This window comes from Thermobia domestica, chromosome 2 (genome assembly GCF_964235325.1).
Source record: "Thermobia domestica chromosome 2, izTheDome1.hap1.1, whole genome shotgun sequence".
NCBI classification, from domain to species: domain Eukaryota; kingdom Metazoa; phylum Arthropoda; class Insecta; order Zygentoma; family Lepismatidae; genus Thermobia; species Thermobia domestica.
Genome location: NC_137455.1, coordinates 146893148 through 147037326, shown reverse-complemented (window position 1 = coordinate 147037326; position 144179 = coordinate 146893148). Strand labels below are relative to the sequence as shown.

The 144179-nt window shown below is 35.9% G+C and overlaps 1 protein-coding gene across 2 annotated transcripts; it reads right to left on the bottom strand.

Annotated features, from left to right (window-relative positions):
* Positions 1–34965: 34965 nt before the first annotated feature.
* Positions 34966–143951, bottom strand: LOC145676146 (glutamate receptor ionotropic, delta-1-like). Of its 2 annotated transcripts, XM_081747059.1 has the most exons (3): positions 143492–143951; positions 135374–135572; positions 131274–133519 (listed from the first exon to the last, which is right to left on the bottom strand). In XM_081747059.1, exons 2-3 carry the CDS (start codon positions 135418–135420, stop codon positions 133318–133320), a joined length of 249 nt encoding a protein of 82 aa, XP_081603185.1. In that variant the 5' UTR covers positions 135421–135572; positions 143492–143951; the 3' UTR covers positions 131274–133317. The 2 variants fall into 2 exon arrangements, with proteins under 2 accessions (XP_081603180.1, XP_081603185.1); XM_081747054.1 differs by lacking the exons at positions 131274–133519; positions 135374–135572 and adding an exon at positions 34966–37699.
* Positions 143952–144179: the final 228 nt, after the last annotated feature.

Here is a 144179-nt window from a genome sequence, read left to right as displayed (position 1 = left end):
GTAGTTAAACTCAGCTGATTATTTCCGTAAGTTCCCATATATCTTCTTCAGTTAAAGGAATATTACGAGCAATATACATAATCATCGTCTTCAATATTACTTTTTCTATATAAAGATATCTTCTTCAACATAACTGAATATACTGAGATTTATTTTATTTTATTTATTTATTTTTTAAATATTCCTTCTTCTCTTGACTTGTGAATTCAACATAGCGCGCAAGGAATGCTGGTACCTTTGATAAACAAATGACGGTTGATGTAGCGATGCTAATTAGCAATCACACACTGGATATCATAAATTTCAAATTTTTAACAAATATATTTCTTTGGTGCTGCTATAATTAGTATAATGAGCAGTAATAATGCTACTACGATACTCTCGTGAGAGAATTTATTCAACATTCGATAAAATATTCTGGAGATAATTCTAAAATATTGCATGAAAATATTTCATTTAAGTTACAGGACAAGATAACAAACACATTTCCATACAAAATTAATAGGTGTTTTAAAAATATTTCTTATATTACGAACGAATTTATTTTTAAAATATTCGAAATATTTTAAAAATTATATTTCATATGTTTTCTTGTAACAATAGAAAAGAATGTAAATGACATGTTGGAAAACATTTTATTCTGTTAATAGGCCTATTCTGTTTCCTTTATCATGTATGTAAAACATTTTTGTGTTACTTCGAAAACATTTTCTCTCTCAACTAGGGGTAAAAGTACGGGGGGACCCCGCCCCCACCTCGAGAAAATATATACGGCGCCTACCCAGTTCCTAAAAGAAATTACAATGGGCAAAGATAGGCAGGGTGAACGGCGTGACGTCATCCGCTACCTACCGTCCCCCAACCTTTTCAGATCCACTTTTACCCCTGCTCTCAACATTGAAAACATATTACATTAACTTACATTCAACACAATATTTCTATTACAATTTGTGAAAATTTTCCATACATTATTTCCTTACTAACGTTCTAAAAATGCACATCCTGTTCAGTGGCATGTTTACGATTTTGTTTCGTGGAGGGAATCTTTGCTAACTTTATTCCTGAAAATGTGAAAATTGTGCAGGATATTTCATTTACTTTAATATAGTAAAACAATTTCGGGGGAGGATTAAGCCCGGAAAGCTTATTTAACGCCACTGCTTCCCGTAGCTAATTAAATGTTCTCCAAACACATTTTAAAAAATAGTTCCGGCATATATTTGGGATACTTCTCAGATATAACAAGGAATATGTTTTCTCCAGTAACGGAAGAGTATATTATGAAAACATGTAAAAATGTTTTTATAATAGACCTATATAAGAAAATGTTGTTCACTAAAGACACAAAATATCTTCCAAAACACAATGGAAAAAATTTTCTATTCATTTTTAATGTTTTCTTTTACCTGTTTTAAAGTTTTATATTCAAAATTCCATAAAATATTCTGGAAATAATACTAAAATATCATACGAAAATATTTAATTTAAGTTATAGGAGAAGATTACCAAAATACTTTTGTAAAAATTAAGTAAACCTTTTTAAAACATTTCTGAAAAATATTTCTTATATTACGAAATAATTTATTTTTAAAATATTCTAAATGTTTTTAAAAATATATATTTAATACGTTTTCTCGTAAAAATAGAAAATATTACAAATAACGTATTAGAAAACATTTTTTAAATATGTGGAATATATTTCGTTTGATTGCTTTCCGTATCATATATGGAAAACATTTTTAGTATAATTTCGAAAATATTTCCCTTCTCAACAGTGAAAACATATTAAATTAGATCCAAAACAATATTTCTAATATATTTTGTGAATATTTTCCTGGTTTTACTTTCCGGCAAGCATTCTCAAAATGTACTCCAGGTAATTTCTAAAATGTTTTACAAACATTTTTGGGAAAATATTTTCGGGAAATATTCGGAATACATTGGGGAAACCAGCATGGAAATCTTCAGAGAAGGAAAACCTTTTGGAAACCAAGGAAAATATTTTCTTTTGATTGAGGAAATATTCCTTGCTGTGTGGGTAGGAATCGAAGAATCAAACTTGTAGAATCCATAACTCTTCGATCAACAACTTAAAACAAATTAATAAAAATAATTATAAGAATACACATACAAGAGGACAGAGAGAATACCCCATAAAATTTGTCGGAATGGAACAAAATTTGCTGAATTTACTCTCCAAGACGCTCTGAAAAATAAAACAATTTCATTCTTTTTTTCCTATTTCGCGGGAGCAGAGTGATATCCCTCCATGTAATGCCATTGTTGTTTCATTCGGACAGATTTTACAGCTCATACTTCCTAGTAATCCTTCTATATGTAAATAAATAAATTTGCAGGCCGAAGAACCATGGTATGTTACAAGTTGGATTCCCAATCTTCTTCTTTTATGCAAGACTCAAGAGCCAAATCGTGACATTTCATGGGAGAATTATGTTATATTATAATTTCACTAATATATGTGAAAAATCATGTACAAACATAAAACAATCACATATTTGTAGCACTTTGGGAGGACATCTGGTGCACTTACTCTTTATCACCAATAAAGGTTTTGATTTGATTTAATTTTGGATTTAGCCTCCCTTTTAGCAGCGAAGCTATATGAGATGTGAGCCTAGAGCTTAACGTGGGATCCGAACCACCTGAGCTTCCGCCGGAAATCGAACCCGGGTCCCCTTCGCCAAAGGCGTGTACGCTAACCATTGGACCATGAGGGAACTCTAAATATGTTAGTGATTGAATGAATTATACATATACAGTATATTTTGGGAAGAATTGTTTTTGTGTGTGTTATATTTGTCCCCTAATCACAGTTACAGGAACGGAACTTTGTAAATTTTAGTACTCCATCATTAGTTTTTTTTTAAAAAAAAAAAGTACATAGACATTGTAAACCCAAGGTTATTTACTCTCATATTGTAATTACTTGTTTTTATTTTTTACTTCCAGTTGACTTATTTATGGTAGTAACTGAATAAGTAGATATAGCTAGTCCATTAAGAGTATATATGCATGCGTTTGATAGAAGTTATATAATTATTTCGTAGTTACTGTTTCTTCCATAATAGCTGTTCGGACAAAATTGAGGTTGAATGGAACGCTTTTTAGCCCAAATACAGTATGTTTGTTCTAGTGGTATGAAGAACCTTGTTAATGTAGATGAAAACATGATGCCTTCATACATAATTCTGGCTTCAATACTATTTAAAACCACTTATTCCATTCTAGAATGTACATACATATAGAACAATCTTATTTCTTCAAACTCGTATGTTATAGATTTTAAATATCTGGTTTTCCTTTCGTGCAGCTTTGCATTTCCTTATTTTAACTTGTAAGAACGAAGAAAATAGGTTTTTTTTCGAATTATGGTAAATTTTATTCGATGAATTAAACTTACTTAACAGTACAACTTGATTTAACTTTTAAACCTTCCAGCAGTTGTTCACTTCCATTTATTCGATTGTGTACACTTCTTTCTTTTCTTACGCTTTAGAAGTTGAAGATCATGAATATATGAATAGACCAAATGAATAATCATGACTAAATCAAGATAATGTATCAAGAAAATTAAATGACCAAATTTCTCTAAGGTATAAGTAACAGATACTGTAGCATTACATTAAGTTAGGTGTAAAGTTTTGGAAAGTTAAATTTTTAATCGTTCATTTTATTTTGAGTCCTTTTGTAAGGAGCATGTGTCGATTATTCATCTTTTCGTGACAGTAATGTTGACATTTTCATTAAACATACAATGGATTAATAAATTAAAACATGAGACTAAGTTTCAGAACTCGTTTAAGACCCATTTTAAAAGTATCATCAGGATACGCCTGACAGGGTTGAGAAAATTCATTTTTTCTACATTTTCAGTTTGATTGAGCTCAGGAGTCAAACATAGAACCTCTACATTGCGAAGAAGAACGTTAAATATTTATCGACAACCAGTAAAGAAGAAAATGTAATAAATATTAGAAAGCACAGAATTACTTCTTTCCTGGTCTTTCTAACTACATTTTATTGTTATTGTACAAAAGTTATTTTGAAAAATGAGGCAACGAGCATCTTCAGTTTCTACTTTCTTTGTTACATTTTTCTTTAAAATAATATTTTCTGTAATACATTCATAGATCCACAACTTTCCTTGCAGATGTTCGTACAACGCAATTCAAACTAATGTATAATTTTTGCATTTGTTCTAACTAAATTAAATGCGTGAAAATGATAATTTGGCCGTTTATCTTAATTCAGCGGTGCAGAAAACTCCATAAAGTATTCGGTAATTTAAAACCTTTTTTTTTCAGTTTTGAGGACAAGGCTTCCAATAAAGGTTCTTGGTTCAAATAACGTACAGGCAAGATGAGCACATTTCTTTATTAAGTAATGGGAAGCATTTTATTCTTTCCTCGTATTATTATAAAACATAAGATTAAAGAAAGTAGCATTAAATAAGAACTGAGGAGACTCAACATAACAAATGCGCTTTCCTTTTCTGTCCGTTCCCTCGTCTTGAATAATTTCCCTCGTTATATATTTTCTTCTTCATTTTGAATTTCCACCACATTTCTTTGTATCCTCAAGACTTAATTAAAAGTAAAAATACTTGCTCACCTTTCTATGCTCATTTTATCTCTTTTTCTTTTGTTATATCAAGTTCAGTTAGTACACGACATCGCGAGTGCTAGTGCTGACGGTCAAATGGAGAAATGGAAAATGTCTCGCAACAAAAAACAAAAGGAGAGAACTTACTTATATTTTCTGAAGAAAGAAAAAAAGGCGAAAATTAACTCCACTTTCGTTTGAAGAGGAGAAAGTATATTCAAGTATATTCTGAAATGAAATGAAGTGTATTCTCTGAATGAGAAAAATGTGAAATATTTAATGCAGGTTTATGCGTTTGCAGAGGAAAGCAAATATCAGAATATGTTTTCAAATTGTAAATTCATTACAAATCTACACAACGTTAAAAATACACAATTGTATTTAGTATTTAGCTTGCAGTAGAACACGTAGGATACACCTAACAATGTTCATTTATGATTGTTAAACTTTCAGTGGCTAGGAAACGAATCTTCTTCAAGAAAATTATAAGAAATTATTAAACGAACATAATCATGTATTCTGCTATCACTGACGGGGTACTTTTAGACAGTTGGGAGTTTCCATGCTACATCATCACAAATAATATACCACCAATCTTCCATCCTCTTTTCACCTATTTCTAATATTATTCTCATTTTCCCAACTATTTTCTCGAACACTTCTTCATCAGTTTCACATTACAATCATTTACATTTTCTCTATAGTTCGAGAACATGTGTGAAATACATCTCATTATTTTTCATTGCTCTTTTATTACGTCTAACTCTCTGGATTCATAATTTAAATATTGAACACAAACACAAAAAGGGATTCAGATTATCTTGTTTAACTATGTAGCCCAAAATTCCTCATCCAGGTGTTTTGTAATCTATGTAGGGTAAATGTGCCAGTCTTCGACCACCTAACTCATTTTCATATGGTCCTTAGTCGTTGTTCACTGAATGGAATAACTTAGGAGAATACAACTTGTTCACACGTGTTCCTAAAGCTATGTTTTATCTATATTTTATCCAAAACTGAGATAACTTACACCATTTATGTAATATTAGTTGAAGAAACACCAATGACAGATTTTTTTTAGTGTTCGACCACTTTTCGTTAATGTTCGACTGTTTTTGTTTAGTTATCGACCACTACTCGGTTAATGTGTTTTTAATTACAGTAGGTACGCTAATCTTTGTTAATTTACTTATAATAGAAAAAGCGGGTGCTTTATTTATTTTCTCTTTACATTCTGTTCTTATCTTTCTTTTCTGAAGTAAACAGAAAATGTACTATTACATAAATTTAACATCACACAGACATCATCACATAATATGAAAACATATCCAACTTAATACTAACATTAACATTGACAACTACGAAAGAAAATGTACTAAAGTTGAAACCACAATATAGAAGCAAACATATATTACTACTACTCCACATGCACATTACTTGTTTTATTGCCGTTTCTTTCTCCATTTTATGCTTATTGTTGTGTTACACTTCTAGTAAGATATCTACCATATACATAATTGACCTGGCAACTACTAAGTAGCACAAGTGGTAGAGCGTTGGCTTCGCATTCGAGAGGTCGTGGGTTCGAATCTCGCTGCCGACCATCCTGACTGAGGTTTTCCAGGGTTTCCCTCAGTCCTACCAGGCAAATGCCGGGATGGTATCTACTAAACAGGCCCTGGCATATACCTTCCCAAGTCCTTTCCACTGTTATTGTTGTTGTTAGATATCCAGTGTAAAATGGCCTCTGAGCTGTATCTGGTGATTGTTAAATAAATAAGTAAATAAATAATGTGAATTTTCGTGTTCAGTTGATGGTCTTTCCCCTTGTCAAATATCGGTTTCTCCCCTGTCTTTGGTTTCTCCCCTGTTTCTTATTCTATTATGGTTTCTCTCTCTTACAAACAACAACTTTGACGTTGTTTGAACTCAGACCTAGCAAGAACTTACATAAATTTAAGAGGCAAATCTGAACATTTTCTGTTAAACCAGAGTACAATGATCAAAAGTAAAATAGGATTGCTCTACCTCATCGTATGTAAGCCCAGCAAGATAAGTACATTTCAGATGGTACCAACGCATACATGAATCGCAGCCCACAGGCTTGTCCTGGGCATCATTGGCAAAGTTATTTATTATTTCACCATAGTCAGAGCATGGTGCTCCATCACTATAGTCCACTGCTGTAATCTCAGATTGGACACTGAAGGTTGGCTCTACTTGATTTTCATCTTTTGCCCTTTTATTGCCTTTTCCTTTCTTTTTCTTCCCTTTCTCGTTTCTTCTTTGTTCATTCTTCTTTGTTCTTCTGTTTTTTTATGTCTTCTGTCTTTGCCAGTTGTTCTTTTTCTCGCAGATATGTTCTGAATTCGTCAGAGCTGATGACTGAATTGTGTTTCTGCTATCCGCTAGGGTATCCAGGTCTCTTCTTATCGTGGGGCTTTTTGGTCAAGGTAGATGCTTCCTTAACGTTGGTGTTGTAAAACTTAGGTACAGTTTTTATGACGTCCCTTTCTTGGTGGCTGATTGATCACTAGTTGATGGAGCGAGATCAGTAGTTGCAGTGAGACTGCAATTTTGAGGATTTCCTGGAACTGTTGTTGTGAGAGAATGGCTGCTTGTGTTTGGAGATGGAGCAGATTTGTAGAATGTTTCACTTCGCATCCAGCCGCTATCTGACCTGCTTATAAAAATCTCTGAAGGAACTGCACTGATGATGTCTTTTGGAGGATATATTACATGCGGATATACGACCATCGGGGGTACAATTTCTTCTGCTGCGGAAAAAAATGCAAAGCACTGTTAATGTTTCTTCTTCGTTGCCCATCACGTCGTACACATTTTTCCATCCTTTGGGACCCAACACTTTTCCTGATTTAGGACACAGTTGAAAGCTGGATTCATCAGCATTAAATATTCGCTCAGAATAATTCAGGATATCAGTTTGTCCCGTTTCATTCAAGTATTTCTCAAGGCCTTGAAACCACAAGCGAATGTTTTCCTCGATTACAGCGTATCGCGCCTTGTTCAAAGTTTCAGGAGTTCGGGAGACGATTTGTGTGTCTTCTCATGTAAGCGTCGTACCAGGTTTCACCAGGTCGATTGTCTTTGAACGGCGTTTTACGTTTGTCTGCATCGGCAATTGTTTTAACACTGTTCAGAAGATCGTGTTTCTTGTGTGGAAATCCCCTTTTACTCACATTAATGAGCCAGTTTGCTAATCCGTCTTCTTCTTCCTGCGTTAGGTATGGTTCTGGGCCCTTTTTCTCTCTTCAGGACTTCGACCATGAAGTTTATCCATCAGCGTTACCCGAGGAATTCCTTAGATTGCTAATGCCTTTCGTATGCAGTGCTCTTTTTGCGACAAGCCTCCAGAGTTTTTTGTAGATCCTCGTTTGAATAAGCTGGCAGTTTAAGCTTAGGCCTACTCAGACTCATTATCCCTGAAAGAAACAGGAAAATTCTTAAGGACTTGCAAAGAAAACAGGCGTATTCCAGACGTAAGCTGATAGCAGCTATTCCGCTAATGATATTTGAATGCAATTTCACAACGAAGCGAGAATGGTGTAGTTCAGAATTAATATTCAGTCACTTGAATTTGAATTTATTTTATGGCCTTTAGTCATCTAAAGTTCCGGCCGGGATAGAGTGGGGGAGAGGATGTTGGAAGACAGACAGCCAGGGCTTATTTTGTAGATAACATCCCAGCATTTGCTTAGTGTAGCTGAGGAAAAACCTGAATCAGGATGTCGGCCGCTGGGATCAAATCCAGGACCTCCCGAATGCTAAGCCAACGCTCTACCATTTTATTTTAAAGTTCGTCTCAACCGAGACATTCAGCGTTAAGGATCCTCGCGCCAATTTCGCGTAATTCAATCACGACAGGGACACGAACACAGAAATATCGAGGACAGTTCAAAACGCCCTTGCTCTTCATAGGGTTTCAAACCAATAGTGGATTGTCGCCTCATGATCCGGAGTCTGACCCTCGAGGCTACTACCATTGAACGACGGCCATTCGGTAAATATTAAGTTACTAACGGTAAGATTCAGCAGATGCTTATACAAATATAAATTGATCACTGATTTAATGCTTGAATCAAGGAATTCAGCGAAAAAAGTTAATTCTCGACCAGTACAAATGTATTACCAAACATAGTGGTCGAACACTAGTAAATGTGTTTGTACATCATTATAACTTCAAAATTGATAACTAGGAACCCTTTTCATGAGACGAATAGAAAGTTAGTCGTTATTGACGTTTCTACAATTATTTAGTGCTCGACCACCCTGTGGTCGAGTACTAGTTAACAAAGGATATTTCATAAGTCATTGTCCGACCACTACATTTTATCGATTTATTCTTGAAATCTTACAATTATCACTGAAATATTGTTACTAAAATGTGTTCTACAGCTCCATGCAACAGAATAGTATGTGCATTTCTTACCTGGTGAGATAAAACTACAGAAGCACGAAAACCAGGGCGCTGTCGTTCCCATTTGCAACAGATTAAAGCTATCGAAAACTCAGGGAGTCTTCCGTAAGCATACATTTGATTGGCTATTACCGAATGCACGTACAATATATTTTGAAAGTATCTTTGGAATTGGTTCAGAATAAGCTGCGTTTCAATTACAACGGAAAAGCATATCTTTTTATCGAAAAATAAGCCTAATACACAGTTTTAAAGTGAAAATTGGTCGGCAACTAGGGGGTGGTCAAAGACTGGCACATCCACCCTATTGGTTTCTCTTTCGTTAACGTGTGCATCCAGATAAGATTACGTGCGGAAGACAAAAAGAATTTACAAATCTCTGTATTATTGCTCTTTGTCAGCTCTTTCATTTTGTCGTCGTGTTATGCAAATAGCTCTCTCATTATCCTTCATCCTTGTAAGACAAATATATATACCTGTACATGCGCACATATGCGCATATATATATATATCACCACGTTTTAAAATTTTCTAGTTTGAAAAATATAGGACAGATCTCAAGTGGTATAAAAGGATTACGTAAAAATTAGTATGTGCTTCATTCTGTGTAAATTCTGTTTCAAAATCCTGCATAACTAAACAACGAATTGTATAAAGGAAATTGGCCTAAATAAAGACATTTTAAACTAGAACGAAGGGAAAATGGAAATATTCGAACAGAAATCATTTAAAAATCAATTCATTTCTCTGTTAATAATCCAGAATTACCAGTATCACATTTCCCTTTCATGTAACTGTTAATATTATCTTAGAGAATATGCAACATAACCCAATGTTTTATATCTTCAAAGAAGCGTTTTTGATAATGAAGAAGATCAAAAGGAACGGTTGCTTAAAATAGAACCAAAGAGACCAGATACACAACTGTAAAATTTAAACTATTCTTTTACACTTGTCTGTTTGCATGTACAAAACAATGGTGGAAAAAATCTGGGTGATAAAAGGAGATGACCTGAAACTTTTATCTTCCATTTGGCTATCAGCTAGCATTTTATTCTCCCTTTAAAACACCATAGATGTTTAATGTAAAATGCCCATAAAATGATTGGTTGATTGTGTAAAGTAATTATAAGAACCAATTAGGTTCCTTGAAAAATCCCTGGTTTAATTACAAAACACTATCTGATACGCTGAACATTGGGACATGGTTTGTTGCCATTTAATCATAAATTTCCTAGCGTTTTGCAACATTCCTCGATGAACATTGTAATGTGTGCAAAGGAGATATTTTAATATGCAAGTAACTTTAGTTATTTTAATTAAGTTTTACATAAAATATTCAATCGATTTCATTCCATGAAGATCCTTAAAGTTCTTAAAAATATTAGTGTTCGAAAAATATACATCACTAATGAATAAATTCATCTTAATGATGAATTAGCGAAACTAAAAAGAAGGAGGAAACTTAAGAATATCAACCAAGGGCATTAGAAATATTACAAGAGTATTATCCAAAACGTAAACTCTATTTGCTTCATAGCTTCATCAATAACTCATTTTAAGAATTGAAGAAATGACTGAATAAATCTCATAAGTTGGATGCAAATTTATATCACATATTATCAATATTATTATTCATTAAACATGTTCTGATTAGTCGTTTATAGGTGTATTTATTAAGAACTTAGATAATTGAACCTATTTCTTATTTAAGGATAAAGTTACGAACTGATTTTCGGTCACCAATGACCAATGGTTATGGTCAACGGTGAATACTTATCCCGCCGCTTGACGACACTTTTTTATATTTGACCACTTTTCCCAGTTCGGCCAGATACTAAGTAGTCGATTTTCCAGGGTCGCACTATATGCCGAGTCACGAGTATCGTACAAGTATGGTAAAATCAGTACCCCATAAAACTCGTTCTCTTTTATGTTCCCTTTTTCAATACTGATAAAAGAGTATGGGATGTACTCGCTCTCTTTTACGAGCTTTTTCCAACAGATATTTAACATTATAAAAGACTATGAGCACAGTAGGGGTTACTCGTTCCCTTTTATGGCACACAGCAGAGATTACAAAAGATATCCTACAAGCATTGTTTTCAACATAGCAAAGAATACCATGTTAAGACCATGAACATATATTTCAACCTCTATTTAACATGGCAGAAATTCCAATCCCTATTGAACATAGCAGCAGAGACTATGAAAACCTTTTCCAACCCCTATTTAACATAGCAGAAATTACATAAGGCTATGGTATAATTTCGCAACCCCTATGTAAGGTTATGAGTCGTTTTCTTTTACGACCCTTTTTTTCTACGGCTTGTCTTTTCAACCCTTATTTAACATAACAGCAACGGAGACTATGAATTCCTTTCTCAACCCCTGTTTAACATAGCAGTAAGCTACGGCATATTTTCGCAATTCTGATTTAACATAGAGTACACACATATATTCCAACTACACGCAGAATTTCGTAAAAGGGAATAAGCACACTTTTCAACCCCTATGTAAGTCTATGACTAGCAGGAATTACATATAGTAAGGCTAAGGATAAGAATACAAATTCCAACTCCTATTTAAGATAGCAGAAATTACCCACAATTTAGGCAAAGAACACATATTCGCAACCCCATTTTTATCAACCCGTACGTAACATAACAGGAATTATATAGAATTTATTCCAACCCCTATGTAACATATGAATTAGCGCAAAATTGTATTTTCAATCCCTATGTAACGTAGTAGAACTTACACAAAAAACGTCATGACTTGTTCTCTTTTAGGACATCTTTTTCACCTTTTACTTTATAGGTAGCTTGATCAAACCTCAATATATAGGGTGTTTCGATCACACTGATTACGAATATTATATTAGTGTATGTGTATACGTCCTTCTATAACACTTTTAACCGATTTGCATGAAACTCAGTATATAGAGGTTTTCAAACATGCTGATTACGAATATTATATTTGTTTATATGAAATCCGCTCATTTAACCTATTTGCATGAAACTCGCTATACAGAAATTTTTGAACATGCTGGACATATATATATTATTTTATGTGGGATAAACCTTTTATAAAAAACATTTTGCATGAAGTTTGGTATATAGTGATTTTCAAATATGATGATTACGAATTATTTTGTGGTACTACATTTTCAAATTCATTTTTTTACCACCAAGAAAAAATTATGCCCTTTAAATAAACAACGCGTTGTTGTGATATTCCGTTTGTACCAAAGGTAGGGTTGCCATATTTTAAAAATGAAAATCCGGGACGCTACTAAATTACGAAAATTTTTGAAATGCTTAAAATGAAAAGAAGTGTAATATAATAGTAATAAGTGTAATATGAATTCACTTTCTTCCATTAGATAGAGTTATTCAATTATTCCGTAATCATATTTTTAGTCATTTTAGTAACCTTCTCCTCCCTAGTTAAGCAAACGTAAAAAGATGAATTAACCCTTCCTCCTGGTATGCAATATCTTTTTTTTCAATTTCTCAGGATCTGTTATGTTTCGTGGCTTTCAGAGTTAATTTTAGCTCATTCAAGGTAAAAATGCTTCAATGAATGTCAAAGTAGTTAAATCGTGAACTTATTTAAATCCATGCTTTATGTATTCAAGTTTTCTTGAATAACTTTTTGAATTGCCGTACTCAGAAGTTGAAAAGAATATAAATAATTATATATCTAACCCTGTGAAAAAAGCACACTATAATATTCCCTTCCTATGTTCTTTGCTGTAATCCGGGACATTTAAATATTTTCGGATTTTCGGGATGCCGGGACACAAATCTCGATTCCGTGACACTCCCGGATTTTCTGGGACGAATGGCAACCCTACACAAAGGCCAAGTTCATTATCTCTCTCTCTCTCTCTCTCTCTCTCTCTCTCTATATATATATATATATATATATATATATATATATATATATATATATATATATATATATGGGGGGTGTTTGTGTGTTTGTGTGTGTGTGTGTAAGTTGGGGCACAAATATTGCAAATATTGCTGCTTCAACTGGAAGTTCAAGCTTTTTCTTTGCCTTTTTCGATCTAACAAAATCATCGACGGAAGTTGCAATGAGATATGAAGTTTTAGCACTGACATAAAGTTCTCGACTCACACGCCCACTAACTTGTTTGATTTTCAAGTATGCACAAAAAAGCACACAAAAATAACAAGTGTGTATAAGGATTTACAGCATGGTGTCCTTACCTATATAGATGTCAATCACTTTCTAGTTCAAATAAAATTGGTTATATTCACAATAAGGAAAATTTTACTGGTTATTAAAAAATTCACATTTCAGTCGTTCTATATTTGTTTAGACACGTTGAGTGTAATAATACAATTACAAAAAGGAAAGAATAAAATGCAAAACCCATGATATAGTGTAGTTAATGTAAAATATCTGTAGGACAGTTACAAGAAAACAAATCAAATTATAAACTTCGTGTGGGCTTCATAACATGTACGCATACTATTACACAATAAATGTGTTGGAGTTGCAAAAAAGTCGAATTATAATGGTAGTCCAAACAACATAAAAATACCGCATCATAATTATGCAGTTAAACAAATTATTATTAAAAACGGTGTGAAAATCGTTTAATTTTACGATTTTTACACTTATTAGAGCTTGTTACGACATAGTTGGGAAATAAAAGGGTGCAGATTGAGAATAGTCCGTCAAAATTTAGAACTATTTTTTCTTTAATTTTTCTTGCTTAATAAATATTCCCCAAACCATTCTGGATTGTTATTACCCTGCTGCATACCCAAAATAATTAGAGACAGATTAAAGTTAAGACACCAATAAATGAACTGGAACGTGTTTGTGGTCTACCAATCTTAAAGTTAAAATTTTCTGTGAATTATTTCTGATGAAACTCTTAAGCAATGTTAGTATTATAATACTTAGTAGGATGGGCCGAATTTCAACTTTTTTCGAAAACCGGTTCGGCGAAGCGGTTAGAAGGTCTTTTTTGTGGGCAAAGTATACCAGATTTTTTTCAGAATTTTTAGTCAACGCCTTCATGTGCCCCATCGAGGTTTTATGGAAAAGGTATGCAACACGCATTACATGGTCCCATATTTCACGTTTTGGGCTGTGTAAAATGCATATATTCTCGTTTGTTTTAGAGTCAATCTTAGTGACAGATTTAACTATATGTAATTCACCTTCACAAAGCTCACTTATGTGCAGTTTTTTCTTAAATTGGCTAAATTTCAACGCTTAAGGCAAGAATGTTGCGTTTTTTATGTGTATGTATAAAAATGTATTTATTTTTAGTCTAAGAGTAGAATTTATTTATTTATTTATTTTTATTTACTTTTTGCTGTAATGCAATTCATTACCAACATTCTCGATCATTTATTCTTAAGCCAAAATATCCCAGAAGTCATCACGAGGAGGTGACTGCACTTCGAGTTCCGACCTCCCACCTTGTTTAATTTTGTGCCGTGGTCTTGTTGTGTCCTGACTTACTTGCTTTACGTTTTTAGATGGCATAGTCTTTTTTCAACCCAAATGTTGGGATTTCCTTGCGAGAAAGTAAGGCCTAGTGTATGAATCCGTCGCGACTTTCCTGCCCACACACGGATTGAGAAGCTTGCGTCACCAAACTCATCAAACGCGCCACTTATTTGCTTTGGTATGCCACAGAAACTCAGTTATTTCTTCTCCGGGCAGTTTCACTAATCGCTAGTGTAGCAATTCAAGATGCGGAAATCATTTCAATGGACCGTAAAGACCTTCTCGGTCATTTATTCTGATAAAAACAAAAGGTCAGGATGGAAAATAGAAATTTTAGCGCTAGAAAATGACGATATAGTCAGAAAATCTATTAGAGGAGTCTTCTTCGATGGAAGAAAAAAACAGATCCTAACGGAAGTGAAAAAAATAAAACATTGGCATCGACGACAAATTGAAGAGCACTTATCAATAGTAGACGAATCATGTCCTACAAATTTGGGCCACATAGTGCCGAAGTCTTGTAGTGGAGAGGACATTGCCGTGTCCGTTCACGAATTTCTGGATGGCAGCGGAATTGATCTGTCAACGTTGGTAGCAGCTGGCTGTGATAGTATACCAATCAACACGGGAAGATTTAACGGGGCTCTAAATTGTTTAAAAGAACTAAATCGAGAACTTTAATGAATGTTTTGTTTTTTTCACACTAATGAACTACCGCTTCGTCACTTAATACGACATCTTGACGGGGAAACATCGGGTCCAAAACACTTTCGAGACCCGTCGGAAGAAAGCTCGATAACTGCGAGGAATCGCTCTTGGTAAAATACCAAACAATAAATCTTGACTGGTTATATGAATTCGCAAAAGTTGAAGACCTCAGTGCATACCAACAATATTCACTAGGAATGTGCAGAACAATTCTCTCAGGATACTGCTCTTAAAATTGGCGAGCAAGAAACCCGGTTCAGTGGTCCATTTACAATGACATGTCGCATTCTTCGTTTTATATTAGCACAGCGAGACCTTACGAGGCATTGGCGTGTCTTGTACAATATATCATCAATGTGTACCCCTGGGTCTGGTTTGCTATCAAGCAAAAGCCATCGTGCTGTGAGAACCGCGACATTAATGGAATTTTGGACGATTAGACCAATTTCTACCCACGGAACCTGAGCAAATGGTATTCTCTGTATTGCATACAAATGGTTTCTTTGTTCACCCGGAAGACTTGCTTCTTGGGATGATCACGGATGCTATTCCGAAAATCCGTACACTTGGTTGAAGGAGGATTAAGAATGCCCGCCAAATAAAAAAAATCAATTCGATAATTCATAGGTGTAGTTCCTAAAATAAATTTTCACGTGGACGATTACTACGACATGCTGGAGTGGATGAATTTGTCCCCAACAGAACCTCCGCTCACAAAGATGCTCTCCGATGACGAGATTGAAGAAAATATGAAGTCAGTTGCAACGCCCGGAGAAGAAATAACTGCGTTTCCGTGTCATACCAAAGCAAGTAATTGACGCGTTTGATGCGTTTGGTGACGCAAGCTTCTCAATCCGTGTGTGGACAGGAAAATCGCGACGGATTCATACACTGTGCCTTGCTTTCTCGCAAGGAAATGCCAACATTTTGATTGGAAAAAGACTATGCCATTTAGAAAAGTAAAGCAAGTAAGTGAGGACACAACAAGGCCATGGCAGAAAATTAAACAAGGTGGGAGGTCGGAACTCGAAGTGCAGTCACCTCCTCGTGATGACTTGTGGGATATTTTGGCTTAAGAATAAATGATCGAGAATGTTGATAATAAATTGCATTACAGCAAAAATAAATAAATACGTGAAATATGGTAGCGTGTAATGCATTTTGCATACCTTTTCCATAAAATCTCGGGCGGCACATGAAGGCGTTGACTAGAAATTCTGAAAAAAAAATCTTGTATACTTTCCCCACAAAAAAGACCCTCTAACCGCTTTACCGAACCAATTTTCGGGAAAGGTTTAAATTCGGCTCACAATAATACTTAGCTTTCAACAACGCGAACGGTTTTAACCCAGAAATCACAAATAGATATTTGATAACATCGGAAGGGCAGTCCTTTTTCTTTTTTACAGGAGATCCACTAATATGAAACTTCAGAAGTTATTCCTCAATTTCTTCCAAGGACAGGGTTGTTTTCCCCGTTGGTCCTGTGGAATCTATCTAATCTGCTATATTCGCTTTATAAATATAAGTAAAGATGAGACTTGTGTCATGCGATAGATTACATCGTCTTGAACAAAATGTGTGAATACCACTCATTCTAACTTTGGAAATTCATGTATAAAATAAAAGACAACTTCTGACCAAAGCATATACTATCTAATAACTAACAGCGTTACAGATTCGGCAAAGTATCTTAAATCGGCCAAAAATGAGTTCCTAGGAATTGTTTCTACCTGTGTACAAATTGCAAATAGTGATCGAACTTACAACCCTAGCCACGAGAATGATCCTATTTAAGATGTCACCTCTCCTTTCTACCTAGAAGAACGGCCAAACAAAATGCATTATTGTTATCAACTAACAAATATTTATATTCCATTTCTTGTTGTCTTAAAATGATAATTCTATCTGTGAATCCATAGACATAATAAAATAATTGTGTTCATGTGTAAACATCTTTTCTGTTCCTATGAATACCTTCGACTATGTTAATTTTCTTTCCTTTTGTGATAATAATAATAATAATAATAATAATAATAATAATAATAATAATAATATTAATAATAATAATAATAATAATAATAATAATAATAATAATAATAATAATAATAATAATAATAATAATAATAATAATAATAATAATAATAATAATAATAATAATAATAATAATAATAATAATAATAATAATAATAATAAAGGAATAACATAATTACAATACCAATTACTAAACATTAGCTTCCCATACAGAACCATTAATGATTGCGATGACGGGATTTGAATCCAGGTAGCTGCAATCGGAGTTTCCTGCTTTCACAATTTTTTGAAACAAATCGCCCCAACCGGAGTATTGTTCGCCACTGACAACCTCATGTCCTTTCGACGTATTCCAAACACTACAGGGACACTAACACAGAAATATTTATGACAGTGAAAATTCCGACTTTGCTCTTCAGAGGAATTCGAACCCCTAGTGGATTGCGCCTAGTGATCAGATGCCGAACGCCCCAGATCACTCGGCTAGTGCCAGCGGTTCAATTTGCCACAAATTCGTCATATGAATATAAGAAAATAAACTAGTAGTTATGTAATATAAACATAGAACTGTCTATTTCTACAAATGTTCATACAATTCAAAGAATGTGAAAATAATTTCTGTCGTCTTTTCTTCTTTGGAAATTAGAAGTTATGTTAAAGAAGAAATGTAATGTAAATCGGGACCATTATAGAAACCGATGATGTAGCCTCAACTTGAAGGACGTATCGTGATATTTTCCTCATTCTGTAACGTCTATATAACTTGTTTTTGAGTTAAAGAAGGAAATCTCGAGTAAGTCATTAAGACACACACACAAGTATTGTGTTTATATTTTCCATGAAACGATTTTAACAAGGTACTACTTTGGGTGGCTGGATAAGTGGCGCGGTAGGTGAATGGTTAGCGCATATTCGGTAGACCCGGGTTGGAATCTCAGTCAGGCTGAAACTTTTTGAAGTGTTTCTGTTTCAATTTCAATTTCAATGCATATTCAGTGTGACGAGTAAGATCTTCTCTTCCCTAGAAATAAAAAGATGTTGGAATACGGTAAGGAGAATTGGAGAAGGTCTGTCAATGCAGACAGCGATTTACAAACATTTCCAGCAGTTGTTCTAGATTTGATATTTTCGTCTACTTTCAAGCATTTTCTGATTCATGTGTGATCAGTGTTTTTATTTCTTTGAATATGCAGTATATAATGAAATAATACATTACATACAGTTCGCGCGGAAAGTATTGACGCGACGCAAGTGAAAGCTAGAACCACAAATAAAAAGACACCGAACACATTACAAAATAAAAGTAAGAATACTTATGGGAAAATCAGTATTTTGTTGGACTTCCTTTCGTCTTCTTGCATGCTTTCAGTAGCTCTGGAACACTCAAGACGAGAGTTTGGAGGGTAACAAGTGGCTAATTGTCCTAAACATCCCTGATGGCAGCTTGCAGCAGAGGCAATTTAGAGATGTCCATACACTGTAAACGCCTCTTCATGACAGGGTACAGGGAATCTTCAAAAAATGAGACACAAGCACATTTAAGCCAAGATACCACACTTTTGGGTATGAAAAGGAGCTCATATTGCATAAAAAAGACGCTCCAGTTTTTTTGCAAAGGACGATTCCAATACATCGTTTAATAGCTTAAAATAGAGAAAATGATTCATAGTCTGGTTTCTAGAGAGAGTAACTAACTTTCCTACACCACCATAACTAAAGAAACCCAGGACCATGATAGTGGCAGGGTGTTTTACAGATGGACATGTGTGCTGAGGAAGGCTGGAATCGTCACCAGGAAGACGGTATATTCGCTAGCAGCCAGTGCCACTAACAAAAAACGTGGCTTCATCAGGCCACAACTCTTTTTTTTCAGTCATTAACAGTCCAAGCATCATATTTTTTTTACAGAAAGCCAGTCTTTTCTTACGATGATCCTCTGTAAGAAGGCGTTTCCGGGAGCTCTATAACTTCTTAGCCCTACGTTGTCATGAATTTTCACCTGCACCAATATATGAAATAGTGGTCTAATTAACGTACTAAAAGTCCCGGGAAATCCGAGAGGAGCTTCAGCCGCCATATTGAAAAATGTCCGCCGCTGATGCCGTAAAACGACGTTTTCGTTATTAAGCACATAAAACGCCGGAAAATCGTCAGATATATATATAAGTTGGTACAGGTGTGGTCCACTATATATCTAGTAGTGGTGTAATCAACATACTAATCCTTGGAAATCCGAGTGGAGCATCCATCGACGACTATCTTGGAAAATGGCCGCCTCCAGCTTTACAATACAAAGCTGTGTGAACCAGCGGCCATGTATGAAAAGCAACAACTATTTTATAAATATAATTATTTATTGATTTTGTAAATGTTAGTACAAAAATTTGAAAATGGTTAGTAATTTCGTCTGTCTAAAAAGATAAATGCACCTGTCTTACTGATATATTCACATTTCAATTTTCGTCTTTTTGCTATCTATGTAATGACGAGCGCTGACTCAACTGTCATTATCCATTCACATCTCTCAAGAGCAAAAACAGTTCATGCTGTTGGACCCGGACTCGACTCAGAGATCACCAAACTTCAAAACGAACTAGTCAGAGTCGCCATAAGGCTCACCTGATGATGCTATACGAGAGATGTATCCAGTTTCTAGATTCAGTACAGAAGGACAAGCAAACGCCCTACTTATGGATTCAACATTTCCGTCATGTTCAACTCTTGGAACATTTATACCCGTTGAAAGAAGTAGAAACTGGGCATTACATCTTCAGTGTATTAATGACATGCTTCCCATGCCACAGGACATTTAAATTATGCGAACTCATGCCGCTTGTACCTTCAGGAAATCTGTGCTCTGCAAAGCAAAAAAAGTCCACAGATGAGTACGGGAAATAGTGTGCTAGTGGATATTTTACCATCAGAAGAACTGATAAAATCTGGGAGTGGTTTGTGGACCGACTTGACTTTAGAACAATGCCTCATGCGGTCAGTTAAGAGTATTGAAGCTGTTTCACGGTCGCAGTGTCAGATCGTGTTGTGACTAAATAGATTTTGAGTATCCCAGCCACAACTGGAATTAGCAACAGCCTCGAAACTTTTGTCATGTCAAATACAAATCGGGTGATCAAAACGTAGAATCTAAACATTCAAGGAAAGCTCGTGACGATGCCGATGTTAAGACGTTGGTCAACTGGCTTCGATGCCACAATCCTTTTCGTGAACACAATGAACGTATAAAGATAACCAAGAAAGTTCTGTCGCTTTTTCACCCACCACTTTCGAACATCGGTATGTCATATAAGGCGTATCTGAAAGATCAAAAATAGTCCCCATCAGCATAGATGACCCTCTGCCAACGTTTTGGAAGACCATGGATTCCACCACGGTAGAACTTGGTGGGTCGTGAAGCGAAGAAGGTATCAAGTGCATTTTACAGCTCAACTAGGGATTTGAACTTTTGTCCTCTAAGGTGATTGTTCAAGGAATGGAACAGGTGATAACCGAACGATGCAAAGTCTGAGTAGTATGATGGATGCAATAGTGTTTCCCATCCAAGGCGTAGAATGGTGTCCCGGGTCATCCTAGCTACCTGGAGCTTACCGTTGTCCTCTAACAGGAGGGCCCCTTTGCGATTCCCAAGTGCTGGCTCCAGAGTTTTGAGTCTGTTGAACACGGCTCAACTGCTGTCAGTACACAGTTGCATTGATGCTCTGACCAGCTGTTAGCAGTTCCCAATGCATGATGCCGCGGGCAGTCTTCTTCTGGTGCAATATTGGTTTCGGCTCTTTTGGAATCGGTTCATGGGATGCTAACCAATTATGACGGAACCGTGGACCTTCATGCAGGACCCACTACTCATCACATGTCGACACCCTGTCCAGAAATGGCTCCTTCCTCAGACGAGACAGCAAAGAAACACAGGTGTCTGGTCGGTTTACCTTCTTTCCCGGAGTCAAATCATGTGAGACCCATCAACCCAACTTGTAGTGCTTCCCAAGTTGATGGCCCCTCACATTGAATTGTAGTCCCAGTTCCTCACATGTGTGGCCATTGTTTCGCCTCAATTTCTGCCTGCAGATCTTCATTTTGTGCATGTGTTGCTCTTCTGGTGCGTTTTTGAGTGTTTCGCCACCGTCCTTAAACTTGTTAAACCACCGTTGTATTGTCAGCGTAGTCACGGCACCCTCACTAAAGGTCTCCCATATCTTCCGCCCTGCTGCAACAGCGTTTGACCCCAATTTGAACTCGTACAGCATACATGCACTTATGACACTCTGTGAAGGTCCCATGTTCACTCTGTCCTTACGCAATTTTACGGTATAATTGAACTCTCACAACCAGGTAGTATGTTGGATATACCCACACCAACAACTGACCTTCGCCTTATCTCCATTCGCATTCAACTCACGGTGTGAGAGTCAATGGAACACAGACCTCCACAAAAAATGACAGAACTTTCTTGGTTACCTTTTCTTGGCTACCGGCAGCACAGGTGATGATACAATCACCTGAGTTGCGGCTTTCGAGATTGAGATGATAGCACTACGAAATAATATTGGGAGTAATTTTAAAGATGTAAAACTGTAATTTTAAAGATGTAAAACTAAAGAAATAAGGCACGTTGCTTGGTAGTAGTGACAAGTGGTGAACGTGTATATGATGTGACTGTACCTGTAAACACTACACTACACTTCTTCTGCGAACTGGTACCAAGGCCATTGTTTCTGATATTTCTTTAAGGAAAATGAAGAAGTCGGTAATGTTCGGAGTTCTGGATTTCATGGATGAGGCAAAACCAGGAAGTGACAATCATCCCCAACAAGGCGTCACTGTCGGGGGCATGGATTTAAGGAAAATTGACTAGGTCTTTATTACCTGAGCTGGATTAAAATCTACTGGACTCGTTTCGAAAAGGTAGTTTCACCGTACTGGCGGCGACCATTTTCCAATATGGTGGCCCCAGCTCTCGCATTTTGCAGGACTTCTAGTACGTTAATTAGACCACTATTTCATGCAACTGTACTGATTTTTTGTCTCTCTCTCTGACGATTCTCTGACATTTTGTGTGCATAATAACGAAAACTGTCGTTTTACTGCATCAGCCATGACCATTTTTTCAAGATGGTGGATGAAGCTCCACTCAAATTTCCCAAGACTTTTAGTATGTTAATTGGACCACCAGTATCCCACACAACTGTACCTACTTTTATCTGTCTCTCTGATAATTTTCTGGCGTTTTGTGTACAGAAAAAAAGTAAAACAGATAGTTTTACGGCATCGACCACGGCCATTTTCCAATATGGCGGCTGAAGCTCCACTCGGATTTTCCGGGACTTTTAGTGTGTTGATTGGACCATTATTTCACACATCTCTGCCGTTTTTTATCTCTTTATGAATTTTTTCCGCCATCTTTATTATTTTTGTCTAATTTGCCCACACTATTATTCTATGAGAAAAAGTGGAAGGTTTCTCCATAGAACTTTATAAACTACAAATTTCCTCATACCTTTCTTCCAAAGAATTAAAATTTTAGATATAACTGCAAAAGAAAGTCGCTCTTACCCCCGAAAACCAAAACCCCAGCTTGTTCGGAATTTTCCTCCAGTTCCCCCTCTTTTCTTGATTGGCTCTTGTTTCAATGTTTTCACATAAAGTTTAATGAATTTTCATTTCTATCTGCTATAAAGGAAGATTTTAATTGTTACAAATTTACGTTTCCAGAATATGGTTAGTTTATTTTTACAATACGCACTAGTGCAATAATAAAAGTCATTCGTCTTGAAACCGGTAATAGTATGAATATTCGAACACTAAAAATAAAACTAATTGAATAATTGTTTTGATTGCTGGAATATGTTCTTCTCTCTATTGCAATTCCATACAAAATTATTATATTGATTACAAAAAATAAAACTACTTTTAACTTTTGAGCGACAAAAGCAGAGGAAAAATATAGTAATCGTGAAAAAAATTGAATTCAAGATTTCAAGGATTTACCCGTTTTCATGAGAATAGACATTAAAAAAGTGATTTTTCTACATCTGTTCGTCCGTTCGTCCTGATGTACACTCACCTAGAAGCCATAACGTTTTCTGAACCAAATTTTAAACTTAACCCATTTGAGCCCACTGTTCCCACATGGGAACAATTTATTTTTTATCCTGTTTTGTTAGTGGATAATTTGTGATAGATTTATTTCGTCTTTTACAATAAGTACTAGTACCAGTCCATCTACTATCACTAAAATCCTCAAAATATATTAAATGAGGTCAGAGGGGTGGGTTGTTTTCGGACAATTTTCTTCAAAACAAATTATAACATTTTATTCATATTTCATAAATAAGTATTTCATTGATAATTCAATAACATTGTTTAAATTATTTGTTACTAAAAAGATCACAAGGCGTAGTTTACCCTTGGGAATGATTTTCATTTTCAGATTACTTTCTCAAGGACAACACGGGCGATTTTGGTAATATTTGATAAATACATATTTCATTGTTATTTTTACAATGTTGCATAAATTACTACCTTGAGAATATCCACAAGAAGTAGTTTACTCTGAAGTGAGTGTTTTTTTCTTTTTTACATTTTTTAAAAATATCACTTACGTGATTTTATTATTATTTTATAAACAAATATTTCATTAATAACCCTAACATCTAGCGCACGTTATGTCTTATTGAAAAATCTACATGGGATAATTTACTTTTGGGAATGAGTTTTCTTGAAAAGAATTTTTCCGAGAACACATTTTAATCTTCTTCATTATTTCACAAGAATTTTTTTCAGTAATAATTGCAGCAGTACATGATTTAGTTTAAGGTACTGGAACGAGAAAGTTTAGTGCGGTGGCCCGTACCTTTTATTTCATTTTTTTTTTATTTTCTCACACTAAATTCATAAAAGTAAATGAAATAGGAGAAAAGCCTTATGAAGAGTAAAAGAAAACTTGTTGTCATTGTTCAAGTACATATTCTATAAGTATTTACTTTTAAAATAAATTAAATGTGAATTTTAAAATTTTCGATCAGCGTGAGTCCCTAAGAACGTTGCTCCTCTAGACACGTGACTAGAGGTTCTAACGCTGAATCTAGTCGTAGATAAGACTCGTAAGCATAAACGTATCACGAGCGTTGAGCCTGAGGATGTGATGTATGTTGGAAGGAGCGGAAAGTTGTACGAGTAGAAAGGATATGATTTGACCTCACTTCTTCGAGTCATTTTCAATTAAAGTATGAATCTAGACTTTGAAACACTCTGTATATATCCACGCTTTATAAATATCTGAATTAATTTCTCGGAGGGCTATTTATTCCCTTTAATGTTTATTTCATATCTTTAGCTGTATTTACAATGCTTTTACGTGTAAAATTTTCATGTCACATCTCAGTAAATTTTTCACTATCAAGCCAGTACTACAACTGTTTGCTTTTGTTTTGTTATTTCTGCTGTCTGTTATACCTATAGAGAATGGAAAAATAATAGAAAGGGAGAGTCTCGGTAACTTGAAACTACTGTGAAACAAAGTGAAAAATTCACCAATCAGCTTCCAGTTTCCGCAGTGATTGTTGTTTAAGCGGTCAGTTATTAACAAAGAGAGAAAAAATATCTGTTGAAAGAAAGAAAGAAATTTGCTCAGTTGTGTGTTGCATTTCTAATCGTGCAGTTACATGTCAATTCTGAGGTCATAATGCCACTCGAATTTCTTTGCAACTGATTCATAATAGTTATATTTATAGACATGATAAAACTTTGAGTGAAGGTAATGAAGCCTGGAAATGCATTGAATACAGAGTTTCAAAATGCTCAGGACAGGCACACACAACGGGTCAAGACGAAAATAGTAATATAGTTTTCGCTTCAATGATGGAAGGGAGATACGCTCACAATCACCTACCACAACCAGTGGAAGCAGAAAAGCGAAGAATTCAGAATCACCTAAAACGAACAGCTAACGATACAAATGACACTCTTGCAAATATTGTTTTAGTTTACACATCTAATGTAAATTGCATGTCAGTAAGTGCTGCTCTTCCGAGTATTTCTGCCATGAAGAGGAAGGTTCAAAGAGTCAGGCAAGCAGCTCAAATGTTGCCTTAAATCTCAGGAATATAGAGGAGTTAGTAATTCCAATTCCGAGGAATTACCTAGTTACCTTAACTAATGAACAGTTTCTTCTTGATGATATTGGTGACAACCAGAATCGCGTGTTGATATATGCAACTCAACGTAATTTAGATCTTCTTGGTGATTCAACTAATTTGGCATCAGATACAACATTTAAAGTTGTGCCAGTTATCTTCAAACAACTTTGGACCATTCACGTAATTAGGAATTATGTAGTAGTTCCAATAGTATATGTTTTGATGCAAAATAAGCAGCAAGCTACATACCAAAGAGTGCTAGAGCGGTTAAAGTTCCATAAATCGAACTTCAATCCAGCTGGTGTTATAATTGATTTTGAAGTTGCAATTGCAAACGCATTCCTTCAAAGTGTTTCCTGACGTGTATGTTTGTGGCTGTTTTTTCCACTTTACGTAGTGCATTAGCGGAAAATACAACAGAATGAAGAGCTTCTTAGGAGATATTTAGAGAACCAGATATTGCCCTCCATATTAGACAGCTCGCAAGTCTTGGCTTCGTTCCGGCAAATGAAGTTCAAGAAGCATTTCACAGTTTGACACACACAAATTTCTTCATTGAAAATGCGCAAATTCTGCAACCGTTAATTGACTATTTCGAAGATACATGGGTGGATAGGGCGTCCACAGCTTGGAGGTGTTAGACGTCCTCCAATTTTCTCCATAAAATGGAATCAATACGAAGCTACTCTCGGAGACCTGCCGAGGACAAACAACAGCATCGAGGGATGGCACCGTAAGTTTAGCTCTTTCATTGGTGCTCATCACACTAACAATTTTAAATTTACTGAAGCACTGAAGAAGGAGCAACAAATGAATGAAGTGCAAGTGGAGCAAGAAGTTGCTGGACAAGTATTGGCCACCGGCAGAAAAAAATACAGAGTAACTGCAAGTAGAGTACGTATTATTGTACAGGAGTATGCTCAAATACCTTTAGAGAACTATCTTCGTGGCTTGGCTCACAATTTTGATTTGCAATCCTCGTAAGCACTTTGAGACAAATGTCAATCGTATTTGGCATTTGGAAAGTTAAGCAATAATGATAATAATCTTATGTCCAATATAAGTTGGAAGAATTTGAAAACAGATGAAAGTAGCCAGGATTTTTCAATGTAAGATCACATACTTTATATATCTGCGACTTGGGACTAAAAGGGCCAATGTCAACACGGTATAGTTTGGAATATATATACTACTCATATTAACAATTGCTTTTCTTGCAAAAGAAAACATCCATTTATAGGTGTTAAAATTTGAGGAACATCTCATTTTTTTTGCCAAAAAGTGGCATTGGCCCTTTTAGACCCAAATCACACACACACACACACATATATATATATATATATATATATATAAAATTTCATGAGATTTAATGGAGAAAATATGTATAATAGTTTTTTAATAAGGATTTTTTGTTTATAACATACTTCTTGTTTCATTATTTTTTATTTGATTCCATGTCAGAAAGGCCCAGACAAAGGACGACGTGTACAGAAGGGGTCGTCCTCAATGCAATATCGTATATCAGTGACTCCCAATCATGTTTATCTGGCACCCTCTTCGCAAGCCCTTAATACTTCACACATTTCTTACCGCTTGTTGGCTATACGTAGACCTACTTTTTTCTGATCTTTTACCTGATTTCAGACGCACCATTGAATTTTCAGTTCATTATTATTATTATTATTATTATTATTATTATTATTATTATTATTATTATTATTATTATTATTATTATTATTATTAATCTCAATATATTTATATTTTCTCCAGCAAGACTTCTGAATACCTTTGTAATCCAATATTATTATTTACCAGCTGTATTCCTAATTAAACCACAGTTCGTATTCAAAAAATATTTTGTATTTGTACTTTTAATTTAATATCTCTTTGTTATATCATTCGTAATATTTCTAATTAAGAATGTAGTTTATTTCTGTCAGTAGCTTCTTCACTTCTGTTCTTGGAAATAACATGCCATTAATGTGGGTTTTCATCGCTCCAATAGTGATAATTTTTTCGGTTCACCAGACCATATAAGGTAAATATCACTTCATCAAAGAATACCGGAGGGAGGGTCACGGTGGTAGACCGCTTAGCTCTAGTGTGTAGGAACACTGGTTCGATTCCCGGCCAAGTAAGTTTGTGGTGGACAATATTGTATCCGTGAGTTTTCTCGGGGTACCCTCGTTTCCTTTAGATTTCACCCGTTCTTCCATCATCATTCACTAGCTTTAATCATCGTTATCCTAAAGGGAATAATGTGGGACGTTAAACTTAAAGTCTGAAAGTTACCAGAGAATATCATGTCATTTACGACAACATTGCTGTCATCCATATTTCATATCATTAGTTCGCAAAATTCAATGCGGTGATCAAAGTCGTCTTCCGTTATTTCATGCACTAAACGCATTCTCCTAGGGTTTAAACTTATACCGCCTTATGCAGAGTCGTTTTGACGTATGATTAGCGTCATACTAAAGGTTTGACTACTGCAGGAAACACATGTTAGTCGAACTCTTTAGTATGGTACTAATCATACTTCAGAATGACTTAATTACACAAGGCCTATAGCGTACAAAAATTCGTTGCTCTGCACTCTGGGAAACACCTAGCTTGTTAGCAACTCTGGTTTGTCAATGAATGCAGAATTTCCACAAAAGATTGTACATTCAAAGAAACTGCCAAACTGCTACATTATTTCGGCCTTCCTGATCGCAAAACATCGAATGGTCACTTAGACAGTTGACTTCGAATTTCGGTTACGTTCGGAAAATGTAGCATTAAATAACTGTTGTACCTCTGTATATGATCTCTTCCTATCCTATAACTGGTGTCACGTCAGAAGGGCCCGAACAAAAGGACGAGGACAGAAAGGCCTTAGTCAAAAGGGCCCTAGTCATAAGGACCTGAGTCAAAAGGTCCCTGGTCAAAAGGGCCCGGTCAAAAAGGACCCGTGACAAAAAGGCCGCACGTCAAGAAATCTGAGATATAGCCTGCAAAATTTCAGAAGTATAAAAATACTTATTTGATGAAAAATATTACGTGGACATACCTGATTTATTGTGTTGAAAGAACATACATGGGAAAAAATATAGGGTTAGTAAAAGATATTACGACAGACCAGAAATAACGATACGCGTGGGCGGTGGAAAAGTAAATATTGCAGATGGGTATTGATGCAAAAACTACATTGAATGAGGTATGGACTTCATGCCAAATACTTTGGATTCTGCGATATTTGATATCGCACAATATCTTTTGAATGGAAAGAAGTGGGTTTAACACATCAATTTACGTTAGAATGTTCCCACAGATGAGAAAAATAACTCATTTTAAAAAAAATCCATCTTCATTCGTTTGCAAGATAGGGTGCTACGTTTGACATTTGTATCTAGTAGACCACAGACCTGGACAGGCAAAGAGACACGTAGACGTAGAAAAGTAAAAGCTTGCACGTGTGTTGATGCGAAAACTGCACTGAGTGAGGGCGTGGACATAATAGCAGCCATCTCGGATTCCTCCACATTGGATATCACATAATATTTTAAATGGAAAAGAGTATGTTTCGCACGTCAATTTAGGATTGAATTTTCCCACAAACGAGAATATGATTCATTCTTTACCAATTCTCATTCTTTTACGAAGAAATTGTGCTATGTTTGACATTAGTGTGTAGCAGACAAAAGTATCAGAATAATAAAATAATAATGTGGCGGAGGAAAAGCAAATGTTGCAAGTGTGTGTTGTAGCAAACACTACATTGAATTGGGATGTGGACACTGTTGATCACATAAATATTCAGATATTATTAAACAAATTACTATAAAATGTCCTCTAAAATTATTTTATCCCTCCAAGTTAATACAGTTAGTATTTAACAGCAAACACACAACGATTAATAACATTCTTTAAGCATTTCGGCATCGTTGTTACAATTTTCCTGGTATAGTGTGGGGAAATATTGTTCCACACTGCACGTAATGCTTTTCTCAAACCTTCTTTCACGGTAACTCGCATATATTGACCTTACGTTGAAATTCGTTCCGAAGATTCTCAATGGGATTAAAGCCAGTACTGTGGAGTGGGGTTTCGCGCACTTTTGAGTAGTTTTAAAGCAATCATTTCTTTACAACATATACTTTGTTAGGGATCAATATCTTGATAAAATTAGAAGTCATTCTAAGAACGTTAAGATATATTTCTTTTATCAGAATCTCATTAATATACACTAACTCTCCAACGTCTGGTGAACATATAAAACCCAAACCATTACACTTCCTCCTCTGTATTTTACAGTAGGCTGGAAGTTCTTGACATTTATTTCTGTATTTACTTGTCGAAAACTATTATTCTACCATCATATTCATGCAGGTTTAACTTAAATTCGTCGATAAAAAACACATTCTCATCAGTTTTTGGGTTTATTATCAAAAGCTCTAGAAAATTTAAGTATCTTATATCTCTTAATTTGGATAATACATGGTTTATTTCTAGCAATTCTACCATTATATCCTTCCCGTATTAACTCTACATGGTACAATACACTGACCAGAAGAAACATCGTTATCACCCACTAGTATTTGAACGAAGTTGTTGAGCTCTACCAAATATTCGAAACTGCACATTAAACGCATTCTATTGCTTTATAGTCGTAAAGTAACAATTAATTACAAATATACTTACTATTAAAATATGTTATATAAATACTTACTACTAACATATGTGGTAACTTCACAATATTTTACAAACGCAAGCAAACGAACAGATACGTTAAGAACACAATGAAGTACTATTTATTAGTTGCCTGTCTAAATACTTTCTTCTACTATAAACAAATGTCAAACGTAGCACACACTATCGCGTAAATGAATAGAGGTGGTCAAAAGTAGATTCAGTTAGGGGTGCGTCCGAGACGAGTCGAGACAGAATTTTCCTGAAAAAAATTCGAGTCAAGACACAGCTCTTCCAATAGAAAAATATACGTTTTATCGAGTCAAGACATCACTTTTCCAGTACATTTTCGAGACGAGACAGCCTCAAATCTTGTCTTGTGCTCATTCCTAATTTAGATTATCGTTTGTAGCAAGATTCTAGCCTAAATTTATGTGACGCAAGTACCCCTGACTATTTGAAAATATTTTATGGTATATAATATGCGGAATTCAAGTTGGGTGCCATGGTCATTTAATGCAGTTTTAACACCAATACCAACCTGTAACATTTACTTTTAATTTGTCCATTTGTCTCTTTGTTACCGCCCTGTCATGATACTTTTTTCTATTAGATACATATGTCAAACACTCTGTCTCATAAAAGAATGGTAACGTATCAAAAATGAGTTCACATCCTCATCTTTGGGAATATAAAGCCTAAATTGAAGTGTAAAATCATAGCCGTTTCCATTAAAAAGTGTGCGATCCGCAATATAGTGTAATTCAAAATGGCTTCCACGGCGACCACACTCCAAACCAATGCATTTTTTGCAATAATACCAATTGCAACTTTTGATTTTCCTCCGTCCACGCGTGTCGTTATTATTGTTTTGTTCCAATACTTTTGACTATACAGAGTTATCCCTGTATTGAGATCCACATGTATATTCTTACACCAAAATTAATGAAACGTTTTCAAGATAATATTATCCATATAATACGTGTTCTTGTACTTTGATTCGGGATGTCTCGAGAATACAAACTCAGAGATATGATATATGATTTTCACTTTAGCGTCCCTTTCAGCAGCGAGGTTATAAGAGATGTGGACCTACTGATTAACGTGGAATCCGTACCACATGAGATCCCGTCGAGAATCGAACCCCGGTCTTCCGCGTCTACAAACTCAGAGAGACACGGTTGAAAGGAAACTTTCATCGAGAACCGACTTAAGAGATAGGGATTGTTGCAGAACAAACAGCAACCAAACAAAATTAAGATCACCATTCAAGTTTCCTTTTTCTCTCTAATAACCACTGATGTTCTTCCTTCTGTTGGAGAATCACTTCTACTTATTAAGGGGGCACTATCCCCTCGTGCATCTGTAATTTCCACTCCTGTTTTGATTTCAGGCTTTCTGGCAGTGGGACCATTTCTACCCGGGCCCTTTCCACTCATGCTCTTTTGTCGCGGGGACCTTTTGACCCAGACCCTTTTGACGCAGAGCCCTTTTGACGTGAGGTCCTTTTGTCGCGGGGCCGTTTTGACTCGGGCCTTTTGTCACGGGGCCCTTTTGACGCGGCGCCTTTTACCCGGGCCCTTTTGACGCAGGCCCTTTTGACCTGGGCTCTTTTGACGCGGGGCCCTTTTGACTCGGGCCTCTTTTGACGCGGGGCCGTTTTGACTCGGGCCTTTCTGTCCTCGCCCTTTTGTCCGGGCCCTTCTGACATGGAATCAAAAATGTACACCACAAAGAACAAAAATAGCACAAAATTTAAAGGCACTCTAAGCAAAATATATGTTCACTTAAGGCATTCCACCCATTTACCCCCACATCATGCGCCCAATTATCCCTTGGGGTAATTGGCAGGTACAAATTTTAACAAAACGTTAACTGCCTTACAGTCAGGATTCTGCTCTCTTTACGCCACCATCCTTATGATGTTTTTAAGCAGCAGTAAAAAAAATCTGGCTCAAAACATTAATAGATGAGCGATTTATTGTGACTCAAACCAAAATACACACAAACCTGAAACTCGGTTTCAAATATGTCATTTCTGAACCAAATCAGCTTTTGTTTCTTGTCATTATTACACCCTCTCAAAATTCATCTAAGCTTCTTTTTCTGATCAACATCTATCCACCCAAAATTTTGGTTGTAATTATATTTCATAAAAATATCCTGAAATGCAAAAAATACATTTTAAAAAAATTTCCGCCCAATTACCCCCCGCGCCCAATTATTCTCTTCTACCCTATGCGACGATCCATCGTATAATAAATTAAGATATTGGTTATAATATATACTTTAATTTAACGATTAAAATATTTCCTAGTTGAGTGACCTTGTTTAACATTGTGCTTATTTTTGGTTCGTTTTCTAAAGCCTTTGGTGCATGTGTATTTTAGTTTAATGTGTTCCAAACAAGGAAAGGAAAAGGCAAAGTGCCAGAACAGAAAAGGAGGACTGAAAATGCAGTGTTGGCAGTAAGAATTATTGTTTCTTAATAGATGCATTTAAAAGCAAGATCTTTTTTTAAAAAATTCTACAACAGTACAGTCAGCAGCAAAAGTGAAGATACATACTTACACGTTTTCTATAAACAACTTCTCAAGAAATTGGCGAATCGGAACAGTTTTCAATACATTCAGAGGTAAACAAAATTACGTTTTCTCTACACGAGGGTTCCTCAACCTAGGGGTCGCGATCCCTAGGAATGTCTCGAGGGGGTTTCATAGGGGTCGCGAAGATAAACGGAAGAGATAAAAATAATTAGAATCTATATTTTTAAATATTTTTAAATATTATTTTGAATTTTATTCTGATAGGCATATTTTTATTTTTATACATACTGTTGAGAACAACAAAAAATTGGTCTACTAAACATTTTCAGCAGATGCAGAGTTGTTTAAAAATCAATTGAAATGAAAGAAGTACGATATAAAGCTAATAAGAACTACATATTAAAATACCAGAAAAATACAAACGCAGCAAAGCCTGCATATTAAAATACAATTAAAATTGAAAGCTAATGACATACCTGAGCATGATGTGATTCCACTAGTGCGGCAATGTCTGGTTCAATGTTCGTGACGTACATTATCAAATCATTAAAAATAGTCCATAACTTTTCTCACAACTGTCTAAGTTTTTTAAACCAAAATTACTCACTTTTCTTTATCATATGACCCAAAATTAAGGAAGTTATGAAGTTTAATTTCTTTAAACGATCTCCATTTTGAAACAGTATGACGGATCGGATTCGAAATTTGTAATATGAATGAACTGACCAAATTTGGTTTTAATCCATTCGCGTTTAGGGAAGTTACTGTATCCACTATATACAAGAAATGGATTCTACTATTATAGAAATAGATGGGTATCGTGAGATCTCCACAATAGGTATATTAAAATCTTGCTCAAGCTTATCACAAACCAGAAATTATAAGGAGGTCACTGGCAAGATGATGTGATAAAATGGGAGTCGTGATAGGTATTAGGTGGAGAACCACTGTTCTACACCAATGAAAACTGATTTAAAATGAGTTAACTCATTTTGAAGCTATTGACATAGGGCATATGCAACGAGTAAATCCATTTCTTCTACTGATTTTAAACCAAATATTCAAAACTCATTACTTTATCTTTCAGAAATGTTTGCCTCAAACCATATCAAATATAATTCACTATAATTATGTTATAAACTATTAGTAATGGTATACTTAGGGACAGAGTCGTAGCTAGAGATTTCGGCACCCGGGACATATAATTCGGTGCCCCTACACTCGTCTCACCAAACTTTTTCTTCTTCTTTTTTAGCATATAAGAGACGCAGCTTTTGTTATGCTAAGTTAAATTTCTATCAAGCTGCTTAGACAAACCATTACAATAGCCAAAAGCTATCATTAGGTATTCTTTTTACAAATAAGAGCTGTTTTCGAGAGGCGTATTTTGAACCTTTTGTTAAACTTGACAATACTATTTTTGGTAGGTTTACAGATCCACTTGGAGAACAATTATGGAAATTTACAACTATTTACAACATTTCATACTATTGATAAGAAATGAAATTTCAATAATAAGAAACTATTTTTTTTTTAAATGTTCGATATGGGTGACAGTATTAATTTCCAGTAATAATTGTAAACTTTTGAAATTTTATTCTGTATGTGACTACACAAATAACATTTTAATTTCGATTCTCGGAAATTCAGAAGCAGCCTTCTTTGTTAATTTATCAATATTTATCGACGAAACTGAAGAATATATTTAATGTTTTTATTTAAAATCCAAAATATAGTTTGGCTACTATATATCTTTGAAATTACAGCAGTTTCTTGATTTCTTAATGAATGAAAGTTCTGAAATTAATGTTACTTATTATTAATTAACATTCTAAAAATACCCTAACACACATACAGACACATGTATACAATGTGTGTAAATGTTTTGAATGTATGTAGATATAATATAACAGCACAGCTAAATACAAATGCACAAATATATGCTGGAACTACAAGTAGTTAATGGAGAAATGATTACGATAAATTCCTTCAGACTGAAAACATTTCATATTTCAATTGAATTTGAAAATCACTAGTAGTGGGCAGTCATTCAAAAAAGCGAAATTCATTATGTTAGATTCTGACCCCTTAAGCTCTTATTCTACACCTGCTTCAAGTTCGAAAACTTTATTAATCCCCTAGTTTACCTTCATGTTTTTTTTACCGTTCAAACAGGAGCTTGCGTGTGTCTTTTCACCTCTTTCATTTTCTTACCTTTATTCTCACCGTCACGATTAATCCGATTAGGTAGAAAAATGGGATTAACTTACCAAACCCATCACCATCAAAACGCCGAACACATATTTCAGACTTTGACCGTTTCTGATTTTGAAAACGCCCCTACGTACACTCGCCACCATGTATAACATATCGTCATTAACAAATCATGTATAATAACCTTTTTTAAATAATAAGTAAAACTTTGTTATGCCCTTATGGAAACGTTTGGGGTTGCGACCAGAGCAAGCAAGAAAATCTATATCTGCAACCAATAACAATATTGATTTAATAGGGCACCAATACTTTTACGGGGCGCGGCGCCGATTACTTTTTCTATCTTCCCGCTCGTTCGGCACTCTCCTGCTATCAGCGCTGCACATATTATAATATCCAATATTTTAGTATACAATCAGCATTTTCAAACCGATTCGGCTGTTCGAGATTTAATCCTTTGCTTTCGAAATCCGTTAAGTCTAGGGATGAGTGTAATGATTGTACAGCTACCATTTCTCTATCACACATTCCTGACTCAGAAGGCTTTTTGCTATTATCAAAAATTGTACATAAAAATCATCATCTCCGACAAGCACATTGTACGATAATGATGTTATTCCATCTCCCATTGTACATTACCATTATCTTGATATTAACCTAGACAGGCTACCATTCACAGTAATATTGCGTTTAGCCGAAAGAAGATAAGGTATTTACAAACGCGAACTCAGCTACTGCTCGCTGCTGTAACCAAAATATCTCAGAAATTTGAATTTCAAGGGTTATCATTGTTTCACCCCAAAAAGGAAGAACTGACTTCTGTATATCGGAGCTAATCATTAATTACATAAATATTTATAAATAATATCAACTGCAAGCACAATTACTCCCAATACCCAACCCAATAGTAATATGCAGAAGAAAGGGAACAAATCTTTGAAAGAAATATCTCTATAACCCGTACAAGAATTATTGGGACAAGGTCGTTTGGTTCTATCACCAGTTAACACGTCAGAGTTCCACTTAGAAATCAAACCAGCCGCACGAAATCTACGTATGACCTCGTTAAAAAAACTTACGAATGAAGAACCTTTAGGAAATGCAATAGAATAGAATTGAATTCCTAGCGTTTCCTCCACAATATGAAATGTTTCTGAACAACTAATACATGGAAGAACTTTGTTCGAATAATACTCCAGTGTAGGAATAGAAGCAACCACACCGACTTGTTCACTATGATACATTTTTCTGACTAGTTCTTCATAATTACCATAAACTTGAGTTCTACCATATAAAGCCAGAAATGCTTGGTTTGATTTGTCATTGAAGAGACTAACATGAAATCTTAGACCCTTAATAGTCAAGTCGGAGTTTGCAACGTCTACCAAAGTCATCATGTCTGGATAATATTGGCTAATTGTTAAGATAGTAACAATTGAACCTTGATACAAAGAGCTTATGATAAGGCTAAAATAAACCCAAGAAAAGAAAAGAATCCTCGTGGAATGTCTTCTTGGTTGAGTAACAGATAATTGTAATAAAATGCCAAACAACCTCAAAATTATCCTGATCTTATCACTTGCTTGCTCAAAAGCATCAATCAATCTTTGAAATGACAATATAAAAACAAAGATGCATGTAAATACCCCCAGAATTGACAACCATACATACATATTATAAAACATAATATGAGACTTCCAATGTGGGATTTTTTTGGCTTTTGGTACCAATATAGCTGCTGGTGCTGCAAACAGATATTCCGAGTATTCTAATATTTCTAGTCTGTCGTAGCGAGCCCCTAAAGCGCAATATGTCAAGTCAGCTTTCTTCGCAGCAAGATCACCCATTACTCCAATCCAAGTTCCATTGTGTAACTTATACCCAAAATTGCCCCAATCGTGAATAGTTGTATATGTTGTGTTATAGTTCATACATTGGCGTAGCTCATTCAAAACTTTAGCCACAAAACCTTCGGATACCGTATTATTGGTATATTCATTTTCCCAAAAGGCAAAGAACGGTAAAGCTTTAATACGTAAAGTCGTCAATCTTAGATTGTATCCATGAAGATTTAATGACTTCAAAGATCTGATACCCTCTCTGATTACCTCAAACATTGTTTCCAAAGAATCTTTAGACATATGGTGTATGTAAAACTGTTGAGAAAATGGATTGTATGACATAAATGTGTATCGTTGCTGGTTTTGATTGTCATTAGACGAAAATATGCATATTGCCGATAATTTTAGAATATGAGTTTGTAATAAATCGAACACAACGTGGTTGAAAATTTCTATAACATTTTCAATAGAGCTGCAGTTGCAAATTACAATATAAAATTTGCTCCATTATTCCAATAGTACACATCTTTCTTTGGTATGATATCTTGGAAATGTCTCTTCATTAAGAAAAATAAGTATGATATCATTTTCGCTTGGTTTTGGTACTTTTGATAGAAATCTTCTTGAAGAATTAGTAACTTCTTGCGTGTTCACACGAAGCACGGGTAATGGTGTTTGGCCGAGCAGGTCTTGAAAATATGATGAAATCGGGTTATCCCTTTCTGTAGACAGTAGGACAACTTGCTGTCGCTCAGGATACAAAGTGCTGCATAGCTGTATAAGAAAGTATGATAACTGAAATATACCACGGTCCATAACTTGTGATGAAGTGGTTGATATTACATCTAATATTCCACAGTCAGTTAAAGGAATAACGCAGTGCATTAGGAGTATTTGCGTAATAGCCGACATTCTTTAGGGTTAATTTCCCGTCGTCTTCTGAATAATACCATAATCAAATAACCAAATCTGTGCCTGAAACAAAAAGTATAATAAGTATATAAATTATAAATATAACGAACTAAGTAGTCTATGAAAAGAAAGCTAGAAATTTTACTTTGTCCTAAATCGTTATAAGAAATAAGGTATAAGTTATCGCCATTCAATGTAACTAAGTGATTTACATTATTCACAATACAGAATGCTACAGATATAATATAAGTTCATGGACACGTGAAAATTTCTTTTCTCATTTCTATAATCATCGTTTTACACGTGTCTTAGCTTTAATGAACAACTTAGTTCTGAATTTACTGGAAATACAGAAATTAGTGCATGTGCTACATGCAACATGACCGAATTGGATAAAATTGCTAATAATAATAAAAAACAGTAAAACAGTAATGAAACAGTAATGAAAGAGTAAGATCTCCTATTCTTACACCGGGAGCTAAACCCCGCTATTATAACCTATTTTGGCCTAAACTCTTGAATTCCTCTACCAACTTAGAATACGCCGCTACTAGACTGACGTGATAAAACATTTAGCTTGAGATAGGTACTAATTAAGTTCCAAAATTCATTTCAAACACGTTAGCCGTTTTCCCGTGACGCAATCACAAACAACAGAAATTGTCGATTTCGATTTGGCGAAAGATATAGAAAATGCTCCCCTTCAGTTAATAACGTGAATTTTCAAAAACACTGATACACCTTACCGCTAACTGTTCAATGACAAATTTATGTGTCAAGTTTTCTCTTTATGATTTAATGGGCTCGTAGAATACTGTATTTTTCGCATCAATCATGTCCCATCGCTTCTTCCTCACGATACACATTATTCAAATTGACATGATAAAAGGCCAGCCCGAAATTGGTGATAAATATATTCCAAAATTCATTTCAAATGGTTGTGTCGTTTCCCTGTGATTCGATAACCCACAAGATAAGATTCATTTTTATATGTAAATAGATTAGTGAATATACAGGGTAGTAAAAAATGCCTCACTCTATTTCCAAAGTTTGTAACTTTGTTTGAAAATGAAAAAATCAATTCTGCTGTTAGTTACATTTATTAAGACTTTACATTCTGTGTCATTAAGTCGAGAAGATATTGACCAAGTAGCCTCCACACAATTGGGATCGTTTCAGAATACTCTCCATTACTTTTCTTAAAACGTCTGGTGATAAACGCACCACCTCTTGTTGGATATTCTCCTTTAGAGCCACCAAGACCTGAAACTTGATTCTGTAGACTTTTGATTTCAAAATCTCTTAAAGAGAAGGCTGAAGCTGTCAAATCGGGTGATCTTGCAGACTAACTCAAATCGCCAAAACAGGAGAGATCAAGCGACCGGGAAATGGTTGCTTCAGAATTATCATTGTTGCTCGTGCTGTGTGCGCGGTCGCACCGTCCTACTGGACCCACATGTTTCTCAAACCCAATTCGTCAATTTGTGTCACCAAGAACTTATTGACAATGTTTCTGTAACGCGCATTACAGACAGTCACAATGTTGCCAAGGCTGTCCTCACGCTCTGCAAACACCGCACCGAACAGAGATTTTGAGAGGATGTAATGGCATGTGAATTGAACGCGATTTATCAGCACCCCAGAAACGAAAATTTTGCTTGCTTACATATCCGCATAGGTGAAAATGCGCTTCGTTGGTCATGATGGTTTTTTTAATGGAAAAAACTAATTTCCGCGGATGAGGTTTAGGGGACTTGGCTAAACTGCAAATGAGTTTGGTGATCTGCAGGCATTAACTGGTTTGTTGTTTGCATTTTCTACCGGAACATCTGTAAGCCTTGAACAAAAATTTGACGTAACGACCGACTGGGAATCCATTCTTTCCTTTAGGACGCATATTTAAATCGAAATTTGATAATAAAAATCAAGTACCACCCAAATAAACATGTTTAACAATTCATTTCACACAGTGTTACAGTTATTCTTTTTGAAAACTTTAAACGTCCATCTACCCCTTAGAATATGCATTCCAATCAAAGTGTAGTGACAAAAAACCCAAATCAACCCAAGTGGTAATTATTTTAAAAAATTCGTTTTACGCGGTACAGTCGTTTCCATATTCTCGCATTTTTGGAACACAAAATGGGAAATTTTAATATTATAGAAATTGACCTCTTCCCTCTAATAGAAGGAAATTCTTTTTTAGAACACCGAGAGATGTGACCAATTATCTTTAATGAGGATTTTATATATCGATTTTCATCTCCGTAACTCGAAGGGCTCCTGTGATACTTTATTTTTGACATAAGTTTAGAACAGCCCTTTTATTCCAAAATTAGATGTTGAAACCAAAATGACAAAAGAACTAAAAAAATAATGTTGAATGAGTACAAACAGAGAAATTGTTTGATATATTCATAATTATTTATAAAACAATTTCAAATGGAAAACCTTTGTATACAATTCCTTTTTTAAATAATATCTTTGTCAAATAATCATCGGTGGGGTCTCAATTTTTGGACTGTTCTTCCGCATCAACATGAGAGTCCGTTTAAAGTTATCAATACCACTGAATATGAACAAACTCGTTATATAATCGTTCTCAGAAACAGGAATTTTCAAATATCATTTGCAATGAAGAACTCTTTATGCATTATTTCAAAAGTAAAACACTAATGTGGCATTATGATATTACTTACGATACATAGAGAAAATTTGCTAGGGTAGTTTCGAATATACAGGGTGTATCAAAAAGGATTTTACGACCTTGAAAACTCAGATTCATTTACTTATTTAGCACACACACTTAGTTTTGGTGTAATTTTGTAGTAATTGTTTTAAGTTTTCTTTTTACTTTATACCTAAAAAGGTTCAATGTGTCTTCCATTAGTGATAGCCCTATGACACACATTTTCATCCAACCGATGTAGCATTTCTACACAAAATTCCTTACGAGTAATTTTATCAGTGTCTTTTAATTCTTACATCATTTGTAATTTGTATGGATTGAGATGCAACCTTTTTCTCAACACATGCTAAACTGTCATGTGTGGGACACCCAGCTGCCGAGAAGCACGCCGGTTTGATTTTATAGGACTGTTCACAAAGCTTTGTCTCACTGCTCTACAACGTCTTTAGACGTACGGGGACGACCTTAAGATTTGTTGTGTCTTACCGAACATCCAGTTTCAGTAAAATACTTAAGGCACTGATAAATAGTAAGCATGCTGGGAGGATTTTTACCATACTTTCTGCAAAAATTATGTTGCACAGTTGTTACACACTGGCATTCTTCAAACCAAAACACACAACTAGCACGCTCGGTACCTGTCAAGGCAGCCATCATTGCTCCAACTGCCGCTAGCGCTTGCGCTGGCTTGTTCCTGAACTAATCTACTACATGAGTCAAAACTTGGTGTATTACGCTACAAAACGACACCAAATTCATGTTTGTGAGGTAAATGAATAAATTAATATGAGTTTTCAAAGATGTAAAGACCTTTTCGATATACCCTGTATATAAGCATCTCGGGCGAACATAATGGTAAGCGCCACTTCGTTGAAATTAAATTATTAGGTGGAATGGGTTGTGATAGAACCACAGAAGAATACGTAAGTAGTTTTCTTTCTGAAATGTATCTGTAGAAGGCAGATGAAACTTGTTTATTGTGTAACATTGTGTTGTGTTGCAGGGAAACTGTGAATCCTCTTTCCAGTTTACTCGAAAGTTAGAAAATGACGTTATGCTTTCGCAAGTCACTCATATAAACAAGGTAAACCATTTATGTGCACTTGTAGCTTTTAAACTAATAGACAAAAAACGCTGAAATTTTGTATACCATGAAAATTTATTCAAGAACAAATTGTTTGCCATACTTTGTGGTATCACCAAGTTAAAATTGTTGCCAACCAATCAGGTTATTAAATGTTTAAAATTCTACTCGTTAAACGAAAAATAACAATATTACATTTGTTATTCAGTGTTGCAAACTAAGAACACTACAGTATCACAAAAGTCCAAATTTTGGTCTTTTCTATAGCAGTAATAAGTGAGACGGGCGGAACAATATAAATATAAAGTTTCTTATTGTCTAATACAATGGTCATGGTATCACCGATTTCGATTGAACAGAAACAAAGATACAAGAGGTTGAAAACTTGAACCTTTTTCAAATGCCTTTCTCATGCATAGATAGCTTTCAATAGATGTAAAGATTATAATGTCGTTTAAAGCAATAAGGTATATCAAACTATTCTGAAGATATGGTAAATAATAGTAAAGTTTCCAACAATGCTTAAAACTATATAGTTTCGAGAACTTGTAATTACACCTACCGAAAAGTATTTTGTAATATTATAAAAGCAAATTAAATCAACAATTGTTCCCCTAATACGCCATATTAAGAAAAATATCAAATTCAACAACTTTTTTTACATGTCTGGAATGATATATCAAATTGCTGTAAACAGTATGGTGATCTTTATGCCTGTTGAAAACCACAGCTTAACAATTTAGCTAAATAAAGTTCTTTGAAGAAAATCAAATTTTCAGTTTCTTACAACTTTCTTAATACTTGCTCGAAACACATTACATGATGACCGTAGTATTCGACAGTAAAATGTTTTGGGTATGCTTCACTCCGTCCGTGTCATTTGCGTTATTACTGTTGCTGAACGCTTTAAAATTTGATTCATTTTCTTTGTTAGTGATACTATAGTGTCCTTAGTGTGCAACATTGCACAATAACAGTACTGTGAGTTTTCGTTTTACATATAAATTTGAAATGTATTATTACATTCACATATTACATATTTAAATTTTATATATATTATAAATTTCATATTATATATTCAAATTTATTATATATATTTACATAACCTGACGTTGTTTTTTTCTTTAAACCATACTTTATATTGGATTGGCAACGTTGTTAATCTGATTGTATTGCAGAGTACGACAAACAATCTCCTCTTTTTGGATCAAAAGATCCAATATATTTCAGGCAAAAATTCTCTTGTAGGCCTTATATCTCGAGAACTACATATCGTCCCTTTGTTTGCAAAGTGTCGTATCTCAGTTTTCTCATTTTTCAGGAGAGCGATTTGAAATTTTGCACCTATTTTACTTTCCTGTTACGCTTGTGTTTACCAACAAATATTTACCAATTTTTGACACAGTGGAGCCAATAGTATATTCTTTAATACCATATGTTCAAATTATATAAATTGTAATATTAAGTCATAAAATATGTTATTTGAGATACGTCATTTTGCAAAAAAAAATGTTTGTTTTAAGAATGAGTTACATCACTGTGCATAGTTCTTGGTATGTAAGAATAATGCCAAATTGAAGTTGGAAAACTGTAAATTTGTGCTTTGTATACATCTAGGTTGCTATATTCATCTTTGATAGATTAAGTTATAAAAAATAGTAAACAAACAGTAGAACCAAAAGTCATATCTTTCATTAATTAATTAAACATATTTATGAAATCAATAGTAAAACAACTAACTAATATAGCTTCTGACCTTTCGCCAAAAAAGGAAATAATGTGGTATGAAATGAATACTACAAATTAACACTATAAAGGAATATGAAGCTGTATGAAAGAGAAATAAAATTCAAGACAGCATCTAAATTATGAAATTAAAAATAAGTTATCGTATCCAAACTAGATTATAATAGTATTCGTTTAAGTAAACATGAGTATAAATATAACTTAAATGAGTACAGTTAATAGTACCTCCATACAATACTAGCAAAAACCAGTCTTGAAGTTTAAAAAACTACAAAAAGAAAGAAACTCGTTTTTGTTCGAAACCGCCGTAATGGTCGAGATGCAAGTAAAATTGCTGGGGCTCAGACATTTGTATGATAGGGGTAGGTCCGTTGCACAGAGATGTTAAGTCTGCGTATTTGTCTTGGGAGACTTTCAGCTTTCTCAGGTTAAGCTTCCCGACCTCTTTTATGTTCTTCTTGAGGCGCTTAAGTTGGAGTTCCTTATAGTCTAATTGTAGGTGGCTGGTTTTGTAGAAAATAGTTGTCGGCAGTGACGTAACTAGGGGAAAGGTGCAAATGGGGCTTGTGCCACAGGCACCGCATTAAGAGGGCGCAAAACTGGGCAAATAAATATTTATTTTCACTGTAAGGCATTGGAAGGAGTTTTAGCAAACTAAAGATCATAAAAAAAATACCTCAGAAACTTAACACGACTATATATAGTGTAGCCAAACCAAACGTAATAATTAACTCAATATGTTGTGCTTATTCCGTAAAAAAAAAAAAAAAAAAACGAAAACTCGATTTAAGGATCGTTTAAAAATGTTATGGCCCCTGATCCACAAATTCAATATATTTCATAGAATCAAACATTTTCTTGTACGCCCCATATTTTGAGGACTACAACGACTTACCAACCTTAGGATCATATTCATAAACATAAATTAGCTTCAAAGTTATCTTTTGAAGGCATTATAAAAAGCTTTGCAGTCAAAAGAGCCAGCAAAGTTAAATTTTAGTTCCAGCCTTTTGTGTTTACATTTAAATAATTCAATTTAAGAGATTTGCAAAATATCCCAGTGTAATACTTAAGACAACAGCTTAGTTTGTTATAATTAAATATTCTATTCTAAAGCAACAGACTGTCGATTTATTCTACACATATGCACCTCCCGATATAATTCCAAAAACATTGCGATTTGCAGTTATATGTCAAGCATGTCACTCTCAGATTATTTGGTAATCAAATACTAATCAGTTTGGTATCTTATATTGTACTAAAAATTAAATTATGTACTGCACTTTTAAAATCAAGCTTCACCACTTCAGGAAAAAATTGAATAGGAGAATTACTCCGTGATGCCAATATCATGTGTAGTTGAAGGGCGTTCTGGTTTGGTTGGTAAGGGAACTAGCCTAGTTGTCGGTTGTCGGTGACCCCTTCACTCTTATTTCCATCATGTTCTTCCCGTGTAGGTCTTTTGCATCACTTCCCTCTGATTCGCGAATTTGTAGAATTCTAAATTCTTTGGAGAGCTGCTTGAAGTTGAGGAAATCGCTATGCTGTAGTTCCACTTCCTCAAAAGATTACTTTCTACTAGCAGCTTGGTCACAGGGACCAGTTGTGAAGGCACATAAATATTTTCTGCTTGCTTAAACAACATATTAAAACAAATTACGCATTAAGGTTGAACACAGACACATACACAAACAAAAGTATAAAGTCGTTAGAGATAGGACTCTATGTGAACAATAGAAACTCACCTTATTTTTTTCTTGCAAACTGTCGTATCGTGAATTACGGCACTTAGAGAGAAATTCAATTTTCTACAATTGAGATACGATGAACATCGAACTGCTTATTCTACAGTTATATTTAGGAATTTAGATACGGCTATTAAACAGAATTATAGAGCTCCTAAAGGGGAATCCAGGACTTGTCTTAATTCAAAAATCGATTTTTTTAAATACGACACTTTGCAAATAAAGGAACGATATAGTGTAGCCAAACAAAAACTAACAATTTACTCAGTATGATGAGCTTATTCCGTAAAAAAAAAATACGAAAAATCGATTTAAGGACTATTAAAAAAATTTTGTGGCACCTGATCCACAAAATTCAATATATTTCATACAATCAACCATTTTCTTGTACGCCCCATATTTTGAGAATTACAAATAGTGTAGCCAAACCAAAACTAACAATTTACTCATCATGATGTGCTTATTCCGTAAAAAAAAAATATGAAAACTCGATTTAGGGGCCTTTCAAAAACTGTGTGTCCCCTAATCCACAAAATTCAATATATTTTATACAATCGAACATTTTCTTGTACTTATATCTGAAGAACTAAACATAGTGCAGCCAAACCAAAATTAACAATTTATTCAGTATGATGTGTTTATTCCGTAAAAAATACGAAAACTTGATTTAGGAACCGTTCAAAAATTTTATGGTCCCTGAACCACAAAATTTAATATATTTCATACAATTAAACATTTTTTGTACTCCCCATATTTTGAGAACTACATATAATGTAGCCAAAACAAATCTATTAATTTAATTAGTATGATGTGCTTATTCCGCAAAAAATACGAAAACTCGATTTAGGGATCGTTCCAAATATTTTTGGCCCCTGATCCACAAGATTCAATATATTTCATAGAATCAAACATTTTCTTGTACGCCTCACACTTTGAGGACTACATAAAGTGTAGCAAAACCAAAACTGTATTTCTGTCAAAGGTGACCAGGATTGGAGATGTTATCCCCAGAGCACGGAAAACACGACGCCGAAGTTGCCAGTTAATTAGATTCTCCAGACCAGGTATATCGAGCTCTTGCTCCGTTTTAACTTTGGAACATGAAGTGCGTGTGTGCGTGAGAGAGAGAGGGGGAGAAGTGAAAGATGCAAAGACGAGATAGAAAAACGTCAAGAAAGAGAGAGATGGAGGGGGACGAATATAAATATGAAACATACTTATCATTAGTAGAACGCACACACTGTTTACTGAAATTATCGCCAGTGATGCTTTGTAAGTTGTCCATCAGAAGATAAATCTCTGTTTGCAGCCATTATTTTATGCAAAAAATCTTACTACCTGATGGGGAATCGAACCAATACTTTCCTGTTGGAAGTCTAGCACCCTACCACTACATCACCGATTGCATTAGTCAAACTTTGTGTAACAAATGGTGTAGTGTTTCTTTCTGAGAATGATAACACAGAAAGTGTATACAGCAGATCAATGATGTTTTTGGAATGTCCTGGTAAATCCCTTGCCCTTTCCCAACCAACATTCGTAAATCGCCTCTATCATAACACAGGTGTTTGCGTCCATATTCTTACGTATTGCTTGTCCAGTATGATAAGTCGATTCTGAAAAATCACTTTGTAAAAAGTTAACTTTGGCGTGAACAGGATTTGAACCTATATTAAATAACTATTATTCATAAGGCCATTACGTTACCCCTACACTATCGGCCACCTGAAATTACAAGCCAAATATTGCATAGTTTAGCCCTGATCTTTGTAACGAAACGGTTTCCTCCTGTAACGTTATTTGCACCAAAGTGCACAACGAAATTCATTTATTCGACGGCCCAGAGAGAAATTAATGCCCACTAATAAAGGAAAAACATACAATCCAGGAAAAGATAGAGAAATAAAACATATTTTGCAGTGAATTCTCCGTGCAAGTTCAAAAGTACGCATATAATAATAATAATAATAATTATTATTATTATTATTATTATTATTATTATTATTATTATTATTATTATTATTATTATTATTATTATTATTATTATTATTATTATTATTATAACCTGTATTATAAAATAGAAAGTAACTATGTTTGTGGCTCCTAATTTCTTGAACCACCCAACCGATCTCGATCAAATTTTCAACATTGAGAAGGTTCGGACCTGGTAAGCTTTTTTACCATTTCATGTTAACGGTAGAACTTAGGGGAGGAGGAAGAGAGGAGGGTTGATATATAAAAATGAATAAAACTTAATAACTCTTGAATTGCCAGACCGATCTCTATCAAACTTTCAACATAGATAAGGGTTGGATCAGGGACAACTTTTATCATTTCAGTTTGACTGTGCAACGTAGGGGCCGGAGAGAGGGAGATATATGTAAAAAATGAAAATGAAAGTGACTGTCTTTGTGACTTCATCACTCTTGAACCACCCGACCGATCTCGATCAAATTTTCAACATAGATGAAGAACAAACCTGAGATGGTTTGTGGTATATCAGACGGTGTAACTTAAGAGATGGGGAGGCAAAGTGACATTTTTAAAATAACGAAAAAGGACCGGTATTAGTGGCGAAACTACACATTTTGGTAGTCGCTGAGATTAACAGTGACAGATCTGATGCTGTTTAAATCCAAATTCAGCCAAGCAACTTGGAGGAGACATAAAAATGACCGAAATAACCAATATTAGTGTCGAATTCATAGTTTTTATCTCGCTGAGATGAACAATAACACTACAGATGCTGTGCCCCACAACATAGGGTGAGAAGAGTATATATAAAACTCAACGAAAATGACAGATATCGAAGAGCGCTTTAGTAATACTAAAGAGTAACTGAGTAACAAAACATATTACATGGAAATCTTTGAGTTTTACGTCCCACGGTTATGCCGGCTAGGCTAAAGGAGATGGTAATGATGAGTAATGAAGGAAATGGTGGAATGAAGAAAGTGGGAGGAAACGGGAGAACCCCGAGAAAACCTACGCACACGGTGTTTGTCCACCACAAAGATCACTTGGCGGGGGCTGGGATCGAACCCGGGACCCCAAGCACCAGGGGTGAACGCTCTACCACTGAGCCACCGCGGCCCCCAAAACATATTACTATTTTCTCTCAATTTAACCAACGAAGAAGGTAATGGATAATAATAATATTAATAATTATACTAATAATAATAGACAACTACTGTGTATGTGAATAATAATAATAATAATAATAATAATAATAATAATAATAATAATAATTATTATTATTATTATTATTATTATTATTATTATTATTATTATTATTATTATTATTATTCACGTACTTTTGAACTTGCAGGGCGAAATCACTGCAAAATGTTTTATTTCTGTAATTTTTCCTGGATTGTATGTTTTTCCTATATCAGTGGGCATTAATTTCTCTCTACGCCGTCGAATAAATGAATTTCGTTGTGCACTTTGGTTAGTTCCAAAGATCAGGGCTAAACTAAGTAATATTTGGCTTGTAATTTCAGGTGGCCCGATAGTGTCGGGTTCACATAATGGTCTTATGAATAATACAGCTATCTAACATAGGTTCAAATTCTGTTTACCCCAAAGTTATTTTTTTTACAAAGTGATTTTGAAGAATCGACTTATCATACTGGACAAGCAATACATAAGAACGTCGAAGCAAACAGCTGTATCATGATAGAAATGATTTACGAATGTTGGTTGGGAAAGGGCAAGGGATTTACCAGGACATTCCAAAAACATCATTGATCTGCTGTATACACTTTTCGTGTTATCGTTCTCAGAAAGAAACACTACACCATTTGTTACACAAAGTTTGACTAAAGCAATCGGTGATGTAGTGGTAGGGTGCTAGACTTCCAACAGGAAAGTATTGGTTCGATTCCCCATCAGGTAGTATAATTTTTTGCATAAAATAATGGCTGCAAACAGAGATTTATCTTCTGATGGACAACTTACAAAGCATCACTGGCGATAATTTCAGTAAACAGTTTGTGCATTCTACTAATGATAAGTATGTTTCATATTTATATTCGTCCCCCTCCCTCTCTCTCTTTCTTGACGTTTTTCTATATCGTCTTTGCATCTTTCACTTCTCACCCCACTCTCTCTCACCCACATACGCACTTTTTGTTCCAAAGTTAAAACGGAGCAAGAGCTCGATATACCTGGTCTGGAGAATCTAATTAACTGGCAACTTCTGCGTCGTGTTTTCCGTGCTCTGGGGATAACATCTCCAATCCTGGTCACCTTTGACAGAAATACTGTTTAAACGCACGGAAATAAGTAAAATCTTCTTTTTATCCTCTGGGTTACCGAGTCTCAGTCGAATTACCGGGTCACTACGGATTTGAATCCTCGACCCAGTGGTGGTCTACATCATCCGACTGACACGATGATACGTTTGAGCTCTTAATGTGTTCATTTTATCTGTGCAAATTACGTTATATCCGGAAGAGATTAAATCAATGCTGGATGTTCGGAACAGATAAATCTTCGGAAAAGACTAGAAGATGGTAACCTCTTTGGTTATTTGAAAACATAATTTTATTTATACTAGTTTGACACAAAATTTATTTCCATCCTATAATTCAATGTGTTTTATTCACGTTGAAATTTGAAACATACTACATCTAAGCGGAACATAAAACTTTGCTTTCGAAAATTTGTAACTTTTCATTACGATGCAGTTTCTACTTTTAATATAGGGTATTTCTGATAGAAATTTAGCAGTAAAATAGCATTCTTCAATTTTGTCTTTCTTTCTTTTTCTTTTCGTTTTGTTTTTTTCATTTTTTTTTGTTCAGTTTGCGTTTGTAGTCTGAAATGGAGAATATAACCAACGCTATCTACTGGGTATATTAGAATGTGTTTTGGGATTAGTACGTCAAATGAACACTGCATTTATCCTTTTTATCCTCTGGGTTACCGAGTCTCAGTCCAATTACCGGATCACTAAGGATTTGAATGATGTCTTTGGAATGTACTGGTAATTCCCTTGCCCTTTCCCAACCAACATTCGTAAATCGTTTCTATCATGATGCAGGTGTTTGCTTCCACATTCTTATGTATTGCTTGTCCAGTATGATAAGTCAATTCTTCACAATCACTTTCTAAAAAGTTAACTTTGGTGTGAACAGGATTTGCACCTATGTTAGATAACTGTATTATTTATAAGATCATCACGTTAACCCTACACTATCGGGCCACCTAAAATTACAAGCCAAATATTACTTAGTTTAGCCCTGATCTTTGGAACGAACCAAAGTGCACAACGAAATTCATTTATTCGACGGCCTAGAGAGAAATTAATGCCCACTAATAAAGAAAAAATACATAATCCAGGGAAAATTACAGAAATAAAACATATTTTGCAGTGATTTCGCCCTGCAAGTTCAAAAGTACGTGAATAATAATAATAATAATAATAAATAATAATAATAATAATAATAACCCGCTTCGTTGGGTTAAATTGAGAGAAAATAGTAATATGTTCCGTTACTCAGTCACTGTAAAGTATTTCTAAAGCGCTCTTCGATATCGGTCATTTTCGATGAGTTATCTCCTCCCCTCCCTATGCTGTGGGGCAAGGCATCTTCAGTGTCATATTTCATCTCAGCGAGATGGAAAACTATGAATTCGACACTGATATTGGTTACTTCGGGAACCGCGGTGGCTCAGTGGTAGAGCGTTCAACTATGGTGCTAGGGGTCCCGGGTTCGATCCCAGCCTCCGCCAAGTGAACCTTGTGGTGGACAAACACCGTGTGCGTGGGTTTTCTCAGGGTTCTCCCGTTTCCTCCCACTCTCTTCATTCCACCATTGCATTCATTTCTCATCATCACCGTCTCCTTTAGCCTAACTTCCATAATCGTGGAACGTAAAACTCAAAGATTTCATTTTCATTTTTGGTTATTTCGATCAGTTTTATGTCTCCTCCAAGTTGCTTGGCTGAATTTGGATTTAAACAGCATCAGATGTGTCAATGTTAAACAGTGTGTGCGTTATACATAATAAACTGTAATGATAAGTATGTTTCATATTTATATTCGTCCCCCTCCCTCTCTCTCTTTCTTGACGTTTTCCTATCTTGTCTTTGCATCTTTCACTTCTCCCCCCTCTCTCTCTCACCCACACACGCACTTCATGTTCCAAAGTTAAAACGGAGCAAGAGCTCGATATACCTGGTCTGGAGAATCTAATTAACTGGCAACTTCGGCGTCGTGTTTTTCGTGCTCCAGGGTAACATCTCCAGTTCTGGTTATCCCTGACTGAAATGCTGTTTAAACGCACGGAAATAAGTAAAATCTCCTTTTTATTTTCTGAGTTACCGAGTCTCAGTCGAATTACCGGGTCACTACGGATTTGAATCCTCGACCCAGTGGTGGTCTACATCATCCGACTGACACGATGATGCGTTTGAGCTCTTAATGTGTTCATTTTATCTGTGCAAATTACGTTATATCCGGAAGAGATTAAATCAATGCTGGATGTTCGGAACAGATAAATCTTCGGAAAAGACTAGAAGATGGTAACCTCTTTGGTTATTTGAAAACATAATTTTATTTATACTAGTTTGACACAAAATTTATTTCCATCCTATAATTCAATGTGTTTTATTCACGTTGAAATTTGAAACATACTACATCTAAGCGGAACATAAAACTTTGCTTTCGAAAATTTGTAACTTTTCATTACGATGCAGTTTCTACTTTTAATATAGGGTATTTCTGATAGAAATTTAGCAGTAAAATAGCATTCTTCAATTTTGCCTTTCTTTCTTTTTCTTTTCGTTTTGTTTTTTTCATTTTTTTTTTTTTTTTGTTCAGTTTGCGTTTGTAGTCTGAAATGGAGAATATAACCAACGCTATCTACTGGGTATATTAGAATGTGTTTTGGGGATTAGTACGTCAAATGAACACTGCAGAATTGGCAATCGAACCACGCGAAAACAAAGCATGTGTGTTAATCTTTTGACATTATCCTAGATGTATCTCGGAGATATACAGTTCTACTGGAAATGAGTATGCTATCCATTATGAAAGTGACATAATGAATGTTTAAATTATCCTCTATATATTCGAATAGTTCTGAAAAAATATGTAAAAACAAACGTTATTTCTATATTATTGTTGGATTCCTGGAAACGGAACTTTATAATGTTAGGTTCTTTTCTTACTATCTTTGAATTCCACAGTTTTGTCTGTTCTCGTTTTCTTTTTTCTTCTTTTTTTCTCTCTCTCCCTGCTTTATTTTTGACTCTCTGTGTAATAGACATCCATTGGTTTCAACTTTTCATTGTATGTTTCTGTTTCTCCCTACATCAACTTATGAATCTTGTTTCGTCTCGGTTTTGTTAGTTCATTTTATCGAAGCTAATAGATGTATAGTTTGAAATTAGAATTGCGGTCATGTTGTTAGCTAATTTTAGTATGGGAGAGAAGAAAGGAGGAGAGAGAGGGGGTCTCTTTACCTGACACGATTATAGGATAAGAAGATGCATATTGGGTGGCCTAACTGCACGGCGTTAGCTGTCACAATTGTTTGATGCGGAGTGTACAAAGTTCGGTAGAAGTGGTTGAAACCCGAGTTAATGAGCATAGCAACCAAATTAAAGTATTACAGGACGAAATAAACACTATCAAGGAAAGGGTCATTACCATAAATGATAATCCTGATCAGATCACCAATAGCGAACATAGGCCAAATGAACCCCAGATTAGCTTTGAAAGAAAGTGATATACCGGAAAGCTGTACTGAGTGTGATTATAGTGCTTCTAGCATCGGAAAAGAAGAAAGAAGACCGTATTCATCACATCGCCGGAAAACCAGATACGTAAAGTCTAATCATGTGAAACGGTCTCATAATCATCATTTCAGATTTAGTGAAATAAGGTCTTTGACTAAATTTAGTGGAAGGTCAGAAGACATACCTGCAAGTGTATTTTTAGAAAAGTTCGAAGAAGAATGTGATTTAATTGGAGTAGACAGATCCAAATTTCTTAAAATTTTACCACACATTTTGCTACCACCGTACTCTGTTTGGTTCTAAGCGATCAGGAGTAGCTTACGCAATTATTTAGATTTTAAGGATGCACTGCTTTTCAATTTTGAGAATGATTTTATGTTGGCAAACCGAGACGCTTTGGTTCGAAACAGATGGTATGATCCCAAAATTGAGAAGAATCTTACTGATTTTGTGATTTCTGTATATAATGAGTTGAAATTAATTAATCCATACCAACAAGAATCACGAATCATAGCATCAATTCGGATATTGTTACCTTTTAGCTTGCAGCAAATATTGATTTCTTCACAATGCGTTATAGTGGGTTTTCTAACTACCAAAATTCTTAGTCTGTGTGCGATTTGATGATTAAGTATTGTGAGTGGTCTCATTTTTTCCCTTATGCTTTGTAGAATAAGAAAAGCTATGGTGGACATCTAGGACCCGCAACTGGCAAATATGGCGGCCATTCCAAAATGGCGGACGAATGACATTTTTATTTGTTTCTATCTAGGTTATTTTTTATCCGATTCCGAACATATTTTTTAAACGAAAAGTTTTAGTAGTTCTATACTTTTATTTATTACGAAGTTTCTGCTATCTACTTTAGTTTTTACCCAAAATTCATGTTTTTGGTCATTTTTGTACTTTTTTCAATATTGTTGCAAGAGAAGTTTGAGATTAAATTAGATTAACTGCGAATATGGATAAATTAGTTTTATTGGATACTGAAGATGTACGAGGTCTTCGACTCTAAACTGGCAAATATGCGGCCATTTCAAGATGGCGGACGGACGAAATTTAAACCAATCTCTGTCTCGTTTATTTTTCATCCGTTTTCGATTATCTTATTTTAAAACCAAAGCTCTTTTCTAGCTATTTAATACTTGACCACAAAAGTGTATACGAGATGTAGGTGTCAAACCCACTACGGGTCTAACAGTTAAACTTTGGAATTGTTAAAAAACTTCAAATGGCTTTATTGAACCAGAATTGGATGATAATTCCAGAAGACCTACATATAATAATGGCCGCATTAAGAGCTATAGGAAACTACATTGGCATTCCCGAGTTTACTGGCATTCCCGAGCTGTGGATCGAAAGCGATATCTTTAGTGATACAACTGTCAGTCATTTATTAGACGATAAACCAGTTCGTGGGTCATGTAAAATTTACATAACTACATTGCATGTTCTGTTTACGTTACATTTTGAAGAGTGTCTTAGAGAACACAAATACTTAGAAGATAAATACAAGAATATGAAAAAATAATTAGGGATGCATGGCAGAAAAAAGATTCAGAGTCCGTACAATTAGCCAACCAAGCTGCAACCGAGGAAATGGAGAATATATATGAAGAACTTGGAGATTTTTGTAAAAAAAAAAAAATGAATACCACGTGTAAAACGGTTCTAAATTATGTGAATATTGTTTTCACTTTGATGCCTTTTGTGCGAGCAGTGCGGAGTGCAAACTGGAAATTAAGATTATCTTCATTTGAAGATTTTACAAAGTATTTCCTTGCATTGAACTTGCCCAATTACAGTGCATTCTCCGCCTTATATATTGTAGAAATGAATGCACTAGCCGAAAATGATATAGAAGTATGATCAGAACTTGAAGAAGGAAAGTGGGCTCCTATCAAATCTGGTTCACCATTTTGTCATCTTGGAGCGTATGAAGCACTGGAGCAAGAGAATCGGCGATTGAAAATTAGATGTGGGATTGTCGGAATAACCCAAAATCAGGCAACGTTAATGAAGTTTTTTCTAACAAGTCCAGAGTTAACAAAGATATGTGGTGTAGACATGAAGCCAAGTGAACCGAACAAGCCTGAAGACCATCATGAAGCAGACTGTGCTGCATCATCTCGTTATATGAAGAACATCATTGCTATGATAGAATGTTTGAAAACCCATGTCAATCCTTTCAGCCATGATGTGGAAGAACTGCTTAATATTGTCACAATGACTATTGCGCCACCTGATGTGAAACATAATATGTCCAGCATGCCAGACTTTGGTTTACAAGAATGCCAAAAAAAATGTTAGTGAACGAATTATTGGAACAAAGAATTTCTGGGATCCATTTTCACACAGAAAACTAAAATTGTGAAAAACAATGGTTAAAAAAGGGAAAGGTCCAAGTAAGGAAGGTATTCTATAAATAAAGTATGACAAAAAGCTGTTTAATCGTCTTGTTCTTTGTTGTTCGCGTCCTGATGTAAATTTCAAAGAAATTATCGGAAAGTGTGAGTTAACAGCAGTTTCAAAATCCATGTTTGCAAGTGATGGAACAATGTACACAACTCAAGCCAAACGTAAGCTGATGCACCATTTGGAAGAACTTTGCACAAAGGAAGTAACAACAGATAGGCTATGCCCAATACTTCTTCAGTAACCAGCAAAGGTGCAAACCAAGTAGAATCTACTGACTCTGGGACAGCAATTATAGATGGTATAGCAGAATTACATATATTGATACCTTCAAAGATATGCAAACTGTTGCTGATTTGGCAGATCAGTTCAGCAATAAAATTTTAGGCAAGTACAACGAATACGCAGAAATTCATATCTTTTTTGATACTTATGAGAATTCCCTAAAACAAAATGCGACCAGAGAAAAACGACAGCATGGTAACCTACCTGTTATATACAAGGTTGAAGAAAAATGAATATGAAATATGTCAACATGAAAAAACTTTTAACTCATTATAAAAATAAACACTTACCTACTGTAGTATTAAGTCAGAATTTGCTCAAAAGTCTAGTCATTTAGGAAAAAAACCGTTATTCTTTCTTTCTGTGGCAAAGTCAAGTCAAACAAATCATAAGAAGAAGCTGATACAGAGTTAATTCTCCACGCAATTCTTACAACCCAAAGATGAGCTAAACAAAATAACATTTTTTCACCAGATACTTGTGTTCTTGTACTGGTGATCACTAAATATCCAGAATTGACAAGTGATAACACATTTGTTTTAACGGGTTCTCAGAAGCGCACGATTCGTATAGATTTAATATATCAAGCCTAAGGTGAGAAAAGAGTTGAAGTTTTACTGGCAATGCATTCTCTTTCTGGATGTGACACTATTGGTTCAGTTATAAATCATAAACCACTATTTGGAAGAGCTTCATAAATGCTAGTGACAAAATTCTCAAAGCTCTTGCCTCATTAGGTCAAACAGATATTATCGAGGATGAAACATACACTGCACTTGAAGAATACATATGTTCAGTGTTCATGCCAAAACTAAACATTAAAACCTTGAGTGAGCTAAGGTGGTGGTTGTTTACCAAAAAGGAAGTTCAGGGATCAAATATGCCCCCGACTCAAACTGCCCTTCACCCGGCTATAAGTAGAGCTCATTATCAACCGATGATATGGCGAGGAGCTCACATTCCACAACCTAATATTCCCCCCCCCCCCCAACTTCTGATTTTAGCTGGATGGTAAAGGAAAATGAATAACTACCTGTCATGTGTAACATGCTTTGTGCTACTCAAGAACTACTTTCGCTGTTCCTGTGTCAAGTTTCCTGTGGTATCTTGCAAGTGTGTGCAAAATGATTTACTATGTACTGAAATGTGCTCATGCTCGGCTGAGACTGATAAATGTGAGAATATTGCAAACCTTGATGAAGTGGATTATGATGACAGTGACACCGAAGAATCTATGCTATTCTGAAGTTGAACTTTTCATTCAGTTTCAATTTTGACGATTTTTAACATCTAACGAGGGAACCTATCCGAGTGTAACTCTGGCTTCGAGTCGAGACTATGGCCGTTGGATACTTTGTCCTAAAAGAACATAACACGTAAAGGGATACATTTTCGACCTCAACCCTTGCAGAGATATAAGCGTGAAAAATTAGAAATTGAGCTCCATACTATACATTACAAAGTCTGATTCCGGGTCAGATTTTTCGGAAACGGTCGGGTAAGGAAACTCAGGGAATACATATCAAATTAGTGTGGGGATCCCAGCACCTTTTGAATGAAAACTTTGTGTCCCTGGGGCACTCGTAGTGTCCCAGGCGGGGTCCAACTCGAAATGTGCAAATGGAACCGGGGTCAAGTAACATGTTGTATGAAAACTATTGTTAAATAAAAGAAGATAGATCAAATCTCAACTGTGTACGATAACCCTGTGCAAACGAGCAACTGGTCAAAATGTCAATACAACCTACATCAGAAAATCTATGGCCACGCTTCTAAATCCGTTTTGTGGCGACAATAATAAAACAGATGATACGTTTAAAAGTGCAAGGTATTGAAGTAAAACAAATTGTTGCAGAGTCTCTCACAGAGTCGCACAACGGCGCTTATCCAAGTATAAGTGTGACTTCGAATGACCAATGGGCCATAGAATGACCATGACCATTGGATTGCGTGTCCTAGAAGAGAAAGAATACATTGTCAATCGCAACCGTCGTGGAGGGTGAGAAGTTCAAAAGGCAATGGCATATGCTTCGCTAATCGGGACCCCAAATTCGCAGGTTGCACCGTGAAATTTTTATCAGGGTATTTGCTGAACGAGAAACATGATAGTAAAGACGTAAATGAGTGACCTTGCAACTGTGAAGCAACTTGGATAGGAGTGGGGCTGGAGAAATATGGAATAATGGTGCAGAAATAAAATATATCGGAGGGTGCTTTTTTAGGGCGATATGGAATTGTCAAGAATAATATTTCGTTAAAATATAAAGTTGGAAACCAGTTTGATAATTGTAAACTCGGGAAAGAAAACGAGACCCAAATGGGGTGGGAGACGAGCCAAAACATAGTGAATGTACCAGAAGGAGGTCTGTCATACAATATTAGCACACAAAATACCCTGTGACAATACAATATTGACTTGCAGCAATATGCAATTTATTGGAAGAATATGTGGATGAAATATAAGTAAACAAAACTATGTCCAAGGAAAATAAATATACAACTTTGCATATATTTATTGGTATATTTACAGAATGTTACTTCAATAAAGACAAATATATTGCGCTAGATAAGATGAAAACAAATATCGTAAAATTCATTAAAACAGACTCTCTCCAGAAAATGCATTAAACAAATACACTTGTTACAATAAACATATCCAATAAAAACTCCATCAGAACAATTATCTGATTGACTCTTTTCCTGGTCAGTTGTGAAAGAAAAGCCCACCTCATTTACATTCTGAAAAGTTTCTACATGTTGAACATTATATCCGCATTTCTCCAGTGCATAAATGATCATGTCTCTAAAAGCAAGAGCTCGCAATTGGTTATGTACCAAAGATTGTTATGTTTAAAAGAAACTGTCTGTTTTGGGCAATGTTGATACTGTCCAGTGAAATTCGAAGATAAACGGCCCGTATCAAATATTTCCATTAACGGAGGAAGTACACATCACTAGGTACTAAAGCTGTTGTTCCCGGAGGGATTGTAGCCAGGTTAATCCGATAATCAAGTGCACATTCACAGTCTTCGGCGTAGTCGGCGTCATCTGGCAGGATCGTTGAATCCAACAATTCGGCAAGGAGTGTTTGCATGTGCAAGGTGTTTTGCCCGGACCAGCTATCTAATATAACCAATGTTTTACCTTCGGTGGGTATCGTTGCCTTCACGCAGTTGTTTACCCAATCCTGTACGTGGGCTCGTGACATCTTTCCAGATTCGGTGGTAGAGTGGCACTCAATTGCTCAAGAATACGGGGTCCGAATTCATTACCCATTGTTTCTTGTAAACATACAAATAGTGGGCTAAGCAAGCCGCCTGTTGTGATTATGGATGGCATTCCTTCTCGCCAACATCGGCTAGCGTACGAGTAAACGTGAATTCCATTGCAAAACCCGACTGTTTGGCGTTGAACACTACAGCGTAATCTGCTAAACGTACATTAACTTACATGGTCCTCAGCAGACTTGCGAAGATCAACTTCCTCTGCAAAATGACGATTTGTAACTATGTGGATAACCTTTTCTGATTTCACCTGCATCTCTTATTATAAATTATAGATAAAGAACTCACTGGCAACAAAATTGCAAACGTTTAGTTCGCTACCTTTTTGCCTAACCCACCTCTTAAGATCGACATCGTGCACTGCTAAGTCTTTGTCTCTTGCTTTCCTAAATTCCTCCTTAATTTAGATTACATTTCTGATGTCTGGTGCCTCCTTTTATAACATACGCCAGAATTCTATAAAGCTGCATGCGGCTTTTAAGTTTGGGATACAAAGTCATTAGTGATTTGGAAAATTTTCCACTATCGTAGAGCCACATAATTGTTTGCATAGTGCCCAAACTAAACAGGTCAGTAAGATCCTTATCACTTTCATGGCAGAAGGCAGGTTCTATCTCTTCTGCATCGATATCGCAATGTTCATCCTCACTGTCGCAATGTACAAGTGTAGAGTCCGATTCCACCAAAGATCATCACCTAATAAATTTTGAAAAATTTCGAACAGTTGCAGTGCAATCGACTTTTCTTCGCCAACGTTTGCTACCCCATCTCCCTCGTCCTTAGGCTTAGGTCAACCCTTTTCGTTTTTACCATCATCTTTCTCGTTCACCGTGCACTCTGCGAATTTGGGGTTCCGATGCGCGAAGCATATATCGTTGCCTTTTGAACTTCTCACACTCCACGACGGTTCTCGTTCAACATATTCCCAATAGAAATTTCACGATGCACTCTGCGAATTTGGGGTCCCGATTCACGAAACATATACCGTTGCCTTTTGAACTTCACACCCTCCACGACGGTTGCAATTGGCAGTGTATCCTTTTACTTCTCGGACACGCAATCCAATGGTCATGGTCATTCTATGGCCCATTGGCCATTCGAAGTCACACTTATACTTGGATAAGCGCCGTTGTGCGACTCTGTGAGAGACTGCAGCAATTTGCTTTACTTCAATACCTTGCACTTTTAAACGTATCATCTGTTTTATTATTGTCGCCACAAAACGGATTTAGAAGCGTGGCCATAGATTTTCTGATGTAGGTTGTATTGACATTTTGACCAGTTGTTCGTTTGCACAGGGTTATCGTAGAGAGTTGAGATTTGATCTATCTTCTTTTATTTAACAATAGCTTTCATACAATAGCTTTCATTGCTTGAGCCCGATTCCATTTGCAAATTTTGAGTTGGACCCCTCCTGGAATCTTGCGAGTGCCCCGGGGACACAAAGTTTTCATTCAAAAGGTGCTGGGATCCCCACACTAATTTGATATATATTCCCTGAGTTTCCTTACCCGACCGTTTCCAAAAAATCTGACCCGGAATCAGACTTTGTAATGTATAGTATGGAGCTCAATTTCTAATTTTTCACGCTTATATCTCCGCAACGGTTGAGATCGAGGATGTATTCCTTTTCGTGTTATGTTCTTTTAGGACAAAGTATCCAACGGCCATACTCTCGACTCGAAGTCAGAGTTACACTTGGATACGTTCCCTCGTAAGTACATAATATATAGTAACTATTCACCGATAATAGTGATAAATATGCACTAACATATGCGTCATTTAGTAATAAGTTTCCATTGCCCTGTCTTAAGTATATAAAGCTTATTTTTCTATTCCTGTACTAATAGTTTTTCAAAATGTTAACTGCAGACCGTAGTTTTGTATAGTTCTATACTCGTTTTATTTTTAGATACAATTAAAGCAGATAGTTGAAACATTGTAGCAAACAAAAGAGTAGAACTGCCAAAACTTTCCGTTTTAAAAAAAAGATAATCGAAAACTGATAAAAAAAAATAAACGAGACAAAGATGGGTATAAATTTCGTCCGTCCGCCATCTTGAAATGGCCATCATGTTTGCCAGTGGAGAGTGCAAGTCCTTCACAATCACATCTCGTACATCTTAAGTATCCATAAAACTGATTTCTCCATATTCGCAGTTAGTTTAATCTCATCCCAAACTTATCTTGCAACAATATTGAAAAAAGTACAAAAAGTGACCAAAAACATGAATTTTGCATTTTGGGTAAAAACTAAAGTAGATAGCAGAAATGTTGTAATAAATAAAAATATAGAGCTACTAAAGACTTTTCGTTCTTAGAAAAAGATAATCGAAATCGGATGAAAAATAACCGAGATAGAGACAAATAAAAATGTGATTAGTCCGCCACATTGGAATGGCCGCCATATTTGCCAATCGCGGGTCCCAGGTCTCCACCATTGCTTTTTCTTATTCTACAAAGAATAAGGAAAAACTGATATCACTCACAATACTTAATCATCAAATTGCACATGAGATGTAGTTACGTGAAGCACTATTAATTTCAGTCTAATTATGATAGTACAAAATTTTGAAAATCAATCAATGGTGCAAAGTAGCACTAATCGAAACCAAACTAATAATAACCGAAGCCAAGCCAATCATATTCCAATCCGAAATATCAATATGGGTGAAGAATGTAGTCCTAATGAAAGAAGTAATGATAGATTAAATTATACCGGTAATAGAACCGAACCCAATTTCAGAAGAAATAGAAATAGTAATCATACATTTAGAAATCAGGTAAACAGTACATCTAATTTTTCTCCAAATGGATTTCGTAACAATTTCATAGGTGGCACAAATTTTCAAAATACAAACCAAGGTACCGTGGAAGCAAACAATAGGCAGAACTGTATACAATATTGCGGTGTGCAATGTAGCTTAACCGAATTCTTTGGTAATATAACAAGCTAATGTTGTGGCATCCGAGAAAACATATTCAATTGATTTTTGTTTTATTTCACTTTAAATATCGTAATAATTTCATTTATCATTCGTACTTTGTTTGAATTACATACAGATAATATAAATAATGTTCTTAATGTAAATGAATACGAATATTGCCTATCAAAGTTAGTGCAAAGGCATGCTAATTATGCCTTGATAAATAAAACATGTTATATTGTATTCTAACCCACATAAACTTTGCTATTCTTAATATAATCAAATCTTTATTTGTATTAATCCGTTATATTAATCAAGTCTTGTTTTGTTTCATTTTGAGTATTGTTATGATTTCATTGTAATTCGCTTCACTTATCAATATTTTGTTTTCAAAATCTTTTATAATTATCTTAATTATGCCCAAATGGAAGAAATACGTTATGTAACATTTCAATATATTTTAATTTAATTTGTTTATGAGCTCCGATGATATTGAATTTATAATCTATTTTAGGACCTAAATAGCCAACAAAAGGATCATATTTTGAATAAGTCTCCCCGTCGATAATTTTATAGAATTAAAACGAAATTCATTATTAAATGAATGTAAGATTAATGTTGAGACAAAATGAAATTAATATATATATATATATATATATATATATATATAATATGTGAGGGCTACTCGGTAAGTAAGGTAACCACGTATGTAAGATATGTAACGGTCCAGGATTCTTTCTTCAATTGTAATCAATGTAAGAAGTCCTCGTCGGGAGCCATATATACAACGATATTGTATACCTGACATGTGTGAATTGTTTTCATTTATAATTGTAGCTATTTTGGGCAACGGTCCTTAAAAGTGCACAAAATGTTATGAAGAAGAAGAAAATAGTAGAATATATGTTGAGATAGATTGATATTCATGTAATGGTAGTGGCTATAACTAGAGATAATTGTTTGTTTCGTGTTGGTATGACAACAGAAAGATTATTATTCATGGAGTTTAGAGAATAAAAGTTAGTTGTTCTATATATATATTTGACGAGCCTAATTTCCAACGCGTGTAAAGTTAGACCAACCACCAACACAAAAACGACCGGAACATATCTCAGGCCGGCTATAGACGACCGGCTATTTATGGGCTAATTAGTTGCTCTAATCACAATTTTTGGGCTCTTACTGTTTAGCAGGAAATCGGAATCAAAATGGGCGAGTCCACCTTGATATCAAGCTAGAACCCCCCCCATATGTTTACAATGGTCCGATCGAAAAAATTCAAATGCCAGAATTATGGGCTATTTATGGGCTAATTAGTTGCTCTATTCCCAATTTTTGGGCTCCTAACGTTTAGCGGGAAATCGGATTCAAAATGTGCGAGTCTAGCTTGATATCAAGCTAGAACCCCCCATATGGTTACAATGGTCCGATCAAAAAAATTCAAACACCAGAATTATGGGCTATTTATGGGCTAATTAGTTGCTTTAATTCCAATTTTTGGTCTCCTAACGTTTAACAGGAAATCGGAATCAAAATGGGCGAGTCTAGGTTGATATCAAGCTAGAACCCCCCATCTGGTTACAATGGTCCGATCAAAAAAAATTCAAACGCCAGACTTGAGCAATTTATTATGCTTCCAATGAGGATAATCAGGAGGATTAACACAAGGCAGAGGTACCCTAGCACGGTGGATACTGACGACGACAATTTGTCTGGATGTAGGTGAAGAAGTCAAAAAGCTTTGTGGTATAGATCCCTCTTCGACAGAACAGCACGTTGAACTTCGTGAGTCTCGACAGTCGTGGCAAACAGGACATTATCATCTTTCAACAATGGATTGACGCTTATTCACCAATTGCTACACAAAATAACCCTGAAGACCTGATACCTGTAGCTACTGGTCTTGAATCAAATGAACCAACAAATTGTGATCGAGTAAAGGAAATAGGAACTAGCATAATGAATAAGTCGTATCGCAAGAACTTTGGTGATTTAAAGCTCGTGTCACGAAAAGATCTTGTCGCTCCAATTGCGGCATCGAGAAATACCATTAAAGTTGCTGAAGATGTGCTGGAGATCACCCCTTTGTTAGTTGTTCAGTCGCATAGTCTGCGTTTTGCAATCTCAAGCTGATCTTTTAAAGTATTTGTCGTATGAATTAGCACCTTTTCCGCCAGCTCTCTTTGATGAATTCTTAATAAGAATAATACAAAAGTCAAAATTTTTCGACGTAATTGAAGATATCGTGCCCTGTGTATACTGTCCTACTAACTCGAAGTTTGTCATTGATGGTCGATTTTACTGCATCGTGTGGTTTGATCTTCAACAACAGCAGCAGCTGGTGTTACGTAAGAAAACCTTTGTGAGAGATACGTCGCAAAAGCACTTCCCCTCATCAGCAACAATTTGTATTTGAGGGATATGATTCCTCAAGCACAAAACTACTAGAAAGAGAACGTTGGTCATTGAAAAGGACACCAGCTTCCATTGCTTGTCTACCAGAATTGAAAGTAACCTTGAAACAGGATTAATTTCTAAGAAACTTCAGAAACAAGAACAGATTTATTGCTATGTTGTCAGACTATATGATCAAGTCAGAAATTGAAGTAAAGCACGGAGAAGTTGATGCCGATCCCTTAATAGTAAGCTGCGTATGAGATTTCCCGCAAACACCAGAAAGTTGTCACTGTTGTAGGGTCAGACATAGATTTACTTGTTATCCTGCTTGCCAGACCAAATAATTGCTTTGACATTTCAGCGATTCAGACTAAACTTGGGGCACTGAAGGACGGCACTCTTTTTCTCAACTCCATGATAGGCTGCGATTAGAGACTAAACTTTTGCACAAATCCGATGTGTGCAATGTTCTCAAATGTGTAAAAAAAAAAAAAAAATCTCCCGGGATTGAGTGTCAAAATACACAAATTGTTTATGAATCTTAGAACGAAATTGAAGATGTAGAAAACTTTTTCGTTTCTTAATAATGTATATATAAGGTACATAATAAAGTATAGTGTATAGAATCTACATCAAGTTATGTAAAGGCAAAGTAAATACGTATTTTAAAGCTCATAAAATTATCTTCAGCTTATAACTTATTCAAACAGTTTTCCTCATTTCTACTTTGTCTTCTAAAATAATTGCCTTCAAACATAAAAAGTGATATTTGGTTGGAATTTTTAATACATATAACAAATTTAAATCTATCAAAATTGAAGTTTGAATCTATCAATTATCATCAAAATTTAATTTCAGTGTTTTCTGTATGCATATATATTTGATACGTATCCAAAATGTCATGAAGAAGAAAGTTATTGTCGCCTAAAGTCATCAAGTTGAAATTTATAGCCACCATCTTTGTCCACTATTTTCAGAGAGAGCTCGCGTCGCGTCGGAAAGTAGGGGACTTTTGATACGTCAAAGTACATTAACAAGAAATTATTCAGAAAAATTCAGCTTTATGTAAATTTTTTCTCAACTTTTTCCTAAAATGCCTGGACTAAAATAAACTTCAATTTGTTGTTGTGAAATAAGTAGTAGTTTTAAGTGTATAAGAAAGAATTTTTATGGATGAAAGTATTTATTAAAATATGTAAGTTACAAGCTTGCAGTTCTTGCAAAAAAAAAATGTTGTCGGCTCAAAATCAGTATCCATATTTAAAGGCGGCTCATAATCAGTATCGTTCCTAGAGAGCCTAAGTGATATGCAACCAAACTCACTCGTAAGTCAGTTGGGTTGCATAGCAACAAGGTATAAATCTGCACAAATTCAATTATATCAGTAATAGGTCAAAAAGGACTTAAATTTCAAATCTTTGAGATGAAGCATACGCTCGAGGTTTATGAAAGTCAAAAAGCAAATTAGATCAGATAGAACTTTACGTTATTCTGATGAACCATACATCAATATGCTTGATAACATAGAAAAACATTGGCATTTACTGCATCAATGATTCATACATCAACGAGTAACCAAATATAAATTAACAATAGAAGAGAAAAAAGAGGAAGCCAGGGATAGGGAAAGAGGTCAATAGAACCCCCTGCTGGCTAGGATACAGATGGAAAAAGGAAAAAGAAAAAAGAGACCGCACCCAAACGGAGCATAAACATCAGCAAAAAAGACGATAAAGAAGCATGCTTAGGACGTAAACAAAAAAAATTAAAGTAGATGAAGGAAGATCTTACTTTGCTGTATGAATCAGCTCTCGAATTTGGAATGCAAGAGTCAAAAAAGAGCAAGACTGGTTCTTCCATTGCAAAAGATATCAAGAAAGAGTTAATATAATGGCTCATTCAGCAATAGAAAACTGAAGACAATTGAACGTCTTCAAACGGAAAACCAGCAACTACAACAAGGAAACGAAAGATTATAAACCGCGATTGCAACATTGAAACCACAGAGTGGCAAAACAACAGAAAACAAACTATTGTATTCAGCAATATTAGCTGGATTACAGAGTCAAGAACACGTGGGAAATCGTATACAGGCAGTAGAGCAAGTAATAAGCAAACAAGTCTACAATAGTTTTGAAAGGAAGAAATAATGATGAAATAACAAAGGAACATAGGAAATAACCGCGGCAAAAGATGAAAGCAAGAATGCGTCATTAAAGAACATGAAAAACATCATAATTGTTGAGACTGCTATAGAAGAAAGTACGAAAAAAAAATCACGCACAAGATACTCCAAGCAACTCTAATACTAGAAGAATCTAGAAAAGAAGCCACTATTGATCATATACAGTGTACCAGCAGATTTTAAAGATAAACAAGTAGATGAAGAACTTGTAGAAGAAACCTTTAAGAAAGAAAAATGTCAGAAATAACGAAAGAAATAAAATTTAGATTCCAGACTGGAGCTAACAATCAAGTAAAATAGCATCTCGTGATAGAAGTAACCTCAAATATAACAAGAAATTGCTACGAAAGTAGAATGTACCTCATGTATGACGCGCGTGGGACAAAGACTTTCACAGCGGTTCCTAAGTGTTTGATGTGTGGTACCTACGCACATGTGAATAAATATAGCAAAGAAGAGGACAAAGTCTGTTTATATTGTAACAAGAAAGAATAAACAAAGATAATTGTGCAAATAAGGACAAACCTAAATCATGTAAGCCGTACTTAAAATAAAATACAATATAACGCTAAAACCGAGAAAAAGGTGCAACTTATAATTTTCTGTAAGGGAGAAGAATCGCAAGAATTTATTTTTAGACAAAAACAAGAATAAAATTTTAACACTAAGACGAACTCATAGAATCTTTCAAAGGAAGAAAATATAACAATAATCCAATTAAATGCAAAGACGAAAAATGACAATGCACGAAATCAAACAAATAACAGAGAAAGGTGCGTACTGAATTATTTTATTAATACCATGCATAAAAAGTTGAGCCGATAAATATTGCAACATGCAAGATGATTATAGATGCAAGCTACAAAGGTGGAAACTGGTATTTACAAGATACAGGTAGAAAACCATAAGCAGCTATTGAAAACATAAATAAAACCAAAACATTAAATATAATGCAATTAGATGATAGTTTGACACTGCAATTAAAACTTAGGATCAGATTAGGAAATTTTAACCCATAAAATGTAACTGTGAATTTAGCTTCGACATAGAGCCTTTTTTAAAGATACACAACTTCTGCCAGACATACAAGAACGATAATTGCATAGACTCCAACGGTAAGTAAATACTTTGGTACACTAGCAAGACTAATAAAAGTGGAGAAAAGTGAAAGATCTGATGATGAATAATATATTTTTTAAATAAACAAGGAAGAAACTTCCACCCACATATTGAAACAGGGAAGAGGCGGAATTAAATATTGATTAGACAGCCTCAACAAGGATGAAAAACCAACAAAAAATTGGAAAGTTTTAGATGCGTCTACAGTCATTGACTACAACGTGAAAATCTTCGATATTATAAAAACAAATATTAAAGTGAAATAAACAAGGGAGAAGAAACGCTGACATAAATCTGGAAAAATAAAGTGAAAGGTATTCTAGAATATAATAAAACTACTCAAGTTGAGGAAGAATATCATAAATAATATAAAAAGGTTGAAAAGCAAAAAGGCACTAGGACCGTCTTGTATAGTCTTTTATACAACCAGAAATCTATTGAAAGAATTCATACAAATGGGCGCCAAATTTGTCGAGGCTATTCAACTTGTACTTGAGAATGGCTGCGGTGACTCCGTGGTAGAGCGTTCATCTCTGGTGCAAAGGGTCCCTGCTTTGATTCCAGCTTGCGCCAAGTGGACTTTGTGGTGTACAAACACCATATGCGTGGGTTTTCTCTGGTTCTCCTGTTTTCTCCCTCTTTCTTCATTCCACAATTTCATTCATTTCTCATCATCGCCGTCTCCTTTAGCCTAGCCGGCATAATCGTGGGACGTAAAACTCAAAGATTTCGACCCAAAATAATACAGTCCTATGTCTTTTTAATACGGTGAATAATAGAAAGGATAATTTGGAAAAGATTTTATCAAATTGCATGTTGCAATTTTTGTCCAGAAAACAGAAAAATACAGAAATTACGATTAGAAGACAAGTGGATTCAATATAAGACGGAAATTCAAAAAAGTGCCAAATTTTAATATATACCGACATAGGCAGAGTTTTCGATAACTTATGATTGCCTGCTTTCTCAAAGAAATCAAATAACTAAAACCAAGCAAGATATTGTATACAATAATGTTAAATTACTGTAACGAAAGAAAAATAGCATTGCAAGCATCGGGTAAAAACATAATGACACCTAGTTCTTAAGGTTGGCTGAAGAATACGTTTGAGGTCCTAAAACATGGAAACCTTACCATCCAACCATGTTTACAACATCTAAACAATACGTAAGAGCCAATTGCAGTTGTGGGATATGAAGATGATTTAACGATTGTATATTCAACACCATCAAAAAATAAAATGAAAAGAAAGAAAATACTCTGCGAAGGAAATTACATAAATGCTGTATACGAAATAAACCAACACTTCTTGCTGGTAAAATTATAATTACAATATAAATAAAAAAGATCTCATCATAAAAATTAAAAGCATAAACTCAAAATTGGAAGCGAATTTGTGTATTTAGGAGTATGGATTAATAAACAGTTAATTTTTTACAAACACATAGAAAAATGACAAGTAAATCAAAAAAGTTGCCAAAAATTGTTGAAACTTGTAACAAAAGACTTTAGGTTAGAGTAAAAAAATTTTTGATTATATAACCAAATAATTTTAATGGCAATTTTACAATATTGTACAGGCACATGGATACATAGATTTTTATGAATAATAATTTCAAAAGTAACTATGACTACGGTACAATAATTATTTTAAATAAGGACAAATAACATTATCCAAACAATTCCAGCCAAAATAATACGAATGGTAACGTACGAACACCCAATACATCTCCAAACGTATAATGTATAAAACATGGATGAAGAATGAAGAATGGACGGAAATATTTGAAATTACAGGTACAATTCCACAGCTACACCTGATTGATGATGATAAATGCACATATGAAGTGCAACACACACCAGGGCACGATTAAAAAGTCGAAAAACCTAATATAACACCAAAACATATTTTAAGAACACTGTGAAAAGAAAGAAAGGATGAAAAAACAAATTGAGAAAAACTTAGATCTTTATTCTCGAAAATGTTTTATACACTTAACTCTTTAAAATAAAGTGAAATCTAATATATAATATATTAAACAATGATGAATAAAAAGAATTTAAAACTTCACGTTTTAGTATTTAGTGTAGTGTAGTAAGAGTAGTGTTTGAATTTATTATATTATTTTAATGTCTTTTATATTAACAAGGGGAAATAAACAAGTTTTGGAAAAATGGAAAATAAAAAAATAAATTTAAAAATATCAATGAAACAATAAACAGAAAATCTGGTGGTCCGATTTCCTATCACAAAAAAAGAGGAATTCTTAAAATTTTTTGAGTTGAAAATCAGGCAGTAGAAGAAATACGTAAAATGAAAATGTAATTAAGAACAGAAACCAAACCAATCATGATTTTTAATGCTTTTATCAATCTTTCTTTTCTTTGTTTAGATTGTTTCTTTACAGGTCGTATTCTTGTGTCTTTGTGTATTTTGTAAATAAAATGTAAATAGATAGATAAAAGAGAAATTAAGACATGACTTAAAATATTTAGCGTCATGCTAGAACAAAGCCTCGCCTCTCCCAGACCTGAGGCTAAATGAAAGAAGAGAGAAATACAAGAAATAAAGCAGTATGTTTGACAGAGAAAGAGCAAGACTAAAAGAGATTGTCAAGCATTAATAAGATCTTGTGAAATGGCAAAGGCGGAGAGTGTGAGGGCCGAAGAAAAAAAACCTTTTTTCTGCATCAAAGCAGTTGCTGTTCTTGAGGGAAGTCCCACCAGTAAAAATAAAACTTTTCTCCTTCAAACTAATGGAGAAAAACTTTCCTAATTTAGTAATTGTTGCATACGAGAGTCAGAACATAAAGTTAGTTCTCTTCCCTTATTTTGAAGTGATGAAAGTTTAATTTCTACTTATGCGACTTCCTTCAAGAGCCCGCATTGCATCAAAGAGCACTAAGTCCAAATTGTTTGATTTCAAGTTATTGACGAAATGACATGCATACCGATTTTTGCTACTGAATTGAAAGTAAACATTCAATATTCCGGTACCTTTCAAAAATGCTCATTTCAATTCCTATGAAATAAATTTCATATGACTCTGCAATAATGTGTTAGAAAGACTGCGCAAGTAAATACCCTTCCAAACGACATCAATTAATACCAAACGGATTCTTATATCAAGTGTGTGCAATCTGTATAAGCTTTCTAGATAATATCTCATTTTTCTTAGCATAGCCTTGACTATTAATAATTATTTATTTTTATCACACTATTACAAAACGAAAAGGTGAGTGCAGGTGTTTTCTTTGTACGTTTCTATTTGAAGTTGTTTTATATAAAATCGATATATCCGTACCACTCTAGAAAATAGTAACCAACACGAGGTGAACAAATAAGATTCTCCAGTTGTGTGGGAAGCACATTGACTTCAAATTCTTCTGAAAGAATGCTGACTTCCTCGTTCCCCGAGGTCACTGAACATGTGTGGAGCAGATACTGGCAGGACCATAATGTTCATAAGATGGACTAGGTCCGCAGCTAGAGCGCAGTTTTTCTTAAGGATGAACAAGAGTATGGATAAAATTCCATTAATATTCTCCGTTTTAGACATGAAGTACGGAAACCGTTTTAGACATAGAGTGGGTGGGCGTGTGTGCTGACGTTAGAAAGAGATCCCTAAGGAAGACGGTTAAGTCAGGAATGGTCGCCTCTCAGAGGCCCCAGAAATGGAGTCCCGAAGTTTTGAGTTAAGGTCCCTTCTATTCATATATTTAACATGGAGTTGTTGAACGCAAGTGGTACCATTGATAAAGTTCAGGTATCCTCAGCATAAACGTGATGTCAGAAATCAGGCCTGGGTCAAAAGGCCCCAGAAATAAGGTCCTGAAACTTTTCGGCGCGAGTCTTTTCTACTCGCCTATTAAACATGGAATTGTTGGACGCGAGTATTGGCGTTGGAAAGGTATATGTCCCCTGAGCACAGCGGTGATGTTAGAAATTGAGCCCTCAGAAATGGGGTCCTGAAGTTTGGGTTCGAGTTTCTTCTATTCGTCTATTAAATATAGAGTTGTTAGGGCGGGAAATGGTCCATATCTCCTGAGCACATCGATGATGTCAGAAATCGGACCCAAGGCCCGAGACCCAAAATATGGAGTCCCGACCTTTCGAACTCGTATCTCTTCTATTAGTATATTAAACATTCTTGGACGCGGGTGGTGGCGTAGGAAAGGACCGGATCCCCTAAGCACCGCGGTGATATCAGAAATCAGACCCAGCCCCCATGCTCTAAAAGTTAGGTCCCGAAGGTTTGAGTTCGGTGCAATGGCAGCTATCAATTGTGAATTTGGGCACGGAATCCGTGCAGCGCTTTGTTTAAGAAAACAATTCGAAGTAGCAAAGATGATTCGGCAGTGTCAAAATGAGCGAGTGAACACCCAGCTACGGCAGCACTTACTAAATCGGATATGAGTTCTAAAGTATTACTTCTGCTCCTTATGAGTCGTTAGTTTGTAACATATGCAAACGGCCCGGCACTAAACAATACAATGTTTTTATTTGGGAACAAATGGGCTTCGAATTTCTTTGCTTTGTTCCTTGCAGTAGCAAGAACATGACAACGTTTAGCAGTTAATACAGAGGTTTGTATCCAGCTAAAATCAATATTTAACATCTTGTAAAACAGTACATTATAGTATTATAGTATTACTGTTTTACAAGATGTTAAATATTGATTTTAGCTGGATACAAACCTCTGTATTAACTGCTAAACGTTGTCGTGTTCTTCTGCAAGTAGACGTCTATAAGGTGTTAGTTTGAATCCCAACTTCCTTGCAATTCAATAACTTCAAAACAGTTTCTAGGTTCCCTTCGATTGAAACAGCTTCCTTTTTAGTTAGCGCAGTCCTACGATGAAACTCTCGGGATTCCTTAGTGAGAGAACTGAGCCAAGTTTTGGCCCGATGCAACGGAGTCGCCACCTTCGCTCGAAATGGCTTGGGGAAAATGAAACTTAGAAGATGAAGAGATTCTAGGGACATGGAGAGTTAACGTTTGTAAAAGTATTAATAGCGTAGTACCAAAGTATAAAAGAAATGATTTCACGAAATATTACCTTACATTAATATACAAAATGTAATTATAATAGGCTGTAATTAAAACTCAAGTAACATAATTTCGTTTAAATATGTTTATCATCAACGATACGGACCTTTATTACAAATCATACAAATTCTATCGCCAAGTTTAAGAATTTAATTGGATTCTTCTCCGCATCTATTCTTATGCATCCTTCTTCTTAACATTAAGGAAACGGAGTTTCACAGACAGTTAAATACAGATTAAAAATGATAAATACTCAAATTCATATTTCTTCGACTTGCAAGAAAACCCTTAAGACATAGGTATATGTTCGGAAGCAAAGTAAGTACGCGGTTATTATTATTATTCACTATTCTTCATTCGACAGATCTATATATATATATCTTTTTTTAATTAGCAACTTCATATTCTTCTTTACTTAATAACACAGTTAACATTGTATTAATACATTCAAAATAACCCATTCAGCAAATGATTCGTTTTCTTTTGTATGACATAGGGCCTATACCGACGTACATATACTACGAAACTTCCACATCTACCACTTTAAGCAAACATTATCTACTTTGAGTCAATTGGTTCGTAAATTGTACAGTAATCATTAAGTTTAAAAATATTTCAATTCGGGTTCTGCATGCTCCAATAGACAGTTATATAAAAGTAAAGTTAAAATTTCAAAAAGTGGTAGAATTTAACAGTACATATGAAATTTGGAATTGAACTTGGTTATATTTTATATTCCAGAATAAATCATTTGGAAGATAATATGGTAGCAAATGATGATAGGGGAGAGAGAAGAATCTCTCCCGAATAGATTAAACTTTAGCAATTCATTTTAGTAATTAATTCCTTCTCAAGAAAATTTTATAATTATTTACTCTCTATTTTACAGGGTGTCTATCGGTCACGAAAGTCACGAATGTCATGAAAAAGTCACGAAATCAGAAAATGGTCATGAAAGTCACGAAAAAGTCACGAAATTTAGCTTTTGGGTCACGATTTTTTTTTAACTGCTCAGATGTAAGTACAGATTGGAAAATTTTGTTCTATAAAACGTCAAAGTTCACAGCCAAAAATGTCCATGGTTGGCTTTAGACGCTACCAAATCGCAAGCAAAGTACGTTTCTATCGCATGGATGAAAATTCGGCCTAATTCGCACCCAAATTCGCTCTTGAAAATATTAGGAAATTTTATGATACGGTAAAGAAAAGGTCACGAAAAAGTAGCGAAATTTCATTTTGGAATTTTAGTAGACACCCTGTTTTACCTTATATTTTTATTGTAACCTTTCAAACTCAGCTTTCGAAGGTTAATACTATATTTCCCAAAATATGCACCAACTTCTAAATCTCTAAGTTAATACACGTATATATCTTCTTTCCGATTCGAAATTATTTATTAATTTTTTGTAGCTTTTTAAGTTCTAATATCGGGAAATACATATCAAAATCCAATTCTAACATCTTGAGATACCGACTAAAATTCGACTTGCCGTTTTTGAATATCAAGTAATGCGCTAGGCACAGGTATATTTTAGTGGTGCATTACATGACGAGGTACCCAACTATGTTGAATGATCATGGAGACAAATAGGCATACAAATAGAAATGCCCGTCTCCAGTCTTGGCGTTTATACTTCAAATATATTAAATGTTAACTGGCAGAGATAAAATAATTTCTATACAAGAAAATTGTTTGCAGTGATACATTTTGCATGCATCCTTAAGTCAGAGCTGCAAGGTTCTCTCTTTCCTTATTAAGCTTTATGAAGCCTTGAAGTTGACTGTAAAGCTTCTTGGCCTCTTGATCTCTCAATTACTGTACGTTTGTAGTCATTTTTATTTTTCATCTCTCTCTACATTTTTTCAGAATTTTAATTATCATTCACTCATTTCAAATGGAACATACTTTCTGGATGAAATTGAACACACCTACACCAATAAAGGAACTGAGTACAACTTTTATCTGAAATTGGCTTTATTGCTGAATTGGGGAAATAATTAATACAATTTTATCAATTGTACAGCCTGCAGCAAAAGTGTCCCCCCTGAGTGCTCTAAATCCATTACTTGGGATCCAGATAATTTGTAGTTTGTAAAACGCCTCGACAAATGCAACCCAACTTACAGGTAAATTTTCTCGTCATTGACAGCAGTTGGTACATGGATCAGATCTTTATGCAAGGACAATTGTGTGTGTATAACGCATAAATAAAACAAAATATAAATGATCGTTAATAATAATAATAATAATAATAATAATAATAATAATAATAATAATAATAATAATAATAATAATAATAATAATAATAATAATAATAATAATAATAAAGGAATAACAGAATTAAAATACCAAATTCGTAAACAATACCTTCCCATAAAGAAAACATAGTTGCCATGACGGGATTTGAACAGGGGCCCCGCCATAAGAGCCTCGTGCTTTCACACTTCGCCACAAATTCCCCATACGAAGATAAGAAAATAAACTAATAAACCAGTAGTTGCGGAAGATATACATAGAACTTTCTATTTCTACAGGTGTTGATAGTACTCAAAGAATGTGAAAATAATTTCTGTAGTATTTTCTTCTTTGGAAATTGGAAGTTGAAGTTAGGAAGAATTGTAATGTAAATTGGGACCATCGTTGAAAATGATAATATATCCTCAACTTGAATAACGTTTCCTATTAAGGAAGGTCTATATAACTTTTTTTCTTGAGTCAACGAAGGAAATCAATAAGTCATTGTGACACTCGCATCTCCATATACGACCATTAATATCTTGTGCTTAGTCTTCCATGAAACGATTTTAACTAGCTAATAGTTTGGGTGGGAGATGAAGTGACGCGGTAGGTAAGTGGTTAGTGCCTTGAAATCTCGCGGATAGGATGTTGTGCACCATGAATTTTCATAGTCTGGGATCGACCAAGGTTCCACGAACGAGAAGAGAACGCTGTAATTCTGACCTACCATGCCCTCACTTTGGAGAAAGAACTATGGTTCTGACAGAAATATTGGTCTAGTAAATAAATACAGTGTGCTGTAAACCAATGTGCGAAAAGTACATTCAGATTATGAAATTCATAGCTTCCTTCGTCCGGAAACGGTTAAGTGCGTTTTCATATCAGTTATTTTTAATTGGTGGGCCACGTCTCTCCAGGGGTTGCTGAATGTTTGTCGGTGGATCTCCGTTAAGATAGTTTTTAATACGTTGTATTGTTGTTGCTATTATTTGTAAGGAAGACGGGGTCCTAATGAGGCTCGCATAGTGAGGGTCGTAGTCATCCAAAAGCTAAGAGCTTCTGTTGTAGGTTGATTGTAAGAAGTTCAAAAGGTACGAATACCGTATAAAGACATCAAGTAGATTCGATTTGTGAGTCTTTCAGCATTATTAGTCGTATTATTGATAACAAATTATTCAGACTGTCTTCTATTATTGGAGGGACAAGGAAAATAATGCTACGATGACTAAGTAAAGAAGCTCATAGCCAGATGGTAAAAACATGTAGTGGCAGGGTAAAGTGTTGATAAATAGCACAGGTAATTTCAATTCAAATTTGATAAAGTCTAGACATTAATGTATGAGGATATTTATTGGGTATCTTCCATATTAGTATACTTCACATTATGATTTAGCAATTATTTCTACAAAACATAAGTAGTCAACATTACTGAACTATGTTGTACAGATTGCTTCATTGAGTCAGTCCGTAGAATATTCATTTCAAGGAAGATCGAGCACTTGAACTTTGCCTTGCATTATAGGGTTCCTGGGGGATAGCGTGGAAGAAAAGTGTTTGTGAACGTGTGGAAAAAATGTTATGTGGGAATTAGAAACGAGATTTTAAGTAGGTGTTCTGTAGTGTTCAGCCTACGGATTAAGTTCATCTGAAAGCTTGTTGAGGTTAGAAGTGAAAACAATCGAGAAACCTTGCGCAAATTTGCGCAAAAACGTGAAGACTTGGTGTAAAATTGTCTCCCGTGTTTACATGGCGAGCTATATTAGATGTGTGGGAACAACATGCGTCAACAAAGCGGTTGGAAGGTTTAACAAATTGCACAATAGAAGAAACCTTGGTAGTGAAACTTACCACTAGTTCGCCAGGAAGAATAAGATAATGTATTAATGATATACGTACTGGTTAAACGGAACAAAGGCAATCGGCACCAGGAGAGATTGATAGAAGACAATGCAATGTCATTGGAAAATGAAGTGGACTTCAACATAGTGCCTGTTCTGCCAACGGATACTTCTATTGAAAATTAATGCGGTAGACCGAAAATGTACCTCAAAAGTGCAGAGTAGAAAACTTAAAGATCATAGAATCAATTTGTTGTTCTTGCTCATACGGGGTACGAAAGTCAAGAAATCTCCAAGCGCTGCACTTCCAGTTCCGGCGAAATTATCAGAAGATGAAGCTTTGGCGTTACTAGTTGATGCGAATCTGACGAAAAACCAGTAAAATGTCGTGCGTGATGAGGCAAAATAAGCAGGCTGTAAAATATATCCATCCTACGATAAGGTTATAGATAATAAGCAACATTGTTATCCAGATGAAATAAAAATTATAGAAACATCCGTTGACATACCGGTACAATCCCTTTCTTGATAATACCATACGAAGACTCAGTAAAACACAAGAAGATGACTTTCGAAATTTGTCCGATGTTCGCAACATTAGCATTGTTATTAAGGGGGACTGTGATGGTGCGCAATAAAGTATGTATCGCCAAACTTTTTAGATGAGCATTCAACTGACGAGAGTTTGTTTGGTATATCTATTGTCTCTGTTCAACTGTACAGTGTCACTAACAATCGTAACTGTGTCATTTGGCAAAATCCCGCTCCATTCTCTACTAGATACTGTCATCAAATAGGTTTTATGTTTGCAAAAGAAACATTTGAAGTTTTACAAAACGAAGTCCAGAAAGTAGAAGACCAAATCGAGAAACTCATTGTAGGAGACAAGGAATTTATCTTTCGCCCTAAGATTATTTTTTGTATGATTGATGGAAAACTCTGTAATTCTGTATCCTCATGTGCTTCTACCCAAACGTGTTATTTATGTGAAGCGAAACCGACAGAAATGAATAAACTTAGTATTCCTTCTCATAAAACTGCAGATCTGAAATTTTTGACTTTTAGACTCTCTCCGGCTTATTCTTGGTGGACAAACATCGTTTGCGTAGGTTTCTTTGGATCAAGGATAAAAGTAGATCTGAGGAGGTATGGGACGCATGACGTCACGTAGTCCCACATGCCTAACTTTGTCCACTATAATTTGTTTAGGAAGTGGAGGGACGCCATATTATTTTTTTTGGAAGTGAGATAATGGCGTCCCCCCGCATTCACCTTCACTTTTACACCTGCTCGGATTCTCCGTTTACTTCCACTTTATCCATTCCATCATTATCATTCATCTTATCATCACAATTTCCTTTAACCTCGGCGCATAATCGTGGGATATTTTTTTAAACCTAAACAAAATCTTTGAGCTTTGGAGTCCTGCAGGCAATAGCAGGTGTTTCTTGGGTGTAACGGATGTTGAGCCAGTTATTTCCTTCGCTAATCTAAAGGTAAGCTTCATCAGAGGAAATGATGTCAAAGTCTACCTACAGAACTTGCAAAATTCGAGACTTCCGTGATGAACGTCATCATACAAATTAACTGCATTTTGCAGGTATGCCCGTTGTGGTTTTCAACGCAAGGTGAATACTTATCGGCTTGACTCTAAATTTGGGTGAGATACTCGTCATTCTTTTAAATGTTCTGTACGCGTTTGTACGCATATAATATAAACAAGTGATGGGTAAACTACAGCCCGCAGGAAAGATGCTGCCTCATAAAATGTTCTATCCGGCCTGCCAGTTGACTTCTAATCTGATTAATAATGAGAAGAATAGAATTACTTGGAAAGAGTTGTATTAGAAACACACTGTCAAATGATAATGTAACTTCAGTTCGTTTCTTAAGAAACAGTGCATTTCAGTTTGATCCAGACTATGTAAAAATTCAGTCATTAATAGGGCTAATATTACAAGAATGTTGCATAATATGCCAGTATTGTTTATACGAAAATAAATTCTCCGGCCTGAAGTCTTTTCCATATTTTCTTAAGCTCCCGTATCAAAACTATCTACATCATATATAAGGACTCACTATACATTGATGTATTGAAAAATTTGATCTAAACACAATGTTATTAACTCCTTCAGTGTGGGTGGCGAGTTAACTCGTGTCTTCAAAACGCACCTGCTGTGCGGATGGCGTATATATACGCTTTCATTTTGCTTTGGCTATTTTGTATTGCGTACGGCGAATATACTTGCCCATAGTATGAGTAATGTTATCCCGACAATATTTAGTGAGTTTGCGTTCAGCTGGTTTCAATTGTTGCTTAATTAAAAGAAGAAGAGAAAGAAAGAAATTAAAATAGAGTTGTAGCTGGTATGGTAATCTAAGCTGAGGTTGATCAATCGTGTGTTTCTGCGTGGAGGCGCATTTCAGTTCGATCCGTATCAAATATCGTTTTCATTCTTCGTTTTGTTTGAGAGCAGACAGCACAGTAATGGCTTCAAAACGATATTTCAACGATGCTGACATCGAGGAAGAGTTATTAATTAGTGATTCTTATGTAAGTGATTTTGAAACAGATTTAGAATCAACATCCAAAGTTCTCAAAAAAACTACACTTTTTACAGCGGTTCGCATCTGAAAATTACGCACTGAAGGGGTTAAAGTTGCATGTTAGAACAGATAATGTTTAACACTTTACTGACATTCACAATACTAAAAAACTGTTACAACAGGTAACTTTTCTTTTGTGAGGCTGCATCTCCAGTCACTAAGTAAGGTGTGGCTATATGTTAGCGTATGCACTATGAAAGACCTGGGTTCGATTCCCTGTAGAAGCTCATGTGGTTCAGACACTAAGTTAAGCTATAAGTACACGTCTCATATACCTTCGGTAGTAAACGGGACGCTAAAATCCAAATCTACTAACCAACAAACCCACCCGGATATTAAATAAATATCTCTATATACTAAACCATTGAACAATACCGATTTCTAATAGCTGTGATTAGCCAGTTTGATTTTTCCATACTCTTTCTTTCTACTTCGGAAAAGAAGCCAAAATAAACGTTTATAAAGTGCAAAAAAGGAGATGGTATCCAAGAGTAAAAGTGGATCTAAAAAGGTAGGGGGACGCATGACGTCATGCTGTCTCCCGTGCCTATTTCTGCCCATGGTAACTTTTCAGGAAGTGGAGGGATGCCGTAGATATTTTTTCGAAGTGAGAGCACAACATCCTCCTGCGTTCCCTTTTACTCCTGATGACATCGAGGAAAAGTGACTAAGAAGAGTAAAACAGGTGAAATTAAAACAGGAATGTTGATTTAATGTTTTCTTTGCATTTTGGGCATTTTAATACAACAACAACAACAACAATAATAATAATAATAATAATAATAATAATAATAATAATAATAATAATAATAATAATAAGAAGAAGAAGAAGAAGAAGAAGAAGAAGAAGAAGAAGAAGAAGATACGGCACCTGAAATTCCTAGATCTAATCATTACCATAATATTAACAAATAGAATGTGAAAAGAATTTTCAATCTATGATTAAATTCAACTGAAAGTACGAGAAGGCACTGATTCTCATTGGAAATGTATCCAACTCCAAAAACAAGTAATGTGAAGCATGTACGAAAATTTAGACATATAGGGCACGCATGTTAAATTTAGGGGAAATAGTATCAGCATTTGTGAAGTTTTATGAAATATGTCGTAATTCGAACATAAATTTGCGGTTTTGTTTAGGTTAGTGCGAATGAAACGTCCGCCCCAAATTGCGTAATTTGCTATGGCCAAAGAAAGAAAAAGAGCCAAAAGAAAAGAAACTTTAGTACTTAGCTAATAAAAATAGTCGTCTGCAACCACACATTTTTGCCATCGCTTAGCCAATGTTTGCACTCCGAGGCGATGCGAAGAAATCCTCAACCACAGACGTTGCACTGGCCCATGAGAGATCTTCAGTTCCAATAAGTGCTCGAAATGCCAGGAGAGATGGTAGTTGAGTGGGGGAGATGTCAGAAAAATAAGGTAGATGACAAAGAGTTATTATACTGCAACTCCTGGAAGGTCTACCACGTCCCTTGAAAGACATTTGCGCGCGTGTGGATTGTCGTGCAACATGAGGACACTATGTCTTTTGAATATTTCTCGATACTTGTGGGCATAATACACTTTATTAAGTGCAACACTGCAACGATCCATAATGATGGTTTCGCCTCCACGCAGAAACACACGATTGATCAACCTAATCTTAGATTACCATACCAGCTACAACTTTTAGAGATTTTAGGATTTAGGAAACCGTCCTGGATTTTGATAAAATTAAAACCTCTGATCTGATCATTCACAGTTATCGTAGTACATCAATGTTTAATCAAAAGTTCGATGCAGAAAACCTTCACCATGATAAAAAAAATTCAGAGAACTGCATACACCCAGATGATATTTCTTGTTGTCCGGTGTAAACTTATATAACTCCCACGAGTCCCACTCTTTCACATTACCGACTGCACGTATAGCCGCAGGACAACAGTAGTATAGTATATTCCATGCTCGTCTTCAAGGTATAAACACTTTTCCAATGGCCCACTTTCATGGTGTTTGTGAAGATTTCATCCAAACATGATATTCATCAGTGCCTACGGAACACATTTTACAATGCTGTGTCATGGAACGAAATTCGAGAAAGCAACAGTGAATGCTTCCCGTCCCAAATATACCGATAATGCTTTTGCTTTTTTTTCTTGCTGGGCAGAATGTCCCAGTTAGAATTTATAAATAAAAATCAGATGCAGTTCTGCGTTTTCTACAATACACTTTCATTCAACCCTGTTGATCAACAGACTGCCTCCTTACTTACTCAGTATCACAGTCTATTTGCTGAATGTGTACTGAGTTTGTGATGTTAAACATGTGATCTATCCCTTGTTAGTGTTGTTGAGGTAAGTTTCCGACCAAAAGTCAAATAGACAATTCGTTTGCACCAACCTAATACATAACTTTACGAAAAACTTTGTACGCTGGCATAAAGCATGTTCTGTTGTATAATTTATGTATTTATTTATTTATACATATTTCTGAGCATTATCGGCATCTATGGCCTTAAGACTATCACCTATGTGGGATGAAATCTCTCAGCAAGTACACTATCTGGGAAGGAAGAAAGACCTGAGGAACTAAAGAAACAGCCTGGGACGTCTGTTTTAGGTACAATTCCGAAATTTGCCTGCTGTGAATGAGGAAAGCCCAAGAAATATCTCTCAGGATGGATGGCCTGAATAAGCTGTTACACCTTTTCGACCGAGTGTCCCACCGGACATTAATATATTGTACAAATATGACATTCTTCAATCCTCGTTGATTCGAGTCATTTAAAGCACCTCTGTATTTTCCTATTCTATATAGATTTACTCGATCTCTACCATGAGAAAACAACCACTCTCTGTAACGGAAGCGGTGACGTAAGGGAATATGAGTCTAGAAGGTCCTGTCCATTTAAGACCAGGCGAATTGCTATGGAACTTAAGAATGCAGAAATGAAATAACCATCAAATGGAAAGGTACTTTGAAAACTTCGAACAAAACGCTAATGGACGAAAACATAATCTATTTGAATTACAACTGAAGATAGCGCTGCTAGTTTCTACCGTTTTTATCAAGAATTATTAAATGGATACAACAGAAGAGAGTTATGTATAAAGATTGTTAGAAGATTTGAATATGATTACTGACCTATAAGCATATGACGTAAGTACCAAATAACCTATGATCTGTAATTAATAGATTTTATTTTCCTAGTAGAAACTTGACAAAATTAGTAGCCTTTTGCTTTATATCTTTTTTTCTGGTGTTTATGCTCACATTGATCTAGGGTTTAAAAATAAATTCGCAGAAATGATTAGTGATAATATTTTTATTCACTTCTTATTTTAATTAATATTTCAACAAAATCAACTTTTGATTTTTATTTCGTATTGCAGGTAACTTAATAAGTAATAATGTAAAATATCTAAAATTCCACTTAAAGACTTTATTCATTAATATTGTTATTTCTCTTTCTAGGAAACCATATTATAATTCTACCATAATTAGACATTTTTTTCTTTCTCATAAACAACAAAAACTTCAATATTATACTTAAAGTAAGGCTCAAATCTCTTGACATCTGTCAAAAGCCAATGGCATGCAGGCGCGATGTTGTCGAATTTTGCTTCCTTTAGTGTACAGGCATAACGTAAAACAACGCGAGAAATTAAGATATTGAAAGGCAAATTCCTTCTTGCCAATTTATTAATGCTATAAAAATTAAAATGAAACATCTTCAGTTTTACGTTCCACGATTATGCCGGCTAGGTTAAAGGAGACGGTGATGACAAATGAATGGAATGGTGGAATAAATAAAGTGGAAGGAAACAGGAGAACCCTGACAAAACGCACGCACATGGCGTTTATCCACCACAAGGATCACTTGGCGCGAACTGGCATCGGATCATTAACCCCAAGCACCAGAAGTGAACACTCTACCACTGAGCAACATTGGCTCTATTAACGCAATATTGACATATATAATAAGGACGTACCTTTGAAATTGCTTTCTCCTAAGACATGAACAAAGTTATTAGACAACGTCGCTCAACTTCCATTGGATATTCTGAAAAAGAGGAAATACCTTAAACGACAGGAGGTTTGAGCCGGACTTTAGAATTATTACTTTAAAAAAAGTTTAAATTCTCATTTCTCAGACGGTGTATTTATGAAATAAATTTTATAAAAGAACCATAAGTTGTCAATATATTATGCACTGACCATGCTATATTATTTGAAGTAAATGCTTTCCACAAGACGGCAAACAAAACTAGTAGGACGTGAAAGCATTCACAGTAAATCGTCAATGGCCACAACATTTAATACAGACAAATTTGAACATTTATAAAAAAAATAAAGAAGAGTGGATGATGAAATAGTCCAAAATTAGCAAAATTACAGGCTTACTACTTTACATGTACATAAATATACATCACCCTTTCAAGGAAATGAAGACATTAACCTTACCTCAATATAAACTTACGAAGAGGAAAATAAATTCTACAGCATGAAGATTATGAATGGATATAACCACAGGACTAGAAGATTCTACGTTTAAGTAACTGCAGAGGACGAAGACTGAAGTCCAGAGAATCCTTGCTTCTGTGGAAACGAAATAGGAGGAGGACGAAGGTCTCGTGACTCCTCATTATAGAAGCAATAAAGACGAGGGCAGGCGTTCTGAGACTCCTAGCTTCTGTAGAGGCACATTAGGATGAGGAAAAATGCCTGAAGACTCCTTGCTTCCAGTTACTTCATTTCAAGAAAGAAGAGGACACCTGGTAGGTGAAAGAAGAATAAAAAGAACCCTAGGACTAGAGGATTCTACGTTTAAGTAACGGAAGAAAATGAGGAATATTTTGCTCCACCAGAAGCCAATTGGAATATGGAAGGATTTTAAGTGTAAGGAATCTTACAGGATGAAGACCCAGAACAAGTAGAGAACTTTGTAAAAAGTGAGTTTAAAATATTATTTGCAGTTATTATCTTGTGTCTTATATTTTCAAGTTCACATGTACGCGTTTGAGTCTAGTGAATTATTTGAAGAAACAAATATATTAGAATATTTAGTAGTTGCCGTTTTTCCGGTTTGACTGAGGAATGATTCAGTCAGTATTAACAGTAACCCTTATTACCCTTTTTAAATCCCTTCATGTCTCAGAGGTGCTCAACAGAAACGATAAGCCCGGCAAAAGCTCTTATAACCTCTGGGACACGACAGTCAGAAGTGCATTGTGGGTAACCTAGGGAAGGAGCTGGCCGCCTTATTTAAAACCCTAGGCAAGGACATATCCTGATTTCAAACCTCAGCTTCGTCTAGAGGTTCAGTTCTTCCCACATTGCATGGAGATTGGGGCAGTCAGGGCTTCAAAATTTTTTCAACTTTCGAAATTGTGTTCATCTCAAGTCTGTTTCATTTACTGAGTCTGTTTAGAAGTCTGTTTCACTTTCTAAGCTATCGACCCCATTGTCTCTGTGGTATTGGCTATTAATGTATTGCCAATTAAACAGTTTGGCAATTTGCTTTTTCGTCTATTTGTCTAAAACTGTTAACTAGTGCTTCCTCTGATGTGTAATTTATATTAGGTCTATGTATAAGTAGATATATAATCAAGAGTTCATTTTTAGAAGATAGACGAAAAAGTTACACAAATAATTGTAGAAAATGCAATAAAACGTAGTCTATATTTTCTTTCGTTTATCAATAGCTTTTGACAAATCTATGATTAAGTATAATAATTTGGAGCTCGCACAGAAAATGTCATTCATGAAGAGAAAGTGAAATGAAAGTTCTAGTTTAACCTCCCACGTTTATGCCCTTTAGACTAAAGGAGATGGGTGATTGACAGAAGTGAATGAGTATGAAATAATAAGTAGAGTGAGAATGTGAATGATTAAAGTGAATGTGTTTGAAATAATAGATAGGATGAGAATGTGAATGTTAGAAGTGAATACATATGAAATAGGTAGAATGAGAATGTGAAGGAAAGTGACAGAACCTATGCACACATTGTTTTCCACCCACAAATGACATGACCAGGAATTGAATCAGGAATCCCTCAAACTACAGATCAATGCTCTACCACTGAGCCACATGACCCCGTGCCCCCAAAAATGCTGTTCATGCCAATATTATTTGCGTCCTCATACTTCACTGAGTGTTTTACATAATCTCCGTCGGAAACTTGACCGTCTGAAGAACAAAGCCCGTTACTCAAGTGAGTTCCGAATCATTCTACGAGCTAGAAATCCGATGTAGTTGCCTAACATTGTAAAGCAAGAATGTCGGGAAATATGATAGGTGACCGCCATCTCAGTTTGTGCTTGTACGTTGTACAGCGACAAAAGTTCTTTTCGTTTGATGAAATTAGTTTGGTAAATAACTTCACAATTGAAGGACAAATTTAGCACAATTTCAGTAAATTAAAAATAATGCAATTTTCTGTACGTTCCAGCTACACCACCACTTTATGTTCCAGCCATAAAACCGTTATTCTTAAAATAAAGAACCGATCCGGTTGCAATGATGTGAACCGTTTGGGGGGAGATGGCTGAAATTCAGTTCAAATGTAGAAGAGGCTATGTAGATTCTATGTTCCAAAAACAATTTGTCTTAAAATGGATGAAACGCAGTCAACAAACACACAAAACATTAACATTAATGTCAATGGAAACCAATTAAGAAAAACCAATAATTCCTCAACGTATTTCAAAAACCAAAAGACGGAAATGAATGTAGAAAAGGCTATGTAAATTCTATATTTCAAAAGCAAATTGTCCCAAAATGGATAAAACATGGTCAAAAAACGCACAACATTAACATTAATGTCAATGGAAAACCAATGAAAAATAATTTTTCAACGTATCTTAAAAACCAAAAGAGGGAAATGGCTAAAATTCACCTCAAATGTAGAAGAGGCCAGAGATGGAGTGGGTCAGTGGGTCAAATGGGTCAAGTTTTCCGAGTGGGTCAGTGGGTCGTGGGTCATCAGCATGTGATCCACTGTGACCCTCCACCCACCGTGACCCACTGCGACCCACCACCCACCATGACCCACTGTGACCCACCACCCACTATGATCCACCACCACCCACCGTGACCCACTGCGATCCACCACCCACCATGACCCACTGCGACCCACTGACTCAGTATGATCTACCGACTCACTCTGCTCACTGCATTGTAGACAGTATCTTCTGAGGACTGGTAAATTTGTCTTCGTTTTACTTTCAAGACCTTCATTTCCCTTCCTTTTCCATTTGTTTCTTTTTACTTACCTGAGGTTAATTTATCTAACCAAGTGAAAAAAAGAACTTCAGGCGATATTGATATTTTTAATTGTAATAATAGCAATAGGACTTATACTACTACTTGGCTTTCAAGACCTGTGAGTTTTCAGAGGAGCTAACTACTGGAAAAAATACATGTTTGAATAAAAGTAATATATAAATTATTATATAAAAAATGAATGTAACAATGTGTGCCTGATCATCACGGTCAAATTGCAGTCAAATGAAATTACTTTTGGTATATAGTTAAGCCTTAATCCAAACTGGGATATTATATTCCTTTCATTATAATGAATAATATCCTAAGGAGGTAGTGAGGATCCGAATTTTTCCGAACAAAATTAGTATCTCGCACACCGTTAAACATACGGAGCTGAAATTCAGTGTATTGAAAATGTGTCCTAGCATTTTTTTAAATCCTCCTTTATGGGGGGAGGCACTTTCTATATATGTAAAATTGGTAGTGAGTTGGTTTGTAAAAATGATCGAAAACGATCGATGTTATTTAAGAAAGAAATCAGAAACAAAAAATACAGTGCTTGGCTTCATATATCCATTGCTTTCTACTATAATAATTGCTAAAGCTTGTTTATTATATGGAGCGCTTACAGCACAGGACAATCAACCCATAAAGTTGTGAGAAAAATAGACATAAAATTTGTACTGTAAGCTTAATTACACGGAAATTTTAAGTTTGGATTGTACGCATAATTATACGGAAAATTTTACACTTTTTTCCTCTTTACGTTGGTTTACTTACCTTAATTTGGAACTTTCAAATTTCATCCTTTTTTCCACTGAAAAGTATCGATAATTCAATAAGGAAATAATTATACTATGATAATTTAATTGAAATTCCTCGCAATTTGGCACATGGCAAACACCTGTGCGGTAATTGAAGGGAATAAGAAGGAAAATTCCCCTTTAACCACTGAACACTTTCCAGGAACCACATTCCCTTTCGCTTTCTAGAGAGGGGAGAGAACTTGGTAATGGCAACAACCCTTCATGTGTAATTACAAAATTAAATTTATAAACAAACAAGAAAACATCAGTTTATCAGGCTTTAATTGATAATTTATTCACAAGATTATTAGTTTCCCCGTAACCCTACCCTAATCGAGCTAATGTGTACACTCAGGGGTAAAAGTGGATCTGAAAAAGTAGGGAGAAGCATTACGTCACGCCGTCCCCCGTGCCTATCTTTGCCCATTGTAATTTTTGAGAAAGTGGGGGAACGGCACAGATATATTCTTGAAGTGGGGTCGGCGTTCTCCCGCGTTCTCCTCACTTTTACCCTTGTATACACTCTAAGTTTTTCCCTAAATAACTGAAAGACCTACCTTTTCTTTCCTATTCTTTCTTTTCAGGATTCAACAATACTAATTTTGTGTTTGTCCGAACATGAAAGTTGAAAGGAAGAAATTATCAAGCGCATACGCTGCAGCATTCTATGTAGTGTCTATTCCTATTTAAAATGAGTAGGCACACGTATCAGTACGATCTTTAATACACATCCAATATGTATTGAACATTTTACACGTAAACGAAGGACAAAATGAGTCGTAAAACACATGAACTCGTTATCTTGCCATAACGTTTTGCCGTTTTTTTCTTGTGCATTTATCGAGTAACTCGTATGTGTGGCGATAATTATCAATAATAAAGGGTATTTATTTGTTTATGAAACCTTCTGGAAAAATTATAATAATGACCCTCTATATAGAGTATTGACCTATATACAATAACGACTTTAGTAACATGAAATATTCAACAAAATTAGGTCTAATTCTACTATTTTGCATGCTATTCGTATATTATCTGATTTGAAAGATAGTTCATCAAATAAATATGCTGTTTTAACACCATTTGAGGAATTTAACACTTTTCATTAGAAAATATTAAACCTTAGTTTAATAAAACATTAAACATTGAACTATAAATCTTGTACTAACACTAAGACCTGCTATACACTATAAGATGTCCTAGAAAATATCTTAGGATTTAACCTACTTGAGGAAAAATGTTACGACATATCTCGTAGGAAATCCTACCTTTTGTGCTATACACATAACTGCACTGCACATCCTGCAGATATTGATACCAGGCGCTATATTGTTAAATTGCACCCTTTTAAAAAAAACATAAAAATTAGAAGATAAATTAGCAAAACATGCCTCATCAGTCCTTACACCACTCTTCATTTTGTCGAGTATTTTTGCCTCTTTCACCTACATACGGCTGGGAGGGAGAAAACAATTTTTTTTCACTTTGTTTTACTTTCTCTTTGTCATTTGTCACTTAAATTGAAATCTTACGAATTTTCTTTCTGAAATAGAGCGTGCTCTAAACAAGAGAAATCTCATAGGATCGTTGAGAACATAGGAAACGAGATGCGATTCGATGCCATACAAGTTGAGATTCTGACTCTAGAAAAAAACGCAAGAGATTTCCTAGGATCTATCCTATAGTGTATGGCAGACCTAACCGTTCCATTTATGATAGTTACTGAATTCTTTAGTACATTCTTTAGCAGCATAATCGTCCGATATCAGTTTCAAAATATGATCCATCGTCAGGGTCTATGTCCAATTTACTCTTGATAGGGGACGCGGTGGCTGAGGGGTAGAGCGTTCACCTCCGGTGCTTGGAGTCCCTGGTTCGATCCCAGCTCGCGCCGTGTGGACTTTGTGGTGGACAAACACCGTGCTCGTGCGTTTTCTAGGGGTTCTCCCGTTTCCTCCCACCTTCTTCATTCCACCATTTCATTCATTTCTCATCATCACCTTCTCCTTTAGCCTAACCGGCATAACCGTGGGACGTAAAAATTAAAGATTTCATTTCATTTCTCTCATTCCACCAATTCTTTCATGATCATTCACTTAATCATCCTTCTTTCTTAGCCTTAAAAACATAGTCGTGGGACTTTAAACTGAAAGATTCATTTTCATTTTCCCGACCCTTTCCCAATATTTGCCTCACCACATTCCACTCTGTGCCATAGGCACTGAAATGACTAAAATTAATAAATCAAGAAGGAATACGGAATTGTGACCTCAGTTTCATGTAGAGGTTTTATCCCTTCATTCATCTTCTGAGCACCGTAGCCCAACTACTTTTGCATTCGGAAGGTGAGAGGTTGAACCCAGGGCTGTGCGATATCCAAATCAGAATATGGAAAATCGATATCGACAAAATATGAAAACCTGGTCAATATATCAAATGATATCAAAATATCGAAGAATATTGAAGTACAAAAATATCCAAACATTACAGTACCGAAAATATCGATGGAAAACCATGTTTTTAGAGTTCTAAATACGAAATAGTAATAGAGAAAAAAAAGAGAGAAGAAGAGTTTTCTCTTTTTCCTTTGTATAGAGAAAAAATACACGTAAGTATGGCGCTCAAGGTTTCTCTTGAATCTTGCAACTGCCTGGGACTAAGCAAAGAGCACTTGCTGACCTTATGTGTATTTTTCTTGTAAAATTACTAGAGTAGTAACAAAAATACTTGTGCATTGTAAGTCATCAATAAACAGAATAGTGCAAGTATATGAAATACGCTATTAGCTTTTGACGACGACGTCACATTACCTAATTCAAGAAAAGTAATTCGTAGTGAAAGGAACTTAAAATTATATTTTCTATATGATACACACATGCTCTATATACTACAATCTAAGGACAGATTTTAATAAACATCTTGCGGCATAGGCAGAAACCCATCAAGGGGATCATTGATATAAGCATGCATAAAGATATATGGCAAAAATTTTCGATCAGCTGACAAAAGATATTTTAGTTTGGTAATATGCATGTGCATAAATTAGATGTATACGTGAAAAAATAATAAGATCTGAAATTTCGTGCTCTGCACATGTTGTATATAAGCTGAACAGTGATATATCTAAAACCTTAAATCATCTACTTTCTTTTTTAAACCTTTCTTTTTGCATTAACAGATAGTAATTTTTATGCATACTCTACAGACAAGAACTGGAAAAGATGAAAAATATACAGTACAACCCCTCAAATCCGAACTAATTGGGGCTGAAGCCTGTTCGGATTTCGGGATGTTCGGATTAGCCGGGAAATAATATTACGTACTTATTTCGTCACTGAATTGGCGGTAAAACAACGACTGAGGTTAGACTGGGTGGCCCAGTTGTCGAAAGAGCAGTGACCTTGACTGGCGGGTGTACACTCATGTCCAAAATGATTGTCGCATATCTATAACTGTCTACTTGTAAGAATATAATTAGATAATGATTTTGAATAAGCACTAAGTCTAAAATGTTAAAACCTTAAAAAAAAAACTAAATTTGTGTGATTAAACCTTTTTTTCATTTTCCAGCTCTAGTTAATTTTTTCTCCTAAGAACGTGTTCGGATTTGCCGGTTTTTCGGATTTCTGGGGTTCGGATTTGAGGTGTTGTACTGTAGTATATAACTATTTTGATAGAATCTTATGAAGCGTTAAATTTCGAGCTTCTGTGAACTATTTTTTAAACATGTCTATAGAATATTTCTTCTTTTTGTGATAAACTAGGAACTGTTAAAAGCTACAAAATCTTGAGCTAAGAGAGTTGGGATGATTGGTCACCAGATTCGAATCCTGGAATCGTGATAGGAAGACAAGAACAGTAACCGATTGTTAACATCCTCTTTAGAAGTTAAGAAACGAAATAAATAATTTAAAAAAGAACAATATTGTGAAGAAAAGTTGGAAAAGCCCTAATTCAGAAGTTGATCGACAACTATTGATGGCTATATTAAAATATATATAGAAGTGCAATTTCATAAGATGAAAATAGGTTATTAAATGCTGTTTGTTATGTATAATACAAACGAAAGAATAACTTTATGGAAGATATGAGTATTTGAACCCTTTCTTCCATTAGGATACGCATTTCAATGAAAGTGTAGTGATAAAATTCCTTAAAATAATCTATCCTTGGCTAAACATTTTAACCCTCATACCCATTTATGATACGCCCTTTAACCCATATACGCTTAAAATTATTTTTCCTCGAGAAATTTTGTTAAGTTTACCATATTGAGCCTATACTGTTCCAGAAGGAAAGTTATAAATGAGTTTTCGGAAAACATACATATTTTCGAACTTTTTTTAAATGTTGCAATAACACATCACTAAGCACATACCAAGCACATAACGTTGCAAAATGAGTTACTAAAGAAATACCAGTGAAAAAGTCTCTGCTTTATTTTCATATTGCTAAGAAACACAAATATGGTGGTTTATGCATGTGACAGCAGTAACAAAGAACCTGCTAGACAATGAAATAATACTAATTACACACTTCACATTATACTAAAGCACTTAAAGGCAAATATAATACTTGAATCAATCATATCACCTGGTGTTCAAGTATCTATTGTTTGTAGAATATGCCTAAGTATTTGTCGTATAGGGCCACTTTGCACCTTTTTCTCTGTTTGCGACTTGAGCTCCTCCATGGCTAAGCGGTTAGCGTACGCGCCTTTGGCGCGGGAGACCCGGGTTCGATTCCCGGCGGGAGCTCATGTGGTTCGGATTCCACGTTAGTCAGTAGGTCCACGTCTCATATAGCCTCGCTGCTGAACGGGACGTAAAACTCAAAACCAATCAATCAATCTGTTTGCGACTTACATAACGCACACCTCAGTCTTTTGATTTCAGTACCTATGATATCCAGTCCCTTATCATATCGCACTTCAGTAGACACTCTCGTTGATGTAGGAGTTTTGACTCTTCCAGCCTTAGAATTTTTGGTTCTGTATCTCTGCAACAAAGAAAGTGCCACACATCGTCTAAATTCCAGGAAATCTATTAGTTTTTCCCTGTATCTTTGCTGCATTTTCAGATAGAGAAAAGAAAGTATTTTGAAGAGCAACATCAATCCCTCAAAAAAACAAACTACCACCACTTCTTACTTGTTATATTTGTTCTGTAACACACTATGTTGGTCCATGAGGTGAGTGCTTTCCATATGTTCATTATATTTGCCAAAAATGTGGGGTTGAGGAATTTTGATCTTTCTCGAGTACCTCCAGACTTCTTCAACTTGCGCCACGCTCTCGCAAATTGATATTACAGATACCATTTCATTGTCATTCGAACGACAAATCACAAAAGAGTCTTCGCACATTAGGAAGTCAAACGAACGTCTCTCTTCTTTCCATAAAACATTTGGAGGCTTCAGAGGGCTTCCTTCTATTCTGTCACTTCTGACTGTCCCGGTTAACCATATACCATGCTCTGTGAAGTCATCTATTACTTTAGTAGATAGCAAAAAGTTGTCTGCAAACACGTGATTACTGACGCCGTCTCGTGGCGACGTGTCTGCAAATTTCATAAGTACCCCTCCACCTAGACCGAAGTCCGTCTTGTATTGGTTTGAGGAAACATTGAACTCTGCTACACTTCAAAATAAATTAGATAGCTCAGTTGAAGGTTCAGGCATCATATTTTATCTCCTACACGTATGAATTTTCAATACTATTTCTTCCATAGTATAGCGCCATATAGTGTACTCATATGTGCTTAGTGATGCGAAAACGCAACATTTAAACTTTTCCTGCATTCACTAGTATGTGCTTAGTGATGCGAAAACACAACATGGAATCTCCTCACTCAAAAATTCTAACACGAAACAAATTAAGTACAGTACTATATTTATGTATTTGCTCTTGAGTTAACAAATAAAATAAGCTTTTTGATAAATGAGGACGCCTTTCATTTGCCATGAAGTGCTGATTTTTTCACCCACAAAGAGACATTGTTTCTTATCAGCTTCAGAAAGTCACAACAACTATGTCGTATCAACTATCAAACATTGTCATTATTGCCAGCTACTCGAAATACAAAATGTATTATCAGATTATAAAATAATTAGATGCAGATCCGGAACCCAAAACCTGTGAAATGTTGCGATAACACAACACTAAACGTATATGGGTTAATCAAACTGCCATGACAAAAATTCAGCCTAAGATAGGTATTAATTATGTTCCAAACTTTATTTCAAAGAGCCCAACCACTTTGTCGCGATTTGATCACAAACAACATAGAGCACAGATTTCAATGTGATGAAAAAATATAGAAAATACTTCTCCCTTTAAAAAGTCATCAAGTTTATATTGCTTTTCACAATCTTCTAAAGGGTTATATCCCTACAATTCTATTCGTTTTTAGAAGTTTCAAGAAAATTTCTACATAGTGCTATTCGACTAAGCTTAGACTGATATCATCAGGGGTATCACCAATCTGCTTAATGAACAAGAAAACTATGGACTCGACATTCATTTTATTTTTCACCTCTTCTCATCCTCATGCGGATGGGATTGAATTTGCAGTGTCATTATTCCTCTCAGTGATCCTAGAAACGATGTATTCGACACTAATATTACTTATTTTCAATTACTTTTATGAGTCATCCATTTCCCATCTCACTCCTAGGATGTCTTACTCCTATAGCATTTTTTTCAAGTGTAAGTCATATGTGTACACTGTTTCAGGCGATCCAGAAGTTACGCTGGAACATACACACATACACACCCATACATACCCTCTCTTTAATTACTGAAATTTATTACACTAGTTAAATGTATAAATTAAAGTAGAGTTATTTCTGAGAAATTAAGTATTGCTCCATGAAAACAACAAAACAACGCCACTCATTGAGATTAAATAACATTTTCAAAATGCCCACCTTCTTGTTCAATACAATGTTGAACCCTACCAGCAAACACTTCTACAAACCTTTTGATACATTTCCACGTTAATTTCAAAAAAAAATGTCGGAAATTGCTTGTTTTAACCGAGGAATTATTTTTGGTTTCAGGCTGTAAACAAGACCTCTCAATACGTCTCTCAAGAAAAGGTCAGGTGGTGTTAGATCTGATGACCTTGATGACCACTCAATTGCTCCACGTCGTCCTATCCACCTGCCATCAAAATGAACATTTAACCATTCTCGAATTTTTAACGTATAGTTGGGCGGTGCACCATAATGTTGAAAGCAAATATTCTGATTTTGAACTCGGGCCAGAATTTAGTTTGTAAATATTTATTTTGATTAAGAGTGACATCAAAGAATATCGGCCCTATTATTCCCATTGAAGAAATAGCAGCCCAAACTGTACCTCCTGATAAGTTAATATCTTTTTCCAAAATAACATGTGGATTGGCATCGCTCCAGTAAACACAATTATGACGAGTGATATGTTCGTTCAATTTGAAGGTTGGTTTATCTGACCAGCACCAAGAAAAGCTCCATCTTCATTAACTTTGTTCTTGAAAACTGTACAAAACTTTAGCAGCCTGTCTTCATCTATCATCTGAACTTTGTAGCACACGAGGGATGTAAAGTCTCATTTTAAGTTTCTTTAAAACTCTACGAATACTTCTGTCACTAATACCTACCTCTTGAGAAAGACATCTACTGGATTTTTGCAGTGACGTAACTGAGGGAGACAAACGAGGCTTATGCCCTGGCGCTGGATTGGGGGACGCAAAACTGGGCAAATATTTATTTTCACTATAAAACAAGGAAAGGAGGTTTAGGAAACTAAAGATCATAAAAAATTACCTCAGAAACTTAATAGTACAACAACGGCTCACCAACCTTAGGATCATATCCATAGAGTATAAGTTAGCTTCAAAGCTATCTTTTTGAGGTCGTTGCAAATACCTTAGCAGCCAAAAGAGCCTGCAAAGTTAAATTTCAGTTCCAGCTTTCTGTGTTTTCCTTTAACTTACATCGATTTAAGAGATTTGCAAAAATTCCGAATATAATATTCGAGACAACAGTTAGACTGTTTGTCATAATTAAGCAATAGACCTTTTCACTCATTCTACACATATGCATATAATTTCAAAAACGTTGTAATTTGCAGTTATAATGATAAGACTATAAGAATATGTCAAGCATGCTACTCTCAGATTATTTCGCAATCAAATACTAATTAGGTTGGTGTTTTATCTTATACTAAAAATTAAACTATGTATGTAATTTTGATAGTGATGAGCGAAAGAGACTTGGTCTTGCAGTTTGTGCAAGAGTATTGCATGCAAGACCAAGACAAAGACAAGGACGCCGATCCTGGCGGGGCTGGGGGGGCGGAACCCCCAAATGCTCATGTGGACCTCCTAGTGTATTTATGAATATACAATATTTGGTATAATTTGAATGCAATGTGTCTTAACATCCTCATATATATGCCTTCTACATCTGAGTGGCCCCCCTCAAATTTACAGAGAAATCGGAGCTCTTGCACAAAGACCACGACCATATCTGCAAGACCAAGACTCTTGCACATGTACCGGTACTATTTGACTTTTTTTTATAGAGTGTAAAACGAAAGAAAAAAATATTATATCTTTCACTTGAATTTCTTAGCTTCAATAAAAATGCGGCTGGAGTGAATGTGTGCCCGGTAGTTTATGCAACCCGTATGAGTCGATATGCCCTTTAGTATATTGCTCTGTGAATTGATTTTTCGCGAGACGACCGAGAGCATAATTCTATGATTTGTTAAAAGGTATAAGAACTTTAATGTCTGATTTACTTTGGTCATCATTTGATTCCTTTACGATGGGCATGATTGGAGTTCTGAAATCATACGAATAATAGTTGTGTCCGTAAGAAGCGGATAAGCGAAAAGTAAACTAAAACATGTTATGGCCGCAGTGGCTCAAAGGTAGAGTATTCACCTCTGCTGCATGGGGTCACGTCACAGTTTCCGCCATGTGAGCTTTTTTGGTGGGCAAACACTGTGTGCTTGGGTTTTCTCGTCTCCTTCTACATTTTCATTCAACCATTTCATTCATTTCTCATCATCACCGTCTACCTTAGCCTCGGCGCATAATGGTGGGACGTTAAATTAGATATTTCATTTCATTTCAAAACATATTAGTGGTGTTCTTCTTCAAAAACCCAATAGAAATCTAGTATTGAATATCGGTAATTCCGTACACCATGGGTGCCGACTACATGGGAATGAGCTTGGCTCTGAAGCTCAAGCATCCGTTGGAAAATTTTAATGTGTGCTCATAAAATTAATATCGAAAAATATTTTCATGGCATTGACAATATCTTAGTGCATGTGACCTCAAGTTTGATTTCATAGGCGTTACGTTGAATAATTGTTTATCAATGTAACTTGTAGCCTCCTTAGGTATACGACACGCCGAGGATTGAGCGATATAACATTAGACAGCAATAACAATAAATAATCCTTAGTCACAAGTGAGAGTGATTTTTATAGTTATTTTAAATAACTTGGAGTTTGATGCCGTTATTTTGTATTTCGAATATAGGTCAAAAGTATGTATGTAAATCGAGTTTATAAATAAAATATAGGCTGTTGAGTCGTTTTCAGTTTTCACTCAAATTATTCTAAAATATTAAGAGATTTTATATTCATTATTACTATAATTTTTTTGCCTATATTGCTAAATATATCATCATCATCATCATCGTAGTTATTCTGCCATTATTGGCAGGTTACTTGCTGGGACTGAGAAGCTTCGATGTACGATGGTTTTCAGCTTGCCTCTTCGTCTTGACGTAGCGATTTTCTGTTCAAATACCTTCCTTCAATTACAGTCTCCTTCGCCTCGTCCCTCTCTTTCCTTCCACCATACCCTCTTGCTAGAGGTCTGCACGGGTCGGAATTCTTAGTCCGGGCTCGGCTCAGCCCGTGAATTTATAATGTGAGACCCGACTCAAGTCCGAAATATGTTTAAGTATTTAGGCCCAAGCCCGGCCCGAGCTCATGTGATAATCAAGTGAGCCCAAAATAAGCTCGAATTACAGAAACTTAATAATTGATGCAAAATTGTATTTTTATTTACAGCAATTACAGACTTAATTTTGCAGTTGATGTTTAAAATTTGTCTAAAAACAACAGTCCAATAAATATCATATGGTATATTTACAAAGTTAGGCCCGGAAAGGCCTGAGAAATATGGTTGTGTATGTAAAAATTGATATGGTTGTGTTATGTGTATCCGGGCTCGAGCCTGAAGTAATATATTCTTTGTAGGCCCGAGGACGTCCTCCTTAGCCAATAACCAACCAGTTCCTCTTCATCCTCTTAATGACATCTAAATCTTTGTCTTTGTCTTGCAAGGAGGGTGTCCGAAGTGTAAATCTTAGGTTTCAAAAATGTTTGTGCAGATCGTTAGGGAGGCTCATAGAATAAAGATCAGGACAACAAATTTCGGCGGAACCCCATATTTGGGTGGGGCAGTGCCCCATTTGCGATTTTCGGCTTTCGTAGTAAAAAATCGGCCTTTTGATTTGAAAATTGACTTATTATTGTCGACAATCGTTATAATTCGTCTTCATTTGCATAAAGATACTACAATTGTGGGTCAGGGATCCCTATGTGTGTAGGGGGGTCCGCCTCACAAATGTGATACATGTTACCCCTTCATTTTGACGAGTTGAATTCAAATATGTCATTAAAAGTTATTTGTGGAGCACATGTGCGGCACAGGTCTCTACCTAGTTTCTGGGATGCTGAATCACAAGTTAAAAGAGAGCTGAATGGCTTGAAATAGAAGTTTGGCAGAATCAGTGCTTACTGTATGGATTGAAGCCAAAAGAGATTTCATGCCTGTACATGACATGAATGTTCGGAAATGGGCAACTGAAAAAGCGAAAGAAATTAATCTTGAAAACTTTAAGGGTCCCAAAAGTTGATGCACCAGTTTTAAACGGAAACATAACACTGTGTAGCGAGAAGTAACAAAATTCGTATCTCGAGCAGATGTTGACACTTCAGAACTAATAGAAACTTCGGCCATATCTTTCTAGCTAGAAGTCAAGGATACGTTACCGGAATTTGATATAGACAATACTTTCAATTCCGATCAAAGTGTTTTTGCAATGAAACTGCACTGTAATTGTATGTTAGGCATACAAGGTGGGAAAAAAAGTAGAAGCTTCTGCATAATCCAAAAATGCCTTATCTCATAGCCATACAATAATACCCCTTATGTCTGCCAGTGGAAAATTAGTTGGGCCATTATATATTGTATTGCAAAAACCGACAGGACAATTTGGACCACAGGTCAAGAAAACTCTATTCCAGCCCCCAAATGTTAAGGCTTCTCTATCAAAATCTGGAAAGATGAATAAGCTGCATTTGGAGGAGTGAATCCGTGACGTTTTAGTTCCTAACATAGGGGACAAAAGTGTCTTGCTCGTAGATTCACGATCATCTTTTAACGAGAAAGAGACGCAGGAACACATTCCGGACGAAAAAACGTTATGTAAACAGATTCCACCGGGAGCAACTTGTGCTGTACAACCACTGGATATTTGGGGCTTTAGAATATGGAAGAATTTTGTAAGGAAAATGAGAGATTTCGTAATTTTACACCAAATTGATATACAACTTCACAACGTAACAACATTATAAAATTGCAATCGTGAGTTTATGAACAACTATCATCGCCAAGGTATCATGATGTGTTCAAATATAGTTGGTATAAATCCGGATATGTAGATGCGAGGCCGCCAGAATTTGTTAATCCAGTGAGTTTCTCATTTTCCTTAAACGACACTATCATGATTTTGAGTTGATTTTGAGTTTAACGTCCCGTTCAGCAGCGAGGCTGTATGAGACGTGGACCTATTGATTAACGTGAAATCCCAACCACATGAGCTCCCGCCGGGAATCGAACCCAGGTCTCCCACGCCAAAGGAGCGTACGCTAACCGCTTAGGAGCCGCTAACCGCTAGTCACGAAGGAGCTCTATACACTATCATATATGATGAGTGCGAAGATATAACATTCCTAAAATGTAGTTGGTGCTGCAAAAGTATTTGCGCGAAACACTTTTTCGAGCAGTTTAATTTCTGTAAAACATACAATACATAAAGCAAGCACGAATTCTGCCAAACTTCAGCCCTTCAGTTCTATTTCAATCCCTTCAGTTGTTTTTCAACTTGTGATTCGGCATCCCAGAAACTAGGTAGAGACCTGTGCCGCACATGTGCTCCATTAAAACCTTTTAATGGCATATTTGAATTCAGCTCGTCAAAATGAAGGAGCAACATGTATCACACCTGTGAGGAGGACCCAAGTGACGGATCTAGCCCGGGGCCGACGGCAGCCCCCAGTTTTTTTAGTGACAAAAATAATTGTAGCTATTATTTATATATTCTTGAAAGTTTATAGTAAACTCATGATATAGTATCATAGCCTGGGGTCTACCTCCCCCAGTTTTTACCTTCTAAATCCACCACTGGGGACTTCCCACACACACAGGGATCCTCGACCCTCAATTGAAGTATCTTTACGCAAATAAAGACGAATGATTACGATTGTCGACAACAATAAGTCATATTTCAAATCAAAAGGCCGAGTTTTACTACGAAAGCCGAAAATCGAAAAGGGGCACTGCCCCACCCAAATATGGGGTTCCGCCGAAATTTGTTGTGCCGATCTTTATTCCATGAGCCTCCCTAACTATCTGCACAAACATTTTTAAAATTTGAGATTCACACTTCGGACACCCTCCTTGTTGGTCTTGCATGCAAGACTCTTGCACAAACTGCAAGACCAAGTCTCTTTCGCTCATCACTATCAAAATTACATACATAGTTTAATTTTTAGTATAAGATAAAACACCAACCTAATTAGTATTTGATTGCGAAATAATCTGAGAGTAGCATGCTGGACATATTCTTATAGTCTTATCATTATAACTGCAAATTACAACGTTTTTGAAATTATATGCATATGTGTAGAATGAGTGAAAAGGTCTATTGCTTAATTATGACAAACAGTCTAACTGTTGTCTCGAATATTATATTCGGAATTTTTGCAAATCTCTTAAATCGATGTAAGTTAAATGAACGGGCTCTTTTGGCTGCTAAGGTATTTGCAACGACCTCAAAAAGATAGCTTTGGATATGATCCTAAGGTTGGTGAGCCGTTGTTGTACTATTAAGTTTCTGAGGTAATTTTTTATGATCTTTAGTTTCCTAAACCTCCTTTCCTTGTTTTATAGTGAAAATAAATATTTGCCCAGTTTTGCGTCCCCCAATCCAGCGCCAGGGCATAAGCCTCGTTTGTCTCCCTCAGTTACGTCACTGCAAAAATCCAGTAGATGTCTTTCTCAAGAGGTAGGTATTAGTGACAGAAGTATTCGTAGAGTTTTAAAGAAACTTAAAATGAGACTTTACATCCCTCGTGTGCTACAAAGTTCAGATGATAGATGAAGACAGGCTGCTAAAGTTTTGTACAGTTTTCATGAACAAAGTTAATGAAGATGGAGCTTTTCTTGGTGCTGGTCAGATAAACCAACCTTCAAATTGAACGAACATATCACTCGTCATAATTGTGTTTACTGGAGCGATGCCAATCCACATATTATTTTGGAAAAAGATATTAACTTATCAGGAGGTACAGTTTGGGCTGCTATTTCTTCAATGGGAATAATAGGGCCGATATTCTTTGATGTCACTCTTAATCAAAATAAATATTTACAAACTAAATTCTGGCCCGAGTTCAAAATCAGAATATTTGCTTTCAACATTATGGTGCACCGCCCAACTATACGTTAAAAATTCGAGAATGGTTAAATGTTCATTTTGATGGCAGGTGGATAGGACGACGTGGAGCAATTGAGTGGTCATCAAGGTCATCAGATCTAACACCACCTGACCTTTTCTTGAGAGACGTATTGAGAGGTCTTGTTTACAGCCTGAAACCAAAAATAATTCCTCGGTTAAAACAAGCAATTTCCGACATTTTTTTTTGAAATTAACGTGGAAATGTATCAAAAGGTTTGTAGAAGTGTTTGCTGGTAGGGTTCAACATTGTATTGAACAAGAAGGTGGGCATTTTGAAAATGTTATTTAATCTCAATGAGTGGCGTTGTTTTGTTGTTTTCATGGAGCAATACTTAATTTCTCAGAAATAACTCTACTTTAATTTATACATTTAACTAGTGTAATAAATTTCAGTAATTAAAGATAGGGCGTTGCTTATACAGCAAACTTATATAAAAATGTATGTATGGGTGTGTATGTAATTATGTTCCAGCGTAACTTCTGGATCGCCTGAAACAGTGTACACATATGACTTACACTTGAAAAAAAAATGCTATAGAAGTAAGACATCCTAGGAGTGAGATGGGAAATGGATGACTCATAAAAGTGATTGAAAATAAGTAATATTAGTGTCGAATACATCGTTTTCAGGGTCACTGAGGGGAATAATGACACTGCTGATGCCGTTTAAGTGCAAATTCAATCCCATCCGCATGAGGATGAGAAGAGGTGAAAAATAAAATGAATGTCGAGTCCATAGTTTTCTTGTTCATTAAGCAGATTGGTGATACCCCTGATGATTTCAGTCTAAGCTTAGTCGAATAGTACTATGTAGAAATTTTCTTGAAACTTCTAGAAACGAATAGAATTGTAGGGCTATGACCCTCTAAAAGATTGTGAAAAGGAATATAAGCTCGATGACTCGAGAAAACCCACTACACGGCGTTTCTAAACCACAAAGCCTACTTAGCACAAGCTGGGATCGAACCATGGACACCATGCACCAGAGATGAATTCTCTACCACTGAGCCACCGCAGCTCTGGTTGGGCTTGTTCGTCCATATCCAATCTTTCTTTTAGCCTTGCCTAAACAACTTCTAGTTTTGTTCTAAATCCAAACTCCATATTGGCGTAGATATTAATATTACAGTCGATTGGTAAAATCAATCTTCCACATTTACAAATTAAAGTACACACAAGTACAAAAATAAGCATTTACCATAAAAACACTAGCTGCAAGTGTTCAAAATAGATTTATGGCTTCTATAAAATCAATAGAAAATTGTTATTTTTAATTAGGCAGCTAGTGAAAAACAGCAGCTTTCGACTCCAGCCGAGCTTAAGCTCAACCTAAACTCAGTTGACCAAAGTGAATTGACCCGACTGACCCTACCCTATAACGCGACCCGACAACCCGACCCGATTGACCCGACCCGACAACCCGACCCGAGTTGACCTGACCCGGACCGAGATGACCCGACCCGACAACCCGATCTGAGTCGGGTCGGGTCGGGTCAACCCGACCCGTTTAAGAGCACTAGACTCGAGGAAAATCAAAATTCCTTAACCCCACATTTTTGGCAAATATAATGAACATATGGAAAGCACTCACCTCATGGACCAACGTAGTGTGTTACAGAACAAATATAACAAGTAAGAAGTGGTGACAGTTTGTTTATTTGAGGGATTGATGTTGCTCTTCAAAATACTTTTTTTTCTCTATGTAAAAATGCAGCAAAGATACAGAGAAAATCTATTAGATTTCCTGGAATTTAGACGATGTGTGGCACTTTCTTTGTTGCAGAGATACAGAACCAAAAATTCTAAGGCTGGAAGAGTCAAAACTCTTACATCAACGAGAGTGCCTACTGAAGTGCGATATGATAAGGGACTGGATATCATAGGTACTGAAATCAAAAGACTGAGGTGTGCGTTATGCAAGTCGCAAGCAGAGAAAAAGGTGCAAAGTGGCCCTATACGACAAATATTTAGGCATATTCTACAAACAATAGATACTTGAACACCAGATGATAAGATTGGTTCAACTATTATATTTGCCTTTTAGTGGTTTAGTATAATGTGCAGTGTGTAATTAGTATTATTTCATTGTCTAGCAGGTTCTTTGTTACTGCCGTCACATGCATAAACCACCATATATGTGTTTTTTAGCAATATGAAAATAAAGCAGAGACTTTTTCACTGGTATTTCTTTAGTAACTCATTTTGCAACGTTATGTGCTTGGTATGTGCTTAGTGATGTGTTATTGCAACATTTAAAAAAAGTTCGAAAATATGTATGTTTTCCGAAAACTCATTTATAACTTTCCTTCTGGAACAGTATAGGCTCAATATGGTAAACTTAACAAAATTTCTCGAGGAAAAATAATTTTAAGCGTATATGGGTTAAAGGGCGTATCATAAATGGGTATGAGGGTTAAAATGTTTAGCCAAGGATAGATTATTTTAAGGAATTTTATCACTACACTTTCATTGAAATGCGTATCCTAATGAAAGAAAGGGTTCAAATACTCATATCTTCCATAAAGTTATTCTTTCGTTTGTATTATACATAACAAATAGCATTTAATAACCTATTTTCATCTTATGAAATTGCACTTCTATATATATTTTAATATAGCCATCAATAGTTGTCGATCAACTTCTGAATTAGGGCTTTTCCAACTTTTCTTCACAATATTGTTCTTTTTTAAATTATTTATTTCGTTTCTTAACTTCTAAAGAGGATGTTAACAATCGGTTACTGTTCTTGTCTTCCTATCACGATTCCAGGATTCGAATCTGGTGACCAATCATCCCAACTCTCTTAGCTCAAGATTTTGTAGCTTTTAACAGTTCCTAGTTTATCACAAAAAGAAGAAATATTCTATAGACATGTTTAAAAAATAGTTCACAGAAGCTCGAAATTTAACGCTTCATAAGATTCTATCAAAATAGTTATATACTACAGTACAACACCTCAAATCCGAACCCCAGAAATCCGAAAAACCGGCAAATCCGAACACGTTCTTAGGAGAAAAAATTAACTAGAGCTGGAAAATGAAAAAAAGGTTTAATCACACAAATTTAGTTTTTTTTTTTTAAGGTTTTAACATTTTAGACTTAGTGCCTATTCAAAATCATTATCTAATTATATTCTTACAAGTAGACAGTTATAGATATGCGACAATCATTTTGGACATGAGTGTACACCCGCCAGTCAAGGTCACTGCTCTTTCGACAACTGGGCCACCCAGTCTAACCTCAGTCGTTGTTTTACCGCCAATTCAGTGACGAAATAAGTACGTAATATTATTTCCCGGCTAATCCGAACATCCCGAAATCCGAACAGGCTTCAGCCCCAATTAGTTCGGATTTGAGGGGTTGTACTGTATATTTTTCATCTTTTCCAGTTCTTGTCTGTAGAGTATGCATAAAAATTACTATCTGTTAATGCAAAAAGAAAGGTTTAAAAAAGAAAGTAGATGATTTAAGGTTTTAGATACAGTATATCACTGTTTAGCTTATATACAATATATGCAGAGCACGAAATTTCAGGTCTTCTCATTATTTTTTCGCGTATACATCTAAATTATGCACATGCATATTACCAAACTAAAATATTTCTTGTCAGCTGGTCGAAAATTTCTTGCCATATATCTTTATGCATGCTTATATCAATGATCCCCTTGATGGGTTTCTGCCTATGCCGCAAGATGTTTATTAAAATCTGTCCTTAGATTGTAGTATATAGAGCATGTGTGTATCATATAGAAAATATAATTTTAAGTTCCTTTCACTACGAATTACTTTTCTTGTATTAGGTAATGTGACGTCGTCGTCAAAAGCTAATAGCGTATTTCATATACTTGCACTATTCTGTTTATTGATGACTTACAATGCACAAGTATTTTTGTTACTACTCTAGCAATTTTACAAGAAAAATACACATAAGGTCAGCAAGTGCTCTTTGCTTAGTCCCAGGCAGTTGCAAGATTCAAGAGAAACCTTGAGCGCCATACTTACGTGTATTTTTTCTCTATACAAAGGAAAAAGAGAAAACTCTTCTTCTCTCTTTTTTTTCTCTATTACTATTTCGTATTTAGAACTCTAAAAACATGGTTTTCCATCGATATTTTCGGTACTGTAATATTTGGATATTTTTGTACTTCAATATTCTTCGATATTTTGATATCATTTGATATATTGACCAGGTTTTCATATTTTGTCGATATCGATTTTCCATATTCTGATTTGGATATCGCACAGCCCTGGGTTCAACCTCTCACCTTCCGAATGCAAAAGTAGTTGGGCTACGGTGCTCAGAAGATGAATGAAGGGATAAAACCTCTACATGAAACTGAGGTCACAATTCCGTATTCCTTCTTGATTTATTAATTTTAGTCATTTCAGTGCCTATGGCACAGAGTGGAATGTGGTGAGGCAAATATTGGGAAAGGGTCGGGAAAATGAAAATGAATCTTTCAGTTTAAAGTCCCACGACTATGTTTTTAAGGCTAAGAAAGAAGGATGATTAAGTGAATGATCATGAAAGAATTGGTGGAATGAGAGAAATGAAATGAAATCTTTAATTTTTACGTCCCACGGTTATGCCGGTTAGGCTAAAGGAGAAGGTGATGATGAGAAATGAATGAAATGGTGGAATGAAAAAGGTGGGAGGAAACGGGAGAACCCCTAGAAAACCCACGAGCACGGTGTTTGTCCACCACAAAGTCCACACGGCGCGAGCTGGGATCGAACCAGGGACCCCAAGCACCGGAGGTGAACGCTCTACCACTAAGCCACCGCGCCCCCTTGGTGGAATGAGAATGTGGGAGGAAACATGAGTACCCGAGGAGACCCACGGACACGATGTTGGCCGGGGATCGAACCAGGGGCCCCAGACCAGAGATAAGAGCTTTTTGCTAAGTGTCAAGTTCTGGGACATCCGCTCTACAATTCCTCGGCTAACTCCCCAACGGTGCAATGTGTATTTGCTGTAACAGCTGCTCTCAAGACATCATTATCCGCTGCAGTGGTCTCTCTTGTTGCAGTAAGATTGTAAGACTTTTGTTGCTCGTACTGCATTTTTGAAGCGATTTTTGACACTTTCTATATTCAATGTTTAATTGTTATATACGTTGTTGAAATTGTTTGTCGCTACGGTTGCAGAATGTCTTATCAAACTCATATTTTACATAACGTACATGTTCTTACAAAAAACAACCATGGTCCGTTTGCCGCTATGGTTGCAGAATGTCTCTCATCAAACTCATATATTACATGCCGTGTATGTTCTGCCAAAATGACCATAATCCGTTTACCCGTCAGATGGCGTTCCTGACGTGGGTTGTAAAAACGACATTATTTCAGAAAATCTATTTTAGTACATAATATAATAAGTTTTCTCTCTGGTACTTGCAGATAGACGCAACAGAAACTGTGTACGAGACAGCAAAGAAGATGCTTTCCATTGATTGAAATCTTGTGTTGGGAGATATCATCAACTACAAATCAAAACAAGATTTCTTTAGCAAACTGCTTCTGAGATAGTGCATAGAGAAACCACCAAAATATTTCACTTCCGGCTACCAGTCTGCAATTTTACACAGTTCTTATATGTATAACAAAGAACAGAAAACCGCCGGGAGACATTCGATCCAATGTCCAGAACTCGGGTGATGACGTCATCAAAATGGCGGACAGCTCGATTCATAAAATAAGCCATATCTCCGTTATTTATGAACCGATTTTCTTCAAACTTAGCTCATTTTAAAGGAAATTAAATTTGCAATGAAACATGTAACCAAAATATTTCCACTAAAATTAACCATTTCGGAGTTATTTAAGAATTTAATAAATTAATGAATGTTTATTGAAGAAAAATACAAAATAACTCCGAAACCCTTAGTTTTAGACGAAACACTTACGTAACGTGTTATATTGTTAATTTCATTACCTTTAAAATGAGCTATTAACGAAGAAAATCGGTCCATAAATAACTGAGATATCACACATAACGTGTTAATTACATTATTAAAATGGCAGTCACGACTGCTAACAGATAGCGACAAATTCAGCCAAAATACTTCACTTCCATATACCAGTCCCAAATTTTACACAGTATTTATATACATAATAAATAATTTTAAAATACCTGGGAAACACTTGATTTAACACGCTGAACTACTATGTTGACGTCATCAAAATGGCCGCCGGGATTAAGAACATAAGTTTGCTTAAATACACTTAACTCCGTTACCAATCATTTTATTGAGTATTCCAATTCTTCCATTTGAAAGAGCATGAAATAATCTACAAAAATGGTATTCGATTTAGTTTATAGGTAAATGGTTTATGAACTATATATGGCAATGACAACTTGGAAGTGGATGAAAAGAAGATCTATACATTTTCTTCTAGTAGATGGTAGAAGTTTCTACTTGAAGAAAACGCAAAAACATTTCTTTAGTTTTTGCTAGTGGTGACTTCTGTTACTTACCGAATCATTAGAAAAGAAACAAATATTCTATCACACAATGTACTGAAAGACCACCATGGTGCTAGAATGTCTCCTTTTAGATTTGGTGCGCAGCATTTGACAGGGCAGTTTGATAGACTTTATTTCTACTCTGGAGAAAATTTGTCCATGGATGTTTGCTCTCGATCATACTAACTATGCGCGATGGCTGCCAGTGTTTTTGTACAACTTAAAGCAACTGCCAAAAATGCATCCAACAATGTTCTGTGAGTTCCAAAACGGAAATATATCTGGCTGCAAAACTAAAAGAAAATTTTCCAGGATGGCACATGACCAGTTACATGAGCAGAACAACAAACTTATTAAAAATTCTTCAATTAACCTATCCCGTCTAAGTCAAGGGGAGGGGCTATTGCAATGGATGGTTGCAGGATCCGAAGTTGTTCGCTTGATTGGAGAGTTCGAAAATAATCGGAACCTGAAATCTAACATCACTTCCCAGGAGGATCATGAAGATACTCCAAGTTTTCATAAGAAATTCGAAAACCTTGTTTCTGCCCTTGTTGAAGTGTTTGAATCACACGGCAACCCATTCGAAGATGACGAGTTAACTACAGTCAACAGCAGTAGAATCATTCTCCCAGAAGAAAATGTGATGAGTGTCATGTCGGCAAATGCTACAGGGAAAAGCCAATTTGATACGTTTGTCGAAGATCGGTTGATCCTTAGAAAAGTTTCCATCAATGAAGTCATCAAAAGAAACAACCTTCCCTTGATGAATGCTAAGAAAGTTACAGATAAGTTCAAAGACAAGCAGAAAATAGTAGACCTGAAAAAAGACAGTTTTTTTTTTTTTTTTTTTTTTTTTGCCAAGTTGTACGTTGCTAGTCCATCATGGGGAATTGACGTCAAAAAGTTCTTTGCCCATAAAAGAGCTCATGTCCACCTTCCATATCCTACCGCGGTAAGCTCAGAAAACCAATAAAAAATCCGACGTGGTGTCCTGTATCGTCGAGTCAAGTGGAGTTCGAGTGACTACTGCTCATCAACCCGAAGTTTCTTCGCTCATAATCGATGCAGCAGCCTTGATCCATATGCTTGTCCCTAAATCCAGCCGGACATTTCAAGAGTACTGCAACCAGATTGTTAAACCATACATTCTAATGAGATCAAGATCTGTGGAAAGAGTTGCCCTAGTTTTTGACCGCTACCTAGAAGGAAACCTAAAAAATGACGTAAGACAGTCGAGAGGGTCTGGGCTCAGAATAAATGTAAAATCAAATGTTGTCATCCCCAAATCTTTCAGTAAGTTCCTTGCTCACAGTAAAAACAAAGAAGAACTCTTTGAATTTTTAGCTGAAAACCTGGACATAATGGATCTTCCCGGCGGGAAAAAAGTCATTTGCACCTGCAGAGACATGGTAATTGGATCGCAAATGGAGGCGAGAATTGAAACTATATCTTACGAATTCCATGAAGAAGCCGATGCCCCTCTCCTACTTCATATATGGCATGCCATGAAATACTCGGGTTGTTCTAAGGTCATTGTGAAAAGTGTTGATAGTGACGTGGTAGTAATTGCTATGCATGCCTTTTCTAGACTCAATACACTGAAAGAATTTTGGATGGAATATGGCAGTGGAAAGCACATCCAATACCTTCCGATCCACGAGTTGCACAACAAAGTTCCACGAGGAGTTCCAGATATTTCGCCTTTCTTCCATGCATTTACGGGGGCTGACACTGTGTCAAGTTTTGCAAGTATTGGTAACACAACTGCATAGAAAGGGAGTATGACTTTCCGAGACCTAGACAAAGCTTTTTCGGTACATTCTCAAGTTCTGGACAACATCTCTGAAGATGACGACACGTTTTTACTCATTCAACGCTTTGTACTTCTTATGTACCATTCATCAAGTTCTGCAGAGACCGTCAATGAAACCAGGCGGATTCTCTTTACCCAGCAAAACAGACCCATTGAAAATATTCCACCAACCAGCAACGCTCTGTTGCAACACTTGAAGAGGGCATCCTACAATGTTCTTTGTGGACAAACTGTCTTCAGCGGAACAGTCAACGCATGGATCCTTGTGAGTGGGGATGGAAGAAGACAGCAGATGACTATGAGCCTCTCTGGTCGACAAGCGCAAACTTCACCATGGAAAAGCTAAAAGAGTTGATAGCATGCAAGTGCAAACAGATTTGCACGCGCTGTCGATGTGTAAAAATACACGAACTTTGCACTTTACTTTGTAGTTGTGAGGGTCAAAGCAGAAATTAAGTTTAATCTTACAAACTTGTCACTTTGTTTAAAGTTTACATTGTTTTCAATACTTGTGCCTTCCGAATTAATAATCCATATGGAATGTACATGTTTTCATTGTGAGAAACTGTTGTAAATATCTGTTACCATTCCTAAAAAGAAAAGTACGTTTTTTTTTTTTCATTTTTGCCAATCAGTAAAAAGAGGGCATTGGATCCACTAAAAGATGTAAATAATTATTTTTATTTTCATGTTCACTGTTTTGTGGTATAATTTATAATTAATGATGAATCACTCATAAAAAAAAAATATATACAATCATGCAACATTGCAATGGATATAATGTGTATTTACTTGAGTTACGCCTCTTGTAATAACAGAAATGTCATTGCAAAATATATTAAGCCAACAGCAACCATTTCAAAACATTGATTTTTTTACCCCTCTTCCACGTTGTCATCGCCACAAACCATTTAAAATCGAATAAAATTTTTGTAGCTTATTTCATGCTCTTTCAAATGGAAGAATTGGAATACTCAATAAAATGATTGGTAACGGAGTTAAGTGTATTTAAGCAAACTTATGTTCTTAATCCCGGCGGCCATTTTGATGACGTCAACATAGTAGTTCAGCGTGTTAAATCAAGTGTATCCCAGGTATTTTAAAATTATTTATTATGTATATAAATACTGTGTAAAATTTGGGACTGGTATATGGAAGTGAAGTATTTTGGCTGAATTTGTCGCTATCTGTTAGCAGTCGTGATTGCCATTTTAATAATGTAATTAACATGTTGTGTGTGATATCTCAGTTATTTATGGACCGATTTTCTTCGTTAATAGCTCATTTTAAAGGTAATGAAATTAACGATATAACACGTTACGTAAGTGTTTCGTCTAAAACTAAGGGTTTCGGAGTTATTTTGTATTTTTCTTCAATAAATATTCATTAATTTATTAAATTCTTAAATAACTCCGAAATGGTTAATTTTAGTGGAAATATTTTGGTTACATGTTTCATTGCAAATTTAATTTCCTTTAAAATGAGCTAAGTTTGAAGAAAATCGGTTCATAAATAACGGAGATATAGCTTATTTTATGAATCAAGCTGTCCGCCATTTTGATGACATCATCACACGAGTTCTGGACGTTGGATCGAGTGTCTCCCGGCGGTTTTCTGTTCTTTGTTATACATATAAGAACTGTGCAAAATTGCAGATTGGTAGCCGGAAGTGAAATATTTTAACGCTAACTCCACGCACTAAGAGCCTTGCGTAGACTGTTTTCCCAATTGTACAGGGTGGCCCAAGAGTAGCTATTGCATTTTATATTATTTCTTATTGTTATCCATCAGGTAGACTTAGTTTCTTTATTATTTTGTTGTTAATGTATTTTTACTTGCATCTTAAGCTCGGAAGAGCCGAAGCAAAGAAACCAACAAACTAGAATGTTATATTTCATCAACGCAGGGGTGTATACCTTCTTTTGCAGGGGTGTATGGTAGAGTTTAATTTGTAGTTCCGTCAAGCTCTCTAAACTTGCTCCCAGATTTCTTCACTTGTCTGGTACAGTTGCAGCATGTAAGAAATATTTCAGTACATATACAAGTATCCATAATCTAAAACGAAATACGTAAACAAGGGAGAAGCAGAAGGCTGTGAAACTTGCTTATCTCAAACAAACTTTACAGCTCGATTTTTGAGAAATACAACTTTGGTTGCTGACACTTGGGCCACCAGTCCACTTAACCCAATTATAGAAGAAGTTAAAAGCACCTAAAAAAAAAAAAAAAAAAAAAAACGGTTGTCGTGGAAAAAAGAATAATAACGAAGGAAGTAAGGAAGACGACAAAGATTATAATACAACAGTCACTATACTTCTTATGGTATTGCTGCTAAACTCATAGAATTTGGTGATTATACAGGGTGTTTCAAAACAACACGTTTGGGAGGTGATTTCTGACATCAAGATAAGACCATAAGTATAGACCAACCTGGTTGCACAAATGCTTCCTTTCGGAGTTACAGGCTACCGAAAACATGAAGACGTGAACTTTAAAGGTCCATAGCTCCAAAACTATGGAACCTGTCGTAGTCGGTCAAGACTTTATTTAGGAACTAGTATATGCTCTATCCAAATATCCATGTTTCAAAATTCTGCAGCATTTCCGCAACAATTTTTATAAAGGTACATTGGTTCATATCGAATAAGGTGTGTGAAACCTTATGTGAGTAATTTAATGAAAAAACAGAAGAAAAAAACAGCATTGGTTAAAAATCTAATATTCATGTAGTGTTTACATTTGATTTTCGTTTAGCGTCCCTTTCCAGCAGGGAGGCTGTGAATACTTTTTTGTGATAACAATAGACAACAAATACGCTTGGAGAAAAAGCCTTTATTGTTAATGCAGTTTCTTTGATGAGATTTCTTTTCACTCACTCCGGAATGAACCGACTGTTTATAACGTACGTTGCATTATACTTTAGGTCGAGGCAAGGGCGCTCATCAGGGGGGCAAGGCGGGGCGTTCGCCCCCCCCCCCCCTAAGAGGAAATTGCACTTGGGAATATCGAAAACCCAATAGAATTTTTACATTAGTTGTAGCAAAAAATGAAACTATATTTGACAAGTCGCTTACATTTGCCCCCCCCCCTTGAAAACCACAACATTGGCGCTCTTGGGTCGAGGTCACGTATTATATAGCTTCTGTGCTCAAAAGGTACGCTGAAGTCCAAAACAACCATCAACATAATAGCAGAACAGAAAAGAAAGAAAAAACATCGTTTTTCGGCTGACAATTGTTGTCTTTATTTGGTAATGTACTAAATTTAAAAAAAAAAAAATAGAGTTAACACGAAAATTGTTGAACATCAGGGTACTCATGTGGTTAAAAAATAAAAAAGCATGCTCGAGATGTAACAGAAATATTTTTGTTTCTCGTGCAATTGATAATATTGTGCACGTTGTTTGCTTTCCTAGAGATAACAACTGAATGTTTTCTTACATAAAGAACAACTTAAACAAAGTTATTTTGCCATGGAACTCTACCTATGTCGCTTACAAAATAATCAGCCCATCTGTTTCTGCTTCCGTTTGCTGTGTTGCCTCCTTTTGGAGTGCTATACGTATTGGGGATTTCCTCAAAACCTTCTATCGTTAAATGTCACAATTATAAAAATGTTTCCTTTTTCTCACCTTAGAAATGGATTATTCGGAAACACTAAATCCATTATTTTTATTTAAGAGTTTACATTAAGAATTTCACATCTCCAATCTAAGCGAGTCCTATACTTTCTCAATATATAACGGGAAATGTCACCACTATAGGAATGAAATTAAATCCTTGAGTTTTACGTCGCACGATTATACCGGGTCCCACCGGATCCCACTACTATAGAAATCCCCCATCTCCCCTTCAAGAGAAAATTTTCAAAGACGCTGAAACCTGTGCTCCATTATTTTTAATATGAGTTTATATACCGAATTTTACATCTCTAACTGAAGCGAATCCTCACATTCGGTAATTTGTGAATAAATAAAGGGAAATTTTACTATTATTGAAACGCTCCCTCTTGAGCTTGATATTCGGGAAGTCTCAAATAAATGTTTTATTTTTAATTTAAAGCCCCAACTATATCAAAAAATCGAAATTAGTCACGCAATTGTTAAACTACACCAGTGGCCGCTAATAACGTCTGAAAATGTCTATGAAAAGGTCTCCAAATGTTTAACTTTCTGTGCTCTTACAAACGATAATTAGTTAACATAATTAACTTACCTTAATGTAACAGCCAAATCTCCTCCGTGGCTAAGCGGTTAGCGTACCCGCCTTTGGCGTGGGATGCGCGGGTTCGATTCTCGTCGGGAGCTCATGTGGTTCGGATTTCACGTTAATCAGTAGGTCCACGTCTCATATAGCCTCGCTGCTGAACGGGATGTTAAACTCAAAACCAACTCACTAATGTAACAGCCAACATTTCAATTGGTGGTATCGCAAGTCTCATGAAAGTATCTTCTACTTTAATTTTATCACTTATTTTCGATAAGAGTTCATCAAATGAAGTGAGGCTCATGCGAAAATAATGGTCTTTTCTTCGTCATTGCGCAATTCAATAAACATGGAAGAAAATTCACCTTTAAGTAGTCGTGAGCTTACATACGGATGAACCCAGTATCGTCTCTGTTTCTTCCTTAGGATTTTACTGGCTAAGTATACAAAAACAGCATGTTTTCTTCTTTCAGTTTCCATCTTCATTCAACTGCAGCTGAAAATAAAATGAGCTGTTTTCTATGTCTATGTGAAGTGGTTGGGCTGAGACGCCCGCACGAGTCTGGTGCGAGTCTGTTGCGGGCCCGCAACAGACTTTTCTGCACGTGTGAACCGAACCTTACAAATGTTCATCCACGAGCCATTGCATGTTGATTTACATCTGAGAACACTGATAAGATGCGAGTATATTCTTTTTTAGATATTGATCACTTAGAGTGAGACCTTTGTTTGGATGTTATGGCTCGGTTCAGACATGCAGAAAAGTCTGTTACGGGCCCGCAACTAGTGTTGCCACGAGACGAGACATTTCTCGTGTCCCGTCTCGTCTCGTCTCGTAAACGAGACGAGACACGAGACGAGACGGAACCCTTTTAGACGAGACACGAGACGAGACAGACTACTTGTCCCGTCTCGAAAACGAGACGAGACACGAGACGAGACGGGACGTCTCGTGAAATATCTCGTCCCGTCTCGTGTCTCGAAAATGCAAACGCTGGCGGGAATGGCCAAGATTGAAATTGCCAGTGGTCATATAGATTGCAAAAGGAAAATCCCCTTTCTGAGAAAACATGTTGAAAAGCCTTCATAGAAAAGTGTCCTCTGTCTATTGAATGAATCAATCGTGATACATGAGCTTCCAGGAATATCATCCTTAATGTCTTGTCCCCAATTCCCCTTGCTGTAAACTGAGGAATTCTCTCTTTTTTTTTTTCATTTCTGGCTGGAATGATGACAAACAAAATCAAAGACAGGGAAGATTTTTACAAGGTCAAGAAACCGAACTACCACCCCATCTATTCAATTTGAAAACTGGATAAGGTCTACACTCATTACAGGCTGTAGTTGAAAGTTCTGGTTGAGATGGCGGATTCTCTGGTGGCGGTATTCTTTTTGCTATATGAACCGAAATTAACCGAAAACGGCAATTGAAGTATGTCATCTTGCAACTAAAATTTTGTCTTCTCTCTCGTTGTCTCTCTCTCTCTCTCTCTCTCACACACACACACACACACACACACACACACACACACACATACACATAAAAATACACTTTTACCATTTTACCAATCGCTCGCTTATTATACAGCAGTCATGTTGTAAAATTCACCTCTTCGTTTGGAAGGCGGGCGCAGGACAAAAAAAGCAGATATTATCGACGAACCCTTCAAATTGTTTGCTTTCAGCAAATTTATGATACTAACAATAACACTTTAAATGAAGAGGTTTTACAGGGGGACCTTCGTTTTGTTACGCGGAAATGTTTGATCTGACCAGTGTGCGAAATTGCCCTCTGCTTCCAATGTTCGCCGACCCTACTGTTCCTTTCCTCTTTTAAGGTCGCGCCATAACTACCCTTCTTTGAAAACCGAAGATGCAGTAAAATTGTGACGTCACGGTGGGAGCAGAAACAGCTTTCGCCCAAGGTTCTTGTCATTCACCCTTGTTTGTTTCTTTGATTTTTGCAGGAAAGTGAGTGATTCTTGCTTTCCTGTATTAAGAAAACATTAATTACTGTAGTGCCCGTGTTAGCCTATAAGCATGTCGAATTCTACACTAAGTATTTGTCGCAATTATAGTAGAAATACTACGGGTTCCAAAGTTATTTATCATGTATTTCCCTCGGTTCCTTTGCGGAAAGTTTGGCGAAAGAAATGCTGTCGGAAAGATATCTTTAAAGTTGAAAACGCCAACGTCTATTCCGATCATTTTATTCCCGAAGCTTATGGACATAATTTAAAATGTGAGCTTCTAAATATTCTACCCAAGAAAAAGTTTAAACAAGACGTGCCTTCACTAAACTTACCTTTACTATACGGAACCGTGTTGATGTAAATAATGAAAGAATTAAATGTACGGAAGTTAGGTGTTTAAAGAAAAAACAAATCAGATATTGGGGTGCAGCCAGATGAAATAACTATTGTGACTGAAATAAAAAATAACTCTTTGTTTATGTTATTTTTGTTTGTTTTGTGGAGAGGGAGGGGCATAAACCAAAGGAAGAGCTCTCCTTTTTGCGTAAAGAGAACGAAAAACTGAAGTCTAACAGTATGTACAAAGCCAAAATAATATGTTTACAAACGAAGTTAAAAGAATTGGAAAGCAAATATAATAAAGAATTAATTTCAAAGGCCAGTTCTAAAATATAATATTGTGATCGTTTCAATAAAGTGGTTAATAACCGGTGGTGGATATATTACGAAAAAGTTTTATACAGGGCCAAGTAAATATGCTAATGAATGGCAAGAAAAAACTAAGATGGATTGATTAAGATATCATTCGTGCATTAACACAACATGCTTCATTGATAAATAATACAATCATCTGCGGTTACAAGTTCGAATCCCCGTACCCAATGTGTCAACATTTCGACGTTGTATGACTGCGAATAGATCACGACAATATAAAAAACTTTAATCCAAAATGACCACCCAAAAATCAACTTTTTTTAGACCACTAGCTAATCTGGGTGTACTGTCATGAGTTTGTTACACAAACGGGGCAACCACCATATAGTGGCACACACCCCGCGGTTATGGGAACATATTTGTACCATGGAGGTGAAGACTGGCCCCAAGCATTCTTTGGTCCGATGTGTCGTTCAGCTCCCATTACTATGGCACTTTAAGTAGAGCTTACTGTGCAGTAACATATAAAATTTCAATCAAATACTTTCCATTACTCAATAAAATTATTTGGTTCCGAGCTTTTTTAAAAAAAAAAATAATTGCAACAAATCTAAACATGCTAAAATGAAAAGTAGTTTTTGGATTGGTATGGAAACCTAAAGGCTGGAATATATGAAATCAAAGTGTACACACATATCTATCTCTCTATTTATCTATATATCTTTCCATCTCTCTCTCTCTCTCTCTCTCTCTATATATATATATATATATATATATATATATATATATATATATATATATATATATATATATATATATATATATATATATATATATACAGAGGGTTGATTAATTCGTGTGTCAATTTCATTTGTTCACTGTACAAAAGTGATATGAGGTAAAGCCGTGATATTTGGTGTAACTTTAGACGAAGGACATAAGTTTTGTTTCGCCATAGAAACATGTCACTTGTGCTAAAGAGTGAAAAGATATAGGGTCAAAGGTCAAATTTCGATTTTTTCCTTATGGGATTGCAATGGTAACTTCTGGAAGAGCCTGGAAAAACGTAAATCGAAGTGATAACAAAGAACACGCTGTATAGTATGATTCTATGTAGCAAGCCGACCAAATATGTGTCAATCAAGTGTCATGGTCGTGAGATCACGGTCAGATCAAGGTCACAGGTCATCTTGAAAACCCTTTGACATGATGAGGTACGGACATTGCGTTGTTTTCACTGTATTCAAATAGGTTCTCAAGATGACCTGTGACCTTGATCTGACCGTGCCCTCTGACCTTAACACTTGATTGACGCATATTAAGCCGGCTTGCTGTATATAATGTATACAGACACTATAAAGCAAGAGGGCTGATAGTATACGATAGTGTCGTGGATGGTGAAACCTTTACATCGAACTTTGATTGTCGTGTAAACATTATTTGACATTAGTGTCTTCATCTTCAACGTACCTATGAGCAATTTACTGTATATTCGTGTATTGAAACTGGTGAAACAAATTTCAATGTTTCAGAATGTAAAAAAAAAAAAAAAAAAAAAAAGCCAGGGTCGAGAAGCCTCAGACAACTAACAGCAGAGATATATTATCTTGTAAATTATTTGTCCTTGCCTTGTGAGCTTATTTGAATTTATTTTTAAGACCTTTAGGCAACTTTGGCTCACCCCGAATGGATGATGATGGGAAAATTAGTGGAATGAAGAAAGTGGTAGGATACTAGACAACTTCGAGAAAACACACACATTCGAAAAATGAAATGAAATGAAATGAAATATTTGAGTTTTACGTCCCACAGTAATGCCGGTTAGGCTAAAGGAGACGGTGATGATGAGTAATGAATGAAATGGTGGAATGAAGAAAGTGGGATGAAACGGGAGAACCCCGAGAAAACCCACGCACATGGTGTTTGTCCACCACAAAGTTCACTTGGCAGGGGCTGGGATCGAACCCGAGACCCCAAGTGCCAGAGATGAACGAACTACCACTGAGCTACCGCGGCCCCCACACACATTCGATGTTTGTCCACCACAAAGCTCACATGGTACTAACCGAGATCGAACCGACTACCACATACACCAGAGGTGAAGGCTTCACGGTGTAGTTACCGTGACATTTCTTGTCTTTGTGTTCTGGTTAATACTTGTAACTTAGTTGTATCTTGATTAGCATGGTGCAGCCTGCTACATTTAACTTTCGTTCCCATGGTATGCTGCTATATTTTTTACGAGACAAAACGAGACAAACGAGACGAGACGAGACGAGACGGGACAGAACCTCTCGAGACGAGACACGAGACGGGACGAGCACATTATTTCGAGACGAGACACGAGACGAGACATGCTTTGCACGAGACGAGACGAGACAGCCTGAAGTCTCGTCTCGTCTCGTCTCGTGGCAACACTACCCGCAACAGACTCGCAGCAGACTCGTGCGGGCGTCAAAGATCAACCAGTTCAGACGTGCAGAAAAATCTGCTGCGAGCCCGCAGCAGACTCGTGCGGGCGTCTCAGCCCAACCACTTCACATAGACATAGAAAACAGCTCATTTTATTTTCAGCTGCAGTTGAATGAAGATGGAAATTGAAAGAAGAAAACGTGCTGCTTTTTTTTTTAATACTTAGCCAGTGAAATCCTATGGAAGAAACAGAGACGATACTGGGTTCATCCGTATGTAAGTTCACGACTGCTTAAATGTGAATTTTCTTCCATGTTTATTGATTTGCGCAATGACGAAGAAAAGACCTTTAATTATTTTCGCATGACCATCACTTCATTTGATGAACTCTTATCGAAAATAAGTGATAAAATTACAGCAGAAGATACTTTCATGAGACTTGCGATACCACCAATTGAAATGTTGGCTGTTACATTAATGAGTTGATTTTGAGTTTAACATCCCGTTCAGCAGCGAGGCTATATGAGACGTGGACCTACTGATTAACGTGGAATCCGAACCACATGAGCTTCAGACGAGAATCAAACCTGCGCCTCCCACGCCAAAGGCGGGTACGCTAACCGCTTAGCCACGGAGGAGCTCTGGCTGTTACATTAAGGTAAGTTAATTATGTTAACTAATTATCGTTTGTAAGAGCACAGAAAGTTAAACATTCGGAGACCTTTTCATAGACATTTTCAGACGTTATTAGCGGCCACTGGCGTAGTTTATCAATTGCGTGACTAATTTCGATTTTTTGACATAGGTGGTGGCTTTAAATTAAAAATTAGACATTTATTTGAGACTTCTTGAATATCCCGCTCAAGAGAGGGCGTTTCAATAATAGTAAAATTTCCCTTTATTTATTCACAAATTACCGAATGTGAGGATTAGCTTCAGTTAGAGATGTAAAATTCGGCATGTAAACTCATATTAAAAATAATGGAGCACAGGTTTCAGCGTCTTCAAAAATTTTCTCTTGAAGGGGAGATGGGGGATTTCTATAGTAGTGGGGTCCGGTGGCTCAGTGATAGTGTTCACCTCTGGTTCGATCCCCGTTTGCGTCAAGTGAGCTTTGTGGTGCAAGAAGCACCGTGTGCGTGAGTTTTCTCGGGGTTCTCCCGTTTCCTCCCACTTTATTCATTCCACCATTTCATTCATTTATCATCATCATCATTATTTCCTTTAGCCTGCCCGGTATAATCGTGCGACGTAAAACTCAAGGATTTAATTTCATTCCTATAGTAGTGACATTTCCCGTTATATATTGAGAAAGTATAGGACTCGCTTAGATTGGAGATGTGAAATTCTTAATGTAAACTCTTAAATAAAAATAATGGATTTAGTGTTTCCGAATAATCCATTTCTAAGGTGAGAAAAAGGAAACATTTTTATAATTGTGACATTTAACGATAGAAGGTTTTGAGGAAATCCCCAATACGTATAGCACTCCAAAAGGAGGCAACACAGCAAACGGAAGCAGAAACAGATGGGCTGATTATTTTGTAAGCGACATAGGTAGAGATCCGTGGCAAGATAACTTTGTTTAAGTTGTTCTTTATGTAAGAAAACATTCAGTTGTTATCTCTAGAATAGCAACAACGTGCACAATATTATCAATTGCACGAGAAACAAAAATATTTCTGTTACATCTCGAGCATGCTTTTTTATTTTTTTTAACCACATGAGTATCCTGATGTTCAACAATTTTCGTGTTAACTCTATTTTTTTTTTTTTAATTTAGTACATTAACAAATGCTATTATGTTGATGGTTGTTTTGGACTTCAGCGTACCTTTTGAGCACAGAAGCTATATAATACGTGACCTCGACCCAAGAGCGCCCATGTTGTGGTTTTCAAGGGGGGGGCAAATATAAGCGACTTTTCAAATATAGTTTCATTTTTTGGTGCAACTAATGTAAAAATTCTATTGGGTTTTCGATATTCCCAAGTACAATTTCCTCTTGGCCCCACCTTGCCCTTCCCCCACTGATGGGCGCCCTTGCCTCGACCTAAAGTATAATGCAACGTACGTTATAAACAGTCGGTTCATTCCGGAGTGAGTGACAAGAAATCTCATCAAAGAAACTGCATTATCAATAAAGGCTTTTTCTCCAAGCGTATTTGTTGTCTATTGTTATCACAAAAAAAGTATTCATAGCGTCTCTGCTGGAAAGGGACGCTAAACGAAAATCAAATGTGAACACTACATGAATATTAGATTTTCACATTGAAAAGTAATAATAATATATACCAATGATGTTTTTTTTCTTCTTCTGTTTTTCATTAAATTTCTCACATGAGGTTTCACACACCTTATTCCATGCATCCCTTTTTTTATTTCTATCTGTACATTTCGCACTCCATATCTCATGATATTTTTGAATTTCGTTAATGAATAGTTCTTCATTCAGTTCTTCGCTTTCCATTTCTGCGGGCGCGGGAAAGTCTGCACGTGTGGCTTGCCTCATTGCCAGCAATGGTTTTCCGACCCGCAACACCTGTGCGGACTCGCTGCGAGCCAGCAGTCCCCGCAACTCAATTTTTGCCCGCTGCGGGCCCGCAGCAGAGTCGTGCGGGAAAGTCTGCACGTGTGGCATGAATGATAAGAACCAATGTATTTCCGGCTCGCGCGGGTCCGCAACAGAGTTTTCTGTTGCGGGCCCGCAACAGACTTTTCTGCACGTCTGAACCGAGACTAAATCCAATATAACTATCGCCTCTTTCTTCAGTAGCTTACACGTAAGCTAATTGATATCAATATGTTTGAATAGCTTGAAACGCTTAACATGTACAGATTCTTATTATGTGATTTTATGTTTATGATACGGTCCAGTATCATATCTAAAATAGATTTCTAGCAGGAAGTTAGAGGTAGCAAAAAAATCTGAAAACTGTCTTAAAAATAGCTTGTTCAATATTACTCTGTTATATTAGTTTCCCCGTAACCGTACCCTAATCGAGCTTATATGTACACTCAGGGGTAAAAGTGGATCTGAAAAACTAGGGAGAAGCATTACGTCACGCCGTCCCCCGTGCCTATCTTTGCCCATTGTAATTTTTTAGAAAGTGGGAGGACGGCACAGATATTTTCTGGGAGTGGGGACGGCATTCTGCCGCGTTCCCCCTCACTTTTACTCTTGTGTACACTCTAAGTTTTTCCCTAAATAACTGGAACACCTACCTTTTCTTTTCTATTCTCTTCTTTTCAGGATTCAACAATACTAACTTTGTGTTTGTCCGAACATGAAAGTTGAAAGGAAGAAATTATGAAGCACATATGCTGCAGCGTTCTATGTAGTGTCTATTCCTATTCAAAATGAGTGGGCATACGTATCAGCATGATCTTAGATATGCATCCAATATGTATTGAATATTTTACACGTAAACGAAGGAGAAAATGAGTCGTAAAACACACGAACTCGTTATCTTGCCATAATGTTTTGTCGCTTTTTCTTGTGTATTTATCGAGTAACTCTTATCTGTAGCGATAATTATCAATAATAAAGGGTATTTATTTATTTATGAAACCTTCTGGGAAAATGATAATAATGACCCTCTATATAGAGTATTGACCTATATACAATAACGACTTTAGTAACATCAAATATTCAATAAAGTATAGGTCTAATTCTACTATATTGCATGCTATTCGTATATTATCTGATTTGAAAGATAGTTCATCAAACAAATATGCTGTTTTAACACCATTGGAGGGTCAGCTCGAGTCGGGTCACTCGAGTCAGTTCACTTTGGTCAACTGAGTTTAGGTTGAGCTTAAACTCGGCTGGAGTCGAAAGCTGCTGTTTTTCACTAGCTCACTAATTAAAAATAACAATTTTCAATTTATTTTATAGAAATCATAAACCTATTTTGAACACTTGCAGCTAGTGTTTTTACGGTAAATGCTTCTTTTTCTACTTGTGTGTACTTTAATTTTTAAATGTGGAAGATTGATTTTAGCAATCGACTGTAATATTAATATCTACGCCAATATGGAGTCTGGATTTAGAACAAAACTAGAAGTTGTTTAAGCAAGGCCAAAAGAAAGATTGGATATGGATGACCAAGCCCATGGTTCGATCCCAGCTTGTGCTAAATGGGCTTTGTGGTGGAAAAACGCCGTGTAGTGGGTTTTCTCGGGGTTCTCCTGTTTCCTCCCACTTTCTTTATTTCACCATTTCATTCATTTCTCATGGTCACCATCTCCCTTAACCTCGGTGCAGAATCGAGGGACCTTAAACTGAATATTTCATTTAATTTCACCAAGCCCAAGAACATCGATACAAGAACAAGATAATGATTGGATATGCAAGACGAAGTGCATAGTAATCTTGCTCTTGGCTTTGTTTTGGTGATCACCAAGTAGCGATGAGCATATTTTCTTGCTTTCCGTATAGTATGAAAGACCATAATCAAAATCACACTTGGTCTTCATTTGGGGCCTAGGACAAATCTGCCAATGACCAAATGCGCCAATCGTGAAAATGGACAAATCTGCCAATTGACAAATCCGCCAATTACCAAATGCGCCAAACGCGAAAATGACCAAATGCGCCAATTGTGAAAATGGACAAATCTGCCAATTACCAAATCTGCCAATTACAAAATGCGCCAAACGCAAAAATGACCAAATGCGCCAATTGCGAAAATGGACAAATCAGCCAATTGACAAATCTGCCAATTACCAAATCTGCCAATTACCATATCTGCCAATTACCAAATCTGCCAATTACCAAATGCGCCAAACGCGAAAATGACCAAATGCGCCAATCGTGAAAATGGACAAATCTGTCAATTGACAAATCCGCCAATTACCAAATCTGCCAATTACCAAATGCGCCAATTGTGAAAATGGACAAATCTGCCAATTGACAAATCCGCCAATTACCAAATCTGCCAATGGACAAATCTGCCAATGGATAAGTCACCGAACTATCATTTTACTTTAGATGTATTCTTCAATCATCGTCCCACAGTATTACAAAGAAGAAGAGGAAGGAGAATTTATGAAAGAGCGGAAAAGGGTATTTTAATTTTAATGTGTGTTACTTTTATAAATTCGCAATTATGTTTCAAAATGAATGTTTACTGATGTTTGTTTTTGGAGTTGAGTATCCCATTGCTGTACTTAGGTTATATGAGACGTGACGTAACACGTTTGAATTTTAATGCCCTCTCACTGGGAATCGAAGCCGAAAAGATTGTTTGTTGTAATTATTGGATTGTAAACAAGCCTATTTGGTCTTTCACTTAAGTAGCTATTGCTTCAATTCTGTTCATCCTATTATCTTGGTTCATATGCCATTCACTTCAGAATAAACCAAGCTTGCAAATGGTACTATGCGCATGTGTACATGATGTATAAGAAGAAGGAAATTCAAGGTAAAATTGGGAATTTCCCGTCCAAAAGTCCCTTTGTTCAAATGTAGCACCCCCTGGTACGGCCCCAACTAAAGGTACCCAAATATAATATACCTTTGAAACTACTGTAGTTTATAAATAATATATGTGCCAAGTTTCATTGTAATACCTACAATAGTTGTGACGGAAAAAATATTTCTCAGTTCTGCTAGACAATACCAAATTTCATATAGAAAGAAAGTGAGATAACTATAAAATCAAATTAGTCCGAACAGTATTATTTATTTGAAATGAAATGAAATCTGAGTTTTACGTCCAATGGTTATGGCGGTAAGGCTAAAGGAGACGGTGATGATGAGTAATGAAAAAATGGTAGAATGAAGAAAGTGGGAGGAAACGGGAGAAACCCGAGGAAACTCACGCACACGGTGTTTGTCCACCACAAAGTTCACTTGGCGGGGACTGGGATCGAACCCGGGACCCCAAGCACCAGAGGTGAACGCTCCACCACTGAGCCACCGCGGCCCTATTATTTATTTTAGTATCATGACTTATACGTCATTCTCTTCAGAATAAAACAGGCTTTCAAATGATATCATGATAATATGTGTGTGTGTGTGTTGTACGAGAAAAGGGGAAATTAGGGTAAAATTGGGAATTTTCCGTCCAACAACAATCAGAGCAGAGTTGCTCCAGTAGCCCTGATATCGTTTCTCCATCATATATATAACTTGGTAGAAATGTTTCCCATGTTCATCAATGACTGCTCCGCAATTTTCTGGGAAGAAATCTATGTGGGAGTGGAACATATGTGTTTTTAGTGATACATTACACCCTATTGCTTGGTAGAAGGTATTAGGTGCTACTCTACTTTCTTATAGTTCTGAGACCGCTCGTTTTCCAAAACATTCGTCACCACTTTTCGGAAAGAATCTCATGCAATCCTCTCTTCATTTTCTAACACTGCATCAAATTCAGGATCATTGAGGAGTTGAATTGAGGAGGCGAATTTGAGTGCCAATAAGGATTCATACCTGATTTTAGTTTCAGCAATTTGTGGAAGTTTACGCAGAATATATTTGAAGAATGTTTTGATGCGCCTATGAATAGCCGCCATTCATTGAGATTATCGTCTATGTTAAGTTTACTCATAAGACCAGTTAGGCCTACATAGTTACAACGTAATATGTCACTTTCCACTGAAACTACTGTTTGGAGATTCTGACCTGTTCAAAACACGAACACTTTTAGATCTTCAGAATAAGCTCCCCACTTCTTGAGTTTGGATGCCAGCAGTTCTGCGCCACTTTTTGAAAACCCCAGGTAATTTAATTCAGGTTGAGTATCATATGGTGAATAGATAATGATATTTTGGTTTTGTGAGGTTAGAATCGTTGGAAGACGATGAATCTGCAGCAGAATTTGACAATGTGGGTCGACATTGTTCACCTTTTGTTCTTCATCGGGTAAAACACTGGAGTAAGGTACGAGAAGTTGTGGAACCTTTAGTTCTTCAGAGTGTAGCTCAGTGATGAACATTTCAAGGAATATTTGAATTGAATAAGTAGCAGTCCACTTTTTTCTTTTTTGGATATACCTTTAATTGGAAGAACTATGCAAAAATAGCAGTTTGAAGTATGATCTGTCTGTTCTCTCCATATCATTGGAACTGCAAAAGGCACGCATGGCCTTTTTCCGTGTAGCCAGTCCCGCAAATTTGTAGAACAAGTATTACAACATATATGTGGTGCTCAGTTCTTGTCCACATCTCCCACTTTACAGCCAAAGTACAAGTGATAGGTTTTCTTTATGATAGGAGCGAAATACCACTTTTCGCTTCACTTCGTTAAAAACAACAATTTGCTCTTCACTGCAAACACATTTACGCGACATGTTTCTGCTTAGTATAGCCATAGAAAGATAAATAATAATAATAATAATAATAATAATTATTATTATTATTATTATTATTATTATTATTATTATTATTATTATTATTATTATTATTATTATTATTATATTTCGATTTGCTTCAGTTGAAGATTAAAGAAAGCAATTTCAAAAACTTTTCCGATTCATTCATTGTGCTTGTATTATATTCTAAAAGACACTGGTGATGATATTATCGTGACAAAATTTTCGGTGACGAAATTACCTATATGGTAATTTTTTGGTGACAAAATTACCAGTGACGAAATTACCGTGACGAACTTTCCGGTGACGAAGTTTCCGGTCACAAAATTACCGCCGCCCGTTTCCTCTCGACGTTTCTCCCATTGTGACCAGAGAAAAACAAAAAGAGGGAAGGAAGCGAAACCTTGCATGAAGCAACTGAAGGAAAGGGGACACCTAGCCACGTATTGGTTAATATCACCGAATGTAAAATGTTGCCAACTCAACACAAAGTTGTATTTTTTGAATAGCACTACGTTAAGTTATTACAAATTTTAAGTCTATATACAAATCGAAAACAAACAATACCACTTTTATTGTTCAGTGTTGTAAACTAATTATGCTATAATATCACAAAAATCCAGAAACATCCCAATTTTGGAGGTCTCTATAACAGTGATGACGCAAGTGAGACAGATGGTGCATCGCACATCGAAAGCACCTTAGTGTCGAATACTATGGTCAGCATATGATGTATTTCTATCAAACAGAAGAAAAAAGCTACAAGGAATTCAAAACTTGACTTCTTGCAAAGGGCTTTATTTCGAAAAAGAGCTGAGATAAGTATCACATCTAATTACGTAGATTATTTTCAAGAGATGTAATGATCATAATGCCGTTTACAGCAATTTGATATTTTACACCGTTTAGGAGATATAATAATGAATGTTAAAGTTGACAATACTACTAAAAGTCGTGAAATTAGGAGAATATGTGGTAATCACAACTACCAAAAACTGTTGGTCAAGTATCAAAGGTGCGAAAACAAGCAACGATTGCTTTATAAATTTCTTGCAACTGCGTCATTTTAAAAAGTATTGCCAACTGTAACATGTATATATGATGTCTAGTGATGGGTAAATTCCCGGGAAGACATTTTTCCGGAATATTCCCGGGAAGATTCCCCAAAATGGGAATTTTCCGGGAATTTATCTACAATCACAAATAAAATTGCATTCTATTACCATATTATGATTTCAAAGTTAAATTCGTTTCTATATCACAGTATATTATTACTCTTGTTCCCAGTGCAGCCTTTAAAATGTAAATTCTGAACGATGTTATTTTATTATATTTAGAGAGTACGCATAAATCTATATTTATTTACAATATGTTCTACGAAAGTAAATATGTTTCAAAAATGGTATAGTAAGTCGACATACTTTTAAACCGCTAAAAAGTTTAAATTTACATGTAAGTGGATTATCTGAACTTGACTCTAATACTGATATAAACATATTAAATTTTTAAGTGTTATAAACAAATTAGGTTGGATAAGTGCCAGAAGACACATGTCCCACCATTTTGTCAACATTTGCGATTGCAAGATACTTTCTTATCTTTATAATTTTGCATGTAATATTGCCATACACGACATTTTTTCCTGCCCATTTCTCAAAATTTCATGCTTTAATTCACATGTAAGAGAAGTCCGAGTACCTTTTCAGAAATTCGAGTCAGAGACAGGAGACAGACCGACGTCTATTACTAACGGTGGTTCAGGGTTTATTAATAGTAATTCATCTCTATTTCTACATAATTCTACATTACTTTACAAAATGGATTTTCATCATTTGTAAATTAGAACTTTGCTACTTTTGGCTATTCTTTAGTTTGGTGGGTCCAGATTTTGCACCTACTTTTTTTGCGATATTCTATTCCGATGCGGTTGTTTTATGGTTTCATACGTTAAATTACGTTACCAACATTAAATTCAGACAGCATTGCCGAGCGAGAGTTAGCGAGTGAAGGCGGGGTAGAGCCCCGCAGGGCACGTTGTTTTCTATCTTCGTTACCAACAATTCACTTTCTTTTCTCACATAAATCACTTCCACTTACCCAGATAGCACAGAAAATTTTTTAAAAATGTTTAAAAATTTGCAAAGGCAAACTAAAAAGTTTGCAAAAAACTTGCCTTTTCAAATAGGAAAATTTGCCGAAAGTTCAATGCAAATAACGAAGTTGACGCTGGCTGAGTTTGCAGCAAAGTTGCCTCAGAAAACGAAAACAGTTGCCAATACAAACGAAATGTTTGCGACTGCACAGCAAGAAAGTTTGCCAGGACTTTGCTGCAAATATTTTGTGCAAATTTTCTTCTCAAAATTTCCGAAAATGAGCTGATAAATTTGGTGAAAATATTAAAAGGTTTGCAGCAACATTGCAGAAAGTGTTTTCACGATCGCAAGATCAGGTTTGCTGCAAATGTATCAGGTAATGTTTGCTGCAAATTTATAAAGTAACATTTGTTGCAAATTTATAAGGTGATGTTTGTTTCAAATTTAGAAGGTAATGTTTGTTTCAAATTTAGAAGGTAATGTTTGTAGCAAATTTAGAAGGTAATGTTTGTAGCAAATTTAGAAGGTAATGTTTGTAGCAAATGTAGAAGGTATTGTTTGTTGCAAATTTAGAAGGTATTGTTTGTTGCAAATTTGGTATAAGGCTGAAATATGTATCAAAATTCTGAAACTTGTGATCGAGAGGAAACACAATCTACCATTTCGGTTGCATTCATGGAGTAATCACCTGTGACGTTTAGAAGATATTTTTCCAGGTTCTGCCTAAATGTAATCGGAATGACATATTGTGTTTCGTATGCTTTAATAGTCTTTAAATCCCAAGCAGTTTATATTCTGACTTGTACCTCACTAGTTTCAGAATTTATCTACATATCTTAACCAAAATTTGCAGCAATTGTCTTGAAACTAGTACAACTATATATATATATATATATATATATATATATATATATATATATATATATATATATATATATATATATAAACAAACGAGATGGGCTGATAAGGGTCATTTTTCACCCATCGAACACCGGAAAAATCAAGAGTCCGATTCAGACAAGTTTGCAATATCTGTATACTGGAAGATATGTTTTGTATGTGAATATAATAGATACGTGAGAAAGAAAATAGGTCATAGAAATTAGTGCCCCAAAAGAGGCAACTTTGCGTCATTTTGACAATGTTTGCTGTCGTTGACATAGGCTTGTGGTAAGAAGGATTCAATGAACCTAAATAAAGCAGACTCGTAATAATACATCGCTGTGTAAGCTTTGATATGAGGAACAATTTATTTTAGTTCAGTGTGTCTTTCGACCTATGAGAGAACAGAATGTATCTAGCCTCTATAAACACTTTACATTTTTCCGGTATTCGATGGGCGAAAAATGACCCTTATCAGCCTACATCCTTTTGGAGAGAGCAAATATAGATGATAGTTTGCTACCTTCCAACTGCACTTTGCTTGATCATAAAATAAGAAGTAACTTATTAACGACTATTTTAACGTCATTTAATTTATATATATATATACATAAATACTAAAACAGCAATAGAAAACGCCTAAACCTGTGATTTTTCCATAAATAGAAGATTTGCTTTGTTAGAATTAAATATAAACTAATTATTTGCTGAGCAAAGCTATATATTTTCATTAGTGTCTGATGAAGCCAGAGTTAGTTGGCGAAACTGTAACACGTTTTGAATTTTAATGAAAATATAGTTTTGCTCAGCAAATAATTAGTTTATATTTAAGCCTAAACCTGAATATTCCTGAAGGTTACATCAACGTTTATTCCATCATTTACTCTTGTAATGGACACGGAAACTTTCGCTGGTTCCTCGTAGGGAGATTTCGACTTAAAGCAAGCCACTCAAACAAATCTAATAAATTTGACCTTTCAACGAATTTAGCCTGTACATTTTAATCCAAAATTTTACAAAGTCGGCTGCACAATCGCTCAGCAAAGTAGCAATTGACGACTAATTACCAGTGGCGGCTGGTACTATATGTTGCATGGTTGTGCAACCGGATATTTCTTTAATACTAAGGATATTTTTAAGTATTAAAGTCGTGTATCAGTAAAAAATAAACCTTTGCTCTTGAGCGCAAAACAGTATTGATGCATTTCTTAAAAAAACTGAAAGAAAGAGAGTGATATACAAATCCAGTGGCAGCAAGCGTTGCCACTGGAAGCAGTAACATTGAGCATATGGCAGCGAGCTCCTATCTCTTAACATGAGGAAGTGGATTTATTATTGCATCGCTGCTATCCTCCCGTATTACGCGTTTGCAGTTGCTATTTCGTTGCAACTGGTATTTAGTCAGCTTCTGTAGTAGTTACGAATTCCTCCGTTTGGCAGCGCTTGACTCAATTGGTAGGTTGAGTGAGATATAGACGCTTGGAAGAAAGAAGTTGGTCACCAAGCAGAAACTCGCAAAGAGCAAATATGCGTCTCGTGGTAGCAGGGACGGATCCAAGCTGAATATTTGGGGCAGGGCAGTCGTTCGAAGTCAATAGATTTTATTTTACATTTATAATACAAAGGTAAAAATTCTTGGGATGGATTTTATTTTTAAAAAAGAAAATATCCTATTCTGGGGGGGAAGGGGGGGCGATCGAGAATCGAAGAAGAGAATGTCTTACCACTGGTCTAATTCCTATCTGTGTGTCGCTCGTGCACATGATCCCGTGTTCAATTTCCGGCGGAGAGCATAAAAAAATAATTTCAAATTATTCACTTTCAATACTCATCTGTCTTCTTTAGCCTAAATTGCTGGAATGTTAAACTATTTTTTTTTTTCATTTTCGAAGGAAAACATCTTATATTTCATGCTTCTTTATAATAGAACAGCAGACAAAAATACGTAGTTACTGAAAATGAACTTTTTGTCCCTTATATTCATACAAAGAAATGCTAACAAAATGCATATTGTCGGAGGAGATAGGTGTTTCTGTACCTTAAAGAAAATAAAGCGGAAAATATTTGCAGTAGCGATGCTTTCAATTCAGAAAAACTTGGCGAGCAGCATTTCAGATTTCAATGAAGTCATAGAAGAATTTGAAACTCGAAAAGAACGAAGAAAGACCTTCCATTCTAAAATAATGCATAGTTTACTTAATTAAATAATTTTGTTTAACTGTGTGCATGAATATATGCATTTTTTTTGCTTTTTTTCTTCTTTTTGGCAGCTAATCCGTGGCTAAGCGGTTAGCGTACGCGCCTTTGGCGTGGGAGACCCCGGTTGGATTCCCGGCGGGAGCTCATGTGGTTCGGATTCCACATTAATCAGTAGGTCCACGTCTCATATAGCCTCGCTGCTGAACGGGACGTTAAACTCAAAATCAATTCAACTCTTCTTTTTGGGTTAACGATATCATTCATGGCTCACAGCACATGCTATATATTCGATTTATCTCTTGTTTAATAACATGAACGTAGAAGTTTTTGTATATAAATAGTGTATAAACGTACATTGATAGTGGTTGTTTGAAAAAAAGGGAATAACATATATTAATTCAATATTAGAGAATACACTTTAATCAATAAATATACAAATGGAGCTTATAAGGACTTTCCTCTTCATATTTCCTGAATATTTTTTGGATAAGACTCAAGAATGCTGGGGGGAGGGAACACTTGCGCGTAACTACATACCTTTGATATTGCAACCGGTACTTCTACAGACCACGAACCGCTACTGCTAATTACCCAATAACAACACATTATACTTGAAGATAATGCACAAGGGAAAACAAACACTTCCAAATGCATAAACAAACATGGCGGCATCCAGATGGCTCCAAGAACAAAGGATTAAGCCTTTTCTAAATTGTCATGTCGAAAAAAAAAACAGTAAAAATCATGGTAATGGCACAACCGTATTAGAATGTGTGAGGGCAAGCATGTAAAAATAACTATAAGAAGATTAGGATGAAACATTAAAAAATACTATACGGTAAATAAAGGGCATTATATATTTATTGCTTGATTTTGACTTTAGAATGACAATGTACTACAAACTATAACAATACTCAGTGATCATATTACAGAATGCATAAGGGGATTAACAAAAACTGTTTTAGAGAAAAAAGTTGAGAAAAGCAAATTGTTGTGTATATATAATAATACTTAGTACCAGATGCCAATATCTGATGCCTCTTCACAACTTTTTGAGTTTGAAAATTGTGCGAAAATGGAAGAAAATATCAAAATTTCGAACTGTGCAACCTTCAACCTGATTTCGCATCAAGCACAAATAGAACACACCCGGAAGCTTTTTCGCCGGGAACACACCCGGAAACTATCGGAACATGCATCCAGAAACAAACGTGTGTCAATATCTGGCGTATAGACACACTTGATCGAGAAGCGACCCAGTCATCACTCTCACAAACTGGTTGCATAGCACCTGCACGATAAAGGATTAATTTTCAAAATACTTATATGCAATCCGTCACTTCAGCTAAATACTATCTTATGTTGAGAAACAAAAACATCCGGTTGTGTTTTATATATGCTCGCCTTGCTTGGTGCAAATTCGGACGCGAATTGAGGTTGGAAGTTGGAGAGTTATTTGGTGAGGAATATTTTGCTACACGTTAAAATTCTCCACTTCTCATTTTTTATCTGGAACTGAGGTCACAAACTATAAAACACTCCATCGTGGTTTTTAACTATTATATGCCGGTCTTCATGCTTTAGTCGATGCTGCCAAAATCCAGGTCCGTGGGGTGAGTACAATGTACCTAAAAATCCATTCGTACCATGCAGTTTTCCATATACTCAATTATAAAAATACTTCACACTATACACCCTTTTGCCATACTAATTACTTTATTTCGAAAAATAGTTAAATATTTTTGGGGGTAACTTTTCTTAGCAGTTACAAGCTGCTTGAGTCATACCAACTGGTAGGTTTATAAATCCCTTCTCTGCCGATACCATTGACCAGCTCACAAAATACCATACGACCATTTTGTCCAATTTTAATGTAAGAAACTACAAGTTTGCACAAAAAAAAAAAAAAAGTGAATGAGGTATTTGAATGATGCCTATCTTTCAGTTCATAATATAGCAGACTACCTACAGCACAGATGCTGCAAATCATCTCGTGTATGAACAAACGTTATATTACTGGAAACTGTACAATGCGTCTTTGTTGATAACTACCCCGATGGTAAATATTAACTCTTGTTTCATATGCATACAAGCTAAACGACTGTCTTTTCATTATGAGTAACTTTCCTTGATTATCACCTAACAAAAATTAATGTACAAAGCAGATTTATCAACCGTGTGCGGATTCAACCATATATAAACAAGTCTCTTAAATTGTCCGGATTACTTCTTATAAATAGTTATAAATATTTCGCAATCACTGTTCTTCCGTTACGCATAGAAGCTAAACGACTCTCACTTTATGTGTAACTCTCCTTCAAAATTAGCACCCAACAAAAACTAAATGCACAAAACAGACTTATCACCATGCAGTTTCAAAAATATATGAACAAAGTTGTTCGGATTACTTTTTACAAATAGTTACAAATATTTCGTAATCACTATTCTTCCGTTGGAAGCTGAGACTGCGTGCTGCTTAGAGTGCCACCTCCAGATGAGGATGCTCTCTCATCCAGAGTAACTCTAATAGTGCTTCTGCTTTCCTCAAATGAAACTCGAGTAGCACTTCCGCTCTCATCCACTGAAACTCCAGTAGTGTTTTCGCTCTCATCCAAGGAAACTGGAGTACTCCTTCTGCCTTCTCTGAAATGAAAATTCAAAGTATTGTGCATTTGTGCTATAACATTCGATTATCAACATGATATAATTAAGGCGAGAGTTAATTTCTCACGTATTGACAAGGAAATATCTGAGGACCACGGATGCTACAGTGCCAAGTGACATTAAAGAAAAAAAAACTATCCTCTGTTGCAGCAATGATATGGAAACACAATGTGAAGTGCATAATTCCTTCAACAGGTGGCAGAATAAATCACCTACGTTGTATTGCTTCCGATACTTGGTGCTTATTTTTTTCTTTTTTTATTAAAAACGGTAACGTTTTGAAAATTTCGCTATTGTTTAATAAACTACTCTTCATGATACATCATCAGAGCAAATTTCGTTTCTCTAGCTCCAGCGCTTCAGCTTGTGCAGCTTTTTCATATTACGTTTTCCCGCTAGTTTGGAAATGAAATCTTTGAGTTTTACGTCCCACGATTATGCCAGTTAGGCTAAAGGAGACTGATGATGAATAATGAATGAAAATGGTGGAATGAAGAAAGTGGGAGGAAACGGAAGAGCCCCGAGGAAACCCACGCACACGGTGTTGGTCCACTACAAAGTTTACTTGGCGGGGGCTGGGATCGAACCCGGGACCCCTAGCACCATAGGTGAACGCTCTACCACTGAGCGACCGCGGCCCCCAAGAACTAACTTGGAATTAATTAGTTCTTCTGTACTCTGCAGTATTTTGAAATTGTCCATATGTAATTTTCTATAATGGTTTCACTTGTGCACACGTTTATCTTCTGGTCCTCAAAAGACAATTAGACAAATGTATTAAAAGTATGTAAAGATCAGTATAACGTATTTTTATCAGGAGTCTTTCGTGAGTGAGTCGGCAAACGTACCGCATTTGTGGCCAATTAGTCCCGGTTTCGAGTTCAAATGGAGGACAATTTGTTTCGGATGTAAGTCGAGAAACGGTTTGGACTCCGCTCTAAGCTTATGTGACCCCTTCCAGCATAACCCGGTAGTTGCAAAATAACACCAAGGTGAAACAAACTTATCTCTGCCCATATGTAATATAAATACACAGAGCAAATTATTAAAAGAAAAAAAAAAGTTTAAACACCAAAGAAAAAACTTTTCAATAAAAACCATGGTTTTTGCCAACCCTCTTACAGACATACAGACAAGCATGTACTAAAATACAGAAAATCAATTAAGATACGTCCTTCAGCGTTGGATATTATAATTAGCCACTGTATTAAAACCCTGCCTCTCCTCCCCATATACTTTTAAGACAATGCGAATTAAGTCACAACCCAGTCTGCGTCTTAATACCAGTAATATTTAGTACATTCATTACCACTAAAAATCAAAGAATTTTGCACCAATCCTGAACGAGTTCTTTTAACTCCTAGCTACTTAAACGGCTTAGTATTCATTGTAATAATATGTTGTTTTGTTCGTGACAGATCACATTTATGTACGTAGCATACGGACACAATGAGCCTACAAGCAACTTATGTAATTTCCTTATATCTCTAAAACGTTCCCTTTCTTGGAACACTTAACTCACTTGCACCCTCCCCTAAATCTCCAACGTATACTTTAGGTTATAAATGTACAGTAATGCTTCTTTTTACAGTGTTTGATGAAGCCAATATGTTCAGTTAGTTGGCGAAACTGTCACATTATTTTAAAATAAACGTTGTTTTATTCAGTTATTTATTTCCTAGTTCAAGATATTTAAGATAGCAAAACTATTATGAACCAGTTAGCTATAATTTCACCAGGAGTCAAGAGAAATATTTGATCTTTCTAGTGATGATAATGTATAAAATTTTCAAGGTTCAAATAAATAAATAAAAATAAAGAAACTGAATATACCTTCTGCAAATACTTTGGAAAAGCAGGAAATACAGATGGAACTGCATTTTTGCGAATTCTCACACAAGAGAGGGACGTTCTATCAATGTCATCTTCTCGGAAATGTACAGAACAAAGTGCACTACCAGCACTAGGAGTCTAGTTTTTCCGTCGAATAGACCTAATCCAGGCTTCACGCAATTCTTTCTTCTTAGGTATCCTTCAATTAAAAAATGTACAAAATTACCATTAAAAATTCAGATTATACAATACGAATATAGAATTGGTTATTGAGCATATGGAACACACTTTAATAATAATAATAATAATGTTCCTATTTCAGGTATTTTTAGCCTCTATTTCCATACTCCCAAGGGTACTCTTCATCGGGCATAGGGCTTAACATTTTTTCTCTTATGCAGCTCTTCACGTAGAATTTCTTTTCTTTTCTTCTTTGGTAACAACAATGGTGTGAAAATTTCTTTTTTAACTAAACTGATTCTGTATTTTTAAAAATCTATTCCTGTAATTTTCTACGTTGCATGTAAGTTTGGAAGACGTGAAAAAGGAACATTATTCAGGTTAGTTGTAATTGTTATTACAAATACAGAACTTTAGCCATAAAAGGCTGACAACGCAGATTATTACCCGGTCTTGCTATTTGTCCCCCCCCCCCAAAGTAATCTACTGCTACACTATGCGCGGACTTGGATTTGAATAAGTTATTCTATATTCTAATTTTGGAAAGTATAACCATAGCTTTACTTGGGAAACTCTCTTACATATCAAGTTTAACCTATCTATCGATCTTTTCCGCTTCCTCTTTATCATATAATGACAGTGTGCTTTACTGATATCTTCTTTCACTGGAAGCTTTCTCATACACATGGACAATGAAACTACATTTAATTCCGACATTCAATCATATCTCAGGTTTGAAACTTATTACACTAATTTTATGCGAAACACAACTTCTCAGAACTTTTTAAATTCATGCAATAACAATAATAAAAATTGGAATTAGCGTAGAGCACTGATAAGTTTCTCATTTATGAAGAAGAGTATGTAAAGCATTATATTTCAGAAATTGAAGATAACCCGATTCTTCTCAATTCTCAACTTTGCTGTAGGTTTCTGTTTTAATTTAACTTCACATCACACAACATACAAGTAGTCTTATCCTTGCGTACACACACAAAATAGGACTGTTTTAAGTGTTCGCCGACAGATGGTGTTGTTGCATCTCTACAGATAATGCTGGGCGCAATTATGCAAAAAATATCTACCTGTTTGGGCTAGGTAGTTACTAGAAGCTAGCATTGGACCTATTCACGTCTGGGAAGCGCAAAGAAGGTCGGTCCGCTCGATATCAAAGGAATGCATGTATTAAAAAAAAAAAAAAAAAAAAAAAAAGATGATCAACACCGTATGATGATAATTTATGTTTTAAAAAAAGTTAAATTCTGGACTATGAATGAATTCGGTATTGTGGCAATATTAAGTACATAGAGCATAATATGGCAGTTTCAAACCCACTATCTTACTAATTCATTAATTTTGTCTAAAGCCAACCCTTAACTTAGAACATGTATGCTCCAGTAATGGAGGGAAACGTAAATGGAGAGCAGGAACTGAAAAGCGAGTATTATCTGAACCAAATATGGTGAAATGGGGCAAAAGTTTAGATGCCATTCCATGTAATGCGGGCATGCAGTTGAAAAATGTACGGAAAAAATATATATTACTTGATTACACAATAAGATCGTACAAGTAATAAAAATATATCGGGGTCTTACCTCTTGCATGTATAGTAAGGCAAAATTCGAAATAAAAAGTGTGGCGTTTACCAGGTAATACTCCATAAGAAAGACATGAAATAAAGTGTTATATAAAGACAGTGTACAAAGCACTGATGCTAATAAACACTCGCCCCGAGCGAGTTTTTAAAATCGCTATTATTTATTTTAAACGTAAATAAATTATTTTTGTAAATCTTTAGTAATGGGTAAACTAACGAAGACAAAAAACAACGTGCCTTGTGTGACTCCAAACCACCTTCACTCGCTAACGCTCGCTCGGCAACTGTCTGAATTAAATGTATTTAACCTCACCTATCCGAATGTGAATAGCATATCGGGAAAATTCGGTTAAAATCCTGGCCTCCCTAAAGTTAAACAATAGCCACGATTTCTAATGGAATGTGAGCAAGTAGGTTGGATTTTTTTGTTGGGCTATGCCTATTTGCATTCTTGGTACAAAGTGATCATTGAACACACAACTCTCACAAAGCTGTGCCAGTTGCATATGGCTATACGGCACATGCTTTCATGAAGCATAAAACGTTTTTCCACTACCATTTGTGTATACACACGGTCAGTAACGCGCCTGCTCCCTACACAAAGCCTCACTACGGCTAGTATTCCCCTGCCTGCCTTAGATAGCAATCTTGGTTTTTAATGACCACATAACACAAGTTGGTTTGTGCTTTTAAGTCGATTCTGCTATATATAATGCTGTTTTATGATATACCTGCACACGCTGTAGTTATACTCAGCTCTCCTGAAGTCAGTCTGAATATTTCATTACAAATCCTTATTTAAACACTCTTTAAGATAGAAACAGTGCACTTCCTACTAAAAGGAGTTTATATTTCACGAATATAATCATCCCGTTGTGTAGCAACCTAGTACAGGTAGTATATTTGTATGTGTTCTGGATTTTTGTCCCACGGACATGTATTTGATAGGAAACTCCGCTCCCAACGCCCCATCTAAAAGTATACTTACATTAGTAGAGTGTTGTTAAGCGCTAGTGGGAAGCATGAGAAAGTAATTAATTTTGTGCAGTAATATAATACAGATGAATTTACACTAGCATAAAGCACAGAAAGCATGAAAACAAGAATTATTTATGATTAAATGTTAACAGTGAAGGACGAAAATGAAAGAGGAGTAGCTAATTATAGGCAACATATGTTAAAATAATAACAAATAAATAGCAATACAACTTTAAAAACTGGTTTAAGGTTAAAAACGTTAAAAAACTGAAGGTCTAATTCGGGGACGCTACCTGCGGAAGATCAGCTTTCTTACTACTTTTGGCATTATTCGAGCAGACGGTTCTACCAAATTTTGACACATTTCTTACATTTTCAGGTTAGGTTAGAGCTTTGCAACGGCGCAGACGTGTTATATGTTTTCAGGCGAGTATCGATATTTTTTGATTCATTTCCCTCTAGTTAAAGTCTTTTATGAACACTATCATAAAGGGCTCTGCTGTGATAATGAAATGAAATCTTTGAGTTTTACGTCCCACTGTTATGCCGGTTAGGCTAAAGGAGACGGTGATGATGAATAATGAATGAAATAGTGGAATGAAGAAAGTGGGAGGAAACGGGAGAACCCCGAGAAAACCCACGCACACGGTGTTTGACCACCACAAAGTTCACATGGTGGGGGCTGGGATCGAACCCAGGACCCATAGCACCAGAGGTGAACGCTCTACCACTGAGCCACCGCGGCCCCCTCTGCTGTGATAAGAAAAATATACTGGTACTATAACGATAATTTGGGGATACCCTAGCTCAGTCGGTAAGACGGCTGACTTTGACTTAAACGTAAGAGAAACGGGTTCAAACCCGGGTCCAAACTAAAAATCTTGCCGATGCTGGAGCCTCGGACCACCCAAATAGTCGGCTCGCATGGAGCTGTGTGTGTCTTTTCGCAGAGTATGCACTAAATGAGAAGGCAAGGTTCTAGATTACTGGTCCCCCTTCCCATTGAGCAGTAATAAAGAGAAAACAACGTGCCCTGCGGGGCTCTAACCAGGGTTTGCACATGTGGGCCCAGCCCGAAAAAACCCAGTGGGTTTTTTCGGGTTGGACCCACCTGAAAAAAAAACACTTTAAAACCCACATGGGTTTTTGACCTATTTGTTAATATATGATTGGTACAACTAAGGTGATCACATTGTAAGTGATTTTCATCAGATTTTACTTTCCTTGGGCGAATTAGAGGCTCTCACGTTAAGGTAGACAACAACATTCAACATGCGATCTTCATAAAGTTCTGAATGCACTGAATGAATTTTTTAAAAAATACCTTAGCTTGAGATAGTTATAGAACAAATTAATGTATGGATTATGCTGAAAGCCTATTTGAAGTACAATAAGCAATTTTGTACTTTAGAAAATATTTTCCGTGAATAGTGTGCTCGTCGACACCAAGGGACGTTATCACTCATACATTTGACGGGTTTAAGGTCATAGGTGCTTGTACTAATAGTACATATGTAAATACATTAGTAAAGCTATTAGCATTATTTCTTACCTTGGATGTAAAACGCAAGTTTCTTCAACTAAAATTTGGTATTCCAACAATAACAGTTTAGTTCAGTCATTTGTTGCTACTCTTCAAATAATTATTCTGTAGAATCAACACCAGCAATAGCGTAAAAATTCTTGTCAAATTTAAGAAGCTTAATGCTCGGGGTTCTGAAGACTACGTAACGCTTACTATTTCAAGTGCTGAGTTCAAATTTCCGTATTAGTGGAAGTTTTGATGTACACGCCGTGAAAGAAGTGCTCGGGAAATTAAACGCAGAAGGATCGGAAATGAATACTTCAACAATAAAACTATTTATTTTACGCTTAAGCCTGCCATACGTCCCGTTTTTAGGCCCGAGCGTCCCGCGTCCCCGTATATTTAGTCGGGACAGGGTAATTTCCCGTTTTTTAACTCCGTTCCATTTCTGCTATCAATATCAGCTTATTCGAAAAGTGAAAAACAAACAAACAAACAAACAAAAAAAAAAAAAACTGACATTGGCTGGAAATCCTGTAATTAGTGAATGAACAGTACGCTGTTTCGAGGAAGTTATTACACCACCCTGTTCGACTTAATAGCGAGCGAAATTTAAAATGCTACTTCCTACATTGCACTTTATGGGAACTCGGATACTCTCTGGTACATTAATTATTAAAAAAAAAAAAAAAAAAAAAAACTTTGAATGTTTCTACATTTACAAACACAGGGAAGATAACTGACCTTTTCTCCAACAACACATTCGATAAGTTAACAAGAATTATTATCTTTTTCAGAAGCTAAGTCATAGAATTGTGAAATCAGGAGAAAAAGGAGAAAAATCAGCTTTTCGTCAGATTAAACTGACGAACGTAATTTTGGCAAATACAGCCATGTAAATAAATATTGCTAAACGCGTGAAGAATATTGTAGGTAGATTGTACCACTGATTTAAATAATTTGCATATTGTTTTCCTGTAAAGCATTTTTATAGCACATCTTAAGTTTTTAGGCATCTTCAGTCCGTACAATTAATTGCGGGGTACGAACAGAGAAAAGCAGCTGCTGCTTAGTAAACTTTCATCTATTATATTCCGGAACAGGACGTTTGGGCGCCACCATTTGGGCGCGGACGTTTCGGCGCTGTACGTTTGGGCGCGAGGTACATAGTAAAAATCACAATTTACGACATATAAAGTAAGCTAGGCACCGAAAACTAAGCGCGAATCAGGATATACATTTCCTACACTTTTATCTTTATCTCATCTCATTTATCTGTATATTTTCTATCTCTATCTTATTTATTCATCTAAATTAAATAGTTTAATGCGTTTGTGGCATTTGTTGCCTAACCTCGTCATGGATTGATTTTTCGCTTGTTCACGATGCTTGTACTTCTGATCTAATTTTTGTATTATATAAGAAAGCTACGAAATAAAGGAATCAGACGAACTGTTAATTTTCTTAATGTTAATTAAAACATACTGATTTAATTTTTGTATTTTTTAAAGAAGTTAATAATGAAGACAGTGGGAGGAAATATAAGAATCCCAAGAAAACCCACACACAAGGTGTTTGTCCACCACAAAGCTCACTTGGCGCGAGATGGGATCGAACTAGGGACACCATGCACCAGAGGGGAACCCTCTACAACTGAGCCACCGCAGCCTATTATACTTTTAATCATAACCAGACTACAGTTAGTTGCATTGTGTTGGAAAGTTAATGGGGAAGGGGGGGGGGGAGTCTGAGGTGTCCCGTATTCTCATGAAAAAAATATGGGATGTTTACTTACGCTGGAAGATGTTAATTTCATACAAGACATTTTGAAACATTTATTTATTTCATATAACATGAAGTGCATTTTTGTTTTAAATTAATAGACCCCTTTTGGTATTCACATTTGCCGAACTTCAGTCAGGCTTGTAGATGAATTGATCTACATGTGTTCGTTTGTCTGCCGAGCTCCTTCATGGTTAAGCGGTTAGTGTATGTGTCTTCGGCGTGGGAGATCCGGGTTTGCTTCCCGGAGGGAAATCTTGTGGTTCGGATTCCATGTTAATCAGGAGGTCCCGTCTCATATAGCCTCGCTGCTGAAAGGGACATTAAACACAAAATCAACTCAACTTGTTTGTCTGCCTCTACCACACACACTACAGGTTACAACTTTCGGCCTTTTAAGTTGAAATTTTCAGAGTACAAGCACAAGACATTAAATTTCCCGTATAGATTTTGGCGGCATACCAACGTAAAATGTCAAAATGGCGGCCATTTTTCAAAACAGCGAGTATCCGCGCTACGAAGCGCAATTTTCAGTCCTTTAAGTTGAAATTTCGACGGTGGAAGCACGAGATACGCTAAATTTGCTGTATAGATTTTCTCACAAATCGAATGTAAAATTTCAAAATGGCGGCAATTTTTTCGAAACAGCAGTGAGTTGAAAATTGTTGCAAGTTGTGACAATGACAATCTTCAAATATAAATCACATTTCAACACTTTTACCCCAAAGACATTGAAATATTTCGAAAAAACCCGAAAAAATCCATTTGAGCCCAGGTGGGTTGGGCTTTTCAAACCCTGGCTCTAACCCGCCTTCACTCGCTAACGCTCGCTCGGCAATACTGTGAAAATTAAATGTATAAACTTTAGTACAGAACGAAATCAACCCAGCTACTAACCTACACGGGGGACCAGTAATCTAGAACCTTAATTACTTGGAGATCTAGTTCAGGAGGACTCTGTACATAGTGTCGACACATAGCAAAAAACTACAGTGCATAAAATACGAACCACGCGGTGCTAGGTGGCTACTAAAAAGCATGAATGCTACTCAACGAGCCAGGGCAGAAACGCAACAGTGGAGCCCGATCGTCAGCGAGAAGGGACGTGCACAGGTAGCTGGCGCGCGTCAGCGACGGGGGTATACGCATAAACAAGGATAGTTGAAGAACACATTTACATTTACAATAATCTCACTATCACTCAAAATTCATTTCAATATGCTGTGCACTGACAGTAATAACTTGTATTCACATTCTCATTCCTTCACGAAACATGTTCCACATCATATTCTACCTACAAATTTTCCATTTTGTAGAACCGTCTGCTCGAGTGAATCCTCTTCTCTCTAAATCGCAGGTTCTTGGCAAGGTTCTAGAACACTAGACCCCCTTCCCATTTAGCCGTAATAAAGACAGAAAACGACGTGCCCTGTGGGGCTCTAACTCGCCTTCACTCGCTCGGCAATATTATGTAAATGAAATATTGAATTTTGGTACAGAAAGGAACGAACCTAGCTAGTAACCTATATACGGGGAACTGTTCTAGAAACTTCTCCATGTTCTTGTCACTTATTGTTAACTTCAGTACTTATTAATTCTCTCTGTATTATTTCATTTATAACACTAACTTTATTACTTGTTTCCGAGTTACTGTGATGAATTGTCGAATGTTAAGTCGGAACACATACTTCTACTAAGAACATGTAAATATACATATCCATTCAGATACATAGCTTGTCACAAAATTTAAATCAAAAGCACATACAATAATTTCAGTATGACGATTACAATTTTTCTAATGGAACGAAGTGTAACTTACGTTCTCTTACCACCTAAATGGATATCACTTGCACTAGGACGTGAACTAGCATTCAGTAGCGTACTTCTGAATCTATGAAGAACTCAACCTAATTGAAGCTATAATAACATGTGTAGTATGTCTATTTAAATAATTACTACTAAAATCTTCAAAATATAATAAAAAGAGCAGATAATACTGACATCAAAATATCAATACTGCTAGAAGCGAGTATCTTTTAATTAGGGATTTTCTTACCTGAGAAAGGTTATTCCGGGTAATTTCTCCTCCCTCCTATTTGTACAGCCGTATGCTACTGAAGTAATACTTTAAAAATAAACGACAGACACAGTACATGTCTTCCTATGAAGATAGCAATGTTTTATGTCAACAAATATGGCGGTAACGAGAGTAGCCAATTAGACGTGCCGATGCTCGGATGTTTTTTGGCTTCATTCTTTTAATAGGATGAAGATATATAAAGGCAGATCCTCTATTTTACAAGATCCTTGGCGACGGCAAACTTTCAATGTTATATTTTCAAAAAAGATGCAAGTTAATTGCAGTGGTGAATTTATATTTGCAAATCAGTGAAAATTTGCAGATCATATTGAAAGCTTTTAATAAATATTAAGAAATTTTGCCTTCGCAAACTTTCAGATTGTTTGCTCCACTAAACGAAGCAAAAATTTGCCGCAAGTATTCGTGCTATCTGGGTACCTTTACGGTTTGTACAAATCCCCTACTGCCCTAAACAAAATTGTGTTCAATACTTTCTTGACTAATTGAACACCACTATCAACTAATTTGTTCCGTAAATCGTCCTACTTTTTGCTAGTTTTGGGCCCCCAATACTAAACAATTACCCTACCTTTTAGTGCAAATGGAAATGGTACTTAAAAACTCATATTATTAATTATGCCAAGTACAGTCAAAAAAAATTAAT

What these genes read in the sequence shown, in the direction of transcription:
- LOC145676146 (XM_081747054.1), bottom strand. Translation starts at nt 37,066, where the DNA reads ATGTCATACAATCCATTTTCTCAACAGTTTTACATACACCATATGTCT.